Here is a 144,179-nt window from a genome sequence, read left to right as displayed (position 1 = left end):
GAGGAGTAGGCCACAAGGGAAGAAAGATGGAATTTGAAACCTCAGCACTACAGAAAAGGGAAATGAGCAAGGGGAACCATAAACATTTAGGCTCTTCAGCAAGAGAATGGAGAGAGAAGCCAGAGACTTTAACCCCTTAGTCCTTGCCTCCTACTGAAGCAAAGCGTAAATGCATATGTATGTTTGATCATTTCCATTGTCACCCTCACTACTACTTTTCTTTTCCTCCTCCTGTGTAATCTGCAATCACAACAGAGATTGTAAACTCTATAGAAGTCTCTATGTTAACATAGTATGTGGCACTTCATAGTATTCTGGGAGAGAGGGATTTTTTGGCAGGACGTGGCTATATCCCCTTGATAATGAAATTGCTGGACACTAAGGGTAGAAACTGGAATGTTGTCTGACCAATAAACATTCTGTTCTTCCTGGTAGATTCAGAGTAGTCTGGTTCATTCTTCAATAGTGCCCTCTTCTCTCTGTTAGCTGATTTAGGGATAGGGTTAGGCAGAGACATCCAGGGATGTCTCTCAACTATCTTCCCCACTCTTTCTTAACTCTTTGTTATTTAGACATACAGGTAATAGGTTTGCTAAGTTTCTGTTTGGGGTTGGAAAGTACACTGCTCAGGCATGTTATGTGGAGCCTCTCAGAGGAAGACTTAATTGGAGGATAACCCTGTCTGTCTGTGGCCAGGGGGAGGATCGAACCCAGTGAGGAAACTCTCCTACTGCCAGGAAGAACAGGAAATATAAAAGTTACCGGTAGTCAACATTCTAGTTCTATTTTAAAGTCTCGGATTTATAGACTTAATAACCTTCAACTCTCTTCTCAGTTCATCCATCTCAAGAGCCTGGCTGGTTGGAAGGAACCTTGAATGGAAAAATAGGATTGATCCCTGAGAACTATGTGGAGTTTCTATAACTATGGACCCATTCACACACAACATTGCTGAGCTTTACATGGTATCCATGACAACTGCCGATTAGAGTATTGTAGATCATTTGCTGTTTGCCACTGTGAAAAGAAAGGTGAAGGACTCTGGTGCCTGTTCAGATGAATGTTTATGTAAATAATGTATGTTGCTCCTTATGTAATGCATTGTTTGTACAGAGACACTGCAGGTGGATTTGAGAGGGGGGAGGGGGAGGAACTTCAGCAGAGATTGTTCCGCTCTTCTACAAAAGGTGTGCACCCACTTTCTAAATTGTGTTTTGTTTTAGAGGGCACGGTATTAGCAAGGTGTGTGTGTGTAAATGTGGCTTAAAATGATTGCTTGATACCAAGCCCCATTTAACTGGAATTACTTGCACAAAATCACAAAAAGTCTTTGCGGGACTGATCTGTTGGTGCCCTCTCGGGTAACATCCAGGGAATGCTAGATGAACAAAAATTAGACCCCCTGCGCTTTCCTCTAGCTGGCCAAAATAAACCTCCAATTTGCTTGGAGGAAACCATGTCTGTTCATTTTATCTTCAGGAAGGTGAAAATAATGTTTATATACATCAAGGCACTAATGGCTTTCTTCTGCAGAGATTAGCCATCCTGGACAGCAATCAACACATAAATAATTCCAATAATGAGAACTGCTTCACTACATAGACAAAAAACAACAACAGTACAGCAGTTGCATTACAGTAATGCTTTTAACTTTTTAATGTCCAAGCAAGACACACAACAGAATCTGAATGTTTTTCCAGAGTGTGTGTAGCAACTGTGATCCCAAAAAATATCCATCAGCAGTATGAAGAATATAATGTTTTGGACCAAAGTTCATAAAGGCTTAAAAAAAAGAACAGCAAAGACTAAAATATCTACAATCTCTTCAAACAAGAATTTCCTTCTTGGAGGTCAAGGAGTCGCTTTTGTAGAATAGCACATAGACTAACTTGGTGTCCTTCTCTTGTCACTTACTAGCACAAATTTGTAGAAACAAGCATCCAAAACCTATTGTACACTTGGGCCTTTATTAATTTTTTTGATATGGGCAGCTTCTGTCATTCACAGAAATACTTTCTGTCATTATGTCCATTGCTTGCTTTGTAGCCTGGTTTTGTGTGTGTGTGTGTGTGTGTGATACACACTGAAAGGGCAGGGAACCTTTAACATTAATGATGCCACTGAATTACAATTATCATCCCTGCCCATTAGCAACATCTCAAGAGCCACAGGTTCCCTTCCCCTCCTCTACACAGTCACCTGTCTTAGAATCTTGTATTTATTGTGCAGCTGAGTGAAAAAGCTGGAAAACACATATATGAAGTATTAGGATTGATGTTTTCACCTATTCATTGATGCCTTTCAGTAATGCCTTTCTCAGTTAAATAACTGTTTTGGGGAAGATGCACCCTTGTTCTAAATTGCTCTCAAGTTGCTTTGCATATTGTCTGCATTGCTGTAGAATTTACACTTAATGACATGACTTGAAAGCCAAACTTTTCAGATACCATGCTTCTTCGTATTCTTCTTTTTTGCTTTAAAAAGAAATAGAATGTTTTGCCTGTGTTCAGTTGAAATTGAAAAGTTGGCCCACTTGCAGAAGGAGGAAAACTGACACTTCCTGGTGAATTGTGGTTCCCCTGTCCCCACGCCCCAGCTGCTATACTATCCTATTTCAGTGGCCATAGACTTCTTCTGCTTTAAAATGTTTTGTGCTTTTTTTAATTTAATCTTAAATTCTTGAGTGTTCACATTGCTGTATGTTTCACTGACTATTTTGAATTTGAGATGTAAATATGATGATTTGAAATATTGTGAAGTAAAGTTTTTATATATTCTGATTTTTAACAGAAGTGTAATAAACTAGGTATTCGGTCAGCATTTAAACATATTTAACCAGAGATGCAAAGGCAAGCACAAATCTACACACCAACGTTAGAGAAAATGACTTTTCCTGGTCTCCTTCATTTTGGCAACAGCTTTTGCACATCTTCCATTTTTGTTAATATTTTTAGGCATCTTTGAAAGAGAGTAGTAAGTGTATTTTTCTATTGTGTTTTGTTCATTTCAAATCTCTAGTGTTTATTGAACAAATAATATACGTATTGTATGCAATATTTCATCTCTGGGGTTTTCCTTAAGATTTCATCTGAACATTAAACTGTGGTTAATCTTAACATTATTGAAACAAGCCAGCCCCATTGCTTGATACTGGCTTATTTCTACCAAACCATAGTTATGATTAATCACAGTTTGCTGGATTTGACAACATGACAAGCTGTAGTTAATCAAAAGCAAGAAGAGAGAATTTTTGAACTTCTTGTTTCTGTACTGCAGGAGGAGGGGGCAGCACAAGTGCATGAGGCCTCCATACGCCTGCTCCTCCTATCCATGGTTTACTGTGACGTCTGAGCCAGTTAACACTCTTTCTTGTGCGCTTTTAATAAGCAAGCACACACCCATGCAATCTCTGATGCTATAACTTGTGGTTGCTTTTTTTGAAATTCTCTACCAAGCTGCTTTTATTGCTGCTGGGAGATAAGTGCAGGTACTTGCATTCCCCGCTCACAATACATCAGCCCACTTATTTTCAGGTGGATATAATTGAGAGACTGCCTTTATTATCCCTATGATTCTGATTCCTTTGCCCCCTCACACTTCAAACATTATGCATTGGGGTAAAAGCAGCTTGATGGGATCAGGTACTCTCAATAGCAAAATAGCACAAGCGGGGATGATTTAAGGACTCAGGCTTCTTCAGTGCAGCTTCAGAAGCTGGTTTGTGTGTATGTTAACTTAAAAAAAACCAAACCCTTAGACCAACATATAACATACTGTTCCACCTCAGACTGCCATCCCAGAGGAGAGCATTTTTTATTTTATTTTTTACATAGAAACGTATTGGTTCCTACATTTTTTTTAAATAAGTAACAAATTTCTTCTCTCTTACAAGTTACTAGCATACCTAATGTTTACAAGCAACAGCATTTTGAACTTTTCTTTTTAATGTGTTCTTGGCGCATATTAAATCAAGGGTCCTTGCTTGAAACTGCAGGGACGCTTGGCAGGTCTGGTGCAGAGGGTTTTCAAAAGAGAAACTCATGTGTGGTCAGTGGTTAAAGGAAAATGAGGTAGTAGAATCCCGACATGCTAGAATGGATGGTACCGCTTTAGGCTTCCAATGTAAACAACAACAAGTTCACTAGTAGAGAATTAGCATATCCAGGAGAAAGAGAATGTAGTCCTCCTTTTAAACCCCTGAAAGATAAGGTGAGGGGGTGATGGGGGTTCTGCATGCAAGTGAGCATTCAAAGGTGTGACACCCTCTACCTGTAGCCAAAAGAGGTGCCATCCATTCTAACACCTCAGAACTCCAATGCCTCATTCTTCATATGTAGAAGATGTCCAAGAAACCTACGAAATATTCCAGCAGAATTCCCTGTCAGTGATCCAGCCTGAAAACCAAGACTATGAAGCCCTTGAAGACATTGTAACCAAGCGAAGAATGAAAAGCTCATGGACTTGTTAAAGAAATAGTAACAATGGAATGGCCTTGCAAACCATGAATTCATCAGATCCCAGATTTCACAGTCGGGGACTTTAGGTAAATCTGGCCCTCAGATTAAATGGCACAGAACAGAGAAATATAAATAGGATGTATTAGCTAGCAAAAACTCAAATGTGCCCCTTCCCCCTCAAGTCTATAGATCACAAGAGCCCTTATGAAAATTAATTCAGAATGACAGCTCCTTAAGCATCAATCTTATATTTGGGGAAGATAGCTTACATTCTTGGCAGCCAGACACACACACACACACAAACACACACACACACACACACACACACAACTGGAAATTAAGCTCTGACCGCCACACTATTATGGTAGTTTTGGCATTTCTTCTCTCCCTCTCCCTCCACCCCCAGATACTCTATGTCACATGTTTACTGAAATATAACATTTGGGACAAAGCACTTTGAAAACAAAGCGGAACATAGTTAACATTCCAATGTTTGGGTTTTGACACCCAAGGCAGGCATTTTATTTGGCTAATGTGATAGAAATTGGGGGGAAATTAGTCCTGACTGAAAGGTAGCTCCTCTTAGTGAGGTGTTCATGTGTCAAATACCTCCCTCTCTCCCTCTGCCTCATTGTATTGTATGCTGAGCAGCGGAAAGAGCAATGCATTATATTATCAGGAGTTAAATCAAGATACGGCTTTCTTATCTTCATTTCAGGTGCCTGAGGCATCTTTCCTTGCATCCATCTACAACTGTGCCTGCCCCACTCATGGCTGCTTGGAGATCACCAAGAATTTAGAATGCCACCTAGTGAGGAAAAGTAATGCATTGCTATTAATTGCTGTCCTCTCTGAATCCCTGAAATCAGCACTGATTTTGATGTTGGGCCAACACATCTTCAAACTTCTGCCTCGTTATGCATGTAAAGAGAGAGGAAGAAGACTCAGGAGGCTCCTTTCCCTTCTCTCCTGCCCTCTTCTTTTCTTTTGGCTGAGTGGTCTCTACTGATACACACATACATATATACACACAAACACACACACATATATACACACACAAACACACACAGAGGTAGCTGACCGAGGGGTTTCTTCTGCTCTTTTCAGCCTGGTCTGTGCTGGCAGCAAAGATCCTTGGGAGGACAAAATGCAAGAGTTTGGCCTTGTCTCCTGTTCTGAGGGGACATAGTCTCCTGTAGCCACAGAGAACAGGAAATTCATGGTAAGGAATGTACTATTTCTCCCTCAGATTTTTAAATAGTTCTGCACCTGGATCCTACTAAGGAAGGGCAACACACACAACTAAGGTGGTAAATGTTTTCAGCCATTTGTGTGCTGATAAAAATTTGAACCAGCAACATGAGTTATGACTGGAAGCATTACTGTCTGAGTAAATATTTTTCCAGGTAAAAATTTTATGGCAGCCTTGGCTGTTTCACCTTTTCATGTGGACATATTTTTTGCGGATTAATGCTAACACCGTGCCAAAATCAACACAATTGGCTGTTTGGTAAGTAAGTTACTGAGGATTTATTTTTGCAAGTTGAGTAGATATTTTGTGGTTCTTCACAGCAGTTTCCCCAAAATGCAAATATTTATGTGTAACAGTATGACTAATCATAACTTTGCCTTCATTATCTTGCAGTTTTAGACGAGGAAGGTATCCAGAGAAAATCCTACTGGCTAAATAACAAATTGGTAATTTAAAACCATTAATTTTTCTATCACATAATTACAGTATAAAATCACATTAAATAACTTAAGGTACATGTTCCATAATTCCTAAGAACTTCTAATAGATACAAGTCCTAGAAATCTGTTTTCAGTTCTCATTAAAATGCTGTAACATGCTCAGATTAATACATGCATATTCTAACACAGAAATGCTCGTTTTGGATACATTTGCAAGGAAGTACCAGTGTGTGAAAGTTCAGATTTGGTTTTCTTTAGTACTGTACTTCCAGTACATTACCGTGCTTGTAAAGTTGTTGTTGTTAAGCAGCATTTATTTTTTGCAGTCTGGCTTTCTCAAACCATAACCATGAGCTGATCATAAACATGAGTGGTCCCAGCAGTTTTTTATTTTACTTTTGTCTGGCTGATACACGAGTCTTCATGAAGCAAAGTAGCATGGAATCAGTGGACTGAAAGGGGGAGAGAGAGAGAGCCCAGCTGCCTTCCTCTTCCTTCTCTTTCTCTTTCACAATACTGTCAGGAAGGAAAGTCTCAGCCAGAGTTACCGGTATATGGATTGGGGAAGGGCTTACGCCATGCATGTAAAGAGAGGCCAAGTTGCCGTTTAGAAGTAGCATCATGCATTTCCGACTCATTCCCCAAGACTTCAGGCAGGAATATCTCCCAACTCAACTGTCAATTCCAGGGATTGACCTGGGAACGTCTGCATAAAAGGAGATACTGTACCACAGAACTATGGACTTTCCCCTAATAAATGAGTTAGTCTTTAAGGCTCCACAAATACACTTTGTTGAGATGGTGCAGTAGTGGTCTCGACTACCCCGCTGCAAATTGTTATAATGAATCATAATCCCTGGTCAGTAAAAGTGGTTCTCTAGAGGTTTTCTTCAAAGGCTAGCCTGATCTGTTCATGATCTCGAATCCTCACAAGGCCACCTGCACAACAAGCTGAGCATCAGCTGTACCCATCCTTGCAAGAGATGAGGACAAGAATATGGTCCCAGTTGCTTAAATGATCCCAAGATACAGCATCAACAAATTTGCCATCTTTCCTAGAGTACTGAATTGGAATGTGTTACCATGCCAGCATCCCTGAACGTGAATCATCACACCGGAGGTACCTGTCATCAACATAAGAGAGCTCAAGTAGCACTACCTGGTGATGCTAATAACAGGTCCTGCCTGAATGTAGATACAACTCTCAGACTGTCAGTTACAGTTCCTTTGATTTCAGAGGAATTTACTTCTAAGTAACTGTGTTTAGGATTGTTGACTAAATATGAGTTACAGAAAACAAGTACAACAGAGCTAATGTGGACTTTCAATTCGAAACAAGAGAGTAACTCTTTCCCCATGAAATATTTTCTGTATAAGAAATTATATGTCAACACAAAGCTGATATGCTTACAAAACAGGTGTGGAAAAATGCTAGAGGCCCAAGAAGCACAAATTGTAAAATCTTAATTTCAGATAAACACCCAAAGGAGCTCTTTGTCTTGACAGTTTTCAGCACTCACTGTAGGCCACGACAATATACAATATGCTGTTTCATTGAGAATGTAAGAATTTCCATTCACAACCATCTCTACCCATTGGGAATGGCTGGCAACAAAATCTCTTCAGATTACACAGCCTACTGCTTCACATGGCTTGTAAAGACATACATACACTTACTTGCTCTGGCTCTCCCTGACCCATGAGATTGGAGTGTGTTCTTATAACAATGTGGAAAATGAATTGTTATCAATGAGGTGTAGCTGGCCTTGCACAAATAACCCTTCCTGTCACCATAAACTCAACAGCAGTGATTCTAATGCTGACTTGGTTGCTTGCAGGAGCACTTCTTGTGTAGAGAGCCCAGCTGTAGGTTAATTACTTTGCTTGCCTGTTGGCCTAGAAACCCCCAAGCCAGGTGAAGGTAGTAACAATCAAGACAGGTGAAGGTAGCTTAAAAAACACAGTGCTTGAGCCGTTGTGGAGAGGAGTGGACTTTGATAAAGGCTTAAAATGCTGTAGGTGCAGCATAGCTTGGCCAGACTGAGGTCTACTATGCTGCTACATCCCTGGGGCTCCCAGCAGCTGAAACGAGGTATTGTTGTTTGCTCAGTATGTTGGTCTATTCTATCCTTGTGTAAATGAAGGATTCTGTAAGGGCCTGGTACCCTTGTGCAAAGGCGGGCCTGGTATGTTAGTCTATCCTATTCCTGTGTCCTGGTAGGTTAGTCTATTCTATTCGTGTCTGTCCTTGTGTAAAGGAGAGATTCTGTATCCTTGTGTAGCTTGCTTTTCTTTCATGACTCATGAGAGAGAGTATTTGGGATGAGAACATGGTACTGTGTATGTCTAGAAGGAAGGTACGGCTATGTACTAGGCCTACAGAAATGCTTGGGCCTGGAACTCAATAGTCTAGTTGTGCTTCCAGATACAGTGGTACCTCGGGTTACATATGCTTCAGGTTACAGACGCTTCAGGTTACATACTCTGCTAACCCAGAAATAACGCTTCAGGTTAAGAACTTTGCTTCAGGATAAGAACAGAAATCGTGCTCTGGCGGCACAGCAGCAGCGGGAGGCCCCATTAGCTAAAGTGGTGCTTCAGGTTAAGAACAGTTTCAGGTTAAGAACAGACCTCCGGAACGAATTAAGTACTTAACCAGAGGTACCACTGTATTTATTACTATTGCACATCAGTGGGTGGCAGGGATGCCAACTTGAATAAAATTTAGGGGGCCCAGGTAAGCCCCGCCCCACATAATCAACCGCATGACCCAGTGCACACACCTCATTTGAATGGGAATGCCCATCAACTTTGTGGTAGCCAGGCCACTTCAAATATTTTATTGTGGGGGCCAAAGCCCTCATAGCCCCTAGGAGTTGGCTCCTGTAGTGGATGGAGGTGTGTGTTCCCCGCTCCTTTCCCCTCATTCACTGTTCTTCCACTCTCTGCTGCCTTGTTCTGTTCTGGGCATGTGCACAGGTATGTTTGTACCTGTGCAGCTGCACCTTGGTTGTTTTTTTTTTTTAAATAAAAATCCACATACATTTGAAGGGCCCAAGAACAAATATTGCCAACCTTATTTATCATATTTTACAATGGACAAAATGGAGATTTGTGTTTTTGGGATATGGAGGAATATCCATTTCGATTTGGATCATAATGAATAATAATGATACAGAAGTGTAGCACAAAACCGTTGCAGAATTGTTGTTATTATTATTTATTGTTGTTAATTAAAGTTAGATTATGTACTGCGATCGCTGTTTATAAAGTAATCCCCATATGCACTGCATGAAGATTTTGAAAGAACAGCTCTCTCCTGTTGATGAGGTTCAGACATGCTTTCTGCATGCAAGATTTGGTAGAAACAGACGTGCTTGTATTATTTGGACCTCAAGAAATAATGGCAGTTCTTAAGTGAGGAGCAAGCAGAAGTAGAAGGGGGTGGCATTAGAGGCCAGCTTCTGGAAACTCAGTCAGCAGAAGATGAGACTCTTAATCTCAGGGTCATGGGTTCGAGACCCATGTTGGGGAAAAGAATCCTTTGTTGCAGGAAGATGGACTAGAAGACTCTTGTGGTCCCTTCCATCTCTATGATTCTGTGTGATAAGTCATGCACCAAATAAATGCACTAATGCAACCTTTCCCAACCTGTTGGCTGCCAGATGTTAGACTACAACTCCCATCATCCGCAGCCAGTACAGCCAATGGTCAGGGATGATGGGAATTGTAGTCCAAACAGCTGTAACGCACCTAGTTAGGGGAGGCTGCACTAAGATTTCACACCAGCAGTGACTGCAGATTGTTTTGGAGAAATCCAAACTAAAATTAAAAATTAAACAGGTTGGCATTTTGATGATTGTATGTGGATGCTGCAAAATCTTGTGTGCACGAACAGCGCAGATTTCACAATAAACCCGCGTCTGGAAGCACCCTATAATGTGCTTCTCTGTAGCTGTGACTGCCAAAAGCTTAAAACAAGACAGAGATTCCTTGTGTTGCCTTTGCATTATGTTGGCTGTGGAAATACAACAAAAGAAAGTTGAGCAATCAATTACTTTCCATGTAAGAGATTTCTTTTTCCAGAGAGCAGAAGGTCTTGTGGCACTTCCCATAAACCTGGAATATCCTGAATATAATTGCAGCGTCTCCTGCAGGTGTGAGACAATCCTGTTTGGGGAAGGAGTGGGTGAAGGCACGGCAGAGTTTGAAGAATCGGGAGAAATATTCTCAAGGGAGGTTTTTACTCAGCCCCTAGGAGTTGGCTCCTATGCTAGCAATGCTGATATTTGCCCTCAGTAGGGCTGTAGAGCTTTCCGGGTTGTAACTATCCTTTTACAAACGAAAGTTGGGATTGTGAAATTATCTACGTTGGCCCCACAGCCAGCCTTTGTGAAACCGAAAATCAAGTTGGCAGGAGCCCTCTATGCAGACCAAGCGTAAATGCTAACCTGTGCTCCTTATTTACTGCTACCTTTTCATTTGCTCATCATAAGAATCGTGTGGTGAATCTGTGTGGAATGAATGCCATTCACATAGTGCTGTCTGTTAAGGACTTGCGAGAGAATTGCGTCTCCCCTGTGATGAATGACTTCATTGCTCCACTTTTGGTCAGGTCATTCCTCGCAAGTGACGTCTGGCAGCTTTCTGTCTGTGACATCGTCTGTTTACCCAGCTATGGAAATATTTAAAACAAACTCCAACGACATTTTCTTCCTCCAGAAATACATCTGGAAAGAGCTTAGCTATGTGGGCAGTAGGTGTAAACAAATATTTGGAGTCATCCCGACCTCTTTACTTTCCCTTGCCCCCCCTCCTTTTCTGCATGTTCATGCAGAGAAATAACATTTGAGTCCTCTCTACTAAATTGACTAAAAACGCGGAAACCTGAAAATCACTCATTTTCCTTTGGGGTGATAGCTGAGTGATGTGCAGCTGGATAACCTGAGCCATCCAAGCTGTGTGTGAGCAGCCGCCTCTTGAGTTGTTAATTTTGCTTCTGTTCTTAGATATATTTTATGTACCTCTGCTAAAGGGCACTTTAGGTATTCCTGTGAGGGGCTCTTTAAACCAGCCGTATGTGAATCTTCATTGAACTTACGCCAACACCATGGTCTGGTTTGATCTGTGTTATTAATTGCTTATCAAAAAGGAAAAGGGAAAGAGGCGACAGTGCACAAAGCAGAAAGTGCAGAGCATAAAGCAAACAGCAGAGCCAGTGACCTTTCCAAGCCCACAGCCTCTCTCCCTCTCCCTCTCGCTAATGCCACATTGATCAGGACCTTAAGGGGAACTGTGCTAAATGATGAGGGCAGCAAGGTCCTTGGCCATCTGCTGTTTCCCAGACAAGAGCACTGGAGGCTCAGATTATGCTGATCTGCATAATCCATTATTATTGCTGTGAGATTTCGAGAGTGTGGTGCAGCTAACTTATCTGCCATTTGAGGCTTTCTCTGTTATGTTGCAGTGGCAGGAGAGGCACGGGCTGTATCCTTGCAGCATGACTGGATCTGTGGCTTGCTGTTTGTAGTGGGGGGGGCAGAGTGGCCATTTCGCCAGGGCCTCAATTTGGACCTGGGGTGTGTGGATTTGATAAGTTTTACAACTTGTTTTTGTGAACATAAGACAAAAATGTGGCACAATCTTTCAGCTCAGAGCCACAACTTGAAGCAAATAAGATTTGACTTCATAAAATATATACCAGTACTTTTGCTTCAGTAATTAGTGTATTTGCACAGGAGAGGGATAGAAAAGCATCCAGTCAATAATTAAAAATAAAATAAAATTGTGTGCTTTTCTTTCTTTTTTTTGTCTAGTTTTCCTGTGCTCTCATTTTTAAAAAAATTATTTTTGGTTATGCCTAAGGGACTTAAAACCTGGACGTGGCCTAGACCTGCCTGGACCTCTGAGAAGGCTTGGTTGTTTGTGCAAGAACAATACCTCTTGGTTTGCTCAGCAGTGCATCCATTTTATATTCTGGCAAATGGGTCCGCTGCAGTATTGCACTAGGCAGTGGTTCCCTCCCCCTCTTTCCTCCCTCCCAGTTTTGAAAAGGTTTCTCAGCACAGAATGCAACCTTGCCAAGAAATATACAGTGCATGGGAATAGTTTAGAGATGATGTATCCAGGCTGAGGAAGCGCTTGGATTCTTTCAGAGGGGAGCAGCTGAGAGGGAATTAGCCATCCAGAGAGAGAGTGGCAGCTTGTCGATCTCCCAGTGATAATACCGTAACTAAAATTAACCATGTCAAAGTCCAGCTGTCTAGCCAGCCTCTCCCTTTAAATTGTTGTTTGGGTTGTGATAACTGCTGATAAAAGAGAAATGAAATAAGCTGACGCAACCCAGGCGACACGAGGGTTTGCTTCAGTGTGCCTTAGCAGGTGGGCAAATTTGGGTGGTCAATTTGCTTCACTTCTGCTTGTTTGTGTAAATGGCAACTTGTGTTCTGCCTGGCTGCTCCAACGGCGAGTTTGTTTTGTGAGAGAAGCATATAACCCTAAATGCTGACCACCGCAGTTATTGTGTAGACTTTGCAACCGATAACTCCGAAGGGACTTGGTTCTTTTGCAACAAGGTGTTTGGCTTGCTGATACTTTCTCTTTGGAGATGTGTCCTTGTTTCGAACTGGTGATTGCTAACTTGGCTTAACAGCTGGGGGAATACCTCAGCCAGGGCCTGCCTTTGGTCTCGAGCATTCTGTGTGAGCCAAGTGGGTACATGATGATAATAAGGATAACAAATTAAACAATAAATTATTTATACCCCGCCCATCTGGCTGGGTTTCCCCAGGCACTCTGGGCAGCTCCCAACAGAATTTAATTCACAATAAAACATCAAACATTAAAAACCTCCAACAACAACAACAACAACAATCATATACTACCCTTCATCATAAGATATTAGTTCACTGAATATAATACAAGATAAAAATACAAGTAAACAAAACAAAACAATACCCCCCAAACTTCCAGGTCTGCTGCTGCCCCAATCACTCAAATGAGCACTTTGTGGCCCCATGCCAGGAACCAGGAGCAACCAGCACTCATTCTCAATCATTCTCAGAAGTATATAAGTTCCCATCCCAGCACTTTGGGCCAGACTTCCCCCACTTGATGACCTACATATCCCCCCCCCCATCTGTAACCAGCAGCCATGCCAGATGGGGCTGAGGGGCTTTTCAGTCGGACACCTGAAGAGCGTCAGGTTGTGGCTATCATTGATCCTAAACAAGGGATGTGGCAGGGGGATTCTTTCTGCATAAGGTCTGACTGAGCAGAAGCCCAAGGCTGCCCTTGCCACCACTACCCAGCAGCACAGAGGATCAGGTGCTGAATGATTTTCTAGCTAACAGGAGGTGCTTCTGGGCTTCTTTAATGCAACCTCACTTCACTCAAGATGGGTTTTGAGAATGTGCTCTTGCATGTTTTCATCCACAGCTATTCTCTGGAGGGTGGGGAAGAAACTCAGACTTAGCCTACAAAAAGCTTTCATTTCAAAAAAAATCCCAACGCGGGCAGTGTAACACTTGATTTTATTTTATTTTTTTAAACCAGCAGCTTCGAATGGTGGCAAATGTACATAGCTCCCCCCAAATCCTAACCCAGTGTTATGATTAGAAAGTGCATTGTGCGTTAATTACGTTAATGAGTGAAATAAGAACGCTTCAGGCAATTATAGCTTAATAGGCTTGTGCTAATTAGAAATTAATTTCAACAACTAGCAGGCAAATCCTTTCTCTGTTTTAAACCTGTGCTTTTCATTCTATTCCCTGGATACTGAAGCAAAGTCTGACAAAGGAGCTTGTAATTTAACACAAGCCGTCTGGAGACTCGCAAGGCAGGACCCAGCAATTGCCTGTTGCAAATCCTCCCTTCAGCTAATGAAGTTTTTACTAGCTTGTAAACCTCACATAAAAATGGCATGGAAACGGCAACTATGCTCTAAAACTCACTGATGCACTAAGGAAGTATAAACTGTCGTGGGGGTGGGGGAGGGTCTACTGCTAGGCAGGCAATTTCTCTTCGTCTGGAAAAAAGGCAAGGGAGTGACATTTCTTCTGTTTAAATCCTTCCCATGTGTTCTGATAAAATAGCTTTTTTAGGACTGTCATATCTGATAGAAACCTCTCTCTTTACAAGGAGACTGCTCATAAAAGCCAAAATACTGAGATATAAATTCAGAACTATCAAATCAGAGTAGTTTGGGATTTTTGACTTTTTGCCAGGATAGGGGCTGGTTGTCTTTTTGTGTCTGTTTTGTCTTTGCTTAAATGAAACTCTTCCCTCAGATTTGTTTGGCGGAAGCAAGCTTCAAGCAGCTATTCTATTTTCATTTTATATAAATATCATCAAAGTGTTTGGGGCTTCTGTGTTTTTGCAGACCAAGTATCCAGTTTCCATGTTTTCAGTAGAGCTTAATAAACTAGTTTCTAAATGCTATAGTCTCTCAGGAAAAGCCTGATAAAGTGTGGTCTCTCAATGCTTTTTTTCTGGGATTCTACTCCCCTCTCTGCCCTTTCCTTCGAAGCATCAGGATATCCTCAAAACAACCTCAAAACAACCACCATGCAAGGCATTTATAATGTTTTGTTTTTATGTATGTTGGAATCCGCCCGGAGTGGCTGGGGCAACCCAGTCATATGGGAAGGGTATAAATAAATTATTTTCTGATTTAAGCTGCAAATATCAGCCCTTTCTGAGGAATCTAAGAAATGCAATTGAATTCCTTATAGGTCAAATAGCATTGCAGTATGCACTAGGCTGTTTTAATCAGAAATTTCCTAGGGCTGGTCGGCGGTTTGAATCCCCACAATGGGGTGAGCTCCTGTTGCTTGGTCCCTGCTCCTGCCAACCTAGCAGTTCAAAAGCACAAAGTGCAAGTAGATAAAATAGGTACCACTCTGGCGGGAAGGTAAATGGTGTTTCCGTGTACTGCTCTGGTTCGCCAGAAGCGGCTTAGTCATGCTGGCCACATGACCCGGAAGCTGTACACCAGCTCCCTTGGCCAATAAAGCGAGATGAGTGCCGCAACCCCAGAGTCGTCCACGACTGAACCTAATGGCCAGGGGTCCCTTTACCTTTCATCCAGATGAACCCCCATCCCAAATGCTTACCTGTTCATATTAATTTTGTGATGTGAATTCATTAATCTCCCAAACTTCTAAACTGAAAAACCTACAGTTATCAGAGAAGCAATGCGAAGGAGTTGTCAGATGCAGGAAATAATCAGAATCAGCTTTTGAATTATGAGGGAGAATTCCTGGGGGCACTTAACAGATGATCTGGGCTTGGGAAGAAGGGGCAGTTGACTCTTCCATCACGCTAGTACTGCCATAAGACTCAACAAGGCCTAGTGACATTCTTTTGCTGCTGCAAGCATCAAGCCAGTGGAGAAGTGAAGGCCTTGCCTGGCTCTCGTGAACCAATAATCTTGTTTTAAAAATAGGTTAAAATACGATCAAATTATCCCAGTGGACAACTTGTAGCATGGTAGTTAGTGCCCACTGTGCATTGTACAGCATTAGTAAGAAATTATGAGCTCAAGTAAAAAAAACCTTGGTGTGAACATTATGCAGTTTAGCACCTAAAGGAAATGAGAATGTTATTATGTAAAAGTTAGGAATCTCCAATTATTTCCAATCTGTTGCTTGCAATTGAATTGACTTTTAAACATACTGGCTATCTTTTCCCCATTGTTGTGCTTCATTCTTCAACCTTGGAGAGGCTTTTCCCCTTGCATGATTAAATTCCACTGGCTTTCTGTACGAATTGGCAACACATCAAATGCCAAAAGCTGGATAAGGAAAAAATTGCGCTGCTGAACAATGTTGCTAGTGATTCCATTATGACTTAACCCATACCTGTATCAATATCATTAAAATGCACACACATAGACATCTAATATATAAATCATGAACATATAAATGTGGATGTGAAGCTGTTTTTATTCCCTCTGAATTTTTAGATAGCAAACTTTGAAACTGAGTGAAAATATGCTGTAGGAAAGAACTCGATATTTAGAATGTACCGGTAGTTGGAATTGGGAGGTTGGTTGGAGTGGGAGTGAGTTAGGAAAGAGTGTGCGTAGGTGAAGTTAATGTAACAGGGAAACTAAGTCAAGACCAGTTAGGAGAATAGAAGTCAAGTAAATAGTTAAGAAGTGGTTAAGTGAGGGAAAGCTAGTAGAGGGAGTTATAGGTCTGGGAAGACACCCATGTTTGACATTGTTTGCAATCGTTTATGAAACCACATGCTTGTTATTCTGTAATAAATAAACATAGGTTTGATTTTACAATTTAACCCTGACTGGACTCAATAGATTTACCAGGTAGGGCCTGGTTGGTGGCAGCGAGAGAGAAGAGCGTGGTGGCACAGGGATCAATCGACCGTGAAACGTCCGGGGACCCTGTGTGTGATCGCCACAGAAAAGTCTCTCCAACGAGCTGTAAGAATTGCAGAAAGGGTAATTGGTGTTAGCTTGCCTTCAATAGAGACAATTTATGCTACCCGAGTAAGGAAGAGAGCAGAGAGAATTGTAGCAGATCCTTTACATCCCGGTCATCATCTGCTTGATTTACTTCCATCTGGACGTCGCTACAGGACTTCATATACAAAATCGGCCAGGCACAAGAATAGTTTTTTCCCTTGTGCCATTAAATTGTTAAATTCGTAGTTGTATAGCTTAAAGGGAGGTAAAATATGGGTGGGGTTTCTTTACTTCTTTGTATTGTGAGAGGAACAGTGTCTGTATGTTTACATTGCAATGTAGCCGAAACAAATTCCAAGTATGTTGGAAAATGTACTTGGCCAATAATAAATTATTCCTATTCCTATTCCTATTCCTATTCCTAGTTTACACTAATTATGAAGGTGATAATTAGAGTCAAATAAATAATTTATGATTCACTTACCAGCACCCTCTAGTATAGAGGTAGCCAAAGTGGTGTTCTACAGATGTTTTTGAACCCAAACTCCCATTATCTGACCATTGGCCTTGCGGGCTGAGGTTGCCGAGAGTCTAGTAGTTAGTAGCAGGCATCATGGGTTGTTGTGAGGCCAAAACTACTATAACAGTTTGGTAAACTTAAAATGCTATTGCAAAAAAAGTAGGACAGTGCAGAGAATGGTACAAATGAGAAATAACATTTTTCGTAGTTCCAGAAATTTATAGGATCCTGTGTGGCACCTTTAAGACATACCGTAACCGATTCATGCTTCTGTCCATAACAGGAAGCAGTCCCCATGGAATTCAGTAGGGATTACTTCTGTGCAGGGCTGGCGCACCCATGAGGCATGGTGAGGCAACTTCCTCAGACAAGCAGTTTCACAAGGACAGCAGATCAGCCTCCAAGGAATGCATTGCCCACTGCTATTGCCACAGTGGCAGCAACAGCTGTGGCGCGGTGCACACCTTGGAGGCTGGATCTGCCACATCCTTGGAAGCCCCCACCCCCCAGCATGTCACTTCCTGCAGTGGCCTCTTGGCAAATGGGAAGTGTTGCTAGTCTCCTTTTACCCCCAGGGAGGAAATAAAAAAATTCTCTGGGGTCTCCTGGGGTCTGCACCCACCCCACAACAGCCTTTGATTCCTACTTCAGCCATTGGGTAAGGTTGATTTGATTCCCACCCCCTTGTTCCAAATGTAGGTCTTTAGTCCTCCTTGTCCCTTATTTTCACCTACCCCTTCTTCCCTGGTGGATGGGGGACGCCATTTTGTGGTTGGCCTAAGGTGCCCAAATGTCTCGAGCTGGCCCTGCTTTTGTGTAATGCACAGTTTCTTTGGCAGGAACTCACACAAAAATTGTGACAACAGTTCTTAACCAAGGTAAGGCTTTCAGCTAGGTACTAAGTACTTAATGCAACTGAAGTGTACGTGTCCACTGTTTCTTTGCAAAGAAGAGGATAGGCAGAGAGCCAGAAATCTTCTAAAATACAAATTTGATCTGCTGTGAATGAAATGCATCTTAATAGCAACAGGCTGCATTACCCAGAAACTGGCTTTATGTTTATTTTGAAGTCCAGAATAACAATGTTCTTCTCTACTTATCAAACCTTTATTAGGCATTTTACAAGTAAAACCGCACGCGCGCGCGAGAGAGAGAGAGAGAGTCACATACAAAGACCTTAAGATATATGCAAAAAGACGACAGGTACATATGCTGATTGTGTGTGTATATATATATATATATGTAATCTGGGATTTCTTCCTGTTAAATTACTCCTTGGGGCACTGCTGCAAAATACTCGGCTACCCCCGCAGTCACCTTTTGGTCAATGTCAGACAGACAGAATCCAACGCTTCCACCGTGCTGTGGTTTCAAACCACTCAGGAGGGGGGACAGTACACGTTCACGCAGCCTACTGTACAGTGGGCAATGAAAGAGAATATGCTCTACTGTATCCGGGACATTCAGGGAACATCTGCAGTATCTCTTGTTTCTGGGAATGTTCTGGTATCTACCCCTGACAAATGCCGAGGGAAAGACATTCAGTCGGGCCAGCATAAATGCCCTACGCTGGGCTGGGATTATTAAGTTAGTAACATAGTTGACCCTGCTATCTAAGATATTTAAATCATAGAATATGGGGGAACAAATTCTATTTACAGCCGCCGCAATATTTTGTCTCTCAACATCCTTTAGTCTAGATAGGACATTGTGGAAAATATGTTGCTCGCTTGAGTTGTTCAAGGGCTCCAACTCGATGCCTATGGATCTAATTTTGTTTTCTAGGAGTTGGTACCATCTAGATTTGTAGGAGTCCTTGAGCAGGTCAGAGAGCAAGTTTGATGGTGGACAACGAAAATGGCAACGCAACCAGTATTTTATAATGGTGGTCCAAGCCCAGTATTCCATTGTATGTATGCCTAATTCTGCACACATTGTTTCATATTTAATAACAGTTGGAAGTCCAAGGATACGTCTCAAGAAACTGGAGTGAATCTTTTCTAAGTCACTGTTGTATGCTTGTACCCATAGTGGGATCCCATAAAATATCTGGGATAACACTTTTGCTTGGAATATCTGGTTGGCCGCAGGGATAAATTGATTTCCTTTCTGATAATAGAAACGAGCAACTGCTGAATGTTCTTCACTAACCAGCTGGCTAAGAATAATTCAGAAACACTGGTTTTTAAAAATCACACCCAAATGTGTGCTATGTGTGTCCACGTGCATACTTAAAATCTTTATTTCTGATGTGATCCAGTGATGTATAAGAACACACATTTATATCTCCAAGTTGTGAATTCTGAAAAAAAAAAATACATAACGTGCTTTCCCAAATGCAAAAACATGCCAGAAATGCTCCAGCTTCAAGGCTGGTTTCTAAAGAGATATGATTCTTTTAAATCTCTTCCCCTAAGCCTCTGGGTCTGAGGCACCATGACCCTCTCTTCTAGAATTGTCAATATTGGTTATCTAAAGTAATTCCAAGAAAGAACACATTCTTTGAACTAGCAAGTACATCTCTTTTGAGGAATTGAGCATTTTTGTAGTGCAAGGTCATCCAGTCTTCTGCAAAACACTGTAGATATATTAAACTTTATATAGAAATGGAAGAATAATGTGCTTACTCGCTTCTTCATTTGATTATTTGTTAAATATTGTAAATGTTTTAAATATGCCCATTTACAGCTTATTATGTTCGCTGTTAATAATGTACCATAAAAAATGGGCGCAGAACCTGTGTGGTTATTGAGCGGTCTGGTTTTGTTGCTGAGTTCCTCAGGCATAGGATTGCTGTGATGAAGCATGGGTGGCACCATCTTGGGATCATTCTGTAGCACGCCTAGACTCCCCTGTAGTTGAGTAAAATTCACTGGGGCGGCCCCTCATTTTTCCTGAGTTCCCAGCCATGGAAGCAGGAGGTGGTGAAAGCAAGCCTGGCTAAGGTGAGCTGTGCGTAGCGATTTATCCATGACTTGGCAGAGAGTATCATGCACCACAAATAGCGCAACTAGCGTGGGCTATGGTGGCACAACTGGACAGTTTGTTGGCACAGACTCAGGACCACACTCAGGTCTGTCTGTCAAAGCTGCACCACGACCTGCTTGGTGCAATCCACAAGGGTCCCTATATTTCATATTAGAGCAACTACAATTTCAGGCCTGGATAAAGCTGTTGATATTGTTACACACCTCCCCCAATCTCCAGGGGGTTCCAGGAGCGCCTTACCCAGGGTCTGTTTCCTTTTGGGAAATAAGGCACAGTGGAGACTGTAGGGTCTTTCTGATACATAGTTTATTTACACACATATACAACCTGAGCCTACAATGGTGGGGTTCACAGCATTAACACTCCCAAGAGGTTCTTGCTTCTTCTTGGATCCAAACAGAAGTCTGCCATTGCTGTCTGAATCTCTTTTCAAGCTTGCTGTGTTTTAAAGATTACCACTCTTTTCCTCCAGCCCACACCATTCCGAACTGTAATCCTAAAACTCTGCACTCTGCTTTGACTCTAAGTTCAGAGACGGGCTCCATCCATTTGCCGGCTGGCACAAAGACTTTGCTGATGGCCCATCTTCCCTGTATTTGTTGTCTGTTGATAGACTTTCTCTCAGGCAATCTCCTGAACATCAGAAACTGATTTGGCCTGTATTTTAACACTTTGCTAAATCCAGTGTCTGGCAGGCAATGTTAACACCCCAAACATAGATTACATTACCTATCAGACCCAGGAATGTAGAGGTGTCTAGCCTGTTACATGGCATAGTCCTGAAGACTAGGTTTATACTGGAACAGATAGATATCTAAAAGCACCCATGCAAATCCATTGTTAAGTTATATTTCATAGTAAATTATTCCTAGGTGTGATGCTACATTATGCCTAAGGCCCAAGTGCATGCAAAGAGAGCTTTGTGGCTGGCACTGCAGTGGCACCACTGTGCCTGACTTCTCCCTGATTATTATAGAGGCAATGTAAATTGACTAGTTAGGGGCCCTGGGCATGGAGTCCAGCTCATTAGCTTTAAAATTATTCAGGTTTACTAGTGTTCAAATCTGGTACGGCAGACGAAAGAAAAAGGGGTTGGTCATTATACATACATTATATATAAAGGAAGTTTACACCCTGACCATCACCTCTTTAATCTCCTACCTTCAGGCAGGAGATATAGAAGTATAGTCAGCCGCACCAACAGGTTAAAGAACAGTTTTTATCTGTGGGCTGCTGAATGGAAAAAAATAGTGGTGCAATTGACTTCCGACAAGCACACAGAGTGCGAACAAGGCTGAGTGTATGGGGGAGGGGGCTCATTTAATTTCATTGCACACAGGTGGTGTAGTGACAATAAAGGATTATTATTATTATTTATATTATGTACACAACAAGGCACCTGTACATCAGTTGGTCAGCCAATGCTCGGCTAAATGTGAGGTCTTCCTTGGATGATGATACAGAACTTATATATTGAAATATCAATTTGTGATAGGTCTTTCACACATGTGGTCAGTGAATAATGATCATCCGTGTTGTGGCTTTTGCTTTGCTAATATAGCATGCAAATTGCTCACAAATTGGCAATAGAGATTCTGGCTGGTGGCTAGTCTTATCATAAAATAACACTACTCCAATCCTATCTACTGCTTGATAGTTGCCTTTCTCAAATTTCAAAGTGTCCATAATTTTTATCTCATCAGATCCAGTAGAAGTTCTATCTACCACCAGATGTTATTTGACTACAGCCCTCATCATCCTTGATCAATGACCTTGTGACTGGGGCTGATGGGAGCTGGAGTTCAATAACATGGCAGCCCATAGGTTAGTCAACCTGAATTTTGCTGAAATTGCATTGTGTTGCCTATCAAAGCACAGCTCACTCCTGGGGTCAGATCTCGTTCTCATAATGGCTGGTTTTATTTCTTAGAAGTAAGAAAGCTAGGAATTTACAGCTTAATGAACCTCTCTGTTCACTGGTCTTATCATAGGTTCTTCCATGAATTCAATCAACATGACTGGTTTTAATATATAAACATGTGCTTTCCAAGAATTGTGATAACCTTTTAATTAGTATTTAGTTGTGTGTCTCTCTGTTGGACTGACGTAAAGTGTAGCCCAGCCACAACTGAAATAGATTCTGCGTAGCAACATCTGCATACTGCTGGTGTACTATAGCATGGCTTAGAATAGATACATCTGCTTCACACGGAGTTTGTTCCTCACTTCCAGAGGTTTCTAGGGGATGGTGGTGGTGCAATAAGGCTTCATGCAATGTGAGAATTCATGAGGCAAGTTGTTCCACTCCCTCCCCCCACACTGCACAGAAAGATTAACAGAGTGGGGAGTCCTTGGGGAAGAGATGAATCAGTATAATCTGGCTTCCAATGGCTGCTGGTTATTAATGTGCTAATAGGAGTGGATGGGTGGAGGCTTTTAAAGCAGTACAGTGGTGCTTCAGGTTACATACTCCACTAACCCAGAAATAACGCTTCAGGTTAAGAACTTTGCTTCAGGATAAGAACAGAAATTGTGCTTTGGCAGCGCAGCAGCAGGTCCCATTAGCTAAAGTGGTGTTTCAGGTTAAGAACGGACCCCCAGAACGAATTAAGTTATTAACCCGAGGTACCACTGTAATGGTAAACCTGCAGCTCTCCCATCTTACCCAAGCCGGCATGGCCAATAATCAGAGAAGATGTGAGTTTTAGGGCACAGTGAACACATTGGCAAAAACAACTTCCTTCCCCAAGTAATAAAAGAACCATGGAGCCCACTGCATTATCACGGGCTAATTATAATTATTGAATATTTATTTAGCATGGCAAAGTTGCATTAGTTGCTGCACTCAAAATGGAGCTGACAGATTGCGTCATAATTTGAGCAGCCTTTCAGCTGCTTTCCACGGGGCCTGCAAAATTCAGGACTCTACTCCTCCAAAGAGTGGGATGAAATAGCAGGGCTTGGGGTGCCCTTTCTTCCAGCAGGCAGCCTCCCTTCCATCTCTAAACAAGCTGAGCCTGGTGGAAAATGTAACCGAAGAAGTACTAATGAGCTTATTTGTTGTTCTTAGTTTACGGTCAAGTAGTCTTTTTTTTTTTCATTGCCCCTTGGTGTGCGTGTGTGTGTTTAAGAGGATTTGAACTTAAAAGTCAAAGTTCAGTAGCAGCCCCAGCTGTGGCGAGGAAATGCAGTGTAGGAAGGGGGAGTGGAAAAGAATACGCAGCTCATGCTTGCCTGGAGTAGCTTGTTGGACTCTGGCTTGTTGTTGCTGAAGGTGTGGCCTTTTAGGATCATTGACACATGGATTGGATGAAGATTCTGCCTTGCCTCAAACAGAGGCTTCAATTTATGGCTGCAGCTTAGTGATAGGACATCTGCATGGTATTCTGAAGGTCCTCAGTTCAATTCCTGGCATCCCCAGGTAGGACTCAAGTGAGCATTGAGAGCTGCTTCTAGTCAGTGTAGACAAAACTGAGATAGATGGATTAATGGCTTGGCTAGCTTTCCTATGTCATTACCTAATGAACATATTTTTAATATGTGTGACTGGGCTCCTGGATAATTCTTATTTCAAAAATATTTTTTGTTTGTTTGTTTAAATGACTGCAGCTCCAGTCAAAATATTCTAAAGATCGGACAATGCTCATGACCCGTATTCCAGAAAACCTGTTGTTTTCAAAACTAGCCCTGACAAAGTGCCAAAATGCAGCTAAGAGGGCCAAGTACATGGAATTTGTTTTAAAAGGGGAAGGTTGAAGGCAGCTTTTTGTATTTTATACTTGTTTTAAGAACAGGAATGCAGTCCAGTTATTATGTCTGGTTCATGTACTAGGGTGCAAGTCTTTGGCTTTTTAGACATGCCATGCTAGGCACAAGGCACAGCTCGCATGTTGTTACATTAGCAGTACTATTAGTGTTTGTCTTAAATGCTCTGTCAGCAGACTTCTCTCAAACCATTCCATCTGGTTTTAGATAAAGAATCAACAAGAAGTCTTTTCTTGGAATGAGTCAGCTCTTCACACACCCACCTCTCAAAGCCCTAGTTAAGTTTTGAGAAACCACTCCTCTTATTGCAGCATGATGTTTGAATTTGTAGCATGCAAAGCAGACAATGGTGGCCAACATATCGATACTAAAACAATACAATTGAAACTTCTAAAAAAAGTTAAAAACTCATAAAAGCAATCGCCTACTATCATAACTCATCATTTCTGGGTGACCAGGGTCTTTCAGCCATCAAACGCCTAGGCCAGGCATATTCAAACTCGGCCCTCCAGATGTTCTGGGACTACAATTCCCATCATCCCTGACCACTGGTCCTGTTAGTTAGGGGTGATGGGAGTTACAGTCCCAAAACATCTGGAGGGCCAAGTTTGCCTATCCCTGGCCTAGGTTAACCGGAATGTTTTGAATTTATGGAAATAGCAAAAATTATGGAGGTGCCTTTAGGAAAGAAAGCAGCAAGATTTCAGGATGTTGCATGTAGTGGTTAGGATGTAATGATGAATGGAAAAATGGGATCAAAGGTCACAAGTGACTCATAATGCTGATTTGAGAGGAAATGTGGCACATGGGCAAAAGGACTTGAATGTCCAGCATTCTAAAAACAAGCAGTACTTGCAAAGAACACAGGACAAGAACAAGATGATACGTCACTTCAAGAACATTTCCACGAAGCATGGGGATTGCAGAGACCTGGTAGAATCACTCTAATAAAAGAGTTAGATGGTCACCTCTTCACACCACCATGTTTGCCCAATAGGGCGATTTTCACTAGCACACCTTTTGTATAGATTTTGAAACATCTGAATTGACTTGAATCACTTTAGAGGTCCCCAACTTCAGTTCTGGTGCTTTGGAGAGATCCCCCTTAAGCTCAGACAAGCCCGGAATTTGTCCAAAGTGCCCCCACTTTGGGGTGGGGGGGATCTGTCTGAATCTGCTGCACATGCCTGTCCTTTACGTCATTGGGTCTGACTCCCAGATAAATGAAAGCCTCTGTGGAGGCTAAAGCAAGACTTAGGCTGCAGCCCAGAAATCTCCCAAGTTAATTGAATTTTTGTCATTTCTTTTCATGCATTTCAGTGCAGGTGCTGCTCCAATTTAAATGCAGCATTAGCAAAGTTTAAGGCAACTGTTTCATAGATTTCACCAAACTATTTCATTAGAAGCGCAACTGCATTTGTCCACTTGTTTCTTTCTAAAACAAATTAAGTTGTTTTGCCAACTCACTTAGGTCATTAGCACGGTCTTTCAGCAGCTTTGGTTGCCTTGGTTCCAATCCATTAATTTAAAACTGTGGCTTCAGTGAGATTCTCATTTGTGACTTAATGCTTTTATTTTATCCAAGAAAGTCCTTTGTCTCATTCTGCAGTGAACCCTGCTGCTTTAACCCTGACTGGAGGTTTTGTTTCACTTAGCTGGCAATGGAGCTCAGGTTCTGTCATTCACACACATTTCTTTTAAAATCCTGTTGCATACCTTCCTCATTTAGTGAATTACTGTATTCTCAGGAGGCTATTTCAGGAGCAGAAAGCACTCTATTTGTGTTCAATTTGGGGAATAAGCAGAATGGTTGCTAGTCTTAATTCCTGGATTCTTCATCTGCCACCAGTGGGATAAGGGTGGGTCAGGTCACTGCCGTCATATTTAAAAGGTATTAACTGCTCTCAGGAGGTATAAAGCTGTTCTGTTCGTGCTTGTTCCCTCAACCCTCTTGGAAATTCCAAGAATCTGTCACCACCCTGATAATTTGGAGCAGGGAGGTGGGGAGAAGATGGTGGAGGGGTTTCGTGTGCAAGATAAAAATATATTTTCAGTAAAGTTTTGGCATGCTTCTGCTTGTATTATTTTCACTGACAGTACTCTAATGCAATCACACGCAAACTCCCAGGTAAATGTGTATAGGATTGCAGCCTTAATTTTTGTAGATTAATAGAAGGCTGAACTCCATCTGCAACGCACTGTACAAGAAACAAAACAAAACGAAAAACCCTACTTCAAAGGGTATTTGAACATGTAATGAAAAAGCAGGTTTTTATTATGTCATTTTGTCCATTATTCAGCATTGCTGTAAATGGCTTACATTTACTGCAACTTCTGTACAGACGTGTGGCTTTGAATTTAATAGAACAGCAAAATTTAAAATGAAAAATAAATGCTCAACAGTTCCACACAAGATTTTACAATCCAACATTTCACTGTGTAGGTGAAAAGACATGGTTACTACAGAGTTATTCGGCATGAATAAAAAACTACAACTTTTTATTTTTAAACAGGAGTCACTTGTTTTAATTTTTTTTACACTGTTTAAAATTACTGTGATAAAAATAACAAAAAAGCTTTAATAATGCCATACACCAGCATAATATAGGATTTGTCCCCATTATATATCTTTTGTATAATATACAAAATAGAACGTTGACACACTATTGAATCCGTGCTATTAAGCCTGGGCTTGTATGGTTTTGGGGGGTTGGGGAGAAAGGAGGCTATTTTCACACACACAGCCTTTTTACCAGCAAACAAAAGCCTCAAAAAGGATCCTTCAATGTTTTCCAATAATATGAAGCTCTATTTCTTGCTTGAAAGTATGGTTCTTACATTGACAGCAGTAGCATAAAAATGTGTGTACATTCAGGGCAACTGTGCCCAATTAGTTTTAATATTGACCAGGCAGTGGTGGATGAGGCTCAAATCTGAAAGAGGCTGGAGACTCTGGTCCCTTTCCACAAAGTACTTAAGCACATACTTTATCTTGCAGTGGGTTTGAAACGCCAGGGCCTTGCCACCCATTCCTTGGATGTCTCAACCCTCCTACACTTGAGGGGCCAGAACTGGCCCCATGGGCTAGTCAAAACATGCAAAAGCTCCCCCCCCCCGACATCTATTTCATTTGCCATGCATTTGGTGAAAATAATGGGAGCCTGTTGTTCTGTAATGTCCAAATACCACCCCATGTTTCTATGTGTGTTCCAAAAGGATTCGCTGACATGTCATGGAGGGCATAAACAGCTCCATCATGATAAAAGCTTTATGTAAACACCACAACAGCAACTTAGTGCTGATGCAACAGTAAAGCTAAGGAGGCATTAACTACTCAAGTGCTTTAAAAAACTTTTAACTCTTATGTCCAAAAGCTTACACAGCACCAGGGAAAGCATTTGTGTAACAGTATGTCAGGTAGGTTCTATGAAAGTTCTCAGGCTTCTGCTTGACGAAGCGGAAGAACATCTTTGGATTTATTTTCACTTTACTTTGGCACAAAAGTATATAACACTACTTGTCAACAGAAGACACCTTCTGCAGACACAAGTGTAGCTCTGGACCCAACTTTTCTGTTGGAGGGGAGGAAATGCACCTCTCTAGAGAGATATTAAGAGCTGTAGAAATTACAGACCTCCCCACCCCACCAGCTACCACCCACCTGTACTTATACCCCTGTATATTTAATATGGTTTTGTAAATAGTACTTCAAAAAAAATGTTTTAACTAAAACAGGTTCTGCCTGACAGCATTTGATTTTACTCATTCTTTGCAAGTGTAGAAGGGTTAAGTTCTTTGCATAATCAGCATTGGAATACACACTATGTTGAAGAATTAAGGAAGGCCCCACTGAGTTTCTGCATGCTGAACAAAATGAAGATGTGCTATCCTATCTTGTGAGCCTGCACATTTGTAATTGCTCCATATGATGTGCGTATATGAATACGGTAAATGGGACTAGCCTCGGTTCTCCACCATCTGCTTTCTTCCCACCTCTGTTCCTCATATGCTGTTATTTTGTTAAGTGGCTGTGTTTCTAAAGGTAGGCTGGCACTTGTTCCCCCAGTTGTGCGCACTTTCTCAGCCTCTGCTGTTTGCAAGGAAACTCAATGCTGTATTTTTGGTTTAATACGGTACGGCTGGCAAGATTGGCAAACCAATCCTAAGCACATTTGCCTGTAAGTCAGCCCTAAAATTTTATAGGACTTACTTCAAAGTAAGTGTGCTCAGGCTTAAGGCTAAGGCTCTCAGTTATTTTAGTGGTGTACAAGTGATAAAATTTCCTCTCTCCATTTGCATGCCCTAACATATCCTATGAAAGGCCATTCCTATTAGTTTCCAAGTGCAATTCTAACATACAGCATGCATATCTGGGGCTACCCATGTTATTTCTGTTAGCATGTTGTGGCAAGGCACTGAAGAGACAGAAGTCAGAATATTCCCTGCTTTATTTGAAGTGCTGATTTTCCCCAGCATGAAAAAGACTAGCCAGACAAGAAACAACACACCTTTTGCTGATGCTTATGTACTTTAAATGGCTTGTACTTATATTCTTAACAGCACATTTAAACTGAAAGTTCTTTTCCAGAATCAGCATTTTTAAAAAGTGAAATCAAAAGTCCAAAAACTGAGCAAAAATACATGAAATCAAAAGAATTAGAGCCTCTTTTCCACCGCTGAAGTACTTGTTTGCACACAGTCATAATATTGATTTCTGTATACCTCACTTGTATAGGTAAACCACCACACATACATATATCCATGGATGCAGTGCTAGCTTCCTTAAACTTGGACTAAAATGTTTACTACACATCAGTTCCCAAGTTCAACTTTCCAAATTTTCTTTTGAAATAAAGACAGGGTGTCATGAATTATCTTTCCAGGAACCTTTTTGAAACCAAATACTCGAGTCTCTTAGCATTAACTAAAATCAGGCAGAATACACGTTTTCATCCCAATGGTTTGCAAACTAATGTTAAAATACTCTCTGAAGCTTAGATTAACTGTTAAAACATACATACTTTAAAGAGCTTATTCAAGAAGAGAGACAGGTTTCTTACCTGTTTCTGGTATCCTTTGAGTGGTCATCTGTGCATAACACAACTGTATTCTATGCAGAACATGTTTAGAACCTTCTAGAGCCCTAGCCAGGGAGCTGGTGCTCCTGTGGAAAAGTTCACAGAGAGAAATACAGGCAGCACATTCTCAAGGAGGTGGCGCTTGCCCTATCCCCTGCTCCCCTCCCCACCCCAAAGAGGCTCACAGCACGAGATGAGTTACTTGACAAAAGCTCTGTAAGGTTCTCAAGATGCTATGCATAGGTGCAGCACCCAATTGTGGGACTGCACAGAGATCAAAAAGAATGATTACTGTTATTAAAAGGTAGTATTTTACTTGAAAGTAGCTGGGGATTTCCATTTATAAGCCTAACGTTTGTTGTTACTGTTGTTTTGTTTGTTTTTTTTAAAAAAAGATTTAAAAACAGATAGTTCAGGTAAAACTCCTATTTTACCAGGAACATTTTTGTTGAATGATTAGAAATATATTTAGTAGACGGTGAACAACCTATGCTCTATTATTTACATATTGCTGGTACCTGTATGTATTTTAACTGCCAAATTTGTCTCACTGTTTTGCGGTGCTCTGTGAGGCTATATGTGAAAGTAACCCCATACATAGAGAAGTGTGGACATACGAACACACTACTTTATTTTTGGGGGGAGTGGGATAGGGGGAAAGGTCAAATAAACCTGCACATCTGCTGCAGGTTTAGTCCTGGAATGTGAGGGGACCAAGTGCACGGGATGGGCAATTAAATTCAACTTCCAGCTCCCGTGTTTTTCTTACAGTGGACTAATGGATTTAGGTTTCAGCCCGAGGAACTCCCATCAAATATGGGTAAGTGCCTTTAAAACAAAAAGGAAAGGAAAGGAAAAGGAAAAGGATAAAAACAAACAAACAAACAAACGATAGAAACACACCAAGTAAAACTAGAGTACCTCTTTAGATACTTCTGAACAATGCTGCCAGGATTAATACTTCCAGACAAACCACAATTTGTATGGGTTACCATTTAACACATTTGTGACCCCTAGAAAAAATATATCACATGTCATGATAAAGCAATCTGTCATCTAAAAACCATTCTTATGATACACTATACAAGCTATTTTACAATAATTTGATAAATTGCTTTTAAAGCTGTAGTAGCCCTTCCTTCCTTTTCAAACTCTACCAAATGATATCTATTTGAAAATATAACTAAAAAAATATTAGTAGTATCATACTACATTTTGATTGTTAACTCCTGTTAAGTAATTAAACCCCCATTAATTTCTTTTTACCGAAATATTCAGGCCACTTTGAACAAAAATATTTTTTCTTTAGAGTGGCGTAGCATTTACAATTTTCTGAGAATTCCTAAGGTGCTCAGAGGATAGGCTACTACAGCTTGCAAATTTTTTAAAATATAAATCAATGATGACAAGGAAAAATTCACAAGACTTACATGGTTGTAAATTCACAAGACTTATATGGTGGTTGTTTTTATGGCACACTAGTAGTTTGATGCAGAAGGGTTGGGAGATGTACAGAGACAAAGCTCTAGTCTACACCACTAAATCAGTAGCGGAATTTTCGTGTTCTCCAGGAAACAAGATAGGATTGTTTGGGTGACGAATGATGTGAAAATGGATGTGTAACAACACAAGTCTAGGGTTTTTATTTTCCAGAAGAGATTTGTTTGGTCTATTTTATTTTCTGCATAAAGGTAAAAATCTTACTTGAAGTAAAATCTTTTAAGAATCATTATAATACTAAACATAATATATACTGGGCATAATTACATTTTTTTGTAATTCAATGATATTTATGTATATGTATTTATATAAAGTATGTATACGTGTACGTATATACACATATAGAGTTCCTGACTATTGAAGTCAACAGAAATTAACCATCAACTTAAAATAGAGTCAAGATTTTGCCCAATCCAGGGAGTGATCCACAAGCAGAAACTGGCTTCTACTTACTGTTCTGCTTTACTAGGGTACAAAAAGCTGCTGCAAAGGTAGGCTCATGTTTGTGTGTGTGTTCAGGAATCAGGGCACTACTGCACTGGTGAGGCATGAGCTGCAGTACTATCATCTCATAAGGCAGCCTTGCCATCCTCCAACCCCTTCCCAATGGGTTATAAGAAGTGGCAGTGCCAATCACATCTTAGGTTGGAGGGAGCAGATTCTCTGGAATGGCAACACTGGCTGTAATCAAACAACTATGAGAAACCCAGAGAGGCAATTGCACAGCTTTGCACTGGTTGTGGGAAAAAAGATGAACTGATCATCAATACTGTCCTCCAAATAATTTAAAAAAGCACAGGTTTTGCTACTTCTCAGTTATGTCCAAGGAGAACAGCAGACATGCCAATTTTGGTGCACATCAGTTTTGTTCTGCGTTATGACAGCTGCTCTGGATTGTGGCCACTGTATATATAATATACACTGATGCACACAGAAGTACACACTCATATGGCAATAGACTGAGTATGGAAAAAGTTAATTTTTCCATGTAGAAGTAAACTTTTAAACAATTATGCATATTTTCCTGAAGTTTTCCTGATGGGCAGTCAAGACTGATGTTTTTACTGTCAATCCAGCCCAAGAATCTTAAAATTATGGCTATCACATTAAATGTAAATATCTAGTATGCTTTGTTTAAAAAAAAAAAAAGTTTGTGTTGACAAACCTGTTTAAGACAGAGCTAGTTTGCAAGTAGCTCACAGAATCTTTGACCAATATCAAAAGTATGCATGTCCAGTGTTCAGGTTAGATTTGAATTACATTTCAATCCCTCCCACCCCACCCCTGCCACTGAAGAAAGCTGATTTTATAGGCCAAATTTAAAAGGTGACATCTAAAAGGTGACTATGACAGTCTTGATCAGGTTAGAAAAGTCAACCTATATTCACATGAGTATACTTAAAGATTAATATCTAGAGGTCATTAAGCTATGAGCTGCCCCACTTTAAAAAAACAGCTGTACTGTACAATAGGCATCTTGACGTTTTACAAAAATTATGTAAGAAAAAAATGAGCAAGCTTAGTTCACTGTATATAAAGTTAAAGGAAATTGCTAAAACCAGACAGTAATAGCTATAAAAGGCACAACTTCCCTTTTCCGATATACAGTTGTAAACTTTCTTCATGTTACATGCATAAATCAAAATGCTACCTTAACTATACAAAAAATCTATACCAAAACAAAAACCTAGAAAATTTTATCCAGCCAACTGCAGAAATTCCTAGCAGGATGTTGACAATGTAGATTCTGAACTTGACACTGCTGTTTTGGTATATCCTATCCTGTCAATATGATGGTATATCTGGAGGGAAAATCCCAACTCCTATTTCCTTCTTCCTGTAATCATTCAGTTTGAGGCATCTGCTTCTGAAACCTAGGTCTTGGCCCTCTGTAAACCACATGTAGTGCATAATTACAAAACAAAAACAAGAACACCCAATATAGTTGCAAGGACAAAATTAACAAGTCTTTTTAGTTTGTAAAAAAAGAAGAAGCTATAATTGACTTTTTTTTCCTTAAGGCATTATTTCTGAATTAAGGCAGTCACTTCTGATGAAATAGGAGTTTCTTGATATTCCCATTTGAATATTTTGGTAACTGATTGCTGATGATTTCTGCCAACATTTCTGGAAATTCAATACTCATGGATTTATCCAAAAACGTTTGGAAGCAAAAGCTTAGAAGATTCTCAACCACCTGCAAATGATAAGAGAATAATTTCTTAAAGGAAGCCTGAATTACCAATACAGTGTAGCATATATAAAATGCTGCAAGACGTTAAATATATCACAGCACAAATTAAACTGACAAAAGAACACTGGCTTAATTCAGATTTCAAAGCTGCTTATGAGTAAAACTCTTTTTATAAAAATCCACAATGAACAATACTGACATATAAAATGCCATCAGGATCCTTCCCACAGGGCAGTTGGTGGCAGAGTGGCCCTGTGAGGGACGCACCAATGTCTTCTTTGCCTGCATCCCTATTTACTGGGATACTTTACAATCAATGGCCTAGCAGGGGCAGTGGGAGTCCAACTAGAGTAAGGCACCTTTCTGAAGAACCTTAGCTTTAGAATCAGGAAAGCTGTGCCTAGATGGCTTTTTCATTGGCCAGGTTTCATCCACATTGTTACTATCCTCAAATTGCACAGAATCAATGTATGGAAGCAAAACTTACATCATGCATGGAGTCCAAAAGTTTCGTCAGTTGATAAAATCGCTGCCAGTTCTGGCTTGAGTTTCCCTCTCTCTTCACTATAGCTTTCCCCAGTTCTTTGATGTAGGTCATACGGATTTCATCAAACAGAGCCTGACTCCTCAAGCCCTCCTTAGGAACTGAAATATTGAGATTAATTTTTAGATCACCTGAGTTTGTAAGCATCCTACAACAGGATGTTTCTATTTACCGTAAACCAAGACAAGAGAAGTTAGAATCATGGTTTTAAATTGTGGATATTTATGCAGACAATTGCAGAGTTTTCAGAGTTTCTGCATAAAAAAAGTATTGTGAATAACACCATTAAAAGGCCGTTTTGGTTTTGTAGTCTAAGATGGTATGTAGCACAAGGAAAACCGGTACCCACACTTGTACACAAACCTCTCAAATTATAGGAAATTCTAAGTGACCTTGTCCATAAATATAGTATGGTTGTAAGATTTTGCACCATGGATATTGTTCTCATTTTTGTTTCCTGGATTCATCCATCTACCATGTCTCCAAATGGTTGTATTTCCAGGAAGAAATAAATGGCTATTGATTCTCTTGTTTACTCTTCTAGTGTACTTAGAAAAGTAAAATTCCCTTCTACTTAAAAAGCTTCTGCAAATTTCTCCTCCATAGGACACTACCGGGCTTTGATCACATCAGAGACTCATACCTATTGTCAGAGTCAACTTAAGTCTGAACAGAGCTTCCTTGTCCAAGCATTTATGTGCAAACTGCCACTTTCATCAGTTCTCCAGCTACCACAAAGCTTGAACCCCTTTAAGAATTGAACATTTTAGTTATTTCTGGTGGCAAAATCGGTTTGGTCCAATAGATGTTGTGATAAATTGTTAGTGCAAAAAGCATGTTAAAATTTTGAAATTATCAATTATGAGGTGCACAAATGCTGACCCAAGACTGGCAAAATGTGGTGGCCACAGAACTCTCTAATAAAGTGGATGTGGGAGTTCTAAATTCAGCACCCAGATCAGTGTTGAAGGAGAACTCTTTAAAAAGAAGTGAATTTTTTTTAAAGAGAAATCACCAATGTTCACGTACTTGTAGAGAGAAGCAGCAAGGTTTTCATGCAGAGATATTCCTCATATGAAACTTGAAGACGTGCTAACTCATTAGTAACCATCAGCAAACGCTTGCATTGTTCATACATACAGGGTAAATTCATTCTCTGCCTGTGGAGTAAATAGAATATACACATCTGAATCAGTACAAAAGAAATCAATTTGTACCTTGTTTACCAGTAAGGAGATGCCTCTTTTTACATGAATTCCAGAAATTATAGGCTGGTAAGATATGCATAAATTTTCCAAATGAAGTTGCAAAGCAATGCCTTTAAATAAACTGCAGTTTTAATACTAGTGTGAAAGGTTTACTCATCAATAGTAAAATGGTATTTTATCATGAAGGGTAAAATAGATAGGTCCGAAGGGAAATTCTGTAAATTTCTACTGTATAAGTATACAATCTTTTCCTTTTAAAACTTATTGCACTTATGGATGCTCCTATATTCCATGCTTTACAAATCGTCTAGACATAAGTTATTAACAAGGCAACACAATAAATGCAACAACTAGACTCGTAGCCATAGATGACCAGGAAGGAATTCCATACTGATGACAGAGTGGGTTGACAGAGGAGGAACAAAACCCTCTACTCCTTCTCTGACAACGGGATTGGGGATGGCTTTGAAGGAAGGAAGCCAGTTTATTAGTGCTTTCCCTTATCTACTAGCCTGTTGAGAAGATATCTGAATTTCCAGGCTGGCCACAAAGGAGAAGGTAGGTTACTAATGTAAGCTTCTCCCCTTTGTCTCTAGAGAAAGTTTAAGCCAATTCTTAGGACTTTATTTCACCTTATTAAATGTTTGGGCTGGTTATTTTATATACTGTACTGGCTATTTTTTAATGGCTACGAAAACAGCAAGATCAGTTCAATTTTAGAACTGTGTTCGTTGAATTAATATTGCTACTTTTTCTATTTTCAAATTTATATCCCTTTTGCACTTTGACAGCAGGGTGTAGCTAGCAGAAAGGCCCACACCCTGTAATAGGTTTCTGCTTGAAGAGGATGTGGGGCGTAGCTTTGAGACTCAAGATGTGCTAAGCTGTAGGTCATATTTTAGATGCTTTGAAAGCCTGCAATTTTAGAATCCTGTATCATTACTTGCCACAATTATCATGCAGTGCACACTTTATGCGAGAGCTAGTATGACTCCTCCCCAATACAAATGAACAGGGTGTGGTACTAGCACTTCCCAACATGGAGGTGATACCCATCCCAGTTAAAACTGTTCCCACTATACCTTTCCTTGGTTCAATCCACCCAAAGCTGCTCAGAGCATTGAAGATCCTATCAGCCACAATAGCTAAATGGAACCTCTCTGTTCAGAGACAGTAGACCTATGAATACCAAGTGCCAGTGACATCACTGCCATAATGCCTTGCTTGTAAGCTGCCCAGAGGCAATTTTCTGGCCACTGGAGACAAGTAACTTGCATTGAACTTATTTAGTGGTCTTGGGCAGTTACTATTTCAGCATAGCTCAGCTGTTTGGAGCATGGTGCTGATAACAGCAATGTTGCTTATTCGATCTGTGTATGGGACAGCTGCATATTCCTGCATTGCAGGGGGTTGGACTAGATCCCTTCCAACTCTAAAATTCTTTGACTCTGTGACCCCACGTTTGCTGCTGCAGCGCAGGAACAAGAATGTGACAGGAGCTGCTATGACCTCCTGATCCTGGACACATTTTCTGGCTCTGCTTTCAGATTTGGTTTGAGGAGGACTTGCTATTTCACCCAAGGCTGCCAGAACCTGAACAAACATCAGGTGCAGGGAGCTGGACCTTGCAGAGTCCCTTGCAAGGACTGTAAATTGCATGTTTGCAAACCACCTTGAATGCCTAAAGGTGGAAAGGCAATCTTTTAAAATCAAATCAGTCAACCAGCCAACTCAGCACTAAAAGCATAGGCAGAAGTAATTTGCTGAAGGTTCCATCTGAGTCCCAAACATAAAATCCACAAATAATTTCCCTTTCCAAAAGTTCCAACTACTGGCCCCAACATACGTTGCACTGCTCTAGTGTACTTTGTGCTGAACTGTATTTCTAATCTCAATTCAAAGTGCTCATTAATATATTTAAAGCCCCAATCAGCTTAGGACATATTACTCAAAGAACCACCTGCACCCATGTAGTGGTGTCGATATCTTAAAATCTAGCTCTGGAGGCCTGCTTCAGCGCCCACCAGATTGGTGAGCATATGAATTGATGGTAGTTAACTGGGGTAGGGCCAAATCATTTCTGTGTTGTGCTGGTGATTTTAACGTTACTGTTTATTCAAATTTTATGTATTATTGACTGCAAGAAGCTCCAGGTGGCATGCATAACAACTGGAAGTCGGTTATATCCAAGTTCACCCAGTAAGCTTCATGGCTGATTACAGATTTGAAAACTGATATACCAGGTCCTAATCCTGCACTTTATCCAGTACACCACACTTAACAGGTGCTTTTTTAAGAAATACGTTTATGAAATATGTAAGCTGCTTTGTGGAGGATTTTCTCAAAAAGTAGAACAAGCATATCTCCAACAAAATAAATAAAATATCAGATGGTAGGGACAACCAACAGGGAAAACCCATTTCCTTCATGGCCATCTTATGAGTTTCCAGAGGGGTCAGAATAGCTCAAGTCAGCCTTTCCAACTCTGGTAGTCTCCAGATCTTTGGCTCTCCCAACTCTCATCAGCTTCAGCCAGGAAGGCGAATAGTCATGGATGATGGGATCTGAAGTGCGAAATATGGAGAAGAAATCAGCTTGGGGAAAGCTGGCAGCTAAATTTAATGGTTAGCTTTTGTTTTAATGAGTACTTTGAATTTGGGGAAGTGTTTGATTATTGTTAAGTTTCATCAACTAATGTTTCCGAACCAATTGATATTGACCATTAAATTGTGCTAAATAGTTGCATTGTGCAATTAAGGAGCACTGGGAATAGGGGCTGCTTGTAACTGTGGCCTGAAAGTGCACAAGTGAGAATAATTATATAAAATAAGCATGAAGAGTGAGTAACATTCCTACAGCTAACCTTCCCTTCTAGGAAAATGAATAATTAGTAATGATATGGCGCTACAGCAAATCTGCAGTGTAATTACATTATAACTACCCTGCAATTACAATTCCCACTTCCTCCCTGTGGTATATGTTATGTGAATACACTTGCTCCTATTCTGAGTATGTATATTTATTTTTTAATAACTCAGACTATGGGTTCCTAAGCAGAGCTATCTATTCAGAACATGAATATAATCTTGGTGGCCCAATTTTTCATTCTACAATTGCCTTTCATGTGCTTCAGCTAACTTGCTATAGCCACAGGTTGGTAACCTACCATTCAGATTACTACAATGCGTTCTACACAGATCTACCCTCGAAAGCAGTCTGGAAGCTTCAGTTGGTCCAAAATAGGTTGGCAAAGTTGCCCAGAGTGGTTGGGGCAACCCAGTCAGATGGGTGGCATATAAATGAAGCAGTAGTAAAAAAATGAATGAGTAAGTGAATGGGACTGGTAAATATAATTAAATCATACCAGTGCTTGATCATCTGTAGTACCTTGCAGTCAGTTTCCAGTTCCAATTCAAAGTGCTGGTTTTCACTTTTAATAACCTAAATGAGTTGGGGGAAAGCTACTTCTGCAATGTCTCACCAGAGGTCAACTGAGACGGATGGCTACTATGTTGGCTCCTTGAGTAATTTTAGTTTATGCAGGCTGCAGCTTTTTTGGTAGAAGAGGTTATATAAAGCCCTGTATATTCTTATATTGCTAGGTATTACCTGAAATTATTATTTGCTTAATAGATGAGATGTCATAGATAATTTCCATTAGTAAAATTATTAGTTAACCAATAGTTATCCATAGGAGTGAACTTAAATTAGCAAATGGGAGATGGAAAAGATTTACACCATCACTAATGGGAAATTTATATTGTGCAATACAGAATTTATGCAAGTCAGGCTGCACTACATGCCACTTGCAAGTCTCATAAGATACAGTAGCCTACCAACTTGTATTTCCTGTTTCTCTTATACACAGACGCACGCACAGAGCGAGCACTTTGTTAAGGGATTTTAGCAAACAACACTTGGCTAGGAGATAAGCTCAGATATTGCATCCACGACTGATTAAAGCAAGAACTATTATGGACTGGTACAGGAATTGGGTGTTCAGAAACAGTCCCATTTTCATTGTGCAATTTATACCTTAAACCAGTAACACTGACATTAAGAAAACTGAAATGCTCAAATATTCAGGGAAATGATCAGCATTCCAAGGAGTAAAAATTACTGGGAAACTAGATTACAGTCATACCTCGTGTTGCGTACGTTCGGGATACGCACTCCCGCCCCCCGGAAGTGTTTTCCGGAGTGCGCAGGAGCGTGTGTGACCACCGGATGCGCAGGACGTTTCTGCACACTTTCGGGTTTTTTTTTATGTGCGCTTGAGTTATGCACACCCACGTTACGCATGGCGACCCGGAACGGATTGCGTGCGTGACCCGGGGTTCCACTGTGCTTCTTCCACAGAGGTCTGCCCCTCCTCCCAAGCTCAAATGCAAGTGCCAGCCAATACGCCTGAACTAGTGCCAATACATCTATTCTGCATTCTCATTATAGTGAAAGTGTGAAAAGGCAGATACCCTCCCATAATACACAAACTACTCTGAGAAGCACCTTGATTTCTCACAACTTCACTTATCAGATGTGTTTCATTTAACCTCATTAAATGAGACTGAAAGTGGTGAATCTTTAATTCACGTATCTCTCCTTTTCTCACTTATTCCCAGACCTTCACTTCAGAGAAATAGAATTGCATAGATATCCATCAAGCTGCATAACAAGGACTATCTATGTGGAGTCAGCAAAACAGCACAGGGCTCCATGGAGCTGACTAAGACTACAGTCTCTCTGCATGCAGTTTCCTGTCAGCTGGGTAAGCAGCACCTCATAGTCTCTTGTAAATGTAGATGCTGACTAAAAGGCTGAAGCAGTATTTTCTTGGAAATAATGTTAATGAAAAGTGGTGGGTATTTTTTGTAGCATTCATTTATAGATAAATAAATGCCCTCCCATATTGTTATTTCCTGTTATTTAACCTTTTATGTGTTTTTGTAGTATAATATATTCCTTTTTGTTTGAAGTTGCTACCCTTATCAATTTTATATTGGTGAAATCCTTGGTATTTGCAGATGATCGTGTACTTTAAAACTATATCCCTGTAGCATTAATGGGTGGGCAGAAAAAGTGGATTGTGTTAGCTCTTATGGTGGCTAAGAGACTTCTACTTCAAGACTGCAAGGACAAAAACCCACTATCTATTACACTATGGTCTGAAGAGCTCATTTCATACAGGTATCAATCTTCTGTGATTACCTATTTGGATGGTTTATATTAACTTAGATGCTTTATTTAAGTGGCATCTAAGTTATGAAGTTTATCCTGTGAGCTGTCCTGAGACCTGCAAGTATAGGGCAGTATAATAATAATAAATAATAAATAATAATAGCAATAAATAAATAAAATCATTTTGATTCGTATAGGCAGTTTCCTATGTTCCTATATATGAAAGGGGACACCCGCCTAGCCAGCCAGATTGCCCTTACATATATGGTGGGTTAACCAGAATACCTCAGCATCTATCTCCTTTCATGAAATGCAACTAGAATACAATAATCAGAATCAGGAAGAGCACAGTATTATCTCAGTAGGCTACTTTTTCAGCTTCCTTCTCAATCCACATAACAACAGAATAAAAAGCAATAAATTTAGCTATGATGTTTTATCACTCAGGTTTTTGTTTTGTTTTTTTTAAAAACACTGCATTCAATACAGGGACTGATATAGAATTTCCACATACTGAATTTCATTGTGAAACCCTCATTTTTCAAAGTATACAGGTGGTTATAGTAAGCCTCTATTTTTGATGTAAGCAATATCAATCTGATGCATTTTTTTCTTTCACGTCAAAATTGGGTTAAAAAAGGATAAAACAGTCAAAATGCACCGTGGCAAAAGAGAAGAAATTATTTGTCTGCTAAAGCAAGTAATGAACACAAAAGATTGCACATTGCAGTGAATTCCAGAAGTATTTCAAAACTAAGCTTTACAGATGAGAACATAAAAGAAATTATCACAGTGCTGTAGCTCAACATGCAAGATAGGCTTCTTCAGGGAGGAACAAAGTCATTAAGGGTAAGATCATAGTCCATCTTTTTAGATTGCAGTTGCTCAACAGAATTTGATACAAGTTTTCTATTTGGGTGAATAGAATAACAAAACACTTGAGAAAGTTATATATAGAGAGAGGGGGGGGGGTCAAGTTCTGTTCATCAAGATCCTTGTAGGGCATCGAGGTTTGCCGTAAACTGAATCTACCTATGTTGTTACAGTATGTAATTTTTTTCATGAAACTGCACCAAGTGCAGAAAATATCTACCACAATCAGAAATGTTACAAAAATGTAAAAAGGCTTGCTTTTGAGGAATAAATATACAGACTCTGTGGGAAGCAACTGCTCTCACACAATATTAAAATACAGAAATAATAGATGTGTTAAGATTTAGCACTTAGTTACTTACTGTTTCAGAGCTTTTTCAACTCTGCAATATTACAGTGCCATGCAAATACCATTACTGTGTTACTAGGATTCTGTGCTACAGTATCACATGTATTAGAAGTGTCACCATTTATTATGTGAAACACAGTCTGCAAAGGGCATCTGAAGGGAAGAGTTTATTTGAGTGGAAGGGACATTTAATGCTCTTAACTTATTATGACAAAAGGATTCACATATGCAAAAACAAGGTCAATGTAGCCAGATAATATCAGTTCATAGTTGTCAACAAATAATGTTAGACAAATATACAGGTATGATAATGGAACTATTATTATTGTGCTGTCAGTAAGCTAGAGCATTTCAAAATTAGAATTAAACAAGACAAACATGCGCTATGAAAGATGGCAGTTTTAGAATGTGAGAAGCGGAGTCTGTGAAAAAAATCTCACAGGTCAAGAGAGAAATTAGTCTCCAGAGGAGTGTATCATTTGTGGCATTCAGCCTTTATGAATTTGTATAATTTCAGTAAAAGGTCAACCCGCCTATATTGTCCTTTGTTCTACTATCTGCCTACCCACCCCCATTTTGGATTCTCAGCACAACTGTGCATAGCATCCCTACTTTAACCAGTTATTTCATCTAATAGTGAAATGCAGGGTACCCAAATACAGTAGCATACTGCTATAACAAGCAAAAAGAAAAGCCTAAACAGTAACAAGCAAATCTAAATATATACTTTGCTTAGTTGAATATTTCACTCTAATAGATATATTTGACCAATCAATTGAATTGTGACCTAACCCTAGTACTCTCACAAAAGTAACCCTTTTAATATATTCCTGTCCCCCTCAACTACTACCATCCTGCTGTGGACACCATCACAATGCAAAACTAACCTAACCAACCCTACTCATCATTCCCCACCTCACCTTTGGCTTGCTTCTGGCAGTTTAAATTTAGCCAAATTAGGTTGCCAACTAACATATGTACATTAGGGTCTCCTAATGAGCTTCACTGAACCTGGGTGACACTTCCTAACTATTGCACCACAGTGGCTCTCATCCTGCCAACTTGTGTTGCACAGGAAGAACACCACTGTGATGTTACCATTTTCAACAGAGTTATGTAGTTAATGTAGTTATGCATTATTAAAGTAAAAGCAAAAAGAAATTTTTAATACCTTCATTTCTGCTGTTCTAGGAGCAGTACAAGTTACTAAAATATTCAAAAATAAATAAGGAATTGTTTTTTATAAGCTAAGTCTTTATACACAATTATAGTACTAATTATGCACCTAGTTATAAGAACACATTTCTAGAAGTCTAGCTGAACTTTAGAAACACAGAGAGAAGGACTTGAATACTACTTACTCATTAATGATCAAATCTGGTGCAAAACACAATAAACTTCCATTAGCCTGTTTATATGATCTCCATCCTAGGGCAAAAGCCATCAGAAACATCCATGAATACTGCAGAAGTGTCATTTGGTCATCCAGATGCAAGTTTCTGAAACCTAATTGGAAATAAAAGGTACAAGATTGAGCACATTTCCTGTTGTAATTAAAGTACTGCTTGTCCAAAGTGCTATTTTGAATCTTATAGTTCAGAATGACTTTTTCAGAGGGTCCAGAGTAAAAATGCATCAAAAATTCAATAAAGGGACATAAAATTCAAAATAGTTTTATGTAATAGTAATGCTGAATGGCAAAAAAGTTAATAAAAGACCTATCTACAAATATGCAAATTAGTTGATACTGCAGTGAAATGTAACCAAGCTCTCTCCTTTGTATAACACTTTTTGGAAGAGGCGATTTCCACTGGAGAAGGAACATTAAGGAAAAGAGTGTTTAATCCTTTCCCTGCCAGGGAAGAGGTTGATGAGACTTTCCAATCCTAGTATTAGTTATTGTTTCATTTTTCTGCTTTCATGGCAAGCCACAACAATTAACAGTAAGAGAGTAATTTATCTCTGTTTCATTTTGGAGGTAGAAGTGCAACCCATATGCTGTTACAAAATGGGAACCAGGAAACCGAACCTTTCTCTATGGTGTAAGATAAGAAGCCCATGATTTAGGGCTGGGCGATGTTTCGTTTTCAACATCGCAATTTGGCGATAAACCACAATTGTGAACTATGCTGCATTGGCCCCAGCCCGCGAGGCACATGGTTAAACTGCTGCAGCTCTTGCCATGGGAGCTGAGGCACTTTCAACCCAGCACCTCGCGGGCAGGGACAACTCAGCTTGTTTGTGCTGCTCAGCTGAGCCCCACACCCATGCAAGGCGGAGGCCTCTTTCTCCTGCTTGCCCCAAGATGGAGCGAGCCTTACAGGCTCCATTCGCAGGGCTCCCTCAAGTGTAACAGAGCCCCAACCTTGCCTCCAGCTTGTGTGATCTGGAGGCTCCTGTAAACTTCTCCATTCAGGGGCAGGCAGCCACTGAGTGGAGAAGTTTAAAGGAGCTGCCTACCTGCATGGGCAGCTGAGGAAAGAACAAGTTGCATGACAGCCAGAGCGCAATGGCTGATTCACCGGGCAGTATCTTGCAGGTGAAATCGCTGCTGCAGAGACCTGCTGTGACTTGTTCCTCCCTCTCACGCTGGGCACTGATGGCAGAGGGCTTCAGTAGCAGAAGCAGCTTCACCCACAATATACCACTGGGTGAAGCAGCTATCGTGGTCTGGCGCCCAGGCCTACCATGATTAGGAGCAGAATATGGCCTTGCGGGTGGCGCTGTGGGTTAAACCACAGAGTCTAGGGCTTGCCGATCAGAAGGTTGGCAGTTCGAATCCCCGTGACGGGGTGAGCTCCTGTTGCTCAGTCGCAGCTCCTGCCAACCTAGCAGTTTGAAAGCACAACAAAGTACAAGTAGATACCTTCCCTAGCGGGAAGGTAAATGGTATTTCTGTGCACTGCTTTGGTTCGCCAGAAGCGGCTTAGTCATGCTGGCCACATGACCCGGAAGCTGTACACTGGCTCCCTTGGCCAATAAAGCGAGAAGAGTGCCGCAACTATCAGAGTCGTCTGCGACTGGACCTAATGGTCAGGGGTCCCTTTACCTTTACCTATGGCTTTGCAAAACACACTTACATTAAGGAAGTATATTCTACATTCATGTAATACAAATACAAACCTGGTATTGCCTTTGCCCATTTCACAGCAGCAACCACTTGCCTTCCTCCTAGCATATTGAGAGTTGACATAATACGCCAAGTTGTGTCCGGTACTGTGCTGTCATAGCCTGAAAACATCACTTCTGGTTCAATGACTTCCAGTAGGGAAACCAGAGTAGGAGTTAGCTGTGGCAGGGAGGCAGGAACAACAGCCTTATTTGTAGGACTTTCTGCAGTCTCTCTTCCTGCAGCCACACTAGATTGCTGGATTCCTTTTATCTTTTTCTTTGTTTTTCGTGCTAGAAATTTTAAAGAAAATAAAGTCAACATTAAAAAATAAAACCAGAAAGCTTTGCTAACACAATCAATGCAATCTTCTACGCTGCAAGCCTACAACAGACTCCTTATGGCAGGGAATCCTGTAGCCTCCTAATCTTGTTGGAACTACAACTCTCATCATCCCCAAACATTGGCCATGCTTGCTGGAACAGAGAGGAGTTGGGAGCCACAGAGATTTCCTGCCCTTCTTTTATGGTTTTATTTGTATGAACAGAAGATGAAACCTTGAATTAAATGTGAAAAGGAAGAAAAAGCAGTAGTGCACATGGGGGAAATTACTAAAAAACATATTCCATCTACAGCTTTGGAATGGAATGGTTTCAATGAAGCCTTTGCACTGCACTTAAACCAAGACAACAGAACTTGGCAATGGATGAACAAAACTACATATACACCATGGAATCATGCCTACATGCACATAGAATCATAGATTGCATTACAGTACTAGACATGAATCACCACAGCCAGGATTTTTTTTTGTTTCTTCTACAGCTGGACCAAAAACGTATTTTTTTCTGACAACTGCTTGCCATTATAATTAAACTATGGAATACATATGCTAGATGAAATGCTTAAAATACACTTCTCCATATACTGTTTTTATTCGTATTTCCACAGTATCTATGCTGCCTGCATGCTTTTTTACTTATACAAACCATATATCCTGAAAATTTTGCAATACTGTATATAAAATCTGTCTTACAGTGGAATTACAAAAATGGACAAAATGAAGTACATACATACATTTGCATACATGCAAGTACCAAATAATGAACAGCAATTATAAAGTTAATACTGGTCCCTTCCAACTTCACAATTCTATGAGTAGCAAAGAGCTGTAAAGTACTTAGCAAGCTAGGACTTTGAAAAGATAGCAAAGGGCCAGATCACTTGCATGCAGCAGTGCTTCCAGGTGGTGCTGTACACTTGACGCCTCCAACTGCAGCAGTGCTTTTGGCAACAGCTGCCGTTACAGAAATCACAGCAAATGTAAATCAGGGAGGCACTTGTGAGCTTACCAGTGATCTTGCCTACCCCACACCTGAGTCAGCACACAATTAAAGATGTTTTTGGAGACACATACATGCAATAACATACAAAATCATTAGTTGTGTTATTAGCTACTATACTATTGGCTGCCTATTAGCTACTGAGATCGAGGTGATATGGTTGACATTTAAAGTACTAAACAACTTGGGACTATTATACCTAGCAGACTGCCTCCCCCAGTACAGACCAAGTTGATCTTCCAAGGAGACTATGCTAGTTGTTCCCACAACCACCAAATTGTCATTTGGGGACAATGTGGAAGTGGGTCTTCTCGGTGATAGCATCCACACTCTGGATTGCCCTTCCTTAGATATTTTGTAAGATAGAGAAAGTAACAACTGTTAAAAGACTCCTAAAAAACGTATGCAAAAGCACAAGTAGCCAAGTATTTTAGTTGTTTGTCCAATTAAATTTCTTATCTGCAAAGGCCTAAAATATACCGCCTCTAAATTAAATTTCTGGTAAAGACATTCTATTGTTAGACATAAGGGCTTAAAATAATCAAAACACATAATATTTCAGGGGCTTCTAGAATTATATAGTCACAGCATTATTATGAAATTGCTATAATAATTAGCAATGTTTACAAAGTTTGAAGGGGGGGGGATTAAAAATGTCTTTGCTCCTAAATACAATGCCACATGGAGCAGCAGAGACAGATCACAATGCAGGCTTGGCTGCCTAACTACTGAGCCAGAAATCACAGAACTGCTGGGTTGGAAGGGACCCCGGGGATCATCTAGTCCAACCCCAGCAATGCAGCACCTGAGCAGCACCTGCACTCTGTCTAATGGTAAGGTCAGGTCAGAGTTTTCCTATCACACAAGTGGAAGTCTTCATTCTGCAAAACACTACTAACATTGCTACTACAAGACTTCCTGGATTGCAATGACAACCCTGCAGCAGTTACCTCTCCTCAGCCAGAAAGGACCAAACGTGTGAGTTTGCTCATTATGAATTTGCCACACAGTAAACTGTTACTGAACGTTATCATCTATCCATACTTTGAAAGTTTCATATTGTTGACAATGGATTGCACTCAACCAGGTGCTACTCAGAGTAGACCCACTGAAATTAGTGAAGAAAAGTTGGTGATGTTGATTAACTTCAATGGGTCTAACTCTGAGTAGAACTGGTATAGAATACCGCCCAATGAGTCAACATTTTTGTTTCTTCCTGATTTGCATTCAAACTGTTGTACACTCCAAGTGTGGGGTTTTCCCAACCACAGTATTTACTGAAAAGAGGAGTGCACAAATATGTGAAATCAGAAAGTGAAAACACAAAGAAGAAATAGAAAAAAGGAGATTATCATGCATACAAATCATACTACAGTAACACTTCAGTGGAAAATACAGTTCTTGTGAGTCTGGGAAAGATTTGGAAATGCATGTTGAAAGAAATATCTAAGTTCTGCCAAAAAAGACATGCATGATAGTTATTCAGAAAACATTAAAGAACAGCATATATTGCCACTAACCCACTTCATGCATTATTCCAGTGATGGGATCGATGTGCAGAATGCAGAGGCGTAGCAAGCCCAAGTGGTACCCGGTGCGGATTTTTTTTTTGTCACCCCCCCCCCAATCGCAGTGCGCGCTTTGCGTTCCCCCACAATGCGTTGTGGCACCTCATTTGCATACATGCAAATGAGGTGCCACAAAGCATTGTGGGGGAACGCAAAACGCGCGCTGTGACTTGAAGGGGTGTGGGCGGATGGTACCCCAGGTCCAGGTGGACTGAGTAAAGCAAGCACAGCTAATGCTTTTGCAGTGCTGTAGTGAGTCCTAAGCCCAAAGCCACTGGATTTGCTCTGGTTTGTGCTTGAGGCTCTAGGTGGAGGTGACAAATGTCACCCCTTGAAGATGGCACCTTTGTGCCCCCTGAGAGGGCAGTGCCCTGGTGAAATGTGCCAGGTGGAGCCCTGGCTGGGCAGAGCTGTGCTTCTGTGACTCTTCCCAGCAGGAAGGAAAAAGCAAAGTGTGTGCTGTGTAAGCCAGCTGCTGCACTGAGCAACTTATGAGTTCTGAGTCACCCACCTCCCCTGGAACCCGGGGCGACCCGCCCCCCCTAGCAACACCCCTGGCAGAATGAAGCAGACAGATTAGACCACTGGTCCTGCACTCAACATCATGCAGCTTCCCCCATCCCTGATGTTCACATATTTGGCATGGGTTTATGAGTAAGTGGAAAGATCTTTATGAGTGCAGGCTGCCATCACAGCTGCACATCATTGGAAAGGCCAGGAAAAAGATTTGTGGCATTGGATGCAACTTGTCCCCACTGTCCTTTTCTATATTTGGGACATTTTCATATGAGTAATGTGTAAAGAGGCTTTCCATCTTTTAAATATGCAAAAATGAAGGGTTTTCTAGATTTCAGCTTTAAAACATTTCAAGTTACCTTCCAGGTTCATGCCAGCTTGAAGACATTTCCGATAGCGGCAAGCTGGGCAGTTTTTTCTCCGAATTTTGTCAATAATGCAGTCATTTCTTCCAGCACAGAGATAATTGTGCTGCCCTGTATTTGCAAATAAAACACAATGCCTTTATAATTATGAGCATTTAATTTCTAACATGCACTTGTTGTGTTGAGGAAGAGAAGAAACAAATGGACTTATCTATCCTATCCATGTACATCAGGATGGTCTAATGTGTGGCCTGCGAGCCACATGCAGCCCCCGAGGCCTTTTTCAGCAACATTTGACACCCCGGCCCTTGCAGCCCTTGTGCTGCCTTCCCAAGGCCAGGTAAGTGAGGTGCTGGGCTTAAAGGATTCTACAGTCCCCCCCCCCCCATTCCCCCAAAGCCCTTTCCCAGCTCTTTCCCAGCTTTGAGAAGGAGATAGGAGGACTCTAGGACCCTGCCAGAGCCTTTGCGCCTCCTTCCCAAAATGCAGTGTCTTGCTTAAGGAGCATGAAGGCTTGGGTGTGTGTGTCAAATTTTGGTCTCAAGCTCCCCCTCCCCGCCGCACAGCAAGCTAGTGTGCTGCTCACAGGTTTGATTTCAGAGTACTCTTGTGGATAGTTGATATGAAAAGATGGACAGCCCTGATCAAGATAGATAATGGAACACACGTTCTTAATATCAGGCACTCAAAAAAGCAATATACTTTTCTTAAATACTGTCACTATGATGGTGAATAAGATTCATGGGGGGGGTATTAAAAACACTCAAAATATTGGTAAAACTGTGGGGTGGGGGAATCTCCTGTTCAAGGAGAATGAAAGTGACATAACCAGGGATGAAAAATTATACACTGACTTAACAACCCACAATATGGGGAACTGGAATTAATGAAGCAGGATCATTTCCCCCTAATCCCTCCATTGAGACCAGGGCTACTACGTTATTTTGTTCTGTCACCCAGCCCTGTCCTGCGGCTGCTCTGCCCTTCCACTCAAATTCCTGCTCATAATAATTCAGAAGTTCATTATTACTTATGTTTGTGCATTCCCTTCAATGGGGCTGCCTTTAAAGATGGTTCAGAAGCTTCAGTTGTTCCAAAATACAATCATCTGTTGGGAGCCACATTGTTGCAGCATGTGGCACCATTATTGTACCAAAGGGGTGGGGAACCTGTTTGGCTCCATGGGCCAGATCTTTATCAGGATCTTACTCACAGGCAAAATCTGACAGGTGAGCAGGCTGCCCACTTTTTAAACCATCTGCAAGTCTCCCACTCCCCTCTTTTTTGCTCTGGAAGGGGGGGGGGGGTACGCAAGCCTTCTGATCAATTTGAAGAGTCAGATGAGAAGTATTGGAGAGGGAGTGGAGATAACATAAGGAAGGCCTACACTGTTCCAATATTCTATAGGTACATGTCCATGAAAATCTGAGATGAATGAGACAGAAAGAGGCTGAACATCTGCAGCAGAATGTCAGTTGCTAGGAAAATCAGTCTGGAATTGGAGTACTTTTATGACCACTCACATTTTTATATCAGTGTATATATCCAAGTAGTCATTTTATTGTACTGTATAATTTCTCCAGCACAGAAATTTTGAAAAAAGTAAACTGCTTTTTCAAAAACTCGCTATGGAATAGTTCAATGTCTATCCATACTTTTTTCCTGGAACAGAATTACGTATTCTCTGCATTTTTTAGGTTAAAGTTGGTACCACCAGAGCAAGCAGTCAGTAATCCAGTTTGGGAAATTTTGTTTTGAAATGCTGCTTTAGGATATATTGATTTTACCACTTTAAAAGAACAGGGAGGAAACTATTTGGTTTTTGGAGCTTGTGAAGTAGGCAAACTAAATCCTTTGGAATTTTTATGGAACCATAGATCCAAGTATAAGCAAACCTTGGAAGCAAAGTAAAGTCAACTATAACTTTTAAAGAGCAGATTCTTTCCATATTGAATCAAATAGCAGTGTTAAACATGAGGAACAATGGGAGAAGACTGAACCTTGGTAGATCTATTTACCAGGCTCTATTTACTAGAATCTATTTACCAATAAAATCAAACATTGAAAACAACTTGACCTAAAACTTGTCAAGATATAAATAAAATCAGAAGTTTTAAAACTAACATACATAATACAATAAAATAATAAGTTAACATTACATGTCTGGCTTAGTTTGCTGTAAACCTACAGGAAAAGTTCCTGCTTAATATTAATGGGGGGGATTCCAATGCCTAGTGTGCAAGGATCATAAACAACACTATGGTGTAGTATCTTGGAGGTTGGGTAAGCAGTTACACTGAGAATCTTCTGGCACAGAGTGGGGCCCTCTTTCTGTGGGGAAATAGAGGAGAGAGCGGGCTACCATTAGTGAAAAACAGGATGGGAACTTGCTAAAACCATTGGTTGTTTAAACTGTTTGAACATCTTGTGTTTGCTTTTACCTAGGTATTTGGTTAAATTGGAAATTTTTATTTTTATTAGTGTATTTTTGCTTGTTTTTCTCATGACATAATTGTTAAGTTTCTATTTCTTGGGCCTGTTTATTTTTATTTTTTTTCAATATTGTATATTATTTTTCTCTGTTTATTTTTATTACTTTGCTCCATGCTCTGGGATTGCAAATATTCAATGATGGCTATACCATAAATGAAGAGTGGACTTTATTGTAAATAAAAATAAACAAAGCAGCCCTCTTTGGCTGTTCTTTCTTTCATGTTAAGTAAATACATGAAGAAGAGTAAGGAGAGCAAGTTAGTTCTGGCTCCACCCACATCACCATCCATGATTTGGAGGGTCAAAATCTGAAGAAGGTAGCTTCCACAGAAGGCTCCCACTTTAGAAGTCTGCCCTCCAACTTGTGAAAAGCAATGGAATGGGAACAGGAGGTAGAGCCAGAATGCTTATTCCCACCAGCTGCTTTCATATACAGTGGTACCTTGGGTTAAGTACTTAATTCGTTCTGGAGGTCCGTTCTTAACCTGAAGTGTACTTAACCTGAAGCACCACTTTAGCTAATGGGACCTCCTGCTGCCGCTGCGCTGCCAGAGCAAGATTTCTGTTCTTAAGCGGAGTTCCTAACCTGAAGCGTACTTAACCCGAGGTACCACTGTACTTACTTAACACGCACATACACACACTCACACAGAAAAATACTTGAAGATGGCCACTGAAGACCAAGGATTTTGCAAGAGATAGGAAGAGATAGCATGGAAATGAACTCCAATAACCTTTGTAAAAACACACAAACATTTGAGGTGAGATATAATTTTAAATAATTGCAATATATCCTACCTTCCACAGCTCTTTTGAAGAACACTTTGCAGCTGCCACAAGTTAGGACACCATAATGACACCCAGAAGCCTCATCTGAGCAAACAAGGCAGAGCTTGGGAGGTGGTCCCGTAGTTGTTGAAGAGGTAGATGGTGAAGTGCTTACATCAGATCTCATTCCAGGGCTAAGGAAACAACAAAACACAGACCAAACTAAAGAAATAAATAAAAGTATAGAAATACCTAAGTTACAAAAACATTCACTCTTACTCTGCTCTGTTAACCGAAACCTAAGAAAAGCAACATGAGTTTTTGCTGAATTCATTATACTCACAGTAAAGTAATTCACATTTGAAAACCATAAAAAGAAAGTGCTATTACAGTAATACTGAAGGCAGAGCCTGGGATTTTAAAAGGCACAATATTTAAAAGTATATTTTCACCCTATTTATTCCATAATTGGAAGAAAAAACAAGTAGGGAAATGCATTGTGGATGCATGCTATGTACTTGTGTTTAATGTATGCAATTTTTATTTCAATAAATGGTACTTGGATGTCAGCTGGAAGTCAGCCTAGATGCTCTTTAAAAGTATTATCTTGAGGCCATTAGGACCAACCATTTTTGTAATGCTTCGTTTTGTACACATGATACTTTCAATGGGATAAAAAAACACACAACACTTTCTGAGGGATAAAACATTACGTAACGATTGGCCCAGTCACAACTGGAACTAAGCTTGTTGCTGAAGGAAGTTTGAATCTGTGATGCAACTGAATCTTAACATTTGAGCTTACACAGCAAAATTGAGCAAAATAAGATGCACACTTTTGAGATCTGCTTATGGTAACTGAATCCTAAGCGCCAAATGAAGAGCTAATGCAGGACTTGTTTGGACTGCAACCAAAAACAGAAGCCACTGTAGGTCTATCCCACTATGTGCTACATCCACCAGCCACAAAGTTGAGGCCCAGGCCGATGTGGATAACCAACTTTCACTCAGGCACTTGGCCTCACGGACGCAAACAAATCCATTTCATTTCCCCTTCCTTGGAGAAACTGGTATGAGTGCACCAGCAGAACACCCCTACAATCCAAGTATGAACTCCACCACTATCCTGGTTGTTCTTTTTATATTTATATTTAGACTTTAGGTAACCAACAGTCTTAGTTCTCTTCAGAGGTGGCATTGCCTCTGTGCGTTTTCAAGATCAAACTCCAGACACCCTCCTTCACTTAATTAATCTAACCCCATAACATATTAAAAATTTACTCAATTAACTTTCCTAGGGCACATGGTAGTATGCCTATATTCAAGAAAGCTTGAAATGAGAGGTAAAGCTGAGTGTCATTCACATGCAACCCAAATCTCTGGAAGACTTCCCCCCAGTGGTTTACATGGCTCCCTTGTTCTTTAGGATAATACCTTGGCAGGACATTATAAGGCTTTGGCTGTAGGGTAGAGCAAAAGTCCCCCAGCACCATCTTCTAGAACCTCTCCTTCTGAAGTACCACAATCACTTTAAAACCATGCCTTCCAAACTAATCCAGATAAGGTTACCATGGACAACGGCACTGAAAGCTGTTGAGGCCCAGGAGAACTAACAAGGTTCCTCTGAATACCAAGGAACTGACACCAGATCTACAGATAGGCAGAAAGCATTTTGAAGTAGTTGTACTGATGACCTAAGTCATATCCTCATTCTAAGCAGAGACCTCGATAAGACTGCCAGTTAAGCCTGCGAGAAAATCCCCAAATGGCTTCAGAAAACCATCCAGATCCATCAGCTTCCAGGGGGTAGACCATACCAAATCTGATCAGTTAATGATCTGTACATACCAATGGTGTCGTTTCTCTCTCACACCCACATATTATTTCCCTCTACTTCTGTAGAGAAACAAGATCCAAGGTGCAACCTGCCAAGTATTGGTTCAGATCTTGAGACAGGTCCATGGTTGACATGGCAGCTATGAAATCCTGAGCTGCCCCTGAGAAGACAGCATCAGCATGAACATTAAAGTCCCACAAGACTTGGAGTTGTCAACACAACACTCAAGACCACAAGTTCAGGGAGGGAGATAGGATGAGGGATTCTCTTAGCACACCGTCTTGAGAACCCAGCACCAGTTAGAGACACTCAAAGCTGATTGTTGGACTGATGACAGAGAATGTACCCCTAGAACAAAGTAACCCCTCCTTCAGTTGTCTGAAACTATACAGCAAGCATCTCTAGACTACATGTAAAAACTAGGCTACTGCACAAACAGGGCCGTCTTAAGCATATCCGGCGCCGTGGTGCAAAGATCCCTCCGGCGTTCTTTGCCACACTTCCCCCATCGACACTGAAGCGATCAGTGTTCCCGAATGCCTGGTTTTGGACAGAAGCAGCTCCCTCACGGTGTTCTTTGCCAGAGAGACCCCAGGAGCCAATCCTCAGCGGTCAACTTGCCTCCACTCACTCCGATTGGCTCCGGTCCCCACAAAAGGCGGGTACAAAAAAGCTCCTCCTTTGTGCCGATTGGACTGCTCTAGGATGCTGGAGTCAGGGACCCCTGCTGAAAAAATAATAAAGGTTCTTTGACACACACACCCCAGACTCTGAACTGCTACTTCTCTGCTTGCGGGGATCCCAACAGAAGCACCACCACCCCAGCGACATTATGAGACTGGGAGTCAGAGGTTAGTAGTGGGTCGAAGGGCTTGCTCGGGACAGACCAGGAGCACTCAACGTCACTTCAATTCCATCCAAACAAGCCCTCACCCCCACTTCACCATCCTCTATGGGCAGAGTTAAGATGATGCTATCAGCAGCCAAGCCAATGGGCTCGATTCCAGGTCATGGGGACCCAGCGAATTTTGAGGGGTGTAGGACCCAGCAGCCAAGTCACCTGCTTGTCCTATTGCCACCCTGTCAATGCTCCCCCCACAACAACTTCGTGCTGAAAATCCCCTTCCTAAGACAACCTGCATTGCAGGGGGTTTGGGCTAGATGACCCCCGGGGGCCCCTTCCAGCTCTTACCATTCTAGGATTCCTGCTGGGGTATTTGCCAAGAGGGGAATTCCAAGTCCCTGAACACCTTTGCTTTCATTTCTAAAATGAAAGGGTCCAGAATCAGAGGGGCCCCCTGCACTGGAAGCAAGAACCCACTGAAATTGCAGACACCCCCACCCCAAAGGGTAGACGAGAAAGGTTCCCATGGAGCTTTGTTTCCACTCTGGGAACTAATCTCAGAGCTGGAGGCCAGTGCGAGAGTCTCCTTCCCAGCCAATCTGACATCTCTTCCCACCCAGCCAGCTACCCCACATTCCCTCTAAGAAACTGGCCTGCAGACATTCCAAGGGAATTGTTTCGCCAGCAGCCGGAAGGCTTGCGAAGGCCCTGTGCTGTTGCAATGACTCCCAAGCGCCACAAACCGTATACAGTGTAGAATCACAGAAGTGTAGAGTTGGAGGGACGCCCATGGGTCATTTAGCCTAACCCCCCCGCAAGAAGTGCAGCTAAACTGCAGCAGTTCAAATTCCTACAATAGTTCAGCCCATCCAGGCGTCCAGGAGTAACAGAGGTGGGAGGGGGGAGAGAGAAAGAGAAAGAAAGAGAAAAGAGGACCCAGGAATCCTGGAGAAGGTAAAGCGTACATCTTGGAGAAGCCAAAGGGGTCCCCAGCGTCCAACCCCCTCTCTTCCAAGCCCAAACCTTCCCCCCACCACCCAGGCCATCTTCGAAGGGAGGGGACACCAGAAAGGACAAAGGGCTGCAGTGGTGGGGTGACGCAGACCCCAGATCCCAGCCCCGTGCACGGGAGCACCTGACCGAAGCTCCTGAGGAAGGCTCCTCCCGGCTAAACCTCCCTGTTGCTCACAGCCATGCAGTCATAGAAGGAGGAGGAGGAAAGAGGAGCCCACTGCTGTTTAAGCACGGCAAACCACACACCCCGCCAGCCGGATTGGCTGGTGGGGGGCATGACGCGGGCGCCTGGAGCTGGCTGCTGCAGTGCCTCACTCAGCCTTCCCTTGCTCGCAGGCGCAGCCTTACCATCAAACAGGAGCAGCAGCAGCAGCAGCATGTGCCGCCAGCAGCTGTTGTCTGGCGCAGTAGCACCCCCTGTTGGGCGGGCGCCGTGGCACACCCCGCCACTCAGCCAAGCCTTAGGGACGGGCCTGTGCGCAAAGATAATATTTACATTAATTGCTCCACCCACTTTTGCCTCTGTTCCCAACCCTCACTGGCATGTGTCCCAAGGATGTTATTCACAAGGGAATACAGCCCATGGTCTGAAAAGGTTCCTCATCCCTGAGTAAGTTTTAGCTTTACTTCACACCCTTTTAAAATACAATTCAGCACAACAAAAATGCTTCACTGCAGTGATGCCCACTGCTAATACTTCCCTTACCGTCCATTTTTTACTTGAACAAGTTGAAGAGTAAAACTACTTTTGCAAACACAAAGCTAGAAGTGGGAGGCAGGATTTATCAGATTTACAGCCCATGGGTAGAGAACTAGGCAGATGAAAAAATGCAGCAGTTATAAAATACAGGTGTCAGGTTGTTAAACGCCATGATTATTATCCAGTAACAGCATGTGTTTAAAAGGTTTTTTACCTTTTATTCTCAAAAAGCAGGTTTATACCCGATTATAAAATAAGTCTATTTACTTCCAGAAGGCAAAGATAAGGGTCCTCTGAAAGTTCAGAGGACAATTTCTGTTGACAAACCATGTTACCCAACCTAATTTTGTTTATTAATGATTTGCCAAAGTCTTTCACTCAAGCACAAGGTCCAAACTTGCATGTTCGGAATAAATTGTCTAATATTACACTAAAAGGTAGGATTCAAAAATGCTATTTTTCAGTGGAACACACAGGCATAAAATGAAAGGAGCAACATTCCACTGAAAGAACCCAGTACAACTGGGAGGAAGGTCTATGAGAAACAACAGATAACTTATGGCTAAAACATAGTGTGCAAGTGATATTGAACATAGTTACAAGCTAACCTGAGAACTCTGTATTAGCTTGGAAAGTTTTCAGGAAGTCGCAACAGAAGAAATTTCTCTCATCTACCAACAAGCCTTCAGCTTCACCATACTTTTGTGCTAACAATCATGTAATAAGTTCTGCCCTTGTTTTCTGTACCACCCTGTCCCTTTTAGTCAGTTACAAATATTGTGCTACAGATGCTTTATTCCATATTTCAGAACATATTTTTGCACTGGAGTGCCTGGAGGCGGTTGGAGGATGGATGGCAGCTTAGAGATTGAGGTTGAATCCTGACAAGACAGAAGTACGACTCCCTGGTCCTGAATGGGGTAACTGTGCTCCTGAAAGAGCAGGTGCGCAGCCTGGGAGTCATTTTGGACTCACAGCTGTCCATGGAGGCGCAGGTTAATTCTGTGTCCAGGGCAGCTGTCTACCAGCTCCATCTGGTACGCAGGCTGAGACCCTACCTGCCCGCGGACTGTCTCACCAGAGTGGTGCATGCTCTGGTTATCTCCCGCTTGGACTACTGCAATGCGCTCTATGTGGGGCTACCTTTGAAGGTGACCCGGAAACTGCAATTAATCCAGAATGCGGCAGCTAGACTGGTGACTTGGAGTGGCTGCTCGGACCCCATAACACCGGTCCTGAGAGATCTACATTGGCTCCGTACGTTTCCAAGAACAATTCAAAGTGTTGGTGCTGACCTTTAAAACCCTAAATGGCCTCGGTCCTGTATACCTGAAAGAGCGTCTCCACCCCCATCGTTCAGCCCGGACACTGAGATCCAGTGCCGAGGGCCTTCTGGCGGTTCCCTCACTGCGAGAGGCAAACCAGGCAGAGGGCTTTCTCGATAGTTGCACCCGTCCTGTGGAACGCCCTCCCATCAGAGGTCAAGGAGATAAATAACTACCTGACATTCAGAAAATACCTGAAGGCAGCCCTGTTTAGGGAAGTTTTTAATCTGTGATATTTTAATGTATTTTAATATTTGTTGGAAGCCGCCCAGAGTGGCTGGGGAAGCCCAGCCAGATGGGCGGGGTATAAATTATTATTATTATTATTATTATTATTATTATTATTAGAAAGTTTTTAAAATAAAAGCAAGCTTAGGGTGCCTGTTTATAAAGCAAGTTGAAGATCTGAAAGCTAAAGGTTAGAGTCACAAACTTTCTGTCACAGCTCAAGGGTCTGACTGTATCAAGTTTCCAAGGCCTGGTGGAGAATATTTAAACATTTGTAGAAGAAAATATTCAAATTATTTTATTTCTGGGACAGCTGATATAAACGCTACACTACAGGGTGGGAGCGCGGGTGGAGGAAGAAGAGAACCGCTCCTATTTTGGCATTATGAACTCTAATTGCTGGTTTATGAGTTCTTCTTGTTTCATTAAATGATATGGCAATGCCTATACAGAATTTGAACTGTAGTTCCACTTCAACTACAAGAAGAAACTGCCAGTCTTGTCCCTAATGCTCCAAACATATACAACATGAATCTGATGGATATGTCTGCCACTGAGTGGGTTGGGAGAACATACTCCTTTTGCCAATGATGAATGGCAACCAATGGGAAAAATAGGCATGCCCTTTCTAACAGTAATCAAAGGGCAGTGGCTGCATGGGGTCATGCATTGCAGAGCTATTAAGAAAACTACACCAGATGGAGAAATGTCATTAGCATCATGTGTTTATTTGTATGCTACTCTTTCACAAAACTATGCCTGGGGTGGCTCACAATATATCAAATGAATAATAATAAATATAACAAAAAAAGAACAATTTAAAATGATTATGTCAATAAAACCTAACCTGAACAGAAAATAATTATGCCATACAATCTACTACATTATTTTAGAAAATGCTTTGTCTGTTTGTCGTCTATGCGTTCAGACACCACTCGAGATATCATCAGCAAACTTGGCAGGAGGAGTCCGAAGGTGGGAGTGGCAATCTTTGTTAATGTTTGGATGCTGGCCACCATTTTGAAACAAGGTGGTGGACCAAAACATCACTTTGGCCTGATTTCAGCTGTGTTTTTTGGTTGGCTTTTGTTCTAGCTCATTCTTTCCTGACCTTCCCCTCCTTCAGTTGTGTTTTTTGACATACAGTAGGTTTGGCTGCCTTTGATATATCACTGCCAAATACAGCACAACAGTTCCCAAGGTGAGAGAGATGGACATATTTAACTTTTGGATGCCAGGCAGAATGCTAAGTCATATGTTGGTCAACTAACAATACTGAAAAATAGCTGATACAGATACTAAAATTATTCACATAGACTGAGGCATTAGTAGGGAAAATAGTAAGTTAAATTACATCACAACAATCTATTACTATCAATTTTAAAAACTCTAAACAAACATCCTTAAAATAAAGTCTGAAAACTGAAGTTTTGAACTTCCTGTAAGATTCCAAAGAAATCTCTTTTTAAAAAACGATTGCACTCTAAACCACACCCCTGAAACACACAACTACATTTCTAACTCTTAACAGATTACCGTATTTTTCGCTCCATAAGACACACTTTTTTTCTCCTGAAAAGTAAGGGGAAATGTCTGTGCGTCTTATGGAGCGAATGCATGGTCCCTGGAGCTGAATTGCCCAGGGACCAAAAGAAGATAGAGCTTTTTCTTTTACAAAGAGAGAAGGGGGTGTTGAAAGGCTGCTGCTTCACAGCTGATCAGCAAGAGATAGGGGAGAGAGATAAGGTTGCTGGCTCCCTTTCTGCAGAGGAGGCTGTTGGTTTCCCCAGCGACATGTGACTGGCTGATTAGATTATCTGTCTGGAAACTGTAGAAAGGGCTTTGAGCTGATCCTTTTGCAAATGGGGCTTTTCTCCTTTGCAAAAGCAGCACCACAACAACTTTGAGCTGCTCCTTTTGCAAATGGGTATTTTTTGCTTTGCAAAAGCAACAGCACAACAACTATGAGCTGCTCCTTTTGCAAATGGGGCTTTTCTTCTTCCAAAAGAAGATGCACAACTTTGAACTGATCCTCAAAAAGGGGCGCTTTCCCCCTTTCCCCCTCAAAAAACCTGGTGCGTCTTATGGTCAGGTGCGCCTTATGGAGAGAAAAATATGGTGCATGCAAAGCAAAAAGAGTTGTGCTGAAAAAATGTAAAAATCCAGGAATAACATTCCAGCAATTCTTAAGAGACTTGCTTTTATTGTTTAAATCACTGTTTAAAAAAAAATCACAGCAGCCTGCGAGGGAATTTTTAGAAAGTTTAAGCTAAGATTATAATTACTATTGCTGCCAGAGAGAAAGCAATTTTGCTTCTGCAATACCTTATTTTTAACTTTCATTTTTATAGATATTGCAAGAATGTTATGATATTTTGAGATTAGGTAAAATGATAGTTGAGCATTTCCTCGATGTTCAAAGAACACCTCTTACTGCCCTGCCATAGGCAAATGACCAATTAATGGGGCTTTCCTCATCTAGGAATGTGGTATAAATGAACACAAAGGTTCTATCATACAGGTTGTGCTGCAGGAACTGTCATTATTACTGTCTTAAGCACTCTGTGTCTAGAGTCCCTGCAATGACGAAAGGTTCTTTATACAGTACAGACTCCCCTATTATGGGGAGGTTATGTTCTGGGCCCCCACACACATAAGTGAAATTGAGTAAAGTGGGGTGCCACCCTCTAAACACACTTTGTATCTTTATTTTAATTACGTGAAAATTGTTCAGTTTGGTTGTGTATTTTTTGATGTTTTATTTACTTTTGTTATGCTTAAGTTATGTATTTTTTTCTTGTTGTAAGCTGCCATGAACATGGTTTGAACTGTGGAAAGGTGGCGTGCAAAGAATATTATGTATGTGTGTAGGTACTCAAGAAGGGAAATTTCAGGAAAATGGAATGAAATGTAAGAATGATAAATACTGTATACAAATACTGTATACAATGCTTAGAATATGACAAGCAGACAAACTAATTTGTACCTTTCCTACTGACTGAAAGAAGACAGCTATGTCTGTAATTTAGTACGTATTAATAGCAGCTTCATGATTTATGCAATTGCTGCAGGTACACCGCTGTTACACAATACATAAAGCAGGGGTCGGCAAAGCTTTTGTGACTTGGACCAGTTCATGGTCCCGCAGATGCCGTGGTGGGCCAGAGTGTGCGCGTGCACAAACACTATTTCCAGCGCTCCTTCCGGCGCGAGCAGCTTCCCATTGGCTGCAGTAGCTTCCTGCAGCCAATGGGAAGCCAGCCAGCGTCATGGAAGGCAGTCCCTGCTCTGCTATGCACCGGTTTAGCGCCGGCGCATGGGAGCCAACAGAGTGGGCGGTGGGGGTCCCTGGGCCACTTAAACGACCCCCATGGGCCTCTGCAATTGCCAACAAGGGTTTTGCCACCAAGTACTAAGTCATCTTTTGCAAAGGGATCAAATACTTATTTCACTCATTATGTTGCTGTTGTTGTTCAGTCGTGTCCGACTCCTCGTGACCGCATGGACCAGAGCACGCCAGGCACGCCTATCTTTCACTGCCTCCCGCAGTTTGGCCAAACTCATGCTAGTCGCTTCGAGAACACTGTCCAACCATCTCATCCTCTGTCGTCCCCTTCTCCTTGTGCCCTCCATCTTTCCCAACATCAGGGTCTTTTCTAGGGAGTCTTCTCGTGGCCAAAGTACTGGAGCCTCAGTTTCAGGATCTGTCCTTTCAGTGAGCACTCAGGGCTGATTTCTTTAAGGATGGGTAAGAATGGATAGGTTTGATCTTTTTGCAGTCCATGGGACTCCAGCACCATAATTCAAAAGCATCACATCCATCTCTGACTTTTGTCTTCTGGGTTTCTGGGGTTTTTCCTGTTGTTATTCTGTCTCTCACAGCTACAATAAACTTACCATTAAAATTATGGACTGGTCGTTTCTTCGTCAGAGGGTAAACGGGCAAATTCAGCAGGGGGTCAAATATTTTCCCCCCTCACTGTATGTCGGATAGTTAATTCTTTATTGACAAGAGAAACACATACAGTAGCTTCCATAGCACTCCGGGTACACACACAAACACGCTTCTAGCATCCAGGCAGCTATCAACAGGTCTGGGCCTTATGGAGCAGTTGCAACAACAGGGAAACCATGCCCCTCTGCCGACTTATGTACCCTCCCCATACGGGTTGCACACCTGCAACCTAAGATTTCTCCTGTATGGAAGGTGCTACTGCTCTTCCTGGTTCAAGGAGGCAGCTGGGCAGGGGAAGGTGGGGAGTCTACTGACCCATCTGTCTTATGAACAGCCTCTTCTTCCACCACATCCTCTGCACCTTCCTCCATCTCAATCTGCCTTGACTCTTTCTTCCCCTAGTTCCTGTCTTGTGGGCAACATCACATCCCATAAATCTCTGGTCCCCTCTTCTGGGTCCCTCCCCTGGTCCCATCACACACTCTTCAGAGCCCTGCCAGTCCTTGCCAGTTTACTACTTTTCAAACAAGGAAACCAACAGGTCTTTATTCATGAAGACCATTTATATAGAACTTGCTTAGGAGATCATTCTCTTATTATAAGATAGCCCACAGGAATCTTAGACATTTCACATTCTTTGTGCAAGTATGTAGAATGCATTTAATATAAAACTACTGTCTACTTGTGTTAACACCATAGCTGTCAACTTTTCCCTTTTCTTGTGAGGAATCCTATTCGGAATAAGGGAATTTCCCTTTAAAAAAGGGGAAAGTTGACAGCTATGGTTACCACAAATTTGTAAAAGTCTAACAACTGAAAATGGGTATATTAATTGTCATGGTGTGATTTAGTTTTATTAAAGCATCAGCTGTGTAGCATGTTTCTACATAATGCCCTTCTTAGCAAGATGCCAGGAGGGATGCCTTTAAACTACAGAAATTCATACCAGCAGTCAAAAGCACAGTTTTTGACAAAATAATATGTCTTTGAAGAAAATACAAGAGGTAAATGGCTGCATATCTCTTAGAGGAACAATTTTCTTTCTAGTCACCTTTTTCCTTGTCTAGAAAAATCAGAACATTTGACTCATGCAAAGCCTTTCACAGGGTATTTTTACATTGCCCTGAACTGAACCACTAGTTCAATGTCCTTGACGTTTTGTCACACTGGGGCAATATTATGATTTGTGATCTCTATTGACCCAGAGACCTGCTGCATCTTTTCCTAACCATATTTTGCCATAGAGGCTAGTAGACCATATTATTTTCAGACCGTAGCGTCTCAAATATTTCCAGGAAATACTTTGAAGTTTTCAGTCACTAGTCTAGATTAGAGGGATTAGCATATTAAAGGGAAAGGATCAAGTGGGTGGGGTAAAGATTGAAATTGGGAGTTGGAGTCAGATCCAAAAAAACCCAAACTATTCCAAGGTTATTCTATTAGGTTAGTAACATTTGAATAAGGTGAGAATAATGGTTTTCTGCTGAGGTCTTCCACATCCAAAGCATTTGGAATCCCACTGAACTTTTATTGAGGAAAGTGAGCAAACAGTGTAGCAAGCTGTTGGTGTTGGAGAGCCTAATGCAGAAGATACAGGATGGTTTCCAATTATGTCTCTCTAGTGACAGAATAGAGGGACGCAGGTGGTGCTGTGGTCTAAACCACAGAGCCTAGGACTTGCCAATCAGAAGGTCGGCGGTTCGAATGCCTGCGATGGGATGAGCTCCTGTTGTTTGGTCCCAGCTCCTGCCCACCTAGCAGTTCGAAAGCACGTCAAAGTGCAAGTAGATAAATAGGTACCGCTCTGGCGGGAAGGTAAATGGCGTTTCTGTACACTGCTCTGGTTCGCCAGAAGCGGCTTAGTCATGCTGGCCACATGACCAGCTGTCTGCGGACAAACACCGGCTCCTTCGGCCTATAGAGATGAGAGCCGCAACTCCAGTCGTCTGCAACTGGACCCAACGGTCAGGGTTACCTTTACCTTTAGTGACAGAATGCTCTTCAATCCTGATTGGGCTTCCAAGAGACTGGAGAAGAGACCCTCTCAAGAATATTAGGGGTGTGCAGGGGAAGGACTAGATCATGTGAAAAATGTACATAATATTTTAGCTGAAGTTCATTCATTTTCAGCTCTGTATTCTAGTTATAAAAAAGTGCACCAAGACATTCCGTTGTTGTGCCCATAACCTAGGTTTAAGGTACCATTTAGCTCCTAACTTTCATATCTCGGTTTCTAACACTACCTCCTAGCAGAAGGACATAATTGGATACAAACCCTTAGATAAAGTTAAAACAATACAACGTTTGTGCTTAGGCGGTTAAGAAATTCCTCATTCTCTCCTAAAAGCAAAATAACCTTTGTTCACCTCAGACCTTATACAATCCCTTTAAGACTAATCTAGCTTTAAGAACACACAAGCACGTACAATTATGCCTGGTTTGTGTCAAATTTTGCTAAAAGGCACAGTCTTTGAAGTAATGACTTAGAAGCAAAAGTATGATGATTCTGTTGTACCACTAATTTTACATTTCATCTCAGAAATATTTAAAAAATGTCAAATTGATAAACGATAAAGCCTGTGGGTAAAGAACAAAGCAAACCATGCTACTAGGCTTAGCTCCTTGTTTCAGTAAGCTCTTATTAAAACCTGTGGTTGAATGCATGTTTTTAGAGGGATTAACACAGGAACAAAATTTATGGCTGTGCTTTTAGCGCAATGGTAAATTATGTGAATATGTATTCCGTGTAAAACTCCTGTCCTGCTTGTACCCACAAACTGCATTTCATCGCGTAGGGTTCCACACTCAAATACACCAAATGTTTTTAATTTATGCAAGCATTTATTTACAAGTTGTTGCACCTTCCTTCATGCACAAGCTCTCAGAGTGGCTTACAAAGTTAAACAAAAATGGTAATGATGTAAGACAGTATACAACAGAAGAGCAGTAAAGCACAAGATAAAACCAAATAAAGTAAAATATAGAAACAACAACAAAAGCAGCAATATAAGTATTTAAAGTGCTGAAAGTTCTGGAAAAATGAAAAGGTCTATATCTGGCTTCCTCAACCTCAGCCCTCCAGTTGTTTTTGGGCTACAACCCCCATGATCCCTAGCTAGCAGGACCAGTGGTCACAGATGCTGGGAATTGTAGTCTCAAAACATCTGGAGGGCCAATGTTGAGGAAGCCTGGTCTATATTCTGGTGCTGAAAAGCCAAAGCTAGTACCAGGCCAGCCTCCCTGGGAACGTCAATTGGCATATGGAATGTTCCAACTAAGAAGGCTTTTTTCTCTGGTCACCCCCAACTTTTGAAGGTGGGGGATGACAACAACAACACAGAGAAGGTCATAAGGAATATAAACTTGGGCACATCCTTCCCAAAGGTGGTCCTTCAGATACTTAGGTCCCAAGCCTTATTTATTTCATAAAATTTATGCACTGCTTAATTGTAAAAAAAGAGAGAGAAACAAACCTCAAAGAAGTTTATGAAGTCAATTTTACTGCCAATTTACCAATTTCCAGTGGACCAAATGTACATTATGCTGCTCTGAAGTAATGTTTTGAGAATCGAAAAATAGTACTTGTACCACAACTGCTGCTTAAGTAACCTCAACCATGTGCCACGGTTTTGTTTTGTTTTTCAAAGTCTGTTATGTCATCATCTAGACAAAATATGTAACTAATTGAAATTCAAAAAGACAAAGTCCTCAAAATGTAAGGATTTTCTTGCTGGATTAAATTATGGTTCATGTAGTCCAGCATTCTGATTCCAACAGCAGTCCAATACCACTGGAGAATCTCACAAACAGGATGCAAAAAAGATGAAGGCCATTCCCCATTGTTTGTCCCTGGCATCTGGAACTAGTGTTATCTAACCCTTGGGTGCAATGTTTCAGAGTCAGGGGTGAGGGTTGGGAGGGTGTGTGTGAAAACCCCCTGTACACAGTCTTACTGCATTCAAGTTTTGCATGTTCAAGAAAGTCAACTCTTACATCCTTCTAAACACAAATGCACAATTTCTGGCTAGCCTAAGCTACAGGTCAAAACTATCTCTACGTTCCTATCTCTTCTAGGTTGTCTGATGCTCAAAGAGGGGGTTCAGAGCACCCCTCTGTCAAGGAGCAACTTAAGAAGCTCCTTACCATTTGGTGCTATTATGGTGAAGGTTCTCCAGACACCTTGGCTTTGCAGTTACTGAACCACCTCCCAAGTTTTCGGTCCAAGCTGGAGGGAAGGTATGGGGTGCTGTGCAACTGCTAGGACAATTCTCATCCCACTTTGGAATTTGAAAGTTGGTTGCTTATCATAGGACAAATGCATAGTTGGCAAGTCAAGTAAAAAAATTCATTCGCACACCAACTACGTACACAGCTTCATTGTTATCATTTCTACATGCTTGGTTGGTATACAGTATATATATATTTTTTATAAAATAATTTTTATTAGTTTTGACCATTTTAAACACATCACATAACAATTAAATTTTTTCATCCTCCCCCTCCTCTCACTAGGGGGAACAATTTCCACTCCCCTCTCTCACAGGGAAAAATCATTAAACATTTCAAATTTAACATATTGCATAATAAACATTATTTATGGTGTAGCAGATCAGGAGTTTTGACTTAAAATAGCAAATTATCAGAGCATACACTATATAATTGATACATTTAACTGTAATTGAGATTTTTGCATGCATGACAAAGCAACTATAACCAAAGCAAAGGAGCTTCTTTCTTGGAACCACCTTAAAGACTGGGTTAAAAAAAAAGACAAAGACATTTTTCTAACCCAAAGTACAAGTCACAAGTTTCAGGGTAGTTGCATGCCAGCTGGCACAAATCTTATTTACAAGTTCACTTGCTGTCCAGTGATGGATCCACAAACTATATGTCCAAGATTCTATGGCATGTAAAAGCCACTCATTAAAATGACTCAGGAAATTATTTTGACTTTCTAAAAATTAAAGCACTGAAGAAGCAGAATGTCCCAGTTTGCTAGAAAGTGAACATATGCAGACCCTCTAAGATGTTGAGCAAATTGCTGTCAAGTTCTGAACAGTACACAATTGAAACACAAGAACTTTAATAAAAGTTATCCATGTGCAAAAGTTACTTGTCTGAAGAAAATTAAAGGCTGAGGTATTAAATCACATCTGTAAAAGATTGTATCTAATTCTTATATGCTTGCAACACTAACTTTATATTAAAGTATAAAGTTAATGGCAGGTGTTGTTATGCAGGTTGTTTGCTATTGGCTAGAACAAAAACAGCAAAGATGGACAGAACAGGGAAAGCAGATGCCACCACCTTTCTTTTATAATCTGATCAATCTGAGTTTCCAAAATGTGTTGTTCACAGAACAAATTTGTAGACAGTGCTTGTTACTATTATCCCATTTGGTAATCCACAATGTCTCAGACCATACCCTCATTGCTTGCATTGATGAAAATATAAATTCTCTTACATGGTTGAAAGGGGAAGGAAAAAAGGGTTGTGATTTTGAACTGGGTCATTGGCCTGATCCAGCAGGGCTTTTCTTATACTCTTATGCTCCTTAATCAGGCACTTTTATCATTGTTAATAAAACCAAACAAAAAACAGTATGACGTGACAAAATTCTATTCCTCAGAACAGCCATTTTCATGCAGAACTGAAGTAAACATCACAGACTAAAAAAATGTATGTTTAGTATGCCTCAGACTATTTGAAGCAATACACACTTTCAAAATGAAGATGCAAATTTATGACAATGCACTCATGTATATAGAAAAAACCTGTTCTAGAAGAATGATTTGCATCTGTTTTGATGTAGAACAGTTTCCTGTGGCTAACCCAACTTTATTGATCAACACGTCCTAAGACTGGTCTTTGAGAAGTGACTGGTGTAACACCTTTAAAAGGGGGGGGGATACACAGAGATTCAAGGAAATTACAGGCAGATTAGCTGAAAGCCTGTTCCAGGTACATTGGTGCAAAGCACTGATTAAAGATATTAAGTTTGCTGAGGAATAATCAACATTGCTTCTGCAAACGCAGGTCCTATCTCATGAAACCTTTAGAATTTTTTTGCGTGCTGCCAGGCATGGTGATGGGGTGATCCAGTAGATGCTGTTTATTTGGATTTTCAAAAAGCTTTTGACAAAGTCTCTTACCAAAGACTCCTACACAAACTTATGAATAATAGGGTAAGAGAAGAACAGGAAGGAGAGTGGAAGAATTGTGTGAACATTATTCTCACAATGGAGGGATGTAATAAGTTAGGTCAACCAAGCATCTGTACTGGAAACAGTACTTTTTAACTTGTTTACACCTTAGTCAAATAAAAGGAAGTAATTTTCTTTGTACAAACAAGGTACTATAGATGGAAAAAATGTCCTATCAGTCCCTTACCTCCCCATCTCAACTTTAAACAGTATGATATTGTCAGTATGATATTCAACAATTGTGTGTGTCTCCTCATGAACACCTTGGATTGTAACATTACATTTTGTTTGGAAAGGTGAGCTAGTAAAGGTCTGGCAAACCAGGACAAAGGTGCCTTGGAAGTTTCCCACAAAAAGCATCTATTGAAATGGACAAAGAAGACTCCACCCCCCTCTATACCAGGATGGGATCCCAAATACTCCCACCAGCCAATATTTGGGCTGGACCACCCACCTGTCAATTGCCTCATGTCATGATGACAGCAGCTGATTAATGGTGAAAGCAACTGGTGGTTACAAGGAAAACCTAGTGCACCTGATCCCAGCAGGACTCTGTCAATGCCGATTAGCTCACTCTAAGCTTCTGGATTGTTCCTTTGTATCTGTGACTGCATCTGTCCTACATCTGATGTGTTTGGAAGGTGGGCATGATTTGGGTGGGCCAAATTAGAAGCAGCGGGCCTAATTGTTTTTGTTAAGCAGAAACAGGACCATAGGATTTTTATGCACCTAGAAATCTCAGTTCCATGGCAACACTACTCTTTTGTGAATCTTTGTAATTGCCCCAGAACTAAGTGGGACACCAGAATCTCAAAGTCCTACTTGTCCTTCCCAGGATTTCCCTTGCACGTTTTTTGTTAGCCACAGTGTCTGCTAGCAAAACTAAACATTTATAGACCCTGGCTAGATGCCCATTCTTAAATCTCTGACTCCCTAAATTCCAGGTGGTTCTAAATGTACACCCTGCAAATACAGACTCAACCTGACTAACCTTGGTCTCCCATCTGACTGTTCTTTGTCCACATCCCTACTCTGTATTATGTCCAGTAAAGTATTGGCGTAGCTGAGGAAAATCTTTTTACCTTCTTTCTGTATATTACCCCAATGTTAGGAATCTTCATTCCACTTCCAGTGTTTCACACAGCGTGTAAAGAAGAAACGTTCTCTGTCTTATACTTCAGACTGCTTCCGAAGCCAAGCAGATCACTACACAGCCTCTGTGGCTGGCAGCCATCTTACTAATCCTCCTGCTCTCTTCCCTCCCATCCCTGGAACAGCCTTAACAGTTAACTATTAAAGTGACATTGTTATAATGTACTTTCTCAATAAACCTCAATTTCTGAAAAGGCTGTGACTACATCAGTGGTGTAGCAAGGTGGGGGCGATGGGTGCTTTCCGCCCCCAGTGCCACCCTGGAGGGGGTGACACTCTGGGCGCCCCCAATGCCCAAGCAGAGCCCTGCCGCCCGGTAAAAAGCGGGCGCCAACAGCTTGCTCGCAAACCTGCTCGGCACACGCTTTCTTTTTTCCAGCTGGAGCAGAGGCAAGGAGTGGGCCAGGGAGGGGCATCAGCCCAGGCTGCTTTTCCTCTCCCCCACCGCCTGGGCTGCTCCCCACCCCCGCCAGTGCTCTCCGCTCACAAAAGCGGAGCGCGCTGGCGGCGGTGGCTTTGGTGTGTGTGGGGGGGAGGAAGAGCGGTGAGCAGGTTTGCGAGCAAGCTGCAGAGCGAGGCTGCCTTGCTTTGAGGCTTGTTCGCGGGGTTTGCTGGCAGCGTGGGTGTGTGTGACAAAAACAATTCCGCACTGGGTACCACCTGGGCTTGCTACGCCTCTGGACTGCATCTCTCGTGCTCTGCAGTGTATCTTGTGAAGGCATTTTGCTACTTCGACTAAACAATCTGAAGTTACTCAGTCTGCTGTAAATGAAAGCCAGGATTGGAGTGAAAAACTGCTCCTCTAGCATATCTGAGCTAAATTCTCTCAAACTATTCATACTTTGGAATGGCTTATTCCCTAAACGCAGAGAAATAGTTCGCAGATGTGTAGACACATGTTCCGAGTCAGTGTGGTAACAGTGAGTAATGAGTGTAACTCTTCTGGAATAACCCTGCCCATATGAAGCAGGAAACAAACAAACAATATATTTGGGGAATCTTCACCACTTGCATTTTATGCAAGCTGGATTTTGAAGGGGCAGAGGAACCAGAGACCAAATTGCAAACATGCGCTGGATTATGGAGAAAGCCAGAGTGTTCCAGAAAAACATCTACTTCTGCTTCATTGACTACGCAAAAGCATTTGACTGTGTCGACCACAGCAAACTATGGCAAGTTCTTAAAGAAATGGGAGTGTCGGATCACCTCATCTGTCTCCTGAGAAATCTCTATGTGGGACAAGAAGCTACAGTTAGAACTGAATATGGAACAACTGATTGGTTCAAAATTGGGAAAGGAGTACGACAAGGCTGTATATTGTCTCCCTGCTTATTTAACTTATATGCAGAATTCATCATGCGAAAGGCTAGACTGGATGAATCCCAAACCAGAATTAAGATTGCCGGAAGAAATATCAACAACCTCAGATATGCTGATGACACAACCTTGAAGGCAAAAAGTGAGGAGGAATTAAAGAACCTTTTAATGAGGGTGAAAGAGGAGAGCGAAAAATATGGTCTGAAGCTCAACATAAAAAACTAAGGTCATGGCCACTGGTCCCATCACCTCCTGGCAAACAGATGTGGAAAAATGGAGGCAGTGAGAGATTTTACTTTCTTGGGATCCATGATCACTGCAGATGGTGACAGCAGTCAGGAAATTAAAAGACGCCTGCTTCTTGGAAGAAAAGCAATGACAAACTTAGATACCGGTAGCATCTTAAAAAGCAGAGACACCACCTTGCCAACAAAGGTCTGTATAGTTAAAGGTATGGTTTCCCCAGTAGTGATGTATGGAAGTGAGAGCTGGATCATAAAGAAGGCTGATCGGTGAAGAATTTATGCTTTTGAATTATGGTGCTGGAGGAGACTCTTGAGAGTCCCATGGACTGCAGGAAGATCAAACCTACCCATTCTTAAGGAAATCAGCCCTGAGTGTTCACTGGAGGGACAGATCCTGAAGCTGAGGCTTTGGCCACCTCATGAGAAAAGAAGACTCCCTGGAAAAGACCCTGATGTTGGGAAAGATGGAGGGCACAAGGAGGAGGGCACAAGGAGAAGGGGACGACAGAGGACGAGATGGTTGAACAGTGTTCTCAAAGCTACCAACCGTGAGTCTGACCAAACTGCAGGAAGCAGTGGAAGACAGGAGTGCCTGGTGTACTCTGGTCCATGGGGTCACAAAGAGTTGGACACGACTAAATGACTAAACAACAACAACAACAACGGCAATCAGTTAATTCAAATCTATGCAATGTACCATAGTAGGTGAACGGATCAAGATCTAAATAGTGAAATGAAACACAGTGTAGTAGTAGAAGATTGTCTCACACATACTCTGTACTTGATGATGCTGTCAGCAAATAATGACGAATGAGCCAATATATTGTCTCACGCTACATATAGAAATTTCACATCCCCTCAAACACAGAGTTTCTTTGATAATTTTGAGGTATGTTCTTGCTACATGAAGAATGTAAGCTTTAAACCAGTGTCATCTCAAAATTTAAGAAGTTTTTAACTTTGAACTACAGTGGTACCTCAGGTTACATATGCTACACTTCAGGTTACATACTCCGCTAACCCAGAAATAACGCTTCAGGTTAAGAACTTTGCTTCAGGATAAGAACAGAAATTGTGCTCTGGCGGCGCAGCAGCAGATCCCATTAGTTAAAGTGGTGCTTCAGGTTAAGAACGGACCTCCAGAACAAATTAAGTTCTTAACCCGAGGTACCACTGTATGGATATTAGCTATGAAAGAATGACCAGAAGACAGAGGCTTAGTTGCACACTTTCTCCCTTAGAAATTGCTTGGCAGTTTAACTGGCACATTTGCCAACAGGATGGGTTAGAAATTCTGAGAATTAAAACAAGTGTACATAATCCAACAAAATGTTACTTATTAATTGCCTCAATCAAATGCAACGGTCAACTGCAGCTATGCCCCACTCCATTGCCTTGACTGTGAGTCAGTCAAAATTTTGCTGGCTTGTACTGAATGTCACTGATTTCTTCCTCCTTCCTGCAGAAACGTTTCTTATTCTTCTCAGTGCTTAAACATACCAAGGCAATGGGCAACAGAATTTTCCAATCTCTACCTAGGTGACTGGCATTTTGCTTCACACCTTGCAGGATATTTCCTTCAAATCTTAAATCTCAAACCATTTCCAATCATACTATTTTTGTACACCTCTGAAGTTTCTCCCTATGCAAGTGGCCCATGTCACCCACAAGAAGCGTAACTCAACACTAAAAATGTTGTTGGCACCTGTCTGCTCCAGAGACAATGCAGTAAGCACTCTGGGGGTGAAGTCAAACCACTGTGTTAGCAGTATCAAAGTGACCTCCCCAAGGCATACACCTGGGCAGTGTGTATGGAGGTCCAGGGCTACCCAGACGACAAGACCCCCCTCCCTCTTGGCCTTACTGATGTGGTCCAAAGGAAAGCAGAGCAATACATTTGGCAGGAGCTCAGCTGCAGGAGTTGCCAGAAGGAGGCTGTGATAGACAGCAGAGCCAGACCAGAGTCTGATGATGAAATTCCTCAAAATCTCACCAGAGTGCTGGAGCCTAGCTCTGATTGGCTCCCAAGACAGCTGGCTAGAGGGGGGTGGAGCAGCACTTTGGAGAAGAAGAAAAAGAGAAGCAGTTTCTGAAGGAGTTTTTAGACAGGGATAGAAAAGGGGAAGAGCTGGAGTTAGAATTTAGTTTGAGAGATAGGGCTTGATTTGAGATGGGAGACAGTGTGATTAGGATAGGGTTTGTCTGAGAGAATGGGTTCTGATTTGAGTTGAACATCTTCTCTGAGGAGTTGATCTGTAGCAAGAGGAAGGGAGCCTTGCAGCTGAGATAGGAAGACCGGGTTGAATGTCTGGGGAAGGTATACAGACAGGAGTTAACTGTAGAGCCAAATCTGAGTCAAGGGAAGTATGAAGCTGTTGGAATACAAATTACTGGGTCTCATTCCAATCAGGAAAGGAGAGTTGTTCTAGGAAAAGACGACTCCCAAGCCATTAACAAGAGGTATGGTCTGTTATACTAATTGAAATACTTCAGGAGTGGGATTGTTACAAAAGTGGGTAACTGACAAAAAGTGCCCCTCGCTCATGAATCAAAGTATTAAGCTGGGAAGGAAGCTGTGCTGTGTCAGAAGTATTTAACTGTAACACCTGTCATAATAACTAAGTAAAGGAATGAGAGTGAAGTAACAGAAACTGAGTTAAGCATTTTACCACCTATTCTAGAAACCTGAACATCTACCTGAAGTTTAACAACTGATTTTTAGCAACTGAAGTTTAAGAAAAGCTGTGCATATACTACTGTGTTTAAGCCTGTGACATCTTTATATTTGGTTTAAGTAATAAACTGACTTCTACCTGAAAGAACGCATCTCCTGACCCAACTTTGTTCCACTTATGTAAATAATACTTATCTTCATTGATCAATTCCTCCTGAGACTCCCTGAATCGTATAAATTGTATAAATTGGCTTAATTGGTGTACTGTGTGGTGGGTCCACTATGTTTAATTTGGGGACAGTTACAGGGCTGAGTCGGCTACAGAGACATACAAGGTGCCATCCAATCATCTTAGGGACTCCACTGCAGATTTGTGTAGGCTTTGCTTCTTAGCCTTATATTCTCCTGAAGATAGCTCACAAGGCAGCAGAGGTTTAGGATCAGTTTTTTCCTTCTCCTAGATGGGCTACCCATTTGCCCCTCACTTCCCTAACAGTGGTGTCCAAACTTTTTTCAAAGAGGGCCAGATTTGATTAAGTGAAGGGCCGACCAAAGTTGTTGACCCTTTTAAAGGTTTGAACTTGTTGAGCTTTTTATGATTTTACCCCCAACTTGTTGAGCTTTTTTTTTTTTAAGGATTTAAGTTTTTGAGCTTTTTTTAGAGTTGGAATTGTTGAGCTTCTTTTAAGATTGAAATTGTTTTGTTGAGGGTTTTTTAGGATTTTACGCCAGGAAATAAACTGCCACAGGGACCAGATTAAACCAACCGGTGGGCTGGAATAAGCCCCCAAAATGGACATTGGACATGCCTACTCTACAGCATGTGCAGAAACGTCCTCTTGACTATTCAACCCACTATTGGTATCACCCACACAATCTGCTGGAGCATGCAGGGGTTTGAGACCCATTGGCTACTCTCACCAGGTTTAATGTAAAATTAGTAAAAAAAGAATTTTGTTCTCAGTGTATGATAAACATGCCTGAAAGTTAATAAATCAATGGCTGGTGTCATGAAACGTGTACCAACTTCTCACATCATTGTTAAAAATTTCAGAAAGAAAACTGTTGACCAAATTTATACCTAACTCTGGGTGAACAAAATAAAAAATAAAAAAATTCCTTCCAGTAGCACCTTAGAGACCAACTAAGTTTGTTCTTGGTATGAGCTTTCATGTGCATGCACACTTCTTCAGATACACTGAAACAGAAGTCACCAGACCCTTATATATAGTGACAAGAGTGGAGAGGGGTATTACTCAGAAGGGTGGTAGGAATGGATGATTGGCTGATAGGTGTGGAAAACCTGTTGACAACTGTTAACGACTGCAATTGGTCTTACAGGAAAAAGCAAGGGGTGAGATGGCTAAAGACAGCTTTGTCATGTATAATGAGATAAGAATCCAATGTCTTTGTTCAGACCAGGTCTCTCCATGGTTTTAAATTTGGTTTTAAGCTGATTGAAGTTGTGGTTAAACAACATCTGAATGATGTTGGAATGGAAATGCATCTTGAATTTGAGTGTTCTATACAGCCCACTTCAGGCTTTATCATGCCATGGGGCAACGTAACTTAAAAGAGCTCAAATGGCTAACAACTGCAGTGCCGTCTTAAAGGGATCGGCCGCCCTGGCGCGACGATCCCTCGGCGCCCCTGGTGGGCCGCCTCTCCGCCCACCTCCCTCCCGCGCTGGCCGCCCCTCGGGAGGGGGGTGGGCGAGCGGGAGATGAGGGGCGTGGCGCTGCAAGCTGGACGCCCTCCGGAGCCCCAGCTGGAGCGCTGGGAAGGGCGCGCAAAGCTCCGCGCCGCTCCAGCGCCACGCCCCTCATCCCCCGCTTGCCCACCTCCCTCCCGCGCTGGCCACCCCTCGGGGGATGGGGGGCGTGGCGCTGGAGCGGCGCGGGGCTTTGCGCGCCCTTCCCAGCACTCCAGCTGGGGCTCCGGAGGGCAGCTGGCTTGAAGCTCGCCCGCCGGCGCACGAGCGCCCGCCCGCCCATGGGGGTGGGCGCGGGTTGGGGAGGGGGTGCTTGGTATGCCGGCGGGCTCGCGGGGGCACCCCTGGGGGGCCTGGCGCCCTGGTGCACCGCGCCACCCAGCCCCTATGATGAGACAGCCCTGAACAACTGTCATGAAACCTACTATAGCAGTTACTCTTGTTGCTTTACCTACAGACTATGTAACAACTTCTCATAGGGCACTCATGTCTGTAACAGCCTTTTCAGTATCAAAAGACAGTTTTTGCTAACAGATTTATTGTAGCATGCAAAACAGTCCATGAAATTTATATCATAATTAATTTTTTTAGGCTTTAAGGTGCCACAATAGTCTTCATTTAGATTTAGTTATGGCTGCACTTTTATTTGGGAGCAGGACTTAATTCAGTGAGATGTGTATCATGGTAGGAAAGGCTCCAGCAACTCTTAGGCTGATGCGTATTTCCTCCCTCTCCAGTACAACTGCAAAGAGGGCACTGGAAGCTTGTGTCCCAGTTTTAATTAACTTCTATTTGTTGTTTGTGCAAATTATGGTTTGTATGAAACAAGTCAATGTCAGACTGTAGGTTAAGATTAACCATAGTTATTAACCATAGTCTTAAACTACAGTTAATCAAAAATACATACTGCAGCTCTCATCACAGCTGCAATGAAAGAGAAAGGAGAGTGTGAGACCCTAAGGGTTGTTGCGGTTTGTTTCTGCCTGAACTGGCCCAGTCTTACTTCTGAGAAAGCATGCATCTGATCAGGTTACACAAGGGCTCCAAAATGAATCTGTCAAAGTGACTTTTACAAGAAAAGTGAGATGTGCTTGGATAGGAAGTGAGAAGCGTAATGACAGACTAGAATCACTATTTTTTTATATAAAAAAAACAATACATGGAGAAGCAGGCAAGATATAAGAGCAGGTATCAAATCATGAAATGTTAAATCTAAATAATACATCACATGTGGCAGAAATCTACGCAACTAGCAATTAGTAAGTTGGGGGTACCTTCAGAAATCTTTTAAAATTAAAGCTGTATTTGAAATTTTGAAAAAGTATATTTAATACTAGACAGATTAGCTATATACTTCCACAATGATACTGGTTTATTCTTTCAGCAGACTGGCCTAGGTATGTTCCAAAATGCATATACAATCATTAGTACCGTATTTTTCGCTCCATAAGACGCACTTTTTTCCTCCTAAAAATTAAGGGGAAATATCTGTGTGTCTTATGGAGCGAATGGTGGTCCCTGGAGCCGAATTGCCCAGGGGCCAAAAGCAGATAGTGCTTTTTATTTTACAAAGAGAAAAAGGGGTGTTGAAAGGACCCCGCTCAGCAGCTGATCAGCAAGAGATAGGGGAGAGAGATAAGACTCCGGGCTCCCTTTCAGCCCCGCCCTCCATTGTTGAATGTGCTGCAGAGGGAGGTTGTTTGTTTCCCCAGCAACATGTGACTAGCTGATTAGATTATCTGTCTGGAAACTGTAGAAATGGCTCCCTTTCCTTCAGAAGCTGCAGAAATGTGAGTTGAACCCCATAAAAATGGGGTTTTCCTCTTTGCTTTTCCCCCTTTGCAAAAGGAGCTTTGCTTTTCTCCCTTTGCAAAAAAAGCTGCAAAACCTTTAGCTGATCCTCAGAAAAACAGGGCTTTTCCCTTTGCAAAAAAGCTGCAAAACTTTTAGCTGATCCTCAAAAAACAGGGCTTTTAGAGGAGGAAAACTAGAAAAAAAATTTTTTTCTTGTTTCCTCCTCTAAAGACGAGGTGCGCCCTATGGTCCAGTGCGCCCTATGCAGCGAAAAATACGGTATTTGCTGTATAGATCAGAAATGGGGAATCTGTGGTGTTCATATGAACTATAGCTTCTATAATCTCTGACTACTAGCCATCCTTGCTCCAGGTTGATGGGAACTGTACTTCAACAACCTCTGGAGAGCACTACCCTTGCTGCAGAACCTCATTCACGCACAATGTCAATCCATCATTTGAAGGCTTATTCTTTCCCCATTTCAATTATTTGCTTCCCCTTTAGTACAAACTAAATTTTGCCATTATTTTGCAAGCCATGGTTTTTTATTTGGTTTGTAATCCTACCGTATGGCTTTCCCATTTTAACTAACAGACTAAGGCCTTTAATATCATCCTTGCAATAATACACACAGAGATGAAATACAATTACTTAAACCTGAGACACTTCAGAATTGGAAAGAGGGGAAACTGGAAAATAACAACCCCTCTATTTCCTCCTAGGCCTTCATATTTCTGCTGAAATTCAGTAAAGAAAGATGCTAAACCACTGTTTTCAGCAACTGTTGTTTAAAATGAAGGCCACAGCTTAGTCTAAATTAGCAGTACCCAACTGGTGCCTTTCAGATATTGTTGGGACTCCTACTTCCATTAGTCCCAGTCAGCATGGTGAATGGTCTAGCATAATGGAAGTTCAACTCCTGCAACATCTGCAAAGCTTCATGTTGGCTACCCCTGGTCTAGCTACTATAGATTTTCTCTTTCCATTTGCTTAGTGTTCCTTTTCTGTGGTGGAACTGCCTTTAAAGGCAGGCTTACTGTTAAAACAGTTGTTAATTTGGACATCACACCAATCCTTAATGGGGGTTGGCATGATGTCTGAAGTGTTTACATTAAAACCAAAAAAATGCTCTGTAAGCTCTTAGGAATAAAACCATATTTAATATTTTCTTTTAAAATTTCCAAATATACTATTATAACACAAACAAAATAGCTCTCCACCCAGTATCAAATCAAACTGTGCCCTTAACTTACAGCCTTGCCAATGAAAATGTGTGAGCAGTTAGTTAAAGACTGCCACTCCAGTAGACTATATTCCGAACCATGTAAGCCTATACTCAAAAGGAAATTACATTACATTTAATGTGATTTATTCCCAGGTAATTAGGACTAGGATTGCAATTGTATCATGCTGAAAAACTTGAAAGTAGGAGTTACTAGCTCAATATGCACGTCCCACTTGAAAAACAAGTTATTCATCAAAACACTGCTATTGATTTTGTAGAGCTCTAGTTCTTCTACCAATTGGAATAAACTTCTAATTGGAATAAACGTCAACCAGTCAAGTACATTCACTGTTTCAACAATGTCCTACAAAAGAAACATTTTCATAATTTTACATAATTAATTTTCACTTTGTTCTAAAGGTTGTATTAGTCAAGAGTTCAGCTGTGCAGCATTAAAAAGTATAAATATTGTTAGCTATGTCCATTTTATCTGAGTTAGATGGTCATGTAATGAGCAAATCCTTGTCAAAGTTTCTGGATGATAAAATATATTCCAGCCTAGAAATAGTCAGCCTTTCAAGTACCATGAGGATCTTTGGCCTGGTTCGCATATCACTTTAAATCATTAGGATTGAAGCGAGCATGTAGTGTGCTGGTGTAGGCTGCTCAAAAGTACCATGGTGCTCCACCACCACGTGGAAGAGGAAACAAACTAGAGGCTGAGCTGTCATTTCGTACACTTTTTTCCTAGCAAACTGATGGTGAACCCATGTTCATACTTGAATCACCATTAAGGTTTGTTAGGAGAAACAAACAATAAGTGCTGGTTCACATATATAAGCCAGTCTCTGCTTCATTTCCTATTCCATGCAGGAAAGGAATGAAGGAAGGAGGTGCGCTATGGAGACCTGAGGAGCTTGCACAAGCAGTTTAGCATTTTCTGAAAAACATATTTGTTGCTTGAACTATGTATATATTAGTGCTGCTTTCCTATAAATATTTAAACTGCAGAACAATCTGAAATAAAAGCAACTTCTAAATACACAGTTTAAATTAAATATCAGAAATAGATTGGGATGGCATAAAAAGAGTCAGCAATCATTAGCTTTCATATTTCAAAGCCTACAATTTCAGACATGCCAGGCAATGCCATCAGTTGGATAAATATTACCACTAACACACACACCCCAACTCCTAGGTATAAGTTTACCATTTAATGCATATTTTAGAGATTTTACATTGCATCTAATTCCCCCCAATATTCTTATCAAAAGGAATAACTCAAATCACAGCACTTACAGTATTTAGGTCTCATGAGTTTCTCACCATGTTTCTTGAGTGACATTTACTGTAGTAACTGTATAAATAACTGAATGATAAAAAGCAGCCTAGCAACAAGTCCCCTTTTCTTCAGTAGAAATTCCTCAAAAATGTTCCAAAAACATGCAGTACAAACTGTTGCTCATTATAATATCATAAAACAAAACATACTAGTTGCAAACATTCTATGTGTAAGGGTACAGTATGGTGTTCACAATGAGATTCCCATGAGCAATGAGATCCCCTATCCATCCCTGCAGCATGAATCAATGGGCAAGACTGAAAATAGGACATTATAAGGAACACGAGCTTGGTGCATGCCCCAGAATTCCTAGAATGTCTTGCCGCTCCATGCATACCAGCATATGCACATCCAGGTGTAATAAGGGAAGTCCCAGATCAAATGCAAAATAAAAACCTGTATACCATTTTGTTAAGTATGTATGCAGAACAAATCAAGATTTTCAGATAAGCCTTACGGCAATTTCAATACGTAGGATTATTTTTAAAAGCAAGGTGCAGGCTTTAAATCACTTGAAACAAAAGCATAAAATGAAAGTTTAAAAGAAAAGTGAGAGAGGCAACAATGAAAAAATGTAAGTTGCTATCACCACATTTTATATTTCTAGGTTCTGGATAAATTTTCTGTTCATACAGACTTGGAATGAAAACATACTTAAAAAGCTTCTGCTCCAAATATTTTCCACATTTAGCATTATCAAGAAAGACTACTCCACATTTTTGTTATCAAGACAATGAAGTCTTCCTATGATTCATTTCTCAATGGTTAACCAAAATGTAGATTGAAACAATGTATTATCTTTTCTCTTTTAAATACTGTTGATCAAGGCGAAGGCGGAGGTGAATCCTACTTTGAACACTAGAGCTGAAAGTTTCTAGGCTGCAGTTACTATACCAAAGCAGGCACAACACAACATGATGGGAATTCACCAAGCTGTGCATGTTGCACACACCATTTTAACGAAATGCCAACTGTTCTGCTAGTTGTAGAAAGCCTTCTGCACGAACTATTTGGATTTAAGATCTATTTGTGCTTAACATTCCTATTTTAACATTTCCCTGACATATATATATATATATTAAATCATGATTCATCCTTTACTGCTGATCGTTTTAATAAAAGTAATTTCTTTATTGCAATGTGTTAATTCATGCACACAAGCACGAGAAATTATTAATCTGTTTCTAACTACAGGAAGAGACAAAATGAACATTGCTGAATTAACTATCCTTGTAATAAGTTTAGAACAAAAACATCTCTTACCTTGAAAACCCATTAGAGAAGACAGGTCTGCCAGAATAATTCAAAGCCCCCATTGATGTAAGAGCATCATCCCCAGATCCCTGGCACCTATTCCAATTTTCTGAACCAGCAGGATGAGATGGAATGGCATTGAAAACTGGTTTCTGATCCTGCTGTTGAGTGACAGATGCTGTGTTCAAGTCATAGTGGTAGATTTGTCCTCCAGACGTGCTGACACCATGAACCGAAATAGCAGATGTCTTACTTCCAAGCATATTTGACCCAGAGAAGTTAGCCTGACAATAAACTGTGCCTATTTTCTCTTGCTTTATAACCCCAGGGGTGCACAGTTCAATAAAATCTTCTTTTTCAGTCTTCACTTGTGGCAACTTCACTGTGGAGCTGTGCAACAGATCCCCACACTCATTTATTTTAGGCTTAGTATCTGGTAAAATCGGAGGCTTGCAGTCTTCCATTTCAGTTCCCTCCAAGAGAAAACTGTCATCACCAAGAGGTGAAAGCAAGCTGCTGTCATCCAGCATGGGGTCCACTCTCCAAGGGCTCCCATTTGTTTCTTTTCCTGGAGACACTGGTGGCAAATCAAAATCCTGCAAAATATCAAAGGTGCTTTGGTCTTCAGGAAACAGCTTCAAGTTGCCACCATTAGTGCCAACCTGGCTTTGCGCTAAAGCCCCTTGCTCTAAAGTGAGATCATGACTAGCCATGCTTGGGAACTCTCGTTCTAGAGGCACATCCACAGATGCAGCACCCTTTGAGCCTTCTGCCAGACTAGAGGATTTATTCAAACTTGCAATGCTTTCTTCCAGGAGCCTAAAATCTGTTTCTGCTGAAGACAGACTGATTTGGCCCTGCTGAGGAAATCCTAGTTCGTTTCCCATCACTTTTGCCTCTGTCTCCCCCATATACAGTCCCATGGAGAGCGACACTGCTTTAGAGAGATCTGGCTGCGGCACATTGCTTCCCAATCCCTTTGACGAGTCAGACACAGCAGGCGGTTGCTTGGAATCAGACTGAGAAGGGGTAGGCAAGGGAGACGTAGCTGCAGGAGTCTTGGCAGTAGCTCCTCCCCTGAAAGATGGATGGAAGTCCATCACAATTCCTCCTTTGTCACGGAAGTGAACACTTTTCCCTGCTTCCTCCCCTCCAGAGGACTTCAGTGACTCTTTGGGCTCCATTATTTTAATACTGGTTATAAAGAAAGAGAAATATTCACTATTAGCATAAAACTTGAATAGTGCAAATCAAAAGCCCTAGAAGCTCCAATACTGAAAGAGCAGACAGATATTCAAGAAAATGGTAGACATTAGATTAACACTTTCCAATACTGGAATGAATTTCTAACCCAATCCATCCAAAGGGCTGGACTTTTCCCAAGCTTTTCTCAATCTAGGTTATAGTAAACGCATATTAAACTAATAAAAATAACATCAACTCATCACAACCGGAACATACCAGTAATATTTGTCGCTGATGCAATAAATATTGTTTACTGCTGCATACATTCTTGTAAAAAATCTATGTGACAACTTCCATTCACTTAACACACCATCCAGGTTTTTCAATACTGCCTAATGTACTACCAATTTGCCTGGGGGGGGGGGGAATTCCCAGGTGATACCACTGACTTTCCAAATGGCACTCTCTCTCTCTTCCACTTTCACCAGGTTTTTGTAAAAATCCAATTTTAGAAATATGTTGTTCCACTTTAGTCCAAGGCTATGGTCAGCTTCAAATAGTAGATTGTAAAATGTAGACATGTATATTTAAAAACAAGTGTGTGGGGAGGAACACACACAATTAATCCTCTACATTTCATATTATTCCTGGAGAACGTAAAATAAAAAGTAACCCATTTGTAGAGAAATCATTACCAGAAATGAGACAGAAAGTTTCCTTTTAAATTTTAAACCTTCCATATCTTGTACCAACTTGCATGTAGAAAAAGCTAAAGTCGGCATATGTTGATGTATCTAAAAACTGCTGGTGCTTGTGTAGAAATAATTGCATTCCCTTCAATAATTGATCAGGAGGTCAAATTAGGACAAAAATGACCAGGTGTCAAAAGGACATCAAAGCCAACATGGAAAAAAGTTTACTCTTAAAGTAACAGAGAAATTTAACAATGTGTATTTAGTTTCTTTTAAGTTCTCCTTTTCAGGGCATTGCATAGATTTTCCCAAAACACTGAAAGCTGTAAAAGGTGCTAAAAGGATAGGAAGCTTTCCTAACAGCTCTCTCCCAAGCCAAAACAAAAAGGAATAATGCAAAAGAGAAACAGCCTACTCTTGTCAAAAGCTGCATGAGAAACTTAAAAAAAAAAAAAAGGGCCATGGGGCCATCATGTAATTAAAAAAAAAAAAAGCACAGTTGCATAGTTTTGAGGGAAAAAAGGGAAGGACAAGGGGAACAACTTGAGTTACCACATTTTCACAGGTTTCTCTTGCACAGACACAAAAGCCATTAAATGATAATAGGCAACGCCAAAGGGGGAAAATCTAGCACGATACAGCTCCTCTCCGCCCCCAGGGAAATATATCTAAGCACCTTCTTTCTGAGTTGAAATTCTCCTTTTCAAAAAGCAGATTTCGAAAAGAAAAGAAAAATGTGTTGGGACCTGTTGAGCATTTTGCCTGGCACGCCCACCAGCCCTTTGCTTCAAAAACTCCAACTCCGAGTTTTCGACTACTTCTTGGTTTACAAACCCTTGGGCCCCGTCAACTAAACAAAAAACACGACGGTGGGGAGGGGGGTTAGCGCCTTTCACCATTAAAAAAACCTCCCAAAACCCGATTCTCAACAACAGATGTTCATTTTTTTTAAACTAACACACACACACACACAAATCAACTGGAAGCAAGTTGGGCGAGGAAGGCAATAAATTATAGCACTTTTTATCATTAAACTAAATTTCATTTCTCAGAAAAGAGATACATTGGGCATATCATCCTTTCGGGATTGAATTTGGCCAGAGAAGGTTGTGAAATAGAATAACGAACCAGTTTCCACCCCCCCCTTCCATCCCACGCACGCAAACGCATATTGTGTGTGCGAGAGGGAGACACACATACACACGCACACCCCTTCTCTGACGTCCAAATTTAACGTGGACGACTTTAAAGTTGAGACGAGGAGCAGCGACTCCCCCCCCCCAATCTTCCTTTCCTCATCTCTCTCCAACCGCCACCCCCCCCCCCCGCAATATCTGGCCTCACGCCCCAGCAACAAATCGCCTAGTCTTAACGGCGGTGGGAAGCAGGTCCGGGCGGGGGGGGCGGCGGTAAGGGGAAGCCGAAGCGGACAGACATTACTGAGAGAGGGACGGAGGGGGGGTGACCTCTACGGGGGGGGGAACAGGCCGCCGCCGCCGCCTTCTCCCTCCCTCCCTCCCTCCCCCCGTCGCCCTCCGCCTCCCTTCGAGAATCCTAAAAGTAGAAGCCATTCCTCGCCCCCCACCCGCCCCCGCCGCGTCTCGACAGCCAGCCAGCCAGCCAGGCGGACATGGAGAAGCCACCCCTTACCTTATCCGGTGGGGGCGCTGGGACTCCTCTAGCCGCCAACTTCCATGGCTCCGGCACCACAGAGCCAAGCGAATAAACAACTTGGAAGGCGCGGGGAGGGGGGGGGGGAGACTGGAAGGAAGGAGAGTTACGGGGCGACGGGATTGGGTGTGGGGCGGCGGCGAAAGCTGCCGCCCCTTTGCAGATGAGAATGCAGCCGCCCCCCTCCCTTCGCCCCACACACGCACACAGGCGCCAGAAGCAGCAGTAGCAGCAGAGGCGGCCCCCTCACCTGCTCCTCTTCTTCCCCCCTTCTCTGTCAGTCTGTCTGTCTCTCTCACACTCTCCTGTCCCCCCTCAATTAATTAAAGCCCCTCTTTGCACGCCCGGCTACCTCTCCTCCAGCCTCTGCCCCCTCTTCATCCCCGCCTTCCCCCTTCTGCTCTTCACACCCACCCAGCGTCCCGCCCTCCCCCTTCTCCTTCTCCCTTCCCCTCCTCTCCTCCCAGCCGCCGCACCGTCCGCGCTCCCCTCTACGGCTTTGCCCCAGCCACAAAATGGAGGACGGCGGCGCTAGCAGCAGAGGCTGCTGCTGCCTCCTCCCCCTTCTCTCTCCCTCTCTCTCCCTCTGTCCCCTCCCCCTCCCCCGCCCCGCAGACATGCAAAGAGCGCGAGCGAGAGAGACGAAAGGGAAGCGGCGCTCGCGCCCGCCCGGCCGCTCGCGGGCGCAGCGAGGCAGCGGCATAGCAGAGAGCGCGTGTCCAGGGAGAGGGAGAGAGCGCGCATTGCGGGGCAGCCGAGGGGGAACGGTGCAACCTGTTGACTGAGAGCGGCAACTGCAGCCCCGAACAAGGGCCTCCTTTTTGCCGCCGCCTCAGTCTCCTGCTTTTCGCAATTCCCCCTTTTAGCCACGGCGGCTTGCTTGCTCGCTCGCTCGCTTTCCCTCTTCCACCCTCCATTAACCTACCAATACTTTTCTTGCTCTTTTCCTTTGCTCGACCCTTCCTGCGCTTGCTATCCCCGCGTTTGGCGGAGGGGAAAAAAAAGAGGAAGGAAAAAGAAAGTGGCGCGCTTGTTTTGCGACGCGCTCCTCCTCAGGCGTGTTTTCTCGGAAGTAAGGCCCACTCGTTTTGGCGGGGTTTACTTCCATGTAACTGCGCTGGGTGGCAACCAGACGGCAGGTTTCAACTTGGAAACAAATCTCATTCAGCAGCACAGTGCAATATATAAATAGATATAGGTCCACCCTGTGTAGGATAGGTCTTCCTTTAGGAGAAGTCGAGGAGCAAGCCAAATTCCACTTTCCAGGGAGATCCAGTGGGAAATTATGACAAAAGATAATGTGAAATTGTTCAAATTATATTTTCCTGCAGCTTAGAAAACACTTTCACATTTAGTAATGGCAAAAGCTGCCATCCTAGCCACATTTTAATCAGGAAGAAAGCCCTATTGGAAGGTGGTGGGATTTGCTCTATAGAAATATGCCTATGGTTCGCACTTAAGAAGTAGCACCTGGCATTATCACAACATATATCCCCAAAGTATCCACATTTTGAGAACTTCAAAGTTCAGTGCAGAACAGCTAAGTTTCTGTCAAGCTCCTCTTAGCCTGGTAAGCAATGTGGAAAGGTTTAGTTGAAGCTCCTGAATCAAGAAGAACTTTGTCAAATGGAGATAAATGGAAAGGAAGCCTTATGTGCTTCATCCCAAACTTCGGGGGTCTTAATAAATCTAATATCCGGGGTTATGTAGCGTTACATATATGACTTTTTGCCTGCTTTGCTGGATATGTGTGTATTTCAGTAAGATTGATTCACTGGATTGATTTCCGGAGATGGGACAAATAAATGAGCATCAGCAGTTCTTGTTCCTGTTTCCACTTTCACTGGAATCCTGTACCCAGTTTTGAGTGATTATTAGTTCTTCATAGAAAGAAACATGAAACAGCTAGACAGAAGCAAATACTTGGAATTCACCTAGGCCTTTAAAAAAAATCATCCTTAACATGTTTACCATATGTATGCTAGAACTCTGGTGATTTCCTTACTGCTTCTGTTCTAGAATCTAGTTGTATGAAGGGGACTCGTGTTCATTCCACTCATGAAACTACAGTTACCAGTATTCCAAGACCAAATAAGTTCTTTTCTGGTCTTCACTTTTCTGAAAACAACAACTGAATGCAGAGCCTTAGATATGCTGCGAATGGCCAAAGAATTATAAATGAAGAGTCTGAATTCTATAGCAATTGCTCTTTTTGCCCTTACCTGTGTTGATATTTTAAGATGACTGTTTCAAATATTTCCACTGATGTTAAGAGTCCAGCCCTACCTAGCACGTCCAATGACCAGTGACAATGGGAATTTTATTTCAGTAACGTTTGGAAAGCCAAAGGTTCTAAAGCAATGGCTACACAATTATTAAATTTGCACCCCATATTTTAAGCAAATGATGCTCAAGGTAGCTAACAGTACAAATACAAAGTAAAAATGAAAACATAAAAACAGGCAAAACATTAACAAAGCCAATAAGAAGGCAGGTGATCAAATGGCAACATTTACAGTAATACAAACATGAGGCCAAAAGTCTCACTGAATAAAAATGCATTCACTTGCCATTAGATTATTATCAGGGATGAGGCTAGATGGGCCTTTCTTGGCAAGGAGCTCTAGACCGTGGGAGCTGCCACTGAGAAGGTCCTGTCTCAGGCTCCTACCTAACATGCTTTAGATGTTGGGGCAAACAGACTCAAATGAAAGAGCATGGTCTTTCGGGTAAACCAATCCTAAGTCATGTATTGTATTCTGAGTCATAGTCAGTACAGTGAATTGTGCCCAGAAACAAGCTAGCAGCCAGAGCAGGTGTTGAAGCTTGGACATCACACTGCAGTTGTCTGTAAGCAAAATATTGCTGATATTTTTCAGGTGCAATATTTATTTTCACATTTTGGATATCTGAAAGGCAATGCAAATGAAAAATGCTGAAAAGCATAATGGCAGGGTAGTTGTGAAACACACATTGAGCGATCGATTTTATTGGGATTGTGCATTTTCCTAGGCTAGCATGTTCTAAGCCTGGATAAAGAGGAACTGTAGAATGAAGCGGAACAGCTTCCCACAGATCCCACAAAACTGTGCTGCATTTCAGTGGATTTGGGGAAGGAGCTCTACTTGGTAGATTGTATCCAAAATTGTTTCCATTGGTAGTGCCGATGAATTATTCTAAGGTCTGATTGACCATATTTATTTACTTCACAGCCACATTGACTGCCAGAATTTTTTTTTTCTTGTCTGGCAATCTTACCAGGGACATGTGGAAAAAGACACTCACAAAAAAGTGGGGGGAGAAACACCCAACCCGTCCTGCTTTTATTATTACAGTTTCTCTGGCATCTCATGCTACTGTTTATACTGATATGAGAACTTGAAGCTGACTCAGGGTTCCGACCGCCCTTTCCTGGTGAGGTAGCAGTCAGGCAAGCATACTTTTTTCCACAATAGGATAATTTTGTTTTAGAGGAGTTTCTGCCTTTGCAGTATGAGCCTTCATCACCAACTCTCCTATGCTTTTTTGGGGGGGGGGCGGGTTGGACATCATTGCAGCCTCTTACCCGTAGTGACCAGGAAAGGAGAGCATGTGAAAAGCTTTGAAAACGGATCAGAGATGACACAGCCAGCTTAAGTCATATTCTGCGTGAAGGCTGCAGACATTAAAACAAAGCCAAAATGGGCCCCAGAGTTCTGCATATCTGCCCAGTGTCCTACTTTTTAATCTATTAAAAATGTGTCCTTTGTTAAAGGCATTGCTCGCTTAGCTCACAGTTCACTAGAAAACTACAAATCAGTAATTACCATCTTTTGTATGTGTTTGTGTGTGTCCTTCCTGTTTTTTTTCTTTTAGATAAGCCATTTGAAGGGTACATTTTGAGGTTTGGGGAAAAACTAGCAAAGGTAAAAATCAGATGACATATGATATTTGCTCAGGCTTGTGAAGGGGTGAGGTGAGATATTTTAGCTGGTGCTCCTCCATCTACTACATTATGCTGTTGCTGCTGCTTTTAGTATGATTTTTTATTCTGATTTTAGATTGCATGCTTTCATATAGATTATATATTTTTAATTGTTTGTAACTTGCCTTGGAACCTTTGGGCAAATGAAAGTTTGTAAGTGTCATAACCAGTGCTATTTTTCTAGAAAAAGCAGTGCCAGAACTCACTATGAATGCCTCCCTTGTTCTCTTATAATGGCCATGGCGCCCACCTAGAGGTGCCAGAACTGAGTTCCGATGAGTTCCGGCTGAATAAAAGCCCTGCCCTAACTAACTCAACAAAATAACCTGCGTTGTGTTTTATGTCAGAGATGGAGAACCTGTGACCCTCCAGAGGTTGTTGTGCTCCAAATCCCATAATCAATGGCTACTGGTCATGCTGACTGGGGCTAGTGGGTGTTGGAGCCCAACAGTGTCAAGAAGACCACAGTTTAGGTACCCCTCTTTTGTGTGTGTAGGTTGGAGACAAAAGTTTTACAATTTCATTAGAGAGGCACAAGCAGTGCTTTTTTCTGGGGATACGCATAACCCTAAACATTTTGGGAATCTTTGTACTTTTGTCCATTTACTGTACCGTATTTATTTTCCCCGATTTGAACTATAAAATGGTGATTTTCTTGAGTCAAATTGAGAATACCCCTAAACATTTGTAATGTATACACAAGATAGTTGGATTTAAACGATGTAATGCAAAAATTATAAAAGCCAGTAACTAATTTTAGAAGTTAAATGGTTTAAACCTGAAATTATGTGTATTCATTTTGCAGGTGTGCTGTTTGTGATGATATAGGTTGCATCCAGTTAAATCCATTCTAATTAATGAACCTAAGTTTGTTGTGCTCATTGATTCCAGTGGCCATACTCTGAGTAGGACTGGCTTTGGCTACCACCTCTGGAATCCATACAGCTCTCAGGATTGCTGATGAGAGTGCAATGAAAGAAGAGACGACTGTGTCTCACATCCCGCTGGCCCAATTTGCATTGAGACAAATGTGCAACATCAGATTAAAATCTGTTCCTTACAATTAGGTTTCATCAGATCTTCTACATGTTGTTATCCAGGACAGAACCACAATTGATATGGATGCTATAATATCTGAAGATTACCCTGAAGAGTCAGTCTGCCTAGGATATCTCCCACTCTTCCTTTAATGTAGTGCCAACGGAAACCCTTGAACATTTTCCTTTGGTGACACCAGTCCTAAGTTGCTAGATCTGTACTGTCAAAACACTGCAGGTTTCTGTGCTTCTTCTGTAGAAAAACCAAGACCTTTCCAGAGGGTCAGAGTGAGATCATGCTCAAAGGTGTTAAGCTTCATTGAAGAGAACCTTTCAAAACATTGTAAGATTCATGAATACTGTAATTGAAATGCTATGACAAGGAAGACAATAGAATAGCTTTACAAAGGACACAGCAGAGTGCTAATTAGCTTAATTAAGGGGGAGGAGCCTCCTGAAATAGTCTTTAGGGATGAAGTCATGTATGCCAAAGCACACAAATAACTTCAGTGTTTTGAAGTGTTGTGGAAACATCTGGCAGCAACATGCAGCTTTGGAGAAACTTTTCTTTTAGTGCCTCCAGAAAGGAAAATTCCTTGATCATGAACTGCATCCACAAAATGGGGGTGTAAGAGCATGTTTGTTTGTTTGTTTGTTTGTTTGTTTTTATACTGCCCTTATGTTCCTAATGTTGTACACCACCCTGATACCTTCAGATAAAGATATCAGGGTGGTGGACAACATTAAGAACGTAATTTTCGCAGCATAATGAAAAAAACATAATACGGAGCATAATAATCATACTAACACAGTCCGTCCACCACATTTAACAGGCCACAGATTATTACTAAGATTCTCAGAATCTAGGGATGGTTTCTTAAGGCACTGCCTTATCACTGCTTCCTTCAAACAGACAGGAACTGTTAGAGGCCAGGAGATGAACTCCAGGCAGCTGGCTCTTCCCTGCTGGATTTTATCAGAGGGGTAAGGGTCCAGAGTGCAGGTAGTCACCCAGACTGATGCAAGTGCCTTGTCCACATCCTTGAGCTGCATCAACTGAAATTCATCCAACAAAACAGGACCAGACAGTGCCCTGCACATCTCTTGAGATTCAACCACTATAACTGCAGAGTCAAGGTCCCGGTGAATGCAAGCGATTTTATTCTCAAAATGCTTTGCAAACAAGTCGCAGCAAGCTACCATTGGTTCTACCACCTCTTTCAGGCCAGTCTGCAAAAGGCTCCACACTACCCAGAAAAGATGTGCTCAATGGCATAGTGAGGATGCAATGGAGGTTGTAAACTAAGCCTTCTTTGCTGCCTCCACTGCCACTGAGTAAGCTTGAAAATGCGCTCTTTGGTTGTATTCAGCTGGAGTTTTCCTCCACTTGCATTCAAGCTGTCTCCCAGCTTGCTTCTTTGCCCTCAGCTTGGGATGATACCATGGAGCCAAAATGGCTCCACGAAGCAGGAGAGGGTACTTAAAGGTGACCGTGTCAACAGCCTGAGCCATCTGGAGATCAACCAGGGCTTCAACAGGAGTGCCAATCATATCAGCTAGAAAAAAAACCCCAGAGCGGTCTGGAAACCATTCAGATCCATCAACCTTCGAGGGTGGACCATCCTAATAGGTGCCCTGTCTCTGCAGAGGGGAAAAGGTGCTGAAAGCCTAAAGCTCAGCAGGAAGCGATCTGACAATGACAAGGGGCTGATTTCAATATCCCTCACTTTAAAATCACTGTCTTCGTGCCCAGCCAAAAAGACAAGATCCAGAGTGCGATATTGAGGGATGCCTGCGTCACAGACCCAGCAATACTTCAGTTCATGTAGGTGCAGGTACAAGGCCCTCCTCTCTGTGCTAAAGTAAGCATATACTGTATTTTCATGCAGTGGGCAGGCGGACAGAGAGAATGGCAAGTAAAGGAAGAGATAGGAATGTTTCAGAGCCTATGGCCTCGCCCTCAAACAGCAACATAGGGAGTTTTGTGGGACACAGAAACTTAGCACAGAATAGGTAATAATGCACCATCTTTTCTTTCTCCGTCTCCTTGTTCTTCAGGGGGAGAAAGAACAAGAAGATTGAGTATAGTTTCTCACCCCTTTCCCATTGCAAAGATAGCACAGCAAGTAATACATAAAAACCATTCAGTGGAAAATAATGTGTAGAAGGCAATTTGTTCTGTGGCAAGCAGATGATCCTCTCAAAGTCACTGCAGATTATACCCTCTGCCATTTCTGCTCTTTTGGTTAGCAAGGGAGATAATGCACAGTGCTGGAATTGGTATGTTTTTTTAAAAAGGGGGGGGGAAGAGATTGAATGAGGAAACTTCAGGGGTCACATAACATAGCCTCTTGTCTTGTGCCTCTCATGAGTATTCATATTGCAGAGGTGCCTTAAAGCTTGTTTCAGGAGTGCTATTGGAGAAGTATAGAAAAGAGAAAATTGGGTTGCCAGTGGGAATGTCTCTGTGACTTCCTTGTTTGTTATTGCGCTTCCCACAATTTTATGTTCCCTATAGAATAGGCTTTATCTCTTCTTGGACCTTAAAGCTCAAGCTAGTGAAGACAGAATGTGGTGGATCCCATTTTGGCAGACAGCACTCATTGATGGTCCTCCATTGTGTTTAGTGTAGTCTTGGGTCAGTGAAGGTCATCTTTCCCTCTCTGTCACCTCACCCCCCTTTGGGTGAGATGCTAGGTTCCTGAGATGCTAGGTTCCTGAGGTTCAGACCCTGAGACTCAAGGAGAGGATCCTGGTGGGATAGGTAGAACCATTTCCTGCTGGAGAGAGTCAGCAAGCATAGTTGCCACTACCACTGTGACCAAGGTGGCAAACGTCAATAACTGGAGATTTTAAGAGCTCTAGACACAAATATTTTCAGGTCTGCACTAACTTTTAGGGGAGTCAATCCACATGCTGTGCCATTTCTATCTAGTGGCAATGATAAAGTCTAAGCAACTAAAGCAAAATTTGATGGCCAGATTGCTCACCAGGGCAAGACGAGTTAAACATTTAACACCAATCTTGGCTCAACTGCACTGGCTGCCAGTTAGTTTCCAGGCCCAATTCAAAGTGCTGGTGCTGATCTATAAAGTTTTACACGGCTCAGGACCGCAATACCTTAAGGACCACCTTTCCCCATATGAACCCACCTGGACCCTGCACTTGTCATCCAATTCCCTTCTCTATGTCCACTCTGCCCAAGAACTTCTGAGGATGACAGCACGAGAATGGGCCTTTTCTGCAGTGCTTCTCCATCTGTGGAATGCTGTCCCCAGAAAGGCTCACCTGGCACCACCATTACATGTCTTTAGACACCAGGCACAAACTTTCGTCTTTACCCAGGCCTTTGGCCATTAAACAATGGCAAGGTTGCAGGTTCAGTCCCCATACGGAACAGCTGCATATTCCTGCATTGCAGGAAGTTGGACTAGATGATCCACAGGATCCCTTCCAACTCTACAATTCAATGATTCTATGTCTGTCGTTGTGATTTCCGCCCTGTGATTGTTGTATTGTTTTTTTTATTATTGTGCTATATAAATTATGTTTATAATGTTGTACACTCCCTTGAGATATTTGGATAAAGGGCAGTATATACATTGAATAAATAATAAATAATAAAAACTATAAGGACGAGCGTGTTTTCCAGTTCCATTTCTTTATTGTTCGGTAAGGTCACGCTGCCCTGCAATCCTCTCCAGCTGAATTCCAATCTAACTAGGTCAAGTTGTAAAATTAATTCTGGAATTGGAATGTGCAAAATTTGCTGAAGCTTTCAGTTCATTCAGTTCATTTGAATATTTTCTGCCCTGTATGTTACCAGTTCACAAATGCAGATTGATAAAACAGTGTGAAAATAAATACTGATGTGATTCCTTTTGTGGGGTGTTTTACCGATGCGCACATGCACATGGGATGCAATGGAAAAATACCACACTAAAAGGGTATTTATGCAACTGATCATACTAGGGTTGCATTTTTGCTGCATTTTATCAATATGCTTATCACATGTGCATCTATAGAACACAGTGCAAACAGAATACTGATACAATCACATGCACGACTCCATCAGCACATGCTCACAGTTAATGTAAAGGGAGGGAAGGGTGTAACGAAGAGAAAGATGTGGCAAATTGTATTCACATGCAGCAATTTTACAAAATTCAGAATTTATAAAGAAAGAACAATGGTTTTCTAATGCGTAAGAAAGAAAGAACTCTGGATATTAGGAATTTTTGATCACTATAGCATATACTCATGAATTATCCACTCCACTTTCAAAGGGTTTCAAACACTATTTGTGGTGCCAATGGGAGCTTTAGTTCCATTTGCAATTTGCAGCAGCCATGGGGGGGGGGGGAAAGAGATTTCCATCAGGATCACTATTGCGGTGCAGGGTTGACCCCCACCACCACTGCCCATGCACTGCAATCCTGTGGGAAATCATCTCCCTGCAGGTAGTTTATATAGTTTCAATCTCCTGATGTGACTGCAGTCCACACAATTCATTCAGGGTGCAGTTAGGTTCAAAGTTAAATCCATGTAAGGGATGATGATGCCTGGAGTCAGACAAATGGTCCATGGTTAGTAGTGGCTGGCTTGGTGAAGCAGAGTTGTGGAGCTGTCCTCATGAGACCAGGGTTGCTGCAGGGGCAGCACAGGGCAGCAACAAGGTTGGGCCCATGGTACACACCCATTTGCCTCGTCCCAGCATCTTCTCTTGTCAAACAGAGATTGCAGGTTTGTGAAGCATTGCAAAATTTGTTTTAACTGAAAGCTTTACTATTTTGTGAGGCAGAAGAAACACGTACCGCAGGCAACTCTAGCTCTGTTTTACCACATTTTGCTTTGTGAATAAAGCTATTGCCTGTCTCTAGCTCCTGTGTCCTGTCCACAAACAGTCTCGGATACTGTCAGGCTGAAGGAGTGGTCAGAGAGATCTGGCTACATGTTTAACGGAGGCAATTTATACAAATAAAAGCCATGCACCTTGAATCTTTGGGTGCTGTGCTTCAGGAACAGGAGAACCTTGATGACGTTACATCTATTTACAATGTTCTTTAGGAAGAAAAAAACAGCATACATTACCCTCTCGTGTTTCCCTCTCCTGTTATTTATGCAGCCAAATTCTTATGCAGGTACCTGGACGTACAACAAGCCTTATCTGTATGATATTCACAGTGCAATGCTGATGCAGTCTTCTGCTATCTCTCCTCTGCCAACACCCTACATTCCTTGCATTTCTCCTTTAACCCTTGACCCACTTAAAACCTCTTTATTCCTGCCTCGCATCTTCCATGTGCAACAAAACTGCTAAACAAAGGTAGAGGTGACATTTTCATTTTGCTTTTTTAATTGTTTCTAGGGTATTATAAGAGAGCACTGTTATCAAAGGGAAAAACTGAATTCAAAAGCAGCTGTCACCACATCGCCAGAGTTGTTCTGTTTCTGTTCATTACAATGGAAGGGTTTTAAAATGTTAGAAAGGATTAGGGTGGTTGTTTCAGTGGTAGTCCTTCATAATAACTTGTATCTTTTCCCCACTGGTGGTCAAAGCAGCTTAGAGAAGGCAATTTTCGGCAGGAAAACAGCATGAGAGGAAATAGTTAAGAAGCTCTACTCCTCCTGCTCTGGTCTTCTGCTACAAATTGAAGCATCAGCAGTTTCTCTCTCTCAATCTCTCTCTCTCTCTCTCTCTCTCTCTCTCTCTCTCTCTCTCTCTGTGTGTGTGTGTGTGTAGTCCCTCCAATAGCAAGTATATGTATAGTTCTGCCAGTGGGAAGTTGGGATGACAAGAGAAATTTGATTCAGTTTACATTTAAAGGCGAACTTAGCTAATTCACACTTTCCAAAACAAGATATGAACTGAGACGGAGCCACACTTCAAAAGTCGCTTCTCCAAATTTTGCAATGCAATGCAATTCTCCAGTATATATAGAAATCTGTGTGCTAGCACAGGGTTGCCCAAACTTGGGCCTCCAGCTGTTTTTGGACTACAACTCCCATCATCCCTAGCTAGCAGGACTAGTGGTCAGGGATGATGGGAACTGTAGTCCAAAAACAGCTGGAAGCCCAAGTTTGGGAAACCCTGTGCGCGGGTAAAGTGTGCATATAAATGCCTATACAGTATCAGAAAAAAGCATACAAAAATGCATTATGTTAGGATAACTTGCTTTGCAAAAAAATGTGTATAATAGACAACTTTGCATGCAAACATGTTTATTAGGATAATTTTGCAGTAAAATACTGATTAATTTCCATGAGGACTTTTGAAAAGAAAAGAAATCACAAACTGATATGGAAGAATTGAATACAAGATTTGAAAAATGAGAAAATGAGAGAAATCAAAATCAACATATTCACCCATCCCTAGTGAAAAGGGGGACTTTTGTGTATAATTAGGATGCATGCCAAATATTAGAGGCATTTTTCTACACAAATTGCTCAACAGTAAATATGAGTCCAAATTAATATCCAAGTCTTAAATGATCATAAAACATCCTGGCAGTGCACTCTATATCAATTCCCCAATTTATTGTCCATCCTATATGCTAGATTATATTAAGGTATAACACTGAGAGCCAGTGTGGTTTAGTGGTGAGAGCATCAGACCAGGAGCTGGGAGAATAGGGTCTGACACCCCATTCAGCCATGAAGCTCAGCCTAACGTACCCCACAGGTAGGTTAGGCTGAGAGGGTTATAAACAAATTATTAGGTTAATTATTCAGTTCAAGTCTTCATTGGTATAGTGCAGGCTTCCTCAACCTTGGCCCTCCAGATGTTTTGAGACTACAAATCACATCATCCCTGACCACTGGTCCTGCTAGCTAGGGATCATGGGAGTTGTAGGCCAAAAACATCTGGAGGGCCGAGGTTGAGGAGGCCTGGTTCAGTGTCACCAAGATGTGTCGCAGATATATGCAAGGCAAGGGTATCTTACCATCCTTCATTCCTTTGCCACGCCAAAACATATATGTGATTTACAAGATATACTGAACTTGCAAGTATTCCAGAGCCACTTGCTTCCTTTAATGTGAAGAGCCACCTAAGGTCCTTGGGTCCTTCATACATCTGGCCTTCAGTGTAACTGTGAGATTTCCTGAACTTGTTTACATGGCTTTATTGTCCAAGCACATTACATTACCCAGTGGTGATTTATAACCAAAGCTGCAGATCAGAATACAAATTCGAAGGCGATAAAAAATCTTGGCAAGGACATGCATCCTCAGTTCACTGTATTCAAGACAGAGATCCTGCTGTTCATCTATTTGGGTATCATATATTGCTGGGCTTCTCTTTGATCTTGCCTCACCTTGACCAACTTATATTACTAGTGCAGATATCAAGAAAAGCCAAGGAATTCCTGTACTAATGACTTCCTGCCTAAGATCCAGCCACTGTAATGCTACCTTACAGAGATGGAGAACAGAATAGAAATACAGGTTGGTGTGATAGCAGACATAGCCAAGACCAGGGGTCCCCAAACTTACCCAGCCTCGGGCCAGTTCTTCCGGCGCCGATTGCACAGCGGGCCGGAGGGCAGGGGAGCGTGTGCCCATACGTGCCGTGCGTGCACTCGCTTTTTCCAGTGCACTTCCGGGGCGGCGCAGCACCGGAAATAGCTTCTGCGCTGACCCAGAGATGGGCAACCGCACCACACCGGTAAGAGCAGGCGGGGGCAGGGGCCGCACAATTGCCTCGCGAGGGCCGCATGTGGCCCACGGGCCTTATTTTAGAGATGTCTGGCCAAGACTAACATTGACAGGTTGTAAATAGAGCTGAATACCAAGGCTGAAAATGCTTTTGAAAAAGCGATCATCATGATGTGTACACAGTCATCTCACTTTCACCTCTTGAAAACAGGTTTTTGTACTTCTTTCAAAAGCCTACAAAGGCTATTTGATCAGGGGTGACAAAAGAACAAAAGCAGTCTGAGTGTACACCATGGGAAGCAGTTTCCAGATGGGAAGTCATTGTATTGTTGCAGCAGAAACGCACAAGCTTTTGTGCACCAGAGTCTACTTCATCAGATGGATGGACTGCATCTCAGCCCAGTGATTCAGTTGGCAGGTATACATAGGAGAGGAGAGGATGTGTGTGAAAAAGTTGGAATTAAATGGCAATGAAATGCAAAAAGTACAATCTTTGACAATGTAATTATGGTTGATGCATGATGTAACTGAAAGTTTGCATAAGACATTAAGAAAAGGGGAAAGGCACAGTTTCATTGTCCCTCGCCCCAGAGTCAAACATAGTTTCCATTTAATATGCCCAGACTGCTATTTCAATTTATAAATGGCCCAGTGTGCAGAATTATAGTAAAGGTGGCCTTGAAAGAGTAATGTGAGGTGATTTAGAAGAGGTTTTTATGGGCTATGAGGGGCCAGTGATGGGTACCCATGGCACAGCAATTCAGTCTGAAACGGTTTCTAAAAAACCCTCTCTGTTTCTAACATATGCTATGATCCAGAGGCATATTATACCACATACTTCAGCACTGCCCCAATGCCTCTTTGCCAAATCAAGGAAGGAAACATCTTTGACAGCCTTACCTTCCTTCTGAATGCAATGTGCCCCCCCCCCACTGCATATATTCTATTGTTGTAACAATGTGGAGTGGGGGCAAAAATTCATGCAGCATTTAAAGGTGAACCTACCTAATTTGCACTTTCCAGTTCAGTTCAGTAAGCAAACCAAAACACAGCCATCTTTCAAAATTCTTCTTTTATCAAACTTCACAATGCAGTGCACAGGGAATGTGCAGAAAAATGCATACAAAGTTTGTGTAAACATGCATTTATCTGGGAAAATAACACGCAACATGCATATTCCTAGGATAATTTGTCAAAAATGTTTATATTAGGTAAAAGTGTATTCAAAACGTGCCTATTTAAAGAAATTCATACAAAAATGCTGATGAATTATCATGGTGACTTTTTTTAAGGGTAAACTGATGTGGAAATGTGGAGAAATGAACCTAAATGATTACCCGGGCCCTGCCAACTGTGCAGTTGTGTTGGCATTGTGTGCAAGGAGAAGACCCAGTGAGAGAGATGTAGGGCACCATTACTCCTCGTGCCAGTACCACCAGCTCCCAGGGAGAGGAGAGGTGACATGAGCCTGACTAGAACCCATGCCAAAGACCCCTCTAATGTGATTCTGTTGAGGAAATATCGGGGTTCAAGCCCAATACTTACGTTGTGAACTCCCCTGAGATCTGAGGATGAAGGGCAGCATACAATTTTTACAAATAAATAAACAAAACAAAACCGGGGAGACAGAATGAGAAACTGAGAAACCAAAGTTGCCAACTTTGCCAGTGCATAACACACATATGCTTTTCAGAGTTATATGGCTGCACTGGGCTAGGGTAGGTTAGCTGTTTAAAAGACCTTTCATAACACCAGATGATTCATATGAATTGACATGAAAACATTTTACCAAGGCTCAGTATAGGCCAGTGGATATGCTACATACAATGATGTATAACTAACCTTGAAGGGATGTTCTGCAAAAGGCAGATTCTTGGAACAATGCACTGAATAATGCAGATGAAAATCTCCAGTGATATGCGGATGTAATATCTGTTAGGAAATACTTGTATGTATATAAGACCAATATTACCCTCCCCAATTATCCTTCTTTTGATGCTGAAATTCTCTCAGGAATACCATTCATCGGACCACTAACAACCTATGATTTATTCTTCTCCTTTCAGAGGCAATTAACTTCTTCATTTTTAATGCAACTGAATTCATTCTAAGGCCGCTCAAACCAATACAATAGGAAAGAGAAGATAATAATTGTATGATGAAGGTTCCAGCCACACCTCAAGTGGGGAGGGTATTCCACAACCTAGGAGCTGCCACAGAGAAGGCCCTCTCCTGGGCTACCTACTCTTCCACTCCACAGTGAGGGCACTCAGGAGCAATTGTGTCAACAGCTCTACACATCTCATGAGAGCCTTGACAGAAGTGCTAGCCATGTCAGCCAGAACATCCACCGAATCATTCCGGAATCTATTGGATTCCATAGTCTCCATCTTAATAGGTCTCCTACCACTGCACCATGAAGTAGTGATGTTCAGCCTGAACCACACTAGGGAATGATCCATCCATGACAATGAACCAGGAAAGGAATGATTACACCAGCGAAGCAACCAAAAAAGGGCAGTGTGGTGCAGCAGACTGCTCTGTGAGAAGGAGAGGGAGACAAGATGTGCCAACTAACCTATCTAGCCCCATCTTTGGCTCTCACCACTGCCCCTAAAACAACTCCCTGCCTGCCTCCATGAAATATACTTGGAGTCGTGTAGTGATTTTATGCTCTTCATTGCAGCTTGTAAAACAGTGAATGAATCCCCCCCCCAAAAAAAACCCTCAGGCTTTATATACACTATTTACACAATGAGTCCCGTCTGATTGGCTGATTCTGCTTCCCTCCTGGAGCCTGATTGGGCTGCTACTGCAGGCCAATCAGGTTGTTGCATTCTAGGATCCTACCTCCCTATTGTTCCAGTATCCAAGCTTAGTACATAACACCCCATTAAACAGCCTTTTAACCTTCTTTCTGGTTGAGCTGACTCTTTGTGCTGACTAGGGTAAGGCAATTGGGCATGGAGTGAATAGCAAGGCCTCAGATTGTTAAACCAAAACAAACTTAGCTTCCACAACGTAAATATTTATTGAGAAAATACTATGCAGTGAGGTTACCCTATTTTTAAAACGTTTCTAACAGTTTTATCATAGAATCATAGAATTGTAGAGTTGGAAGGGACCATAAGGGTCATCTAGTGCAACCCCCTGGAACGCAAAAATCTTTTGCCCAATGTAGGGCTTGAACCCAGGACCTTGAGATTAAGAGTCTCATGCTCTACTGACTGAGCTATCCCATCATAAGAGCAAATGAAAATTACACAGGAAAATACACCCATCTAAAAGTCTATGGTTTTCCTACCCATGCCAATACTTAACAATTCCTCTCAGTCACAGGATCGCAGCCTTAGTGTAATTCTGTACTATTCTTCAGCTGTAGCAGATGTTTTCTAGTTAAGTTTACAGTTTCTAGAGTCAGTGTACTTTTTAAATTTATCATCATACTTCAAAACTGTGAATGAGAGTTAGAAGTAAGTAAGGAGGTCAAGAAATTAAAGCTTCCCACATATGTTGTATTTTTGGATATTTCTACTACCATACTAATGCACTAAAAAAGAAACAGTTCTAAGTAAACACAGTCAGTCTATCCCTGCTTGGGGAAGAACATACATAGAAGACCATTGCAGTATCAGAATCCTATTTATCATAAGAATTTGTAAAACACGCAGCACACAAAGCACAGCCCTGGATGTACACCCCAAAAGAGATAATTGACGGAATTGTGTGTGATAACACTGTCTTAACATAGTTTTCAGTTCTCACTGCCAGTTAAGTACAGAAACAAACCTCAAACACGTTGTTGCACAGAATGAGTTGTTGCCAAAGGCAGTGACATCTTAAAATAATAGCAACAGGAAAATGATGCTGTACGTGCCCTTATCTCCAAGTGAAGGGAGATTCCAGGGGTTCCTGCACTTACCCAGGGTTCTGTGCCTCCTTTCAGTTCCCAGCATCAGCCAAAACCCACACACAAAACTTGCCTCACTAGCCCATTGTTTCCCTTCCTAGAGGAAGATGTGGCATCCAGCCAAAGGAGGTGGGGAAAGGACCACTCTCTCTTGCTGGAAGCATCTTCAGCTGTCACTATGGCAACACAGATGCTGATGATGGCATTTTGCTGAGCTGCCTAAAGCCATTAGCCTAAAGGAGGAACTCCTTTGACCAGTTCAGCAGCTACTTCTGCTACATTCTAAGCCTTATGGATACAGAACCACAGGCCTAGAAGCGACCCACCAATATCATCCAGACGAACCTTCCCACCCTATAAAAACAACATGCTTCAAGATCCCCGTTGGAGTGCACTCCACTTGAGTGCTTGGTTCTTCAAAAAGCAATGCTCCCTCCCAGCAACAACCAGTCATTTCCAGAACATTTACTTCTTAAAGAGCCGTTTTTCATTCAACAGAATGGACATTCCTTTTCCAGTATCCCTTAAGGAGTGAAACTGACTCACTAGATAATAAAGTCACTCCAAGCTAGCCTTGAGAGCACCACCTCTTCCATTTACCGTAACTTGTATAGGATTTGAGAAGGCAACTGGAATTAGGCAAATGGAATAGGCTTCTACTTGCCATCAGCAGCACCCCCCCCCCAAGCTCAGGGCTAGTGTCTTGGTAATAAGGGGGATGTTCTTCTTCCCACTGTACACCTAAACAATTTATCTGCATGCAGCCTGAACAGCAGAATTGTTTTGGTGGTTCAATAAAGAGAGCGGGGGGAGTCTTTTCCTGGAAAGGAAAATTGTGTGCCATTGTTCATCCTGTTTTGTGTGAAACAGATAGGTTGATTTGCGTGTAAAGCGAGGTTGCTCAATTGCACTTACAATACACTAAGTTGTAAGGAATGCTAGGGAATGATTTATGAGGCTCGGAACAGCAGGGAAGAGGTCTAGATTTGTTATTGCAGAAAATGACTGCAAATTGTTTTGCAAAGATCAAAGGTGTCCATAGTGGTCCATATACATCGGGAAGCAGGGGAGGGAGGTGGCACTGGGTTTCGCCTGCACCACAACACCCTGCCATGGTGGGAGGGTTTTGCTTTTTGGCCTGCTACTGGAGCAGCGGCAAATATGAGGGAAGAGGTCTCAGCAGCTCAGTGGCCTCCTGACTCTCTGATGGTTACTGCAAGTATAAAAGGAACTCAGCAGTTGGGCTTCATGAAATGGAGGGTTGGAGGGAAGGTGGATAGTAAGATGTGCTGGGACAATAACCAGCAGGCAATCTTTCTCACCAACATGGAGTTGCTGCCTGAGATGTCAGCTGATCAAAATTAAAGGCAACCTGCAGCAGGGCACTTACCCGAGTGAGGAAGCTATTGATCTGTATGCCACTCACCCGTCTTGCACAGAGATGTGTATGAAACTCTTTCCCCAGGCAGCCTTTGGCTAGAGATTGCATGTGGGACCTTGTATATGCTAAGCCTACTGTATATTTGCTGAGCCACAGAGATAACTTGACTATATGTCTGGGGTCCCTGGGTACGTTGCATGGGGCAGGGAAGTGAGCATGCCACATCATGCCTCATCCATGTGAGACTACCATGGTTGGGCCTTTCTTCTTTTTCTCTTGTAGCTGTAGTGTTGCTCCACGTAGCATGGAATAACTGTTGTATGCTGGCATTTTATTGTGACTGAATTCAAGAGGCACCCACCCTGCAACACCTTTTGCCAGCTTCCCCATCCCAAACTGCTGCTTTGGGGACCCTGGATGATGCTTAAATGGTTAGTTTTGCTTGGTGGGGTTGATATTTTTATCTCTCCCACAGAGGAACCCGGACCTATATTCAGGAGCAACCGCCATGGCAGGGTACTGCCGCCGCAGGGCTACCTTCCCAACACTCTCATTGCAACTGCTTACCAGGAAGGTGTGGGGCAGGGTGAGGCCAGGGCTGCATGGATGCACCAGCGAATCCAGTCCAGTGCTCCTGCCGGTGTACCTGATGTCACTGCCACCCTGCCCTATCCCAGTAAGCAGGAGGGATGCCAGTGTGACAGGGCATCACCCCACCTTGTTGGCTGCTCCTGCTTATATCTCCTGCTTCCTCTTGTGTTTCCTCACAGCCAGCTCACCGTATTCTTTCCTGTTGTAGTTTCCATTCTTCCTTACCCATGTGTCCCAGACACTTATTCCCCTTCCATAGATTGTGTCTTCCAAATCATGGAGAGCCACGTGTTGGGGTGAGATCACCCAACTGCCTTCTTGCTGCTGGGGCGGGCCCGTTTGGATGACCTCCGCACCTCATCGGTTGCCCCTTTGTTGCTGGGGAATTTTTTTTGTCGGTTGGGGTTTGATTGGCAACTAAGGGGCTATTTAAGGGGCTGCACGAGGCGAAGTACTTTCTCTTTCATATCGTGCAGCGGATCTCCTGCCCTCCCTCCCTATAATTTGAGGTTGTGTTTTTGACCTTGCCACGCCTGTCTAGGGGTCGTCTGTTTTTGGAGCAGGGGCCCGGTAGGAATTTTGCCACTTGGCTGGTTGGCTGGTGCCATTTGGTTTTTGCCTACCGTGTAGCAAATCGTCACAACTTTGTAAGGTTGGCGGTTAGGCATTGGTTCATTCTTTGGTGGAGGGGATTATGGATTGGCTGTGCCCGCCCCTCATTTTTGTTGCTGCTGCTAGGGAATTCCGTTAAAGGAAACAAGGGGCTCGATTTGCTCTGTCCGATCCCCCCTCTCAGGGGTAGGGCCATGCCAGAGTTCCTGGGAGCATCTGGGGTGAACTAAGAGGTGGAAATCCGCCTCTGTGCTCCCTCAGTATGTTTTCCCTTGCTGACCTCTGGAGGTTCAAGTTGTCAGTCCTGTTCCTCCCAGTGCAGGTTCAGGTAGTCCGAACCAATGCCTAAGCAACCACTCACATGCTGTAATCAATAAAGTTGTGGCCAAATTAATGCCAAAAAATCTTAAACAAATATTCTGTGTCCTGTGTGATTTATTTTGGAGGAGGTTTGGGGGTCTTCACACGCAAACACCAACACATACGTTTCGTGTGCAGGGTTCTTAAGCATTTCCTCTATGCAGGGGTGGCCAACTCCCAAGAGGCTGCGATCTACTTTCTGATTAAAATCTGGCAGTTCAGCTCAGAAGGAAAGCCCCGTTTTTTTAGGGGTTCGGCTCAAATTTGTTGAGCTTCTGTGGGAGAGCCAGTGATCTACCACAGACGTCCAGTGATCTACCAGTTGGATGTGCCTGCTCTATGGAATCCTTTGCACCTGAGTAAGGTTGAAACCCTTCACTGTGGAAACATTTGGGTATTATATGCATGCCCTGAATGAGAAAGACACTACCAATATATGCTGTTGTTTTATGGCCTGTTGATTACCGGTAAGTATTATTTTGTGACTGTATTTGTGTACACAAAATGACACACATTAGCCCTGACAAAACAGGCACTATGGCATCAGGTCCATAATGGTTAGCTGACTAGGGCTGTGATGGTTAGCTGATCTCTGATTTTAAATGTTTCCATGGTTTTCATAGAACCATAGATGTCTATTTTTTCCTATTTAGGAGAATGTGTACCTGAGGTCCTGTTTACTGGCCTGTCCAGCCCTATTGCCACCTGCCCCTTCATCTGTTAGCAGCCCCTGTTGGCACTTATGCTGGTACTTTTCTGTTGCTGATCTTCTAATTTCCACTCTCTGTTTATGATGATTTTTAGAATGTGTTGTTGTGTTTTAGTTTTTAGGTTATGCTATGATTTGTAATGTTATAGTTGGTTCTTTAACATGTTGGGAACTTCCTTGAGAGGGGAAACTCTGTAAGGTGGCCTGTAAATACGCAATATAATACTAATAGCAACGATCACAATTACTGTATTAAATATCTTACACAGCAAAAAAGGGGGAAATAGCTACTTTTGCAGTATTTTGACTTGTCTCTATTAATTACGTTTCATTTTAACTGCTCTGGCGTCCAAAGACATATGACAAACTTAATGATAATGAATAACGAGTAAGGCAAAATTAAAAGCTTCCTGTGGAATTTTTCTTTGAATTGCCCCAAGATGAAGAAAGGAATAGCTAGGGGGGGAAAGTGAAACATGAATTCTAATTTTTATGCAGAGGCCTTAAGAAAACAGTGGTATTTCAGATTTGAGTATTTGGCCACAGATGGACATTTCATGCTTTCTTGACAAGTCAGAACACTCCTGCCTTGTAACCATGTAATGGGGCACAAGGTTTGCGCCAAGCTGCAAATGAAAACAGTCAGCCATTCACCAAAGAGTTTCTTACCAGAGCATCATTTTAAGACAGCCCTTTAATAGTATGGATGGATGGATGAGAGGCAAGAAAATTAGAGACCCGGGGATGGCAAAATAGATTATCCCTCCTAGTTTCTAACTATAGCTTGCAAAGACTGTCTATTGCTCATTAAAGCCTTCAGCTCTAATAAGATAGACTCCCCTTCATCCTCTGTGCTAAACTGCAGTAATTAACACCTTCGAAAGAGGTCAAGTTTAGCTGTTGAAAGTAAGGAATCTCTTGAAAGATACCTTTGCAATTTGAAGCTCAATTTACAAAGATACACTGATATAAATTGGGGCGGAGCACTGCGAAAACTACAGTGGTCACAGGGTTTATAGAATTCAGCTCTTCCTGAAAGCGGCAGCTTGAAATTAAAAGGAAACTGCTCTTTAGCAGTGTATGTATATTTGTTGGTCAGCAACCATGTTTTGGGTCACAGTGAGGGTCTGGATCAGGCATAGGCAACCTTCGGCCCTCCAGATGTTTTGGCCTACAACTCCCATGATCCCTAGCTAACAGGACCACTGGTCAGGGATGATGGGAATTGTAGTCCAAAACATCTGGAGGGCTAAAGGTTGCCTATGCCTGGTCTGGATCTAATCAAAACATTCCCAGTGGGGTGGTTGTGGTAGCTATGGGCAATGCTGGTGGCAGCATAATCAGATAACTTCATGCCATGCCAATTAAAAAGCTGTCCTAAAAGAGGATAACACCACCCCCCAATCAAAATGCTGGACTGGGTGTGTCACAGGACACCCAGTGTGTGAGAACTGCTTTAAACCCTGATCAGCTGAGGACAGCCTATTTAGCAGCATCAAGCATGGCAGGAGGAGGAAGCAGAGGGGGGCAAGAAGAAATAGAGGGTGCTACAGGAGCACTGGTTTCAGAAATAGCCCTTCTAAAGAAAGTGAGTTCTGAAGCTACAGATTGCCTCAGTGATGACCACAGTTAAATAAATCAAGCAGACAACTAAAACTTTGGATGTCTGTATGAAACAAGGGGTAAGACCCAAGGCACCCCTATTACAGCAGAATTAAACACATTGAACTGGGAGTATTGTTTTAGAAGGCAAAATACTCAGGTCAGTGGGTGTCCCTGATTATGATGACATGATTCACTTCTTGGTGTCCTGAAGGGGATTCCCCATGATCTGAACATACAGACTTTGGACACTGTTAAGATGCATGGTGGGAGAGGGGACCTAAGGTTACCATGTTCCAAACCATGCAGGGCTTTATAGATTAAACTCATTACCTTGAATAGCTTTTAGGAACAAAGCAGAAACTAACTGGGTAACAATACGGGCCACAGGACACAAACAAGATTCTGCCACTGGTGAGGCCATAGGCTACCCCTTACCTTCACCTTCAGGTTTGATAGAATCTGTTTCAGGAATCCTTCTGCACTAACAACAGTAGTCATAGAGTTGGAAGAGACCACAAGGGCCATCCAGTCCAACCCCCTGCCAAGCAGGAAACACCATCAAAGCATTCCTGACAGATGGCTGTCAAGCCTCTGCTTAAAGACCTCCAAAGAAGGAGACTCCACCACACTCCTTGGTAGCAAATTCCACTGCCGAACAGCTCTCACTGTCAGGAAGTTCTTCCTAATGTTTAGGTGGAATCTTCTTTCTTGTAGTTTGAATCCATTGCTCCGTGTCCGCTTCTCTGGAGCAGCAGAAAACAACCTTTCACCCTCCTCTATATGACATCCTTTTATATATTTGAACATGGCTATCATATCACCCCTTAACCTTCTCTTCTCCAGGCTAAACATACCCCACATACTAGCATCAAACAAAATTGGGCAGAAATTGGGCTATGGATTTAAGATTAAGATAAGAAATATAAATTACGTCACCATCATGGGGCAAAAGAGGCTTAGGCTACATAGCTAAGAATGCTTGCAAATCACACCATGTGGTGTGCACCATTCCACTACTGATAGCTTGAATGACAACACTAACCAAACATGGACTATATTGATTGTTGAAGGATATGATCTATCCTTAGGCAGACTGCTGAGTGGGGAAGATTAATAAGGCTGTAATTCAGTAGCTTCATAAACCAGTGGAAAGCATTCAGCTGCCATCTCTGGAGCTTTAAAAAAAACACACCACTTGGCATAGGATTTTGCCCACCCCTTGTGTGATACTAACAGCCTAAAAACAATAATTGCTGCCTAGCAGTGCAGAAACATAATCAATGCACTTATTGAATTACAGAGGCAAAATAATATTATCATCCAAATTACTGAACTGGCCCCTAAATTTTCTGATCTTGATTTCAAATATAATTTAAGTGAAATCGAGAGGTATAATCAGATTTAAAGGCAGCTCTGCCTTTAAACGTAATAAAATGTATGAATAGAAAAGATAATGCTATCCATTCTAGATTGTGCCACCAAGGTTAAATATGGAAAGCCGGAGGTTAATGAAAACAGTTTGGCTATGACAGGAAGACGAATGGCTTTTGGGGAAAAAATGTCTGTGTCTTACTTGGCAAAACAGTGAAAGAAGGATTTGCAATCAATGAAAAGGAATGCTGGAAAATTAGCACATTTAGCTTTATTCCTGTATATGGAGGTAGCAGTGTTGGCCAGGAGTGCCTTTCATCAGCTGCATGCAGACTCTGCCCTTAGATCCCATGAGGCTGATCTATGCTTTGATAACTTCAGGAACTTGTTATATGCTCTGTTATAGGGCTGACTACTCAGAGGCTGCACCTCAGAGTGCAGACAAAATAAAATAAAAAATTCCTTCCAGTAGCACCTTAGAGACCAACTAAATTTGTTCTTGGTATGAGCTTTCGTGTGCATGCAGATACAAAGTGAAGAAGTGTGCATGCACACAAAAGCTCATACCAAGAACAAACTTAGTTGGTCTCTAAGGTGCTACTGGAAGGAATTTTTTATTTTATTTTGTTTTGACTATGGCAGACCAACATGGCTACCTACCTGTAACTCAGAGTGCAGGACATTGTGGCTCACCTTCCGATCTGATGCATGAACCTATTTATTTATTTCATTCCATGTTTGAATCACTGCCTATGAAACATTTCAAAGCGACTTTAACAAGAAAAACACCAACAGAAGAAAAAAACCAAGCCACATATAAAGCAGTTTCATATATAAAACCAACTTAGAATCCAATACAGATATTGAATGTAGAACCAGGGGCGTCGCAGGGGGGCGGCGGAGGGGGCGGGGGGCCCCCGGGCAGCACCCCTGTTGGGGTGACACATGGGGGGCCAGCCCCGCCCACTGGGATTTATTATTTTTTTAAAAAAAAAATTAAAAAAAATTAGGTTATTTTCGGCACTGCGGGGGGGGGAGCCGCAGGGGCGGCCAGCGAGGGGGGGTGACCCCTCCTCGCTGGCCGCCCCTGCGGCTCCGCCCCAGCAGCGCCGAAAATAGCCCCCCCTTGCAGCGGCGCAGCTCGGCATGGAAGCAAGGGGCGGGCCAGGGAGGTGGCCCGTCCCTCTCCCTGCCCTGACTTGCGCTGCGCCAAGGGAGCCCGGGCGGCAGATTCAGGAGTCTTTGCGCGCTGCAAAAACTCCTGAAGAAGCCTCCACCCGGCGGCAGCACCCCTTCTTGCCGCGGCTGCTCGTGCCTGCGGGAGCCAAGGGGCTAAGAACGCCCCTGTGTAGAACCAATTTTTAGCAACACTGAACAAACAGGCTGCCTTTTGAGCTCCAGATCAGTGGAAGCTGCCTCACAGGTGCTCAGATCTTTGGTCCACCACTATTGTTGACCCTGACTTGTGAGAGCTCACCAGGTTTTCAGACAGCAGCTGCTGCAAGCCCTACTTTGAAAGTCCTTCACAGCCATAGGACAGGACCATGTTGCTCTTGATGTGCCTCTAGTTGTGGTCATCAGATCAGACCCTGCTTCATATTTCCCCATTATGGGAACTGAAAATATTTGCAACCCAGAGCAAGACGGTGATTGTCATTGCTTTGGAATTACCTCCTAAGTGGGTTGGGGAATTCTCAGCTAATGAGCCAGAGTAGCCTGGCAGAGCTAGTTGAGGGTAAGTTATTAAGAAAAAAAGATTGGTGATGGCCCACCAAGGAAAGCATCAAGAAAGAGTGAAGACTGCCACCCTCCAGCTGTGAGACCAAAGGAGTTTAAGGTTTCAGGGTGGATGATGTAAGAAAACAGGGGGGGGGGAGGTGTCAGTTTTGAAAGCAGAAAAAGTAGGGGCCAGAGCATGAGGGGGGCAGTCTGCTTTATGCTGCAGAGAGGGTCAGACATGATGTTTGGGGGGTTTCTTGGAAATGGAGGCTGCAGCAATGGAAGGAACAGGGCCCTATTGGCATGTGAATGCTTTGCACTCTCTCCATCTAGACGCAGATAGTATATATTGTATAAATAAACCGTATATCATAAAGACACCACAGACTCTGCTGTGTCTCATTGTCTCCAAAGGCAACACAGACTCTGGTAAGCACTTGCAACCCCTGGAATCTCGCACCTCTCCTAGAGATTGTGGTGGTGTGTAACAATATTCACGGATCCAAATGAGAAGGGGCATGGGATGGGTGGGGGAGAAGGTGCAGGATGTCCTATAACATGCTGCATGTTAATTTGAAAAACACCAGAGGGAAAGAAAGCAGTATGAAATGGCAAAGAGATTTATTGCACCCCACCCTTGCATTTGTAGCCGACCCTGAACAATGATTTTTATTTCTGCTTTTTCAACTCAGCGCACATCTGTTTAAAATATATGCACACATTTGGAGTGCATAGAACAGCAGCACATACAAAGCAGCTGTTTCAGAAGCTATTTGGGTAGGTCTGCTGCTTGCCTTTACCTCCTTGGGAACAAGAGATTTGCTGGTAAGCTGGTGGGCAGGTTACTAGGCCTGCAAAACAGGCATTCCTCTAACGCTGTCAGCAAAATGCAGAATAGGAGTAATGACAGTAACAGCAACAGGACCAGAGGAGAGGCAGGAGCCAGAAATATGAGAGAGAATGAGAGAGAGAGAGAGAGAGAGAGAGAGAGAGAGAGAGGAAACAGGAGGTTAAAGAAGAATAACCTCAAATGCTTTGTTGTATTTCTAGGAATGACTGATCAGGATGATAGTCTTTCACAACTCAAGCAGGAAGCAAAAGTGGCTCTACTCACTGTGGTACTCTAATTCTATAATAATAATAATAATAATAATAATAATAATAATAATAATAATTTGTTATTTGTACCCCAGCCACTCTGGGTGGCTTCCAACAGATATTAGGATACATTAAAATGTCACATATTAAAAACTTCCCTGAACAGGGCTGCCTTCAGATGTCTTCTAAAAATCAGATAGTTGTTTATTTCTTTGACATGAGATGGGAGGGCGTTCCACAGGGAGGGTGCCACTACCGAGAAGGCCCTCTGCCTGGTTCCCTGTAGCTTTGCTTCTCGCAGTGAGGGAACTGCCAGAAGGCCCTCAGCGCTGGATCTCAGTGTCTGGGCTGAACGATGGGGGTGGAGACGCTCCTTCAGGTATACAGGACGGAGGCCATTTAGGGCTTTAAAAGTCAGCACCAACACTTTGAATTGTGCTCGAAAACGTACTGGGAGCCAATGCAGATCTCTCAGGATCAGTGTTATGTGGTCCCGGCGGCCACTCCCAGTCACCAGTCTAGCTGCCGCATTCTGGATTAATTGTAGTTTCCAGGTCACCTTCAAAGGTAGCCTCACATAGAGCGCATTGCAGTAGTCCAAGCGGGAGATAACTAGAGCATGCACCACTCTGGCAAGACAGTCTGCGGGCAGGTAGGGTCTCAGCCTGCGTACCAGATGGAGCTGGTAGACAGCCGCCCTGGACACAGAATTAACCTGCGCCTCCATGGACAGCTGTGAGTCCAAAATGACTCCCAGGCTGCACACCTGGTCCTTCAGCGGCACAGTTATCCCATTCAGGACCAGGGAGTCCCCCACACCCACCCGCCCCCGTCCCCTAAAAACAGTACTTCTGTCTTGTCAGAATTCAGCCTCAATCTGTTAGCCGCCATCCATCCTCCAACCACCTCCAACCACTCACACAGGACATTCACCGCCTTCACTGGTTCTGATTTAAAAGAGAGGTAGAACTAGGGATGTAAGAAACCATTGTTTTTCATTATGCCTTCTATTGGTTGCATGCCACCCTGTTTCTGTTCTGCTGCAGTTCATCTTCTAAAATAACTGACCGCTGTGGCAAAATTATGTAATTTACATAATTAATTACATAAATTATGTACATTATGTAAGCTACATTGTCATTACATTATTCCACCCCATTCATTTCAATGCAAAGTAAACTTAATGCAAATAGTGATGGTGGGAATGCAATCAGTTGTGTATTGTTTGTGAACTGAAAGCAACAACAACAGTGAATACTGATCATATTCACGTAGTGGAATGGATTGATTTCCATTCTGGTCAAGGGAGGAACAAGTGAACATCAACAATCTCGGCCCCCCACCCCCATTTTTGTTTTTGTCAGTATTCTCCAACAACTCTGATCTCTACTCTGAGTATCATTAGCCAAGCTGAAGCAGTGCCTTAGATAAGGCATGCTTGGGTTAGGGAGAAGTGGGAGATTTTGGAAAACAGAATTGTGTATGCTTCATAGATGCCCTGTTCTTCCATTGCCCTGAGGTATCGTGGATGACACTGTCCCACTGCCGTTGCTGGAATAAGAAACAGCCGCTGGTTGAGTTGGCTTCTGTTTGTGAAATTGGAGTGGAGGGGCGCCATCTTTTTTTTTTTTTTTTTTTTGCCTTGGGCAGTAAAATGTCTTGAGCCAGTTCTACCTCAGCCACAGCTGCCCTTGCTCCCGTCTAACACCTCTACAGCCACCAAACCACTTGAAATTTCTCTCCTTGTGTATAAAAATGGGTGCTTACATTCCAAAACTGCTTTTTGGAAGATTTGGCATGGAATGTTTTTTCTTGTGCTCTCTGATGTTTCTGTATCAGCCTAACACACAGTTTAAGTCAGTCCAGTCCAGTCAGGTGACATGTATTTAAGAATAGAAACAACTTTCCAGACCAGCAGCATAAGGCAGTCGGCCAGCACATCCTGGCAAAGAGCACGCAAGCTCATTGGCATCAAACCAGAACTAGAACTGCTGACATAAGAGTCATATGTATTTTTCTTTATGTATGCAGCTTGGTGGTAGAACATCTGCTCTCCATGCAGATGGTCCCAGGTTCAATCCCTGGGTGTGCCCTTTGCCTGAAATGCTGGAGAGTCACTGCCAGTCAGTGCTGACAGTTCTGCGCTAGATGGACCAATGGTTTGGCTCAGTAGAAGGCAACTTCCTATCTTGTGTACAAAATGTCAAATAAGCTGTGGCCCTCCATTAATGACCAGTGTTCCCCAGGTATCACTTAGCTGAATGATAGGATAATTGTTTATTTCCCTTCTTAGTGGATTGCAGTATTTGCTAGTAAACCACCGTTAAACAATAAAATTTAGTTTCATACCACACTTAGGCTGCAATCCGATATTCCAATGGTGGGCTAACCCTCAGTTCACAGGCCTAATCTGCCCCCCGCTCCCGCAAATCCTTCACAATAGGCCACTTATTTTGTCAGTGACTGTGGAAAAAATACGTTAAAATAGACACAACATTGAAATAAGTGGAGCCCAGTGCCCCAACGTCACACCTTCCTGGTCATCACATCTGTCATTTGATGAGGGGGAGCAGTAACCTCTCTCCTCAGCTGATTTGCATGGATGAGCTGAGGAGTGGCAGGAAGCCTATGTGTATCTCTCTCTCTCTTTGTGTGCACATATGAAAGTGTGTGTGTGTGTGTGTGTGTGTGAGAGAGAGAGAGAGAGAGAGAGAATGTGGGCTGGCCACCCCCAGCACAGACATGTAGCCTCTGGAGGGTTGGCCAAGAGTGAATGTGGGCCTGAGAGCAACAAACTTTAACCCCCCCCCCCAGGATTCAGATTTTCCTGGCAGTAAGCCTCATTGAATTTAATGAGACTTACGAGTAGACATGTCAAACTGTATAGTAGGAATGGGGAGCTGCTGTTGAGCTCTGACTCCCATTATCGCTGACTGTTGGCCATCCTAGCTGGGGCTGATGGGAGTTGGAGTCCCACAAAATTTGGAGGGTCGCGTGTTCTCCAGCCCTTAATTGGGCTGTATGCTATTTCCATTGCTATCTGTTTGTGGTAATCCTATTTATTCACCTCTATCACAGGCCGAAGAAAAGAAGCTGCACAAGATCACTTCAAGACATCATATCTGACCCGCCATTAATGACCAATTCTGGTGAACCCACAATGTGTTGACATGGTTTGCACAACACACAAAGCCAAACTATGACTTAGCACAAATGTGTGAGCTCCATGACCACTTTGCTCATCCTTCTGTTCTGCTACTGCTGTGCCACTGTGAGCTAAGCCATTGTTTGACTTAGCATGTCATCCAAACCCAGGCTTAGGGTTTATCTCCTGCAGACAAACCACAAGCAGTAAGCCATAGAGCAAACCTTAGCTACAGTTCATGGTTTGTCTGGAGTGAGACAAACCATGGGCCCGGGTTTGGATAATACAGTAAGTCAAACCATGAAGCACATTAGCAGCAGAACTGAGGAACAAAGCATTAATGAGTCCACACATTAATGCTAAGCCATGGTTGGGTGAAGTGGGGCATTGTAGTGGAATTTGGTAAGGAATTGGAGGAAAATAATATTAGCAGAGAGCACTGGATATGGCATGTCTGTGGCTGGGTTTATTCCTTTTAACCCCAGCTGCTGATAATTCCCGAGACTTCCAGCTTTTGAAATGAGCTGTCAGTAATCCCAGATATTTTCCTACCTGAGGCAAAAGACAAGGTGGCACCTCCCCGTCTACATCCAGAAGTCACCCAGATTTCCTCTTGAATTGTATTTCAGTACTGGCAAAAGTACTGTAGGCTAGCTAGCACATACAGCTCTGCCCACATCCATCATCATCTGAGGAAGTTGTCTCATTCTGCCTAACGGTAGGGCCAGGTCCTTAATAGTCATTGGAGCCTTTTAAAAGTGCAGTCCTATCAGTGTGCACTCAGAGCTCATTTCAGCTTACTTCTAAGGAAATGGCTGTAGGATTGCTGCTTTACTTCCACACAGACACAGAAAGTTCAGATTGTGAGGGACAAACAACATAAAAAAGAACTATATTTATGCAAACATATTTGCTGTTGTTCTTAGCTTTCTCAGACCCCCCCCTTCCTGCCACACACACACATATTTTTGAAACCAAACATAGCACTAAGTGAAGTTTGTTTCAATTTGTTTCAGGAAAACAAATTCTGTTATTACAGAAAATATGGTCAAAATTCTATTTATAATCTTTGCTACTTATTATGGACAGATCTCCCAGAATATTAACTGTACATAATAACTGTGAACAGATGGCACCCTCAGCTCTTTCTTGTAAAAATTATTAATTCTTTTATCCCTACCATCCAATGATAAACCACCTGGCTCTTTATTGCTCTGGCTCCTTCCTTCACCCCTCCCAATTCCCACCCTCAGATGTAATGTGACCACCTGTTTGGGCATAACTCTAAAAAATAAGGTCTAGAGCAGGAATGGTCAAAGTGGTACCCTTTAGATGCTCTGGACTAAATCTCCCATCAGTCCTAGCCAGCATAGCTAATGGTCATGGATGAAAGGAACAGTCGTTCAAAACATATGGTGGATACCATATTGGCTTCCCCCCTTTAAACTAAACAGTGTTTCCTGTTACGCTTGAATTTTGCTTAGTTTAAACTGTGATTTGTTAAAACAAACCAGGAACAAGTGATCCTGGCTTGTTCATTAACCACGGTTATATATAAGTTTATATATAATAGAGAACTCTGATTAGCTCATGGTTTAGCATTGGACATTTGAATCTTTCCTCATTCTCACAGATAGGTGAACATATGAGTGTTGATGTAACCATTTACATACATCTCAGAAAAAGTTTCTTCCTCTAGTTGACAATGTTGCTAACTTGTCTGAATGCCAAATCATTGCGTATTTCCTGAACTGCTTATACTGTACATAATAAAATTCGTAATCACATAAAATTGCTAGTGTAAATCTTTTCCCATCTCTTTTAATAAAGAAGAACATTATTTTCTGCCTCTTCCCATTTTGTGAAGATATACTGTATATTCTTGTCGGTCACAGCTGTGCTGTAGCTGACTGAGTTGTCAAAGAGGCTGCTCTGTGGACTTAAAATGAAGCTGGAATATGTTTAATGTTCAAGAAAATATGTTCTATTATGAATCCAGATAAAACAACTCTGCTTCCCAACTGAAATACATAATTTCCATCTGCCACTTGCCTTAATCAGCGACAAGCGCAAATGGAAGAAAACACAGAACTGCATACATAAGCTGTGCTAGCTCTAAAAAGGGCATTTTTAAAAGCCCAACTTATGTGCTATGTGATCTTCACTGCTAGGGAATGGACAACTGAAACAAACTTTGTGGAAGAGCGAGAAATGAATAGAGGGAAACTAGTAGCTGGTTACTTTCCCTCCCTGGAGAGTAAGCAGCCCAGACTCTCTCTATTTAGCAAGGCATGCATTTCCAAAGAAGACATAAGGAGACATAGGTATCCAGCCTTTCCTGAATGTCAGTGAAATTAGATTTCATGGAATGTCTGAAATCTAGCGCACAATACTGTGACATGTGCCCCAGGTGAGCACTCCAGTGTTTACCCAGGTGCAGCTGCTTTTGAATGAGGGCACTGGAGGCTTATGGCATTTTTGTGATTACGGTATATGGTTGAATTTAGGCATGGGTGAATCTGTTTGTTTCAGTGCCTCATTTTTCTCCACATTTCCACATCGATCTGCATTTTTGTTTGTTTTTAAAAAGTCCTCATGAAAATTCATTAACAGTTTAGTATAAATTTATCCTTATACGTACATTTTCATATGCAATTTTGCATAATATACCCCCTATTTTGCAAAGCAACTTCCCCTAATATAATAAACTTTTGTATGTTATTGCTGCTGACATGCATTTATATTACCACAGTATATGCATTTCTTGACAAATTACTTGGCTGACAAGATTCAGAGAAGTGCAAATCTTGAAGGATAGCAGCGTTTTGATAAGTGCAAATTAAATGTGAATTGAATTTCTCCTCCATCCCTAGCGAAGATACAGCTTAACTCTAACAGATGCCCCAAATTCACTATTACTCATCAGAGTCCAAGGGAAACCCACCAGCAGATTCTTACAAAGAACAACTCTCTCCTTCTCTTTCTCCTCCTCCTCCTTGACTAATTCAATCTGACCCCAAAACTGTCCCACAGACACAGCTGGATGACACCATTTGCCCTGGAGGATGGGAGATGGGAGTGGAAAGACATATCCCTTCTGCAAAGGCCAGCCACTGAAGCCCTTTGGTGCCAATCCCCTGAACACAACAGTACCGGCCAAGTTACTCTTGTTCAACTGGTTTGACACACTCAGCTAGCCTCTTTTTACAACCAGTGTTACAGGGTCAGGGCAGGAGGAAATCATTCAGACCAACCCCCATTGCATTTGTAGTGCAATTCACTGGCACTCCAGACACATGATTACCTGTATTCTTTTAGAAATAGCCAACAATGAGTCCCTGATCTGGATCAGACTTTGGCGTGGGGAAAAGGAGGGTTTAGATCTTTGCTCCCATTGTGGTCCTGGTCTTGACTGGGCCTCCTGAGTATATTGCACTGACCCTTGTTCCACCAGTCTTTTTGACTACACTTCTCTTCTGCTCACTGCAGGAAGCAGACAGCACCAGGATTCAAGATGTAGTTTGTTAAGGGTGCTGGGAATCGTACATCCATGAGGGGTAAACTACAGCTCCTAGGATTCTTTGGGGGAAATGAACGCTCACACCTCCCTTTGTGGGATCGCACACTGCACCCCCAAGCCACATGGGACTTACTAGCTGGTTGGGCTGGCCCACATCCCTGTCATCTCAGTCATTGGAGGTTCCTGCCAAACCCCCGTTTAAACTATCCAATCAGCAGCTTACTCAGAGGCAGGGCCAGCCAAGCGGACCGTGTATGGGCGGGCTTTCCTCTGGTCCGCTTGAGATGTATATATGCGGGGAGGAGCAGGCAGCAAGCATGCAGTCGGCCCCGGAGCTTCACCCACCCAACCCTCCCTTTGTCTAATGCTTGATTGCAGGTTAACCATTTTCCTTTCAGGTCAGCAGACGTTGCTACGGTCTTTTGATGGTTGCTGTTAAAGAGCCGGGAAGGAATTTTGCCTTCCCCATAGCAATTGTCACAACTTGGGTGGTTTTAGGCCTTGGGCGGAATCCTTTAGTCTATCTTCCCTATATGGGGGGGGGGCGATTCCAGAGTTCCCCATTAAAGGGGTGTTGTGAAAAGGGAGTCACTGGCCATACACTGAAAGGTTGTCAGTGAATTTTCTGTTTGGGGTGGGACAAATTTTTAGTCGGGGCGGGGAGTAGTTTAATTTTAGCATAATTTTTTCTTGCTTTGTTTTTCTATCCAATTTTAAAAAGACATCTGAAGGCCGCCCTGTTTAGGGAAGTTTTTAATGTTTAATGCTGTATTGTTTTTAACACTCAGTTGGGAGCCGCCCAGAATGGCTGGGGAAACTCAGCCAGATGGGCGGGGTATAAATAAATAAATTATTATTATTATTATTATTATTATTATTATTATTATTATTATTAACTCCCCTGCGTTGCGCGGAAATGGGGTGGGCTGCCTGCGTACATAAGCATCTTGCAGTGCACCTTCTCCTATCCCATTAACCCTGAGGAGCCCCAGTTGCCCGGCTGCGGGGCTGGGAGGGATACATGCCCAATGCCTAAGCCAAGGTCTTCCTACATCTGAATGGTTTAATAAAATTGCGGCCAATTTTAATTCCATAACATGTTGTCACAAGTTATTATGCCTTCTGGTGGTCTCTCGGGGTTGGGGGGTCTCTGCCTGGGCATGCAATGATGTGATTTAAATGTGCAGTGTATATGCAGCTGTGTGCACGCACACACACATTCAGTCAGTCTGTCACACTGCACTTGCATGCAGACACACAAACAGACACATATAGAGTTTCAAGCCATGCATCTGTTTAGAGAGCATTTAAGTGATTGATTTACTACCAGTTCTGCTAACTCAGGGCTACAGTGCAGAGTCTGAGGCTGCGATCCCAGGAATACAGAGCGAGGTTAATTTCTGAGCAAATACACATTGCACTGCTTCTGTGCTGGCAGGAATGGCTCGGATTTGCATTTCTAATCCAGCTTTCCGTGATCGGGGATGCATTCATGTTGGGAGAGGGAGGGAACAGAGAGACGCAAAGGGGTAGTCCAACGTGCAGCAAACACCATCACGCCCACAATCCTTTCAAGTTGGCTCGGTTGTTAATCATCAAGTCGCACGCTGGCTGAACCGCAGTGTGGTGGTGGTGGGGTCAACCACTCCCATAGAAAATGGCACAATGATTTTCTCAAGAAACTGTCCATGAAAGGCTTGCCTCAGCTTAATGGGAGGATTTACAGCTCAGATCAGCATTACAACAGAGAGAGGCAGTGGAAAATATCCTGTGGGTTAACCCTGTCAGGAAAACGGCCTACTCTCGTGTAGAACCCTGGCAGAGAAACATGCCCAACTGGCATGTTCCCTTCTTCCTGGACGATCCTTCGGGAGCTTCTCATCCTCTTCAGCCCCCGGACATCATAGTGATTGATGTGGGAGTACATCAACACACTGTTAGGCATCCGCAGAGGTTTGCGCAGTTGCGTAACAGACCACAGCAACTCAACATGTTGGCTAACCTACTTTATTACATATATACACAGATGGAGCACTTCAACATGGCTCCCTCTCTCTCTAGCATCACACAACAAAGAGAAAGAACAAAGGACAATAGTCCTACTTCAGGGAAACACAGTAAGACCAACATCCTGTCTAAGTAACTTCCCACTTCCCACTGTGGAAACAAAACACATACCCTGTCATGTGAAATACAATAAACCCATGACTGCACACAGGGAAATGAATCTCTCAACAAACCCTTCCGTTCAGAGTTTTTCGTCTAGCGAGGCATTCGTCTAGCGGGGCACCACTGTATGTTGGAAACTGCCCAGAGTGGCTGGGGCAACCAAGTAAGATGGGAGATATAAATAGTAAAATTAACATTATGGAAAAGGGACATCCTTATTTTCATTGAAGAAATGTTGGAGAGTATGCTCTACTTCGGTGCAACTTTTGATTGATTTTTTTTTAACCTAGGCAAGGGAAAAGAGTGGAACCTGGCAGGCCCCAGGAAGAAAGGAGAGGCCCTTTCGGTCAAGCCACACCTACCTGGCCTACATCTGACATCAGAGATGATGTCAAGTGTGGAGCAGGCAAAGACATGGCTGGCCTGGGCCAAAAGGGGAATTGCAAAGCCCTGCACAAAGACCTGTGTACTGGGCTTCTCAAACCCCAACAGTCACCTACCATCAGTGCTTGTGAAGCCCCATGCACAATGCTCTGCAGCTCCCAGCAATCAGCAAACAGGCCTGGCTTAGTATAAGGCAGCTTCTTGCATATTTAGAAGGGTGTGCGTTTCTCAGTCAGCAGTCCTCACCTTACTTCAAAATGCAAACCGCTTTTGAAATATAGGGGACAGGCTGCTGTTTAAGTGGTGGGGCGCCTAACAAGGCACATTCAACCCACTGCATATGCCCAAAATATATTTCTGGGCTGTGATGTCTAATATTGTAAAACATGAACTCAAGACTGCCGTTTGAGATTATGATCACAACTAACATCACTGATAATTTTAAAAAAACTTAGCTCCTTACTTTGCCTACCCCACGTGAGATGCTCAGAGCAGCTTCTGCCCAGTCCTCTTGCGGGAAAGAGAGCATGAGATGCTTTCTATATGTACCTATATTGAGTTTAGGGAACTATGGAATGGTGAGGCAAAAGTAGCTGGTGCTAGTCTCTTGATCTTGAATAGGGCTGGGGGAGATATTCAATTCAATTCAATTCAATTCAATTCAATTATTGTATAAAGGCAGACCAACCTAATTCACACAATCTGAAGCAATATGATGATCAAAACCTGACCATCCTTTGAAAGTTTCACTTTCAATGCAGTTCTCCAGTCAAGTAATGTGCACAGAAATGCGTATACTGGGGTAACATGTCTAAAAATGCATATATTAGTGAAAATAACATATAGAATGCATTATTTTGTATGCAAAAATACACACAAAAATGTGTCTATTAGGATAACTTTGTACAAAAATGCTGATGAATTTTCACCACGGCTTTTTAAAATAAAGCTCACAAACTGATGTGGCAGTGTGGAAAACCAAACTTTAGATTGGAAAAATGAGAATTATGGAGAGATGGAAGTTTACAGATATGTACTGGATTGCAATCAAATATCACAGTTAGCTGGAAAATATAGTACCACTTTAACGATTGTGTAATGATAAGAAGTTTCCTAAGATTTTTAAAAGAGAAAACTACAGGTCCCCATATTAGAACATCACGTTGGTGAAGCTGAGTTCATTTGCATGCTTCACTACAGAAAGCAAATCAATTATGTCTACTTTTGAACCAAATCTGTTACTTTTCTGAGACCCCACTCCATTATAGTTCAATCTTGTGCAGGGCAGTTCAAAAGTAAATCCATCTGAGTTCATTCTCAGGTATGTGTATTCTAGGATGGCAGCCTGACTTCTTTACAATGGATGAATGATAATCAGTTATTGGTTTGGAGCCTCTGAATGCTTGACATTTTTCCAAAATGATTTTGAAAATCTCCCCAGCTCTGGATGCCTACTGAGTGTATTAAAATCTGGGCATTTTAAATCAGTGTCCCCAAATACATTCTTATCAGATTGAGAGAAAGGAAAACTGGTTAACACTGAAAAAAGAGCAATATCAAAACAACTGGCAGTTCCAGCTATAACTTAGATAAATCAACTCGTTTTCTTTATGCACATTCATCCAAAAACAAAGGCAACCTATAATTTTCTTATAACAATAATTTCCCCATGCCATTTACTCATAACAAAAGATTCAATCTGAGTTATTCTTCTTATTTTTTTAAAAAGCCTTATTCCTTGAGCCTCATTTTCTTTTAAAAAATTGATTGATTTGCCTGCCTATCATACATACTGTTTTGTTTTTATTTTGAAAAACTCATTATAAGCACCCCCCCCTTTATTTTATTTTATACTACTTTTATTTCCCATTTCCATACTCTGTCCATAGGCTCATTTTCTATTTACCTAAAGAAAACAGAGGCATCCTGCTTTGAAATTCCTTCTCACCCTGGGCACACATTTAACAAAAGCATCATCAAAATGTAATCATGAGCAAATAGTCCAATCATTTTTCCTTTTGGGTTTATACTGAATGCCTTCAATTTCACCAGAGTACTGTCATTCAGCACGATCCCTGGCCATCACAAGATTTTCCAGTAAATCTCTTGTGTAGCCAATGCAATTACAACAATCCAAGCATGAGCAAAAGCCATCTGTCAAATCCCCTGATAGAATTTTTTTTATTGGGGGACAAGTTCACATTTCCCATTAGTCCCCCACCCAGCTGCAACAAGCTCTTAGTGCCTGGATTCAAACAGAGCACAACTTAGATGACAGCATGCAAATAATAAGATTTATTTTATTTTATTTTAATCCTGCCTTATAATTCAGAGAATTTTCAAGGTGATTCCCTACCAAAAATTAAATGGCTTTCTAAAGTCAACGTTAAAACAATGAAAGCAGAAGCTAAGCAGTAAAAGCAACAATAAAAACCATAGATAAGGTCACAAGACACAACCATATCTGATTAAATACCACAGACCTGGACAAATAAAAAAGCCCGGTGCCCTTAGAAGTATGGGTATGACAACATATCCCACAGCAGACTGTGGAGATAAATCATGAAGAAATAAATTGAATACCTTTGATATTAATATTCCACTGCTATGTGACACCTGTAAAGCTTAACTGTATATACAGTGGAGCAAACAATCTAGGCTGGAGGTGCAGTGTACGAAACACTTATATGCCTAATTTCTGCTCATAATCATTTTCTGGAGGGGAATGATAAAGAAAATTAAATTCAAAGCAGGCCATGACCTACTAGCAGACCCATTATAAAATCTGTTTTCTCATTCATATATATGTCAGCTATGGAAATGATAAGACTTTTGTTAACTGCTGCTGTTACATTTGGTAATAATATTCTTCAACTGGGTAATCACAGACCTCCATGTTAGAAGACCGGAAGAGTGTGGATTGGTATATTAAGATGTATTAAAATACTTACCTATGTATACTGTGGGAAACAACTTTAGGAATTATTAGAACACAGTTATCCAGTAGCGGCCACCTGCTTATTCTATCTTTCTACTCAATAGCCAAGTGTAGGCTATTTTATTTTATTTTATTTTATTCCTGCTCTGTCCCCCCCCCCCCCATCCAATAGCCTAGTGCCATAGTTGAAATTCTATAACCAGCTGGCAGAAAGCCTCATGGATCTCAGTGGGATTTGATTCTGAGTAGACATGCGTTGGTTTGGGCTTCTCAGATCAAACTAAAGCAAGCTGTTTCAGGGAATGTACAGTGGTACCTCAGGTTACATACGCTTCAGGTTACATAGTCCACTAACCCAGAAATAATGCTTCAGGTTAAGAAGTTTGCTTCAGGATAAGAACAGAAATTGTGCTCTGGCGGCGCAGCGGCAAGCCCCATTAGCTAAAGTAGTGCTTCAGGTTAAGAACAGTTTCAGGTTAAGAACGGACCTCCAGAATGAATTAAGTTTTTAACCCGAGGTACCACTGTATTCTCAAAAAGGCCCTCTATCTCCATTCACCTTCTGCCTCCCTTCTGGTGGTGGGGATACGTGGACATGGGCCTCTGAGATAGGTTTTAGGCCAACATGGAAGCAGGCAATCTTTTAGACACTTGGTCCCCAATCCTTCATCCACCTATCCTACTCTTGCTACACACAACAGCACTGTGTATTCAGCCGGGGACTCTGATACATATATTGAGCTTTGGGTGTACAACGATGGTTGAACAAAGAGGATTAGGAGCCAGATAGGAGTCCAAGAGTATACAGTGATATTTGAGGGCTCACTAGTTGAACTAATTGAAAATACTTGCTCCATCTGGCAGGACGGTAGGCATTCTTTGAGAGCCTACTTGACTGGACGCATTAATATATTTGTATGTGGCACTCAAAGGCTAGGTAAGTATTAGTAGCCCCAATTAGTGGTGTTACTTTCAATTTGCATATATAAAACTTGGCTTATTGTTTGTTAAATTCACATCTGCTTTTATGTACATAGTACAGGGACCACTGAGGAAGACCAAGGTCAAAAAGCATTTGAGTTCTGTTATACATTTATTTATTTAAAAAGCATTTCTATACCACTATTTCATTTTAAAAAAATCAAAGTAGTTTACAACAAGAATTCAAACCGTACAAAAAAGTTAAAAACAGGCATCAATTAACCATTGTTAATTGGGTGTACTCTTAATTGGCTGCATAGACCTGGCAGAATAGAAAATGTTTCAACAGACATTTAAAAGTTGAAACAGAAGGCACATACTTCATCTCTATTGTCAGATTATTCCACAGGACTGGGCCGATGACCACAAGGGCTCAATTTCTTGTTAGCAAGTGAGCCTTACCAACTTTGTGACTTATATCTGTTTAAATTGCTGATATTTTGTCCATATACACTGTTGGTGTTTGGATCCTTTTGCTTTGGCAATAAATCCCAATTTATTTATTTATTCTCCCAAGTGCGCACTGGAGCTCCACAGAACTTTGTGTTGTGCTCTGCATCTCGGAACCAGCAGTGCTCTTTGTTCCCACAACAGCCAGGGAAACTTTTCCAAAATAAGGATTATACAACCTGAGCTGCAAAACTTTAGTGTTATTCCAGAGACAAATAAGATAAGTGGAATAGTTGAGCCAATATAATTCCTCTCAGTCATCCAATGTAATGCCATTGGTCCACAGCCAAAACCAACTAATTTGCTTTCTGGTGGTTTATGAATAGATGGCATTGTTTACAGAAAATGCCTAAATCCTTTTAGTAGCCATCGTGAGCTAAGGGAGATTTAAGACAAAATAATGATATTGTCTGGGCACAGCCACTCTGAAGCGCGCAGATCTGAAGAGAAATAATGTATACCATTTAGATTTATTATAAGGTCCTTGCAACAAAAGCAAAGAATACAAGAAAACATACAGACAACCTTGAGGGCCCCTTTTACAGTCAGGAATGTGATGTTATTACTCAAAGGTAATCAACTATTCACAGTATTTTTGAATCCTTAATAGTATCTGGAATGGTGTTTGAAACAACACCTGAGACGGATCAGTTCTCATCCCACTCCAAACTCTGTTCATCTGCCACCATGTACATTATGAATGAACTACTGGAATGTAGCTTCCAGGAGGGAAGTCATGAGGCAATGCAACCATTAGGCTGATTGTTGTTGTTGTTAAGATGGGCCTTAAGGAAGGTATACTTGCTTCATAAGCCTCAGCTCACCTCCAGCAAGCTAGGGCTATACCATACAGATGCAACCACCTGTCCATTTTGCCTTGTGACATTTACTATGGATAGATGGGAACACTTGTGAATTCTTTCAGAAAAGAGGCTTTCCTGTTTAGGGAAAAGGGGAGGAAGAGGAGACAAGAAAGAGATGTCCAAAATTATGTGTGGTATGGAGAAAGTGGATAGAGAAAAGCTTTCCTCCCTCCCTCACTACACCAAAACATGTGGATGTCCAGTGATGCTGAATGTTGGTGTTCTGTCTTTCAATTTGTCACTAAAATCTAGAAATGGGTGGGAGGAAGGGTATAAATTAAATAAACAAACAATTATAAAAATAAAACTTCATCTCTTCTCCTGGCTATTTACCTCGGTTCCTCAGAATCCCATCCTGAGAAAGTTAGTTTCTACATCTGCAATGAAATCAAATGCACCATCTTCTTTCTAATCTTTGTTTCTTTCTTAGCATACCTTTTACTCCCTTGTCATCCAGTAGTCCAACCACTTCACAAACTGGTTTCTTGCTTCTCTCTCTCTCTCTCTGTGTGTGTGTGTGTGTGTGCTCCTTAAAGTCATTTTTTTGCATCCCTTATTGTCTCATTGAATTTCTTTTGTACAAGTTTGTGTTCCTTTTTGTTCTCATTTGGGCAAGACCTACAATTTCCAAAGTCTCTCCCCCCCCCCACACACACTTCAATAGCTTTCTTGACACTGCTTCTTAACCAGACTGACAACCTCTTTTTACTTGGTGGTATATTTCAAGAAGAAGAAGAAGAAGAAGAAGAAGAAGAGTTTGGATTTGATATCCCGCTTTTCACTACCTGAAGGAGTCTCAAAGCGGCTAACATTCTCCTTTCCCTTCCTCCCCCACAACAAACACTCTGTGAGGTGAGTGGGGCTGAGAGACTCCAGAGAAGTGTGACTAGCCGGGTTCCCCAGATCACGAGTCCACCACTCTTAACCACTACACCACACTGGCTCTCCTGACTGGAATGCATTCTAGCTGAGCTTCTAACCTTGTGGTTTTAAATCATCCTTGAGTCTTCTGAAGAGATTTGACCTCTTTTGGTTTTCTTTTTAATTTCTTTTTACGAATCCCCTCATTTTTGAGACGTTTCCTCTTTTGAAATAACACGTGACAGTCTTGCAACTTCATTGGCCTCAATAAAGATGCCCATTTGATGAATTTTAATATGACATAACATTTGTCTCTTTCATCATTTTGTGAAATTTCAAGTTAACAGTCATTTGGGTACAGCCATTTAAATGTTTTTCTTCATTATTCCATACAACTGTAACATAACAGAACCAATATAGCCTCAGAAATAAACAGGCCAAGGTGATAAGACTCTTTGACAGGAAGGGTAACTTTGAGAGCAATTTTTACATCAGTAAATCGGTAAATTTGGGAAAGCAAAGACAAGGACAAGTAATTTTTCTTCTAACAAATGAAAAACTGTTTGTGAAGAAGGCACCAGGTGGAAGATATAGCTGCAATTTCTGGCTTTGATTCGGTGACACTAATTGCTAAAAACTGGAAACGTGATATGCACATCACAGGACAGTGAAATAATTGAACAGTATTTTATTACGGAGATACGAGAACTTACAACGTGTTTCATTAACTAGGAAGTCATTTGTTCAGCTGAGCATAACTAAAACTTTATAAGCAGTTAGATAGAGGGTGTATAACTTTATAAGCACTGAAACAGGAAAAAATGGCAGAATAAGCAATCTATTGGCTTAATATCTATGGAATGTAATTACTGAAAACATGCCCCACGAAAGAAGTCAATGCAGGTTTAGAACTGATGATGAAGCAAGAGAAATAAAGTTACCAAACCTTGTTAAGGAGAATGCTGTGTGCAACAAACTTCAGGTAAGCTAAAAATAGGTTATCTTGAATAAGCAATACAGCCAGTGACCTGCAGACATTGCTGGATCTATAAAAGGACAATGATGAAACATGCAGTAATTGTATGCAAAGCCCACCACCATTTTGATAAAGGCTTTTACTACAGGGGATATCGGAAAAGTTGGCATTCCATCTCTAAATTCTAGAGTGGGAAAATGTTTGTTTTAATGGGACCTTAAAGTTAATGGGCTCTTAAGGTGAAGGGTGGGAAATAGATAGATAGATAGATAGTTAGATCGATAGATAGATAGATAGATATTTAGATTCAATGGACATATAAGCAAAATTCGCAGGGTAGACGATACAATGTGCATCCTCTGATGTCTCCTGCAGTGTATTTTGTATAAGTCGAATTTGAAGTTGCATCTTATATTGAAAAACACTATCTTCTGAATCTTGGCCACCCCGAGCACCCACTTATCTAAAATTCTTTTTAATGCAGTGAAAGAACACTTCCCCATCATTTAAGATACTGCAGCAGCAGCATCGGAGTAGTTTTCCTTTTTTCTGTTTCTAAAAAAATACAAAGTCCTCGTGAAAATTCATCACAATTGTAGTGAGAATTTATCCCAATATACACGTTTGAATGCAACTTTGCCTACTATACACATTTTTGCAAAACAGTTTCCACCAATATAATATATTTTTTGCATGTTGTTTTCATGAACATATGCATTTTACACACACTTTACCCTAGTATATGCATTTTCTTTTGTATTTTGAAGTCAAGGGACAGAGCAAGATTCCTGTCTTCCTGCCATTCGTGGGAAATCCCATAGTCTGGATTCTTAAGAAACTGGTTTTTTTATATGAGTGAGGAACTTAATCTGTTTCGGAAGTCCGTTCTTAAACTGAAACCGTTCTTAAACCGAGGCTTGCTTTCCCTAATGAGGCCTCCCGCTGCCAGTGTCCTTCCACCATTCGGCTTCCATTCTTAGGCCGAGGTAAAGTTCGCAAACCGGGACGCTACTTCCGGTTTTGCGGAGTTCGTAAACCGAATAGTTTGTAAACGGGGCTGTTCTTAAACCGAGGTACCACTGTATATGCCAACCACATATGTAGCTTCTCTTCTAACCTATTGTATTTATTCCTCTGGTCCAAAACAGGGGAACTAAAGCAAACAGGGCTGTTGGACTCAATGGGACTTTCTTCTGAGTAGAAAGACAATAGATGGAATTATGGTGTTCTCTCTCTCATCCCCCGCCCACGCCAACAGCTAACTGGTGTGTTCTGTGGCCTTCAGAAAGCTATACAAGTACAGCTCTGCTTATTGGATCAAGCTGGGGGAATTGCACCCAGTTGTGCTAGGTGAATTCCTATCCTTGTACAGGGTCCTCTAGTTGAAACTCATATAACAAATACATTCATGGGGGGGAGGGGTGACACTTCCACTGTAGTAACTGTCGGAATTGGGGGATGAAAAGCCAACTGGCTCGACCCCAGCCAGAGCGTCTCCCCTTTCAGCCTTGCCGCTGCAGGGATCCATCAGTCATCCTCCTCCGACGTGCGTCTGCCACTCAAGCTGCAGTACATGCTTGAACACACATTACTCAGCAGAGTAATCACACAACAGAATCAGGCCCGAGGTGTGGATACGATACTAAGCTACGCATTTATTATACATAAATCAGGACAAAGAAAAACATGGCCTCTCTCCTTGTCGAACAAAAGCAATAGAGAGCGGAAGTTCCGCTCCCGGACTCCAGCAATGTGTGCTGGAATGTAAACAGACATGTGACATGTAACAATCCACATATCTGCAGCTTGGGAGGAGTGTAATCCCAACAGTAACATCAAATTTAAAGTCATGCAAACTATGTGGCAAAGCTAGCAATAGCTATATAGCATGCAATAATATATATATATATATATATATATATATATATATATATATATATATATATATATATATATATATATATATATATATTAAAGCAAGTGAGCAGCTGGATGCACAAAGAAAGATTTTGGAGGGAGGTGGGAGATAGGGAGCACATATGTGTATGTACATATATGAGAAAGAATGAATCTCCTTGTCAGAAAGAAGTTCCATTGATTTCACTGGGGCTTACTCTCAAGTAGATGTGTTTAGAGTTGCAACTGAAAGTAACCAGGGAGCTACATTTTTTACGATTGCACTAAATTGAATGCTTTGAAAGACGTTCCTTTTGAAAACCCAGCTGCAACAGAAGGTTGCAAAGGGTTAAGAGATTTTTTAATACAGCAAATCTGCAAGTAAGTCATGACAGCTTAGACCTCTGGCAAAACAATTCACTGCTGTTAGAGTAAAATTAGGTAAGCAGATTAAGGAGATTTATACAGAAGCACCAAATGGAAGAGGCTCATGAACTATAGTAGAAAAACAGTTGCGCAGCTCTTTAAAATTGTCCACAGTTCATATAAGAGACTAATCCAAATAATATCTGGGGTTAGTATGTAAATGTATGCAATTGCCTTCCTTTGCTGTTAAGTGGAAAACATTTTGTTTTTTTAAAACAGCAAGTACAGAGAATCACTTCTAAAGAGCCATGTCTAGATTTAGTGCATAATCAAAAATGATTTTTCCACTTAAAGGAATGACAAAGTCTTATCTGCAAAGAGAAGAGGCCATTGTCTCTTGAAATAGCAATAAGTCATGAATTGGTGGTTTACATGCTTCTTTATGCACACATTTCCTTTGAAATTACATATGTTTGTGCGCAAGTGTGTTTTGCCATGGCAACCTTACACCACAACGCATCATTCCGCTTTGAAAGACAGAACCCCTCTGCTCTGAAAGGTCATTGGAAGGGTTTTTAATCTGGAGGAGGGGGAATGTCAATTTGGTTTTTTGAGAGGAGGAGGATTGAAAGAGTGAAAGAAAAAAAGAAAAAAAAGAGCCAAAACAGAACTCAGTACAGTGGTGCCTTGGTTCCCAAATACCAAAAACCCAGAAGTAAGTGTTCCGGTTTTCGAACATTTTTCAGAAGCCGAACATCCCATGCAGCTGCTGGTTATTGTTTCCGGGGCGCCTGCACCAATCAGAATCTGCACCTTGGGTTTTCGAACATTTCAGAAGTCAAATGGACTTCCGGAACAGATTAAGTTTGGTGCTTTTGCTATTTATTTTGCGTTTTTGTTTTTGAGGCTTTTTCAGATAATTTGTTTTTGTGACTGTGGAACCCAGTTCAGCTACTGATTGAAGAAGAAGAAGAAGAAGAAGAAGAAGAAGAAGAAGAAGAAGAAGAAGAAGACGAGTTTGGATTTGATATCCCGCTTTTCACTACCCGAAGGAGTCTCAAAGCGGCTAACATTCTCCTTTCCCTTACTCCCCCACAACAAACACTCTGTGAGGTGAGTGAGGCTGAGAGACTTCAGAGAAGTGTGACTAGCTCAAGGTCACCCAGCAGCTGCATGTGGAGGAGCGGAGACACGAACCTGGTTCCCCAGATTACGAGTCTACCGCTCTTAACCACTACACCACACTGGCTTTCCAGTTGGTTGATTGTGTGACTGCAGAAACGGATAAAAGCCCCCCCCCCCCATCCAAACAATGACTATCATCAGTACAGGTAAGGGGGGAAATATTTTTATTTTTATCATGTACAATACTGTCTTATTTATTTTATAGTACAGTACATTGATTATTGCTTTCATTTTATGGATCAATGGTCTCATTAGATAGTAAAATTCATGTTAAATTGCTGATTTAGGAGTTGTTTTTAAAAGTCTGGAACAGATCAATCCGTTTTGCATTACTTTCTATGGGAAAGCACACATTGGTTTTGGAACGCTTTAGTTTTGGAACGGATTTCCGGAACAGATTAAGTTTGAGAACCACGGTACCATGGTATCTGTAGATGCAACCTAAATCACTAAGCAGACAGTGCTATTCTTGATTGGCTGAGAGAGCAAAGCAAATATCCTTGTTTCAGAAGTAAACAATTTTGGAAAATACCTCCTTGACTCCTTCTTGAACATCTGCTGAGTCTGGCTTACACATGCGCGCACCACACATGATTCTACATGGGAAGCTGCCAAATATCATGTTGGACTATTTGTCTGTTTAGACCAATATTGCCTTCTCTGACTGGCAGCAGCTTTATAGGATGTCAGGCAGATAAGTCTATCCTGCTACCTCAGAAACTTTTATCTGACGGATACACCAAATTCACATTCAGCTTGCCCTCACTTTTCATGAATCTATTCGTATAATGGAAATTTGGGAAAGATCTTAATTTGGACATTTGCGTTCAAAATTTGCAAATGTCATTGTCCTGCCATTGTTATTTGTGATTCCATTTACTATTCATAGGTTTGTTATACCTCTCAGTTTGTGTTATTTAACTTGGTAATTACACTTTTAATTGGTGCACTGAAAGTCACATGCACTCAGGTAGTCAGAAATGGGTTTACTTGAAATTGCTGAAAGTATAACAATACTTTTAAAAACCCCACTAGTCCAATCTAAATTCTCAATGCACAAAATAAACATATAAACCTCCCTCTTCAGCACAGGGAATCAAAGCAACAACAACAATATCTGCATAGTGCTAAATATTGAGCTGTGCAACTCCCCACCTGATCCAATTTGGAGCCAAATTCAATGGTCTGGATCAGGTCCCAACCAGACATATAAATCAGGATATTGTACCTGCATTCACTTGCAATGGGAAACCAAAACAGCAATAACATTTTTGGTTTTTTTTATTTTTAAATATAAGATTGGGGCTGGGATCAACCAGAATAGGATGGAAAATGAACAGGTATAAATCTGGGTAGGGTACTGTGAAGGAAGTGGAATGCATGCTGAACAAATGCCACAAACCCTACCAAATAGTTTCTAAGAAACAGCACATATAGAATAGTGAAAGCGGTGGGAGCTTGCTGCATTTTAAGACCATCTCCCCAAGCATAGTAGAGAATGTTGGGTGAGATTCTAGCTGTGGATTGGAAGGTAGAGCTCTCAATGAGCAAAATCTAGTTCCCCTGCCCCTCTTCTCCCCACCCTGGCGTTGTCTTTCTACGATGTTGCCATTCATAATTGCAACACTTGGGAGACACTCTTTCCACCTGTCAGCAATTTGTAGCTGCCTTGACCTCATCCGGATCTGGCACAAATCGGCTCAATTTGGTTTGAGATTTGGACAGTCTGCCAAATGTGTTACAGGCAACCACATCTATTTATTTAATAATAAGGATGGACAGGTGATTTTTCACTGGGACCAGTGAGTGTGGGGAGGGAAGTTATATGCCATCCCTCCACAGCCATGAATTCAATGAAAATTGCTTCACTCCACCCTGCACTACAATTTGCAATGCCAACTTATCTATCTATAATGAGTTATCGGAACTGGAAATTACTATAGTCCATCCAGCGCTCTACATTTAGAGTAATCTATGTTGTTGTTCAGCAGTTGCCTAAACACATGACAAGTAAAAGTGAAGCTGAGGGAGGGGTGCGCGCGCGCGCACACACACACACTGGCGGGTTGCTCTTCAAATCTATTGCAAAGATTCGAAGAGGGCTTCATAGCACATTCACTGCATAAGCTTGGAAACCTCCCGAAGAGCAGGAGCCCTGGTTTATTGTGGCTTCTATTACCTGAACAGAGCTGTAAGAGACAAACAAGACAGCAGGGACAGCTGAAACCTCATAGAGCAGGGAAAGGGAACAGAGCTGATTCTGAAACTCTGCTGTCCTTTTGCATTGTAGCTCCATCACAGTCCTTCAGAAAATTGAACACACTATCAAATGAGCTGTGGTATCTAGCTGCCCTATCTGAAGTCCATTGTTTTCAACAGTTTAATGGACAGTCACCTCAGTATTACAGGACTTTTCAGGATAAAGCAACATTAAAAAAAAAAAAAACACTCTTTGGAAACTTTGGTAGACATTCCATTCTCGTTCCACATGTTGAATATCCACCGAGGAGATTTTGTGCAAATATTATTGCTTCCCCTGTACACCGTGAACTTGAACATCTCTTTGCATTTGTACTCTGTGGATATCCAGTAGGCATTTGCTCGAAATGGCTCATTGGCAGATAAACTGTTCTGATGCCAGAACCAAACTATTTTAAAATGATCAGGTTACATTGAGGGCTGCTAGTGGTGTTAGAGGGGTGTACAGCTTTGATGCTCTACAGTTACTTATACTAAGATAGACGATAAATTGAGTGGAGATGCGTTGTGCACAGGCCATAATTAAAAAATACACTCTATAAGAACTCATACCGAGTCAAAGTACTGGTCCGCTTACTGTAACTCAGTCTACATTGACTGGCAGTAGCTCTCTAGGGTTTGAGGAAGCATGCCAGGATTTACCACTGAGGTCCATACTGAGAAAGAAAAAAGTAGCAATACAGAAAGCTTAATCATTAATGAAACTTGAACACAGATACAGGGTGAGTCTTTTAAAAGAGGCCCCATGGAACATGTGTACTCTGTATCCACGGGGCCTCTTTTAAAGGACTCACCCAGTACATGTGTGAGTAGCATCGAGGCTGGTTGCAGCCTGCTGAAAGCAGCGGTGTGCCTGCCTTGATCTTTCAAGCTGCTGCCCTTGCCCTAAGAGGAAGAAATTTACCTTGGGGCAAGTGAAAGCAGCAAGGTGAAGACGGGGGCAGTGACTCCTGGCCTCTGGTAGGGCACCATTGGACCAGCATCTTTTACTGCTTTGGTCAGCTGTGCTTGTTGGCAACGTCATGTGATGTGTTCTTGAAAAGGCTGCTAGCACCTTGTATAGCCATAAATAAAGAAAACCTGCTGGTGCCACAGTAAATCTTTTGGTGTTTATGGTGTCCCAGAATGCCAAGTGGGAAACTAATGCATTCTTGCTGAGAACCTCCCCCACCTCACCCAGTATTGGCACAGCTGTCTGTACTCCAAGAACCTTGATCCTCATCAATATTTTCAGCCGAAAAGACAGACAATGGAAGAATTAAATCATAGAACTGTAGACAAGGAGGTTCAGAAAAGAGAAGATAGGAAATGGTCCCAATACCTTTAAATTAGTTGAGGAAGTTTTCCTTTTCCAAGAAGATAACTATCACTGCTTTCAACACATATTCCCACCCAGCTCTGGTGGATTCTCTGCTAGCATTCTGGATGTGGGCAACCCATCTGCCTTGCTCAGCACAAAGGAGATGTAGACTGGTAAACCACATTGTACTTGAAACATACCCAGGGCTAATTTTACAGAAAACATGTGCTGGAACTCACCATGAACACCTCTCTTGTTCTCTTATCATGGCAATGGCGCCTACCTGAGTTCCGGCTGAAAAAAAAAAGCCCTGGGGATAACAGGAACCCTTAAACATCACAAAACATGTGGGGTCAGGAACATGACAGTGGCAAGAGAAAGGGGATTTTTTTTCTTTCCCATGGCACCTGTCAGTCACGACTGCTTGGGTGAAGATTATGAAGCTCTGTGCTACGAAGATAGGGCTTTCAGATTATGTAAATTCATAAGAGACAGCTGAAGAAAAACAACAACAACAAATCAATGAGAACAGCTCTGCATGTAGTTTCTACCGAAATCAATGGCAGTTATGTGTAGGCACCCTTATGCAGCATTTCAGCCAAGGCAAGCAAAAACAGTAGAATCGCATATGATCGGAATAACATTTGTGGTGAGTTTATACTCTTGGCAGAAGCATACTGATCCTGTTAGCAACGCAGAAAACATACAGACAGGATTTTGTGTAGGTGTCAAGTGTGTTTCTTTGAAGTGACACCCAAAACAGAAGCAGGGCCTTCAGTGTGTTGTTGTTGTTGTTTTAAAGTCACCCTGCAGTTGTTTTTTCTCTGTACAATGATACCATTTTAGTATTTTGTTTAGACATGTCAACCCAGCTGAAGATTCCTGGAAAATAAATATTGCTGCTAGAGCTTTTCTAATGACTTAAAGATGCATGTGTTTGTAGGTAAGTCAGTAGCAGGGAAAGGATAAATTCATGTATAGACCATAAATAAATACTGAAATTACTCAAATGGAGTGATGGACTTTGCTGTCTGTTTCTTGTAAATGCTACATTCCCCCCCCCATTGCTTTAAATTGGTTCTGGAATGTTGTGGGGGGAGGGGGGAGGAATCTGTTTTCTTACATGTCACTCACCAGTGTGTTCATGTACATCTGCACATACACATATACAGGACACAATCTGCTGAAACACTTTTAAGGCCCATTGATTCCAGCTAGAGAGATTTTAAGTGCATGCTTAATAGGAAGATTTAGTTCTTCAGTAGCCTAACTTTATACATAACTTTGACTGGAAAGTGCCCACAGATTTACTGAGGTCCTTGTAGATGAATTCTTAGGGCAATGTGTGTGTGTGGGGGGGGGGGGGAAGCTGAGAATAAAGTGCCAAGGTTCTTTGTACTATCCTAAAGCAGTCTTTTCCTACCTAGTACCATACAAATGTTTCGGACTACAACTCCCTTCTTCCTTGACAATTGACAATGTTTGTTGGGGCTGATGTGAGTTGATGCGAGGGCATCAGATCCATGGAGGTTTTTCTAGAGAGTTCAGATTGGAAACACTCCATTTCTCAGCCAAAAAGCAGACATGAAATAAAAAAGAAAAGAAAAATGAGTGATATGGAATATTCCGATGAAAAATGGAACACACTAGCATTTAAGAAAAGGTGAATGACAAGGGATAAAAGTAAAAACACTATCTCCATGACCACGGTGTAAAAAATGGAGGTGCACAAATGGGCATTTTGTGGGTCAAGCTTTGCTTAATCAACAATATATTCCTGAGATCTGGTGCTTTTCTGTGGTTTGTCCTCTGGTTCTTCCTTCTTTGTCTGCTGGACTGCTGTTTGACACTGATCCCTACCTTTCCTTCAGCTCTGATGTCTAATTGCGACCTTGGCTCTGAGTCCAGACTTGTTCCCTCACCTGGCGCTCCTTGGTCAACTTCTAATTCTTGTCTCATCTTGGTTCATCTTGAGCTGCTACCTGCAACTCCTCCCTGACAGTAAACCCCACACCCCTGGTGCCTGGCAGTCACCAGGCTTAGAACAGTGATGGCCACCAATCAGGGTGGTTTTGAAGAAGGTAAAGGCTGTCAGTGGATACTAGCCACAGTAGCTATACTCTGCCTTCAGGGTTGGAGGCAGCATGCTTCTGAACACCAGTTGCTGGAAGACACAGGAGGTGAGGGTGGTGTTGTACTAAGGTCCTTGCTTGTGTGCCTCCCATTGGCATCTGGCTGGCCACTTTGAGAACAGGATGCCAGACTAGCTTGGCCATTGGCCTATTCCAACAGGTTCTTCTCATGCTCTTATGAGTACCAATACAGCATTAAGCAAGTTCATCACTGTGAAATCTCTCTTATTTATTTAAGGCATTTCTTATCCCTCCTTTCCATTGAAAGGGTCACTAAGACCAATAAGCCAAATACAAAACAGTATAAAACAAATAAAATCACATTAAATGCCCAAAGAAATACTTTCTTTTTAATCTATTAAATTGGCTAGGAAATGAAAAAATGTCTTCTTATGTGACCAGATCTTCCTATGTTACATGCATGCACAAATGTACACACGCGCACATTAATCTCCAGCATATTTTCTGTTATCAGCATACTAGCCTATTGGAGAGCATCCACATTCTGCCTTACAGTGGTGGCAGCAGCAGCAGAAGCAGAGAGAGCTATGAGAGGATCAACATAATGTAATATGCTCTTGGACAGTGCCAGTGTATTTAAACATTTGTTTATTGAGTAATTTATCTCTGGCACATTAGGAGGTCTTTAAAGAGATCTCTGCAAGAGGGGAATAATTGCTGTTCCTCTGATTAAGCTGAAATGCATACAGATGTATGATTAACAGGACAGGGTATTTATATAATATTATCATATCATATAAATAGAGTGGCCGTGTACAAGACTAAGGACAGAGCTTATGAATCATTCATACAGTTTATGTGGCTGAGTGAAATTTGGCTCCTTCTTCAGTGTTTTTATCATCCCTAACCAAATCAAGAAAAGAAAGGGAATAGTGTTGGACTTTTGCAATCACAAGCACATTGCGGGAAGATCTAATTAATATTTCCCACTGAGAAGCTAGGACCATCTTTTTTTAAAAAAAGTTATTCAAATTATGTCACAAGAGTGGCTGTTTATAACAGACATGAAACAATGACGAGTGGCTTTAATTTCACCTTGTTGCATTTCACTCCAAATACGTACAATAGGACCAGCTCTCTCAGATTTTGCTTTGCAAGAGTAACGAGTCCTGATTTGTGTGGGAGTATCCTTTTACTTTTTGAAATATTGCATTTTACATTCTGAAAGACCACACATCCCTTGATTTGTGCTGGTAAGTGGCAAGACTCAATGAGGAAAGCAGGATAAATTCCAGAAGGATGTTGCTATGTTGCAAGATGCAAAGAACAACAGGGAATCCTTGGGCACCTTAAGAGGCAATGAATTGTTTTGTGTGACATGAGCTTCAGTAAGCAAGCACATACGCCATCAGTTGCTGAAATATCTAGCTTACATCTGGCAGAACAGATCCTTGCCTACCAAAGCTTATGCTGTGAGAAATATCAGTCTCTAAACTTTCATGAGGATTTTCGATATTATGTATTATTCCTAATGAGAAATCTGACCCAAGGAGCTCACAATTTTAGTTTCACCAGCGTGTGATGTAATGATTTTGGGTCAATGAATATATATTACAGAATGAGCACCGAGAAATGAACACCTGCTCCTTCGTGGAGGATACAACCAGGATCATTTCCCTAACACAGACCTACTCTTTTATTTAGAAAAACATATAAATGCAGATGGCCTTTACTGGATCCCAAGCCCTGTGCACTTGGTCCGGCCAGGATTCAAAGCCTGCCACTCCCCAGGAGCCGGCCTAGGAGTTTCCCAACAGCCAACCACCTAACCCAGGCATTGCTCCCAGGGGATAGGTATTTGGAGTGATGGGCTACAACAGCTGCCTACTCTGTAACTGGTTAAGCATCCAGTTCCCAAACATAGACCTAGATGACCCTCAGAATCCCATCCCATTCTACAATTCTGTAATTCTGTGACATATACGTCAATAAAGATTTGAGGTTCAACTGGATTCTGTGACATCAGGCAGGCAGGTGCCTTCACTGTATGTACTCTTTTAGGCACCTGCTAAAAACATTTTCATTTAGACAAGTGAACCCAGATATGTGTAGAACGCTGGTGTGTGTTTTAATCTGCTTTTGATTCATTGCTGCTTTTAATTCTTATCGTTTTTAACTTTTACCATTTTTTTTGTCGTTGTAAGCTGCTTTGAGGTCCCCCTCCCTTTTACAATCAAGCAGTGTCGAAATTTTATGAAATAAATAAATAGATAGATAAATTAGAAACGGAGCCAAATCTGTATCCCTTTTGCTCCTTCTCTGTGTGAAAAGCAGTCGCAGGTGGAATGATGACACCAGTCCTCGATAAGGCCTTTGTTTCAGCAAAGCGTCATCTTCACTTCCTGGGCTCAATCTGTTTTCATCCCCTGCACAGTGGTGCGTTATAGCCTGATTTCATACATACTCCAACTCAATACTTTCAACAGCTGCTTTTCTTCTGATTAACAGATCGTGTGTTGGTTCAACTGTAGATCAAAGTCCCTTCAGCAGCTGACATGGAGAATTATCCCAAAGCACCAGATTTATTATGCTGTCCATGTACATTGAAACGGCTGTGTAGGAGAAAGGGCACACCATGTATTTTCATGCTGTTTCTCTGGCTAAAGACCTGCACCTTTTATTGCTGGACCTATTTATGCATTGTTTCTTTCCTGCTGGTGATTATGCAATTTTTCTTGTTTACAGAGCACAAACTGTTCTAACAAACAATTAAAATAGACTATGGCGCATGGTTAAAAATTGCTGAATATTCTTCTTCACAGAATGACTAGGGATAGATGGATCTGCTCACTTGGGATAGATGGATCTGTTAATATCTAGGCTGTCCCAGTACTATACGGGGAACTAAGTCTGTCCCATTCCATTTCTGGGCAGATCTTTCATGGAAGATCCTATAAAATCCATTCAGATGCATGCTTTTTATTTATTTTTTTAAAAAAATAAGTAATTAAGAGATGGTCTGAGGGTTGTGTGCTGCCTCAATTCCTTTTCAGAACAGGACACCCAATTGACCACAGTCTGGACTGGAGCAGCTGGCACATTTGCTCTGAGTGCAAACACAGCAAGTTCCCCTGCGAGCAGTGGAGCTTGATGATGCTCCATTGTTCTCAGAGGGAGTTGTATGGAAAAATAATTACTGTATGACTATAACCAGAAGGCTAGACAGAGCCCCCAGAGAACAACAGAATAGCGTCAAGTTCCATCACCCTGCAGTCCTTGCTTCTCTGCTGTTGGTGCTCCAATGGTGAAGAGCGGGAGAGAAAGGGGTGTGCTGCAGCTGATATCTGAAACCAAAACATACCCTTTTCTGCAACATGTCCCCAAAATGGGGGTAGTGAGGCAAAGGGAAAACACACCCCTGACCTCCCCACCTTCTGCTCTGCTCCCATGAGGTTGGCAGAGCTCTGGATATGGCAGTTCCTCAGCTTCAGGTTTTCCCTTCCTGTAGGATTGCCCTACCCATTAGTTTGAACAAATCTCACTGAGTAAATTCATAGTCATGTGCTGGGATTCTCAGTGAGATATCGAGTTCATAAGTCTCACTGACGGGACCTTCTTCTTCCAGATAAAGTCCGTGATATGGATCTCCATGTGAAGCAATGGAGGCAAGGCGCAGTATGAATAATTCCATGAAAATTAGAGGAAATGCAGTTGCATATTTTAAAAGCAGCCTCTCTTGACCAAAATATGAAACTACTGTGAAATACGCAAGTTACTATACACAGGTTTGGATGGTTAGTCCTATACATAGGATGTATGAGTGAGTGATGCCACTGGCAATTTTTCAAGGTGATGTCTTTGATATCATAAATGGGGCAGGGAGGAGAAAAAAGGATCTCTGTTTTGCTTTGTCTCCTTTCTTTTTGTTGTTTGTTTTAATTAATTTCTTCCTGTTTGTGGCCCCTTCTCCCTTTCTCTCTCTCTCTTTTTTACATCCCTTCTGCTTTTGTTTAGCTTTAGCTTTACTGATGCTGTGAGAATACTCATATTGTTTCACATAGCATTGACTTGACCTTTGCCTCAATTGTGCAGCTGTCTGTGAGGCTAAGACTGAAACCTGCTTGCCTCTTGAAGCCCAGGCTGCTTCTGAAGGTCAAATCTTCATGAGAGTTTGTGGGAGAGATATGAGAATGAAAGTGTGTGGGAGCACACACATGCACATCTGCATTTTGCTAAAAGATGAAGTCAATTTGGGAGTAATTTTATTTATTCAAGGCAACATTTATGGAAATAGTTACAGGTCAGAGTAGAGGTTTGACTTCTCTGACCAAACAAAGGTGGAAGAAAGAGGCAGTGAGGGGGAAGAACTTGCATAAGGCCCTGGTCTTGAACAACTCTGCAAACATTTCTTCCACAATTCCACACTCAGTTAGCTTTTAATATGCTCTGTGAAATGGCACAAGATGAGATAAAGCCTTCAAGCTAACGAGAAGCCTGGGAATTAGACCTGCAGCTGGCATGTGCCCCTGATAGATGGGAAGTTCTTTATTTGTCTAAAGCAAATTCCAAAAATAGTTTAGCTGATTCAGGTGCCTGGGTATTTATTAATAGAAACTAGCCATTTTGAGCCAATTGGCTATTAGAGGAGTAAAAAAATTCAGGTGTGCAACAGGACCAGCCCAAGACATTTTGTTGCCTGAAGCAAATGATGCCACCCACCTTCCTTCTATAGGCAACACTCAGCCAGGCTAGTAGCTAAATCTGGCTTTGACAATGGTGACAGGACAGCAACCGAGCAACCGAGCTGGCAGGGGGTTGGACTGGATGGCCCTTGTGGTCTCTTCCAACTCTATGATTCTATGATATAAACTAGTTCTGGTGGGCAGACACAACTCTGTTCATTCTCCACTTCTCAGAATCTGCCACCTGAAGCAGCTGCCTCACACGCTCTCATGACAGGACTGGCTCCCGTAGGCAGAAACATTAGTCCTAAATCTGGATGGGAGAGTGTTGGTTTCTCTCAGTTTCTCATTTTTTCCAGTCTTAAGTTTACTTCTCTAGATTTCCTCCCCCCCCCCCAACTTCAAATAGTTTTTATTGAATTTCATGTTGAGAAGAGGAAATATAACAAAAAGAGGAATGGCTTAGGGAGCTGGGTATGTTTAGCCTGGAGAAGAGAAGGTTAAGGGGTGATATGATAGCCATGTTCAAATATATAAAAGGATGTCATATAGAGGAGGGTGAAAGGTTGTTTTCTGCTGCTCTAATATACACATCCTTGCAAAGCATATTTTCCCTAATGCGAAGCATTTCTGTATGCTATTTTAACTAATACTGTAATGCATTTATAGGCACACTCATTTTGTACACGCTACTTGGTTGGAGAACTGCACTGTGAAGTTTGGAGAAGTGCAGATTTTGAAGGATGGCTGTGTTTCACTTCATTTATTGTTTCAGAAAGTACGAACTAGGTAAATTTCTCCTTAAATATGGGTTGAACTGAGTTTTGCTTTCATCCCTAGTCCCAGATTAGGGAACTGCTACATTGTGAAGCGTATCAGTAAATGCACAACAACTAGGCTGCTGAGTTAGAAAAGGAATATATAAATAAATAATAATAATAATAATAATTTATTATTTGTAGCCCACCCATCTGGCTGAGCTTCCCCAGCCACTCTGGGCAGCTCCCAAATGAATGTTAAAACAATACATCATTAAATATTAAAAACATCCCTAAACAGGGCTGCCTTCAGATGTCTCTTAAAAATAGGATAGCTGCTTATTTCCTTGACATCTGATGGAAGGGTGTTCCACAGGGTGGGCGCCACTACCGAAAAGGCCCTCTGTCTGGTTCCCTGTAACCTCACCTCTCGCAATGAGGGAACCACCAGAAGGCCCTCGGCACTGGATCTCAGTGTCTGGGCTGAACGATGGGGGTGGAGACGCTCCTTCAGGTATACAGGACCGATGCCGTTTAGGGCTTTAAAGGTCAACACCAACACTTTGAATTGTGCTCGGAAACGTATTGGGAGCCAATGTAGATCTCTCAGGACTGGTGTTATGTGGTCTCGGCAGCCACTCACAGTCACCAGTCTAGCTGCCGCATTCTGGATTAGTTGTAGTTTCCGGGTCACCTTCAAAGGTAGCCCCATGTAGACTGCATTGCAGTAGTCTAAGTGGGAGATAACCAGAGCATGCACCACTCTGGCAAGACAGTCTGCGGGCAGTTAGGGTCTCAGCTTGCGTACCAGATGGAGCTGGTAAACAGCCACCCTGGACACAGAATTAACCTGCGCTTCCATGGACAGCTGTGGGTCCAAAGTGACTCCCAGGCTGCGCACCTGGTCCTTCAGGGGCACAATCACCCCATTCAGGACCAGGGAGTCCCCCACACCCACCCACCCCCTGTCCCCCAAAAACAGTACTTTTGTCTTGTCAGGATTCAACCTCATTCTGTTAGCCGCCATCCATCCTCCAACCGCCTCCAGGCACTCACACAAGACCTTCACTGCCTTCACTGTTTCTGATTTAAACGAGAGGTAGAGCTGGGTGTCATTTGCATACTGATGAACACCCAGCCCAAACCCCCTGATGATCTCTCCCAGCGGCTTCATATAGATATTTAAAAGCATGGGGGAGAGGACGGAACCCTGAGGCACCCAACAAGTGAGAGCCCAGGGGTCTGAACACTCATCCCCCAATACCACTTTCTGGACACGGCCCTGGAGAAAGGAGCGGAACCACTGTATAACAGTGCCCCCAGCTCCCAGCTCCTCTAGGCGGTCCAGAAGGATGTTATGGTCAATGGTGTCAAAGGCCGCTGAGAGATCCAGCAGAACTAGGAAACAGCTCTCACCTTTGTCCCTAGCCCGCCGGAGATCATCGACCAGCGCGACCAAGGCGGTTTCAGTCCCATGGTGAGGCCTGAATCCCGATTGGAAGGGATCCAAATGGTCCGCGTCCTCCAGGTGAGCTTGGAGTTGTTCAGCAACCAGCCGCACCCAAGAATGGTAGATTTGAGACTGGGTGATAGTTGGCCATACTGGCTGGGTCTAAAGCTATTTTTTAAAGAAGCGGTTTAATGACTGCCTCTTTCAGAGGATCTGGGAAGATTCCCTCGCAGAGGGAAGCATTCAACATTCTGCGGAGCCCATCACCCAGCCCTTCCCGGCTCGCTTTTATTAGCCAGGATGGGTAAGGATCAAGGAGACAGGTGGTCGGCTTCACTCATCCAAGCAGCCTGTCCACATCCTCAGAGGTAACAGATTGGAATTGATCCCATGAAACATGACTAGTCAGGGCTCTAGCACTCTCCCGCCCCGGCCCTGCTCCCATGGTGGAGTCTACCTCCTTCCAAATCTGAGCGACTTTATCTGCAAAAAACTTTGCAAAAGCATGCATTGGCCCCCCAATGGAAATGAATGGTTCGGGGTCACTAGGGGACTTCCAGTTGTTGACCCCAACATTAGATTCACTACTTCCCATGTTGGCAATGTTGCGGTTATGTTTGACAGCACAAAGCTGGCTCTTCGAGTGACCCCTTTCAAGCAAACCTCCTCTAGTGAACGCTGGAATATTTCACTGTTTAACCTCTGCACTCGAGAATGAATTGCAGTGGGATTCTTTTCTTTGGATGTGTGTTGTTTTCTTGGCTGAAGCATGCTACTTAAACAACCTCAGTCGTCCAGCTGCTCTCTTCTTTAAAACCCACTAGAGAAGCTACGCATCTCCTGGAGGAATAAATTCATACTTGGTAGGCCTATGCAGATTTCTGTTCCAGTTATCCCACCAGCGCCATATATTCCATATACTGCAGTTCTAGCAACATTTCCCCACATATTTCATTACTTTCATTTATTTATACAGGAAGCAGCCACCCATATTCAACAATCCCACCCTCTCCCAGCAGAAACACCAAATATCTATACATATCACTTTGGTCATTTCAGTTTTGAAACGAAGGTCTCATCCCGCAAGTTGCCATGCGTTCTCGGAGGCTTATTATAACCATGTTCCATTGATGTTGCTTATGTGATAAAACTATGCCAGGTCGATTGAAAAGTAGTGGTTTTCTTGTCTGTTTGACTCTCTTGGACATGGGTTGTCAAGTTTCCTGTCCATTAAAATTAAGTTCCAGAGTTGTGAGATCCAGATTTCAGAGAGGTCTGCATTTAGAGTACATTATTCCAATACAGTAAGTTGTGCTGCTGGCCAATTTCAAAATAATGGTGTCCTCCCTGTCACCCACCATTGTTAGTTGCATGGTGTGCCTATGTCCTACCCTTGTAAATCTGGATGGTCTCAACACCACTCTTGTGTTTTATCAATTACCTTGAGTACTGTATTGTGTTTCCATTAGACTGAAAGCTGCTCAGGGCATGAACTCAGTCTTCTTACAAGTTGTGTAACGTGCTATGTATACTCAAGATGCTCCATAAATAATTATAACGAGCCAGCAGCAGAATGGTTTTATTAATCAAAAACTGTCTCAGTATAAATGTCTCTTGGAGGGCTACATTTCCTGCTTCTCCTTTATCTCTGCCTGATCTTTGGAGCCCTAAATACATTCATACAAAGAGTCACCGACTTGAGCGACAGGCAAATCATCTAAGGGCAAAAACTCACTGGGTATTATTCCTGTGGAACTGGAATTTAAAAGGATGAACTTTGGGATGAGCAGGCTAAGCTAACGCCACAACTGTTGTCATTTGATTAAATCAGTCTCAGAAGATTGGAATAGCAAGACAACTATGGTGCAAAATTAAAATCTTTTCATTTATAAAGGGAAAAAATGTTCCAGGCACACAGACAACTAGTTATGCAGGAGTGTAATACATACAAACCACGACGTTAGAAGGCCCTCTAGAGAGCCAATAATGCTGCAAATGTAACTTATTCAGTGTATTCAGGTGAAAATACACCACATTTAACCACAGTTCTCAGACATTCATTTACATATCTTTCTTTACAGAGACCTCCCCCACCCCCTGCTAGCATCATCCTGAGATTGCCTATTTTGGCACCTTGGTGTATCAAGGATCATATGGGGTAAGGTTCCAGTTACAGGTGGGTAGCCGTGTTGGTCTGCCATAGTCAAAACAAAATCGAAAATTCTTTCTAGTAGCACCTTAGAGACCAACTGAGTTTGTTCCTGGTATGAGCTTTCGTGTGCAGAAGTGTGCATGCACACGAAAGCTCATACCAGGAACAAACTCAGTTGGTCTCTAAGGTGCTACTAGAAAGAATTTTCGATGGGGTAAGGTTGGCTGTCTGAGTGGCTGTAAATAAATATAAGTGGAACTTAGGCATAATACTAAATCAGATGGCACACTGGAGTAGAAAACAATGAGAAATAGGTAGTACATTTAGTGCCACAGGAGCAGGGATAGATAGGAAAGACTGAACCATTTCCTCTGCCACCTCCTATCCACTTGTGAAGTGCTTTTCCCAGTCAAAAAAGAAACAAAGGAAAAAGAGGGAG

The 144,179-nt window shown here is 42.1% G+C and overlaps 2 protein-coding genes across 6 annotated transcripts in view; one reads left to right on the top strand and one right to left on the bottom strand.

The window, feature by feature from the left end:
- Nucleotides 1-1,785, top strand: part of ARHGAP26 (Rho GTPase activating protein 26) — a 210,855-nt gene extending 209,070 nt beyond the window's left edge. For all 3 annotated transcript variants that reach the window (XM_033140019.1, XM_033140020.1, XM_033140022.1), the window contains one exon: nt 836-1,785. In XM_033140019.1, the coding sequence (XP_032995910.1) occupies nt 836-924 (89 nt within the window). In that variant the 3' untranslated portion in view covers nt 925-1,785. The remainder of the gene's footprint in view (nt 1-835) is intronic.
- A 24,315-nt stretch (nt 1,786-26,100) lies between these two features.
- On the bottom strand, nt 26,101-83,513 carry NR3C1 (nuclear receptor subfamily 3 group C member 1). Of its 3 annotated transcripts, none has more exons than XM_033140017.1 (10): nt 83,279-83,513; nt 82,305-82,478; nt 79,761-80,945; nt 50,962-51,125; nt 47,665-47,781; nt 43,893-44,171; nt 42,131-42,275; nt 34,194-34,324; nt 33,108-33,265; nt 26,101-32,623 (listed from the first exon to the last, which is right to left on the bottom strand). In XM_033140017.1, exons 3-10 carry the CDS (start codon nt 80,933-80,935, stop codon nt 32,471-32,473), a joined length of 2,322 nt encoding a protein of 773 aa, XP_032995908.1. In that variant the 5' UTR covers nt 80,936-80,945; nt 82,305-82,478; nt 83,279-83,513; the 3' UTR covers nt 26,101-32,470. The 3 variants fall into 3 exon arrangements, with proteins under 3 accessions (XP_032995908.1, XP_032995906.1, XP_032995907.1); XM_033140015.1 differs by having other exon boundaries at nt 82,375-82,478; XM_033140016.1 differs by lacking the exon at nt 82,305-82,478 and having other exon boundaries at nt 83,279-83,512.
- Nucleotides 83,514-144,179: the final 60,666 nt, after the last annotated feature.

The sequence above is a fragment of the Lacerta agilis genome, chromosome 2 (genome assembly GCF_009819535.1).
Source record: "Lacerta agilis isolate rLacAgi1 chromosome 2, rLacAgi1.pri, whole genome shotgun sequence".
In the NCBI taxonomy this organism is placed as follows: Eukaryota; Metazoa; Chordata; class Lepidosauria; order Squamata; family Lacertidae; genus Lacerta; species Lacerta agilis.
The sequence above is the reverse complement of the archived record's forward strand: the minus strand, read 5'-3'. Positions and strand labels throughout refer to the sequence as shown.

What these genes read in the sequence shown, in the direction of transcription:
- NR3C1 (XM_033140015.1), bottom strand. An exon ending in AGCTGGCATGAACCTGGAAG is followed by an intron (nt 44,172 to 47,664) that starts GTAACTTGAAAT and finishes TAAAATTTCTAG; the next exon opens with CACGAAAAACAAAGAAAAAG. An exon ending in ATGGGCAAAGGCAATACCAG is followed by an intron (nt 42,276 to 43,892) that starts GTTTGTATTTGT and finishes ATTTCCAATTAG; the next exon opens with GTTTCAGAAACTTGCATCTG.